This window comes from Aquarana catesbeiana, linkage group LG09 (assembly GCF_042186555.1).
Source record: "Aquarana catesbeiana isolate 2022-GZ linkage group LG09, ASM4218655v1, whole genome shotgun sequence".
NCBI lineage: Eukaryota > Metazoa > Chordata > Amphibia > Anura > Ranidae > Aquarana > Aquarana catesbeiana.
In genome coordinates this window covers 311,680,295-311,784,949 of record NC_133332.1, presented here as the reverse complement: position 1 = coordinate 311,784,949, position 104,655 = coordinate 311,680,295, and the positions used below count along the sequence as shown (strand labels likewise).

At 44.9% G+C, this 104,655-nt stretch overlaps 1 protein-coding gene and 1 pseudogene across 1 annotated transcript; one reads left to right on the top strand and one right to left on the bottom strand.

Annotated features, from left to right (window-relative positions):
- Positions 1 to 11,106: 11,106 nt before the first annotated feature.
- PTGS1 (prostaglandin-endoperoxide synthase 1) lies at positions 11,107 to 83,227 on the bottom strand. The gene is made up of 11 exons (XM_073600677.1): positions 83,100 to 83,227; positions 82,949 to 83,014; positions 58,366 to 58,482; positions 49,202 to 49,342; positions 46,454 to 46,597; positions 34,473 to 34,654; positions 25,214 to 25,297; positions 22,161 to 22,407; positions 19,107 to 19,393; positions 15,987 to 16,134; positions 11,107 to 11,563 (listed from the first exon to the last, which is right to left on the bottom strand). Exons 1-11 carry the CDS (start codon positions 83,155 to 83,157, stop codon positions 11,202 to 11,204), a joined length of 1,836 nt encoding a protein of 611 aa, XP_073456778.1. The 5' UTR covers positions 83,158 to 83,227; the 3' UTR covers positions 11,107 to 11,201.
- LOC141107345 (small ribosomal subunit protein mS26 pseudogene) lies at positions 37,797 to 43,999 on the top strand (annotated as a pseudogene).
- Positions 83,228 to 104,655: the final 21,428 nt, after the last annotated feature.

Genomic DNA, 104,655 nt, shown 5'->3' with positions numbered 1-104,655 from the left:
TGTGAGTGGACATCCAATCATGGCTCAGCAAGGAAGAGGGAACTCTTCATCCGGGACCAGAGGGCGTGTAGGGGGCGGGGCTAACACCTCTCACCTAATTGCTGAGGAACTACTAGTCCCAGCATTCCCACATGTCCCATCCGGGGCCAGGAGGGGGATGAGCCCCCGGATGTTGTGTCCCGGAGGGGATTTCTCTATTATATGACCTGAGAGAGAGTCCTCCAATAGCATGCTACAGAACTCCTCCCCCGCCTCTCTACATAACTCCTCCCCCACCTCTCTACATAACTCCTCCCCCACCTCTGTACACAACCCCTCCCCCACCATCCCTACACAACCCCTCCCCCACCATCTCTACACAACCCCTCCCCCGCCATCTCTACACAACCCCTCCCCCGCCATCTCTACACAACCCCTCCCCCGCCATCTCTACACAACCCCTCCCCCACCATCCCTACACAACCCCTCCCCCACCATCTCTACACAACCCCTCCCCCGCCATCTCTACACAACCCCTCCCCCGCCATCTCTACACAACCCCTCCCCCGCCATCTCTACACAACCCCTCCCCCACCATCCCTACACAACCCCTCCCCCACCATCCCTACACAACCCCTCCCCCACCATCTCTACACAACCCCTCCCCCGCCATCTCTACACAACCCCTCCCCCACCATCCCTACACAACCCCTCCCCCGCCATCTCTACACATCCCCTCTACAGAACTATAGAACCCCTCCCCACCTCTATACAGTACAAGTATAGGAGGAGGGGGAGGGGTGTGGGTCAGATGTCAGATCACATGACACAGACGCAGAGGGTCGCACAGTGTAGCACAGAGTCGCCTCCTCACACCTGATATAAACCTCTTATTGCCGTCCTGCTCCGATGGTGGGCATTGCACAGCAGTCATGGGTATAAATCAGGTGGTGAGGAGGAAGATCGCATAGGTCGCCTCCGTACCACCTGTCAGCACACACCGGGATCGCTTTTCAGAGGAGCTGCAGTGCCTGCTGCCCTTGTGAATGAGCCCTTGGTTCCATTCGGCAGCGGCACCCTTAGGGCTCCCTCACAGGTAAAGTTGGGGGGGGGTAAAACAGCAGGATATAATAGAAATGTCCACCACCTGTGACCCATCCCCCACAGCAGCAGGCAGCAGAGGGGGAACCCGGCAGCATTGTGGATGAGGAGGGGGGGGCAGGAGAGGAGTGGGGGGGGGGGTCAGAGAGGAGTGGGGGGGGGTTTGGAGAGGAGTGGGGGGGTCGGAGAGGAGTGGGGGGTTCGGAGAGGAGTGGGGGGGGTCGGAGAGGAGTGGGGGGTTCGGAGAGGAGTGGAGGGTTCGGAGAGGAGTGGGGGGGTCGGAGAGGAGTGGAGGGTTCGGAGAGGAGTGGGGGGGTCGGAGAGGAGTGGGGGGGTCGGAGAGGAGTGCGGGGGTCGGAGAGGAGTGCGGGGGTCGGAGAGGAGTGGGGGGGTCGGAGAGGAGTGGGGGGGGGTCGGAGAGGAGTGGGGGGGTTCGGAGAGGAGTGGGGGGTTCGGAGAGGAGTGGGGGGGGTCGGAGAGGAGTGCGGGGGTCGGAGAGGAGTGGGGGGGGGTCAGAGAGGAGTGGGGGGGGTCAGAGAGGAGTGGGGGGGGTTCAGAGAGGAGTGGGGGGGTCGGAGAGGAGTGGGGGGTTCGGAGAGGAGTGGGGGGGTCGGAGAGGAGTGGGGGGTTCGGAGAGGAGTGGGGGGGTCGGAGAGGAGTGGAGGGTTCGGAGAGGAGTGGGGGGGTTCGGAGAGGAGTGGGGGGTCGGAGAGGAGTGGAGGGTTTGGAGAGGAGTGGGGGGGGTCGGAGAGGAGTGGGGGGGGTCGGAGAGGAGTGGAGGGTTCGGAGAGGAGTGGAGGGGTCGGAGAGGAGTGGGGGGGGTCGGAGAGGAGTGGGGGGGTCGTACATGTAAATCTTTTCTTCTATCTTTTCATGTGACAACACTGAAGAAATGACACTTGTCTACAATGTAAAGTAGTGAGTGTACAGCTTGTATAACAGTGTAAATTTGCTGTCCCCTCAAAATAACTCAACACACAGCCATTAATGTCTAAACCGCTGGCAACAAAAGTCAGTACACCCCTAAGTGAAAATGTCCAAATTGGATCCAAAGTGTCAATATTTTGTGTGGCCACCATTATTTTCCAGCACTGCCTTAACCCTCTTGGACATGGAGGTCACCAGAGCTTCACAGGTTGCCACTGGAGTCCTCTTCCACTCCTCCATGATGACATCACAGAGCTGGTGGATGTTGGAGACCTTGCGCTCCTCCACCTTCCGTTTGAGGATGTCCCACAGATGCTCAATAGGGTTTAGGTCTGGAGACATGCTTGGCCAGTCCATCACCTTTACCCTCAGCTTCTTTAGCAAGGCAGTGGTCCTCTTGGAGGTGTGTTTGGGGTGGTTATCATGTTGGAATACTGCCCTGCGGCCCAGTCTCTGAAGGGAGGGGATCATGCTCTGCTTCAGTATGTCACAGTACATGTTGGCATTCATGGTCCCCTCAATGATCTGTAGCTCCCCAGTGCCGGTGTCTTGCTGAGAAAGTTCCCTCGGCGGATAAGTTCCCCCCTGTACTGCGCAGGCGCAGCGCCTGGGCAGTACGAACTACTGTCAGCCGCTGGAGATAGCCGAAGCTCAAACACTTCAATCAGCTGTACACAGCGCCTGCGCTCTAGGTCCAGGTTCCTTCCCCACCATCCAAGTGGACCTCGAGGGGGAATCTAAAAGCTGAGCGAAGCGAGCCTGCGAGGGGCCCTCTTACAGGCACCGTGTACAGCTGATTTTCAGCTATTCCGCTTCGGCTATTTCCGCCAGATCCTACTGCGCAGGCGCAGCGCCTGCGCAGTAGAGGGGGGAACTTATCCGCCGAGCGGAACTTTCTCCACAGAACACCGGCAGCACTCATGCAGCCCCAGACCATGACACTCCCACCACCATGCTTGACTGTAGGCAAGACACACTTGTCTTTGTCCTCCTCACCTGGTTGCCCCCACACACGCTTGTCACCATCTGAACCAAATACGTTTATCTTGGTCTCATCAGACCACAGGACATGGTTCCAGTAATCCATGTCCTTAGTCTGCTTGTCTTCAGCAAACTGCGGGCTTTCTTGTGCATCATCTTTAGAAGAGGCTTCCTTCTGGGACGACAGCCATGCAGACCAATTTGATGCAGTGTGCGGCGTATGGTCTGATCACTGACAGGCTGACCCCCCACCCCTACAACCTCTGCAGCAATGCTGGCAGCACTCATATGTCTATTTCCCAAAGACAACCTCTGGATATGACGCTGAGCACGTGACCTCAACTTCTTTGGTGGACCATGGAGAGGCCTGTTCTGAGTGGAACCTGTCCTGTTATACCGCTGTATGGTCTTGGACACTGTGCTGCAGCTCAGTTTCAGGGTCTTGGCAATCTTCTTATAGCCTAGGCCATCTTTATGTAGAGCAACAATTCTTTTTTTCAGATCCTCAGAGAGTTCTTTGCCATGAGGTGCCATGTTGAACTTCCAGTGACCAGTATGAGAGAGTGAGAGCGATAACACCAAATTTAACACACCTGCTCCCCATTCACACCTGAGACCTTGTAACACTAACGAGTCACATGACACCGGGGAGGGAAAATGGCTAATTGGGCCCAATTTGGACATTTTCACTTAGGGGTGTACTCACTTTTATTGCCAGCGGTTTAGACATTAATGGCTGTGTGTTGAGTTATTGATGGGGCACTATTCCTCCCCCTCCCACTATCCCCCCCATAGGAGACCCTTCTTTATTGGATTATCAAAAATCGCTATTGTTTATATTGTTATTACAATGCTGATATTATAATGTGAAATGTATTAGCAAAAAAAAAAGATTTTTACTTGTAAACAAAAAAGTGCCAGAAAAGGAACTTCAATTCTATAAATTACAGGAGGATATCCAATCCTATCACTGGGACCCCCATGGATGTCCCCTCTGCCTGCACGCCCCTCTTCTACCTCTGTCCCTCACAGCCCCGCCCCTTCCTGTCAACCAAACACCAAGCTCCGCCCCTTCCTGTCAGTCAATCAAACACCCAGCGGCGCCCCACCCATCTCCTCCCTCTGCCAGGATCTCCTCTCTCAGTACCCGCCCTCTGGCCACCTTTCTGCCAATCCCAGGTGGGGGGGGGGCGTGGCCACCATTTAGAGGCTCATTCACATGGGTGGAAACCATCACCTTTTATTATTATTATATATATATATATTACTTTTATTGTATTATTATAGTCTATGGGTTGGTGTTTGCCCATGCAGTCCTGAGATTTACACAGCTCCGCCATACAGCACACAGAACCCCATTACTCAGCCGGAGCCCCCTACCTCAGTGGTTTATTCACATGGGAGGAAAGTGTTCAGGATAGGGGGATGGGGGTTCGCCTGGAACACAGATGTGGCCCTGTTGGGTACTAATGTGACACTGATGGGACACAGATGTGCACTGATGGGGCACTGTAGTGCATTGCTGGGCACAAATGTGGCATGGCTGGCTACTGATGGGGCACTGCTGGGTACTGATGGGGCACTGCTGGGCACTTGGAATACCTGCAAAAAAAAAGTCAATCAGCATCACCCTCCTCTGCTTACACGATCGGTGTGAGGAGAGGAGAGAACCGGAAATTACGCCGGTTCGGTGACAGTGATCCCTCTGGATCCGCTGGACGGAACAATCACGTGGTAAAGGGCCGCTGGGATTGGTCCTTTACCCCGATCCGTGACGAGCTGGGTCCCGAGTATCCGGCGAGCAAGGACACTCCTGTGTGTGCGGGGATCATCATTGTACGCCCTCCCAGAATTATCTGACCACGCTGTAGCCGTCATTCAGCTATGGCCCAGTCGGCAAGTGGTTAAAGTTCATGTTTGTGTAAAGGCAGGCGTCCCAATACTTTTGGGAATATAGTGTATGTGTGATTGGACAGAGGTGGGGAGAGAGGAACAGGACTACCTAAGAAGACAGGATAAAGTACATCCTCCATATAGAGATGAGACAGTTTGAGCCGCCAAACAGTTCTTTTCAAGCATTGAGAGCTTCCACTTCATGATGTGACTATCGGTGTGTGTTAGGGCTCCTGAGGAATTATAGATGCCGACATTACAGACCAGTTTATTAAAGCCGAACTCGGAGCTCAACCCCCCCTTCTCACTAGATTCACTGGGTTCAGTTACAGGGGGGGTTATTCTTGGGAATATAGAGAGGGATAGTATTGGGGTTACAGGGAGGGTTATTCTTGGGGATATAGGGAGGGATAGTATTGGGGTTACAGGGAGGGTTATTCTTGGGGATATAGGGAGGGATAGTATTGGGGTTACAGGGAAGGTTACTCTTGGGGATATAGGGAGGGATAGTATTGGGGTTACAGGGAGGGTTATTCTTGGGGATATAGGAAGGGATAGTATTGGGGTTACAGGGAGGATTATTCTTGGGGATATAGGGAGGGATAGTATTGGGGTTACAGGGAGGATTATTCTTGGGGATATAGGGAGGGATAGTATTGGGGTTACAGGGAGGGTTATTCTTGGGGATATAGGGAGGGATAGTATTGGGGTTACAGGGAAGGTTACTCTTGGGGATATAGGGAGGGATAGTATTGGGGTTACAGGGAGGGTTATTCTTGGGGATATAGGGAGGGATAGTATTGGGGTTACAGGGAGGATTATTCTTGGGGATATAGGAAGGGATAGTATTGGGGTTACAGGGAGGATTATTCTTGGGGATATAGGGAGGGATAGTATTGGGGTTACAGGGAGGATTATTCTTGGGGATATAGGGAGGGATAGTATTGGGGTTACAGGGAGGATTATTCTTGGGGATATAGGGAGGGATAGTATTGGGGTTACAGGGAGGATTATTCTTGGGGATATAGGGAGGGATAGTATTGGGGTTACAGGGAGGATTATTCTTGGGGATATAGGGAGGGATAGTATTGGGGTTACAGGGAGGGTTATTCTTGGGGATATAGGGAGGGATAGTATTGGGGTTACAGGGAAGGTTACTCTTGGGGATATAGGGAGGGATAGTATTGGGGTTACAGGGAGGGTTATTCTTGGGGATATAGGGAGGGATAGTATTGGGGTTACAGGGAGGATTATTCTTGGGGATATAGGAAGGGATAGTATTGGGGTTACAGGGAGGATTATTCTTGGGGATATAGGGAGGGATAGTATTGGGGTTACAGGGAGGGTTATTCTTGGGGATATAGGAAGGGATAGTATTGGGGTTACAGGGAGGATTATTCTTGGGGATATAGGGAGGGATAGTATTGGGGTTACAGGGAGGATTATTCTTGGGGATATAGGGAGGGATAGTATTGGGGTTACAGGGAGGGTTATTCTTGGGGATATAGGGAGGGATAGTATTGGGGTTACAGGGAGGATTATTCTTGGGGATATAGGAAGGGATAGTATTGGGGTTACAGGGAGGATTATTCTTGGGGATATAGGGAGGGATAGTATTGGGGTTACAGGGAGGATTATTCTTGGGGATATAGGAAGGGATAGTATTGGGGTTACAGGGAGGGTTATTCTTGGGGATATAGGGAGGGATAGTATTGGGGTTACAGGGAGGGTTATTCTTGGGGATATAGGGAGGGATAGTATTGGGGTTACAGGGAGGGTTATTCTTGGGGATATAGGGAGGGATAGTATTGGGGTTACAGGGAAGGTTACTCTTGGGGATATAGGGAGGGATAGTATTGGGGTTACAGGGAGGGTTATTCTTGGGGATATAGGGAGGGATAGTATTGGGGTTACAGGGAGGGTTATTCTTGGGGATATAGGGAGGGATAGTATTGGGGTTACAGGGAGGATTATTCTTGGGGATATAGGGAGGGATAGTATTGGGGTTACAGGGAGGGTTATTCTTGGTGATATAGGGAGGGATAGTATTGGGTCTACAGCAGAGGCGTAACTAGAAACCTCAGGGCCCCGGTGCAAGAAATCATGAAGGCCCCCCCTCCGAAAAGCATGATTGAAATTTCAAATCCTGAGCTACTAGCTAGGTCTCAAGGGTTACTTGCCATCTGTTGCCCCACCCAACCCCTACCATGCCCCACCCCTAATTCCACCCCCCAAACACGCCCTCATAACTTATCTCATGAAATTACACTTAAATGTTTTATGCAGAATTAAGTTATGAAAATAAATATTAACAACTTTATCCGTGCCCAAAAATGTAGCCTGCCCGTGTCCACCAGTGCAACCAGTGTCCCCAGTGCAGCCGGTGTCACCAGTGCAACCAGTGTCCCCAGTGCAGCCTGCCTGTGTCCACCAGTGTCACCAGTACAACCAGTGGCCCCAGTGCAGCCGGTGTCCCCAGTGCAGCCTGTGTCACCCAGTGTCCCCAATGCAGCCTGCCCGTGTCCACCAGTGCCATCTATGTCCCCAGTACAGCCTGTGTCACCGGTGCAGTCTGGAGGGGGGTGGTGGTGGTACTTGAGGGGGACCTCTTACTGATCCCATCCCCCACCACCACACCGATTTCATCCCTATCCCCCCCACCCCCCATCACCTCTGGTGATGGGGGGTGGGGGGGATAGGGATGAGATCAGTGGTGGTGGTGGGGGGATGGGATCAGTAAGAGGCAGAGCCGCAGACGTGGTGGAGGTTGGGATCGATCGATTGGAGTGCAAAATGGTGACTTACCGCCAATCAATCGATCGATTCCCCCTCCTCAGAAGTAATCCTTGCCTCCTCCAGGAATGCCTTGCTTGCCTCAGGTCACACGCCGGCCGTACATACACCGTCACTGTCGCTAGGTACGCCACACTGCGCAGTCGCAGAGGGGAGAGCTCCTCCCCCGCCTTCACTGAATTGGTCTGCTTCAGTGTCCGCACCGCCTCCCTTACAGTCTCTCTTTATGGATAGGCGGGGGCGGAGCTCACATAGTCTCTCAGCTCAGCGCTTCTCTCTCCCCTCAGGGCAGGCGTAGTGGGTGAAAGCCCCCCTCCCCAAGAACCCGACACAGTGATACACGGACACACACCCCCGGACAGTCAGGTGGGCCCCTCACGTGGCGGGCGGGCGGGCGGGAGGGCGGCCGCTGTGCCCCTGAAGTGGCGGAGAACTACAGGGCCCAGTCACACTTGCGACTGTTGCGACCCTGAAAATTCCACCACTGGTCTATGGGGGGGGGGGGATTAGTGTTAGGATTACAAGAATGGTTAGTGTTAGAGAGAGCTGTTGAGCTATGTAGTAAAGAGCTGGGTTTTTTTCCATCCAAGTTTCTAAGGATAGCCTAGAAAATACAGTCAGGTCCATAAATATTGGGACATCGACACAATTCTAATCTTTTTGGCTCTATACACCACCACAATGGATTTGAAATGAAATGAACAAGATGTATTCACTCTGGTGAAGTCTTCTCTTGATTGTTGACTTTGACACACATACACCGACCTCCTGGAGAGTGTTCTTGATCTGGCCAACTGTTGTGAAGGTTGTTTTCTTCACCAGGGAAAGAATTCTTCGGGCATCTACCACAGTTGTTTTCCGTGGTCTTCCAGGTCTTTTGGTGTTGCTGAGCTCACCGGTGCGTTCTTTCTTTTTAAGGATGTTGCAAACAGTTGATTTGGCCACACCTAATGTTTTTGCTATCTCTCTGATGGGTTTGTTTTGTTTTTTCAGCCTAATGATGGCTTGCTTCACTGATAGTGACAGCTCTTTGGATCTCATATTGAGAGTTGACAGCAACAGATTCCTAATGCAAATAGCACACTTGAAATGAACTCTGGACCTTTTATCTGCTCCTTGTAAATGGGACAATGAGGGAATAATACACACCTGGCCATGGAACAGCCGAGCAGCCAATTGTTCCATTACTTTTGGTCCCTTAGAAAGTGGGAGGCACATCTACAAACCGTTGTAATTCCTACACCTGATTTGGATGTGAATACCCTCAAATTAAAGCTGAAAGTCTGCAGTTAAAGCACATCTTGTTCGTTTCATTTCAAATCCATTGTGGTGGAGTATAGAGCCCAAAAAAAATTAGAATTGTGTCGATGTCCCAATATTTATGGACCTGACTGTATGCGTATGCGTATATATATATATATATATATATATATATATATATATATATATATATATATATATATATATATATATATATATATATATATATATATATATATAAAAAAAATTACAAAAAATATATAAAAATAATATATATATTATAATATAAATATATACATATATATATATATATATATATATATATATATATATTACTGGAATTTTTAATTTTTTTATACTAGTAATGGCGACAATCAGCGACTTAAAGCGGGACTGCGATATTGCGACAAAATTTTGACACTTTGTGGGAACCAGTGACACTAATACAGTGATCAGTGCTAAAAATCTGTACTGACACTGGCAGGGAAGGGGTTAAACACATGGAGGGGGATCGAAGGGTTAAATTTGTGCCTAGCCAGTGTTTGTGTGTACGGTGTGTGTGGTGTTTTTACTAGGTAATGTGCTAGATTTTTATTCCCTTTTATTGACACAAAATCCATCACATAGCCGTGGCGCGTGCGCGCCCCCTACCCGTAACTCCTCCCCCCCCTTTGTCAGGTGGGAGCTCTGCCTTGTATAGGCAGAGCTCTGTCCAGTGCCTCTCCTCCCTCATCAGTGGACATGCATTGGCCGGCACCCGTTGATCACAGTCACAGCACAGCCGCAGCGCGCCCCCTACCCATAATTCCCCCCCCCCCCCCCCCCCCTTTGTCAGGTGGGAGCTCTGCCTTGTTTATATAGGCAGAGCTCTGTCCAGCCTCTCTCCTCCCTGATCAGAGGACATCCATTGGTCAGCACCCACTGATCACAGTCACAGCGCGGCGCGAGCACGCCCCCTACCCGCAAGTCCCGGATCACGAACTAGGTACATGATCCGGTGCAGGAGAGCCGCTCTATAACCAAGTTATGTGGTCAGCTAGCGGTTAAGCAACAAAAACTTTATTATTAAGTTCTAAAAGTTAAAGTAGTATTAAAGTGGAACTCCAGAACTTTGAACCCACCACCACCTCCCTCAACCCCACCAGCCTCCTAGCCACGCGTTTCTCCTGCAGTTTTCTGGCTGGTCCAGCGATGTTGGGCAGCTTCCCCTTCTTCCTCTGGCAGTGGCTGGCATTCTGGGGTACCTGTGAGCTCAGCCGGTGTGATGATGTGCCCCCCCCGGGGGGTGGTGTAAACACCAGGCTGGGCTCACAGGCAATGGGGTTTGAAGAGGATCACTGACAAAGGACAAGGTTAGAGACAGCACCGCAGCATGAAGAGGTGAGCAGAGAGAACCACCAGAAGGGCGAGCATATACTACCTCTTCTGGTGCTGGGCACCTTCCTCTAGAATGGTTGTTTACCCCGACAAGATCTCTTTAATACATTCTGGGAAAAAAAAGTTATTTTTAAAAGTACCTTCTTTATCCATAGTTTTACTTAGGGCGGATATTTACCACATTCATGGGAGGAATAGTGCCCCATCATTGGTGTCAGTGGGAGGAATAATGCCCCATCATTGGTATCAGTGGTAGGAATAGTGCCCCATCACTGGTATCAGTGGGAGGAATAGTGCCCCATCATTTGTATCAGTGGGGGGGGGGGAATAGCGCCCCATCATTGGTATCGGTGGGAGGAATAGGGCCCCATCATTGGTATCAGTGGGAGGAATAGGGCCCCATCATTGGTATCAGTGGGAGGAATAGTGCCCCATCATTGGTATCAGTGGGAGGAATAGGGCCCCATCATTTGTATCAGTGGGGGGGGGGGAATAGCGCCCCATCATTGGTATCGGTGGGAGGAATAGGGCCCCATAATTGGTATCAGTGGGAGGAATAGGGCCCCATCATTGGTATCAGTGGGAGGAATAGTGCCCCATCATTGGTATCAGTGGGAGGAATAGGGCCCCATCATTTGTATCAGTGGGAGGAATAGTGCCCCAAGGGTCAGATGAAGGAAAGCAAATGGCTGTATCCAGCCCCCAGGCCTCAGTTTGGAGACCCCTAAATTAGCAGTTGAACCCCAATGACAGCACTACATGCCTGTAGATGTACAAAATCATTGTAGAAAAACATTGTAAATGTAACAAGACACATAAAATTTAATAGCAAAATTCCCTTTAAAAAAACAATCACAAATATATTCATCCATTGAGCGTTCCCCCGGCCCCTATAGCTCGTCGTTCTTCTTTTCTGTGGAGGACAGATGGGGTTCTTCATCGGTGGGGTGCGGCAGGTGGAAGGACACGAAGGGGCATTTCTTCACATTCTGGCACACCAGCTTCTCGAGGGAAGCAGTCTTTACGAGATTAAATCCCGTCTCTCCTCCAAACGTGCTCGGCTTCCAGTACTCCGGGGAGCAGATGGGGTTCCCCATAAGTCCTTTGAGCGAAAACGGAGCTCCGATCTCGATCATACTCTCTCCGAAAATAGAACCTGGGTGAGTCTTCTCCAGCAGGAGGCCGGGGTAGAACTCCAGAGCGTCTATATGGCCATAGAGCTCTTCCAGTTGCGCGGAAATCTCTTCTTCTCCTGGAAAGAAACAAAATTTCTAAGATTTTATGGGCTGGTTATGTATAAAAATACGCATTCAAATCTTAAGCAGCAATTGGCGAGCCGGGTTACCACAGAGCTGGTTGAGGGCCCCAAACCTTCTCTATGACCCTGGGAGGCCGGAAGTGATGTCATAACATCAAATTCCGGGCTCTGGAAGAGTAAGCACTGCAGTTTTTTTACTTAGGACGCAGAGGTCGATGTTTTTTTTTTGTTTTGGTTTTGTTTTTTGTGAGCTGGGGGGGACCCGGAGGCGGACAGGGGGGGACCTGGAGGAGGACAGGGGGGGGGACCTGGAGAATAAAACGGATCGGGACCCTGTGATCACTGACTCTGTTCATTCGGAAAAGGAAGGAGGCAGTAAATTTACAGATTTACTGTTTCCTTCCTCCACTCTCCATCCTGAAAGATCCGGGGCAGGGGGAGACCGGTGGAAGAGCCGGGGAGGACACAGGGGGAGCCAGAGAGCCGGGAACGACACAGGGGGACCGGAGGAGGACATGGGACCAGAGGAGGATCCAGAGAGCCGGGAAGGACGCAGTGGGACTCTGAGGATAAAACAGATTGGGACACGGGGGGACTGAAGGACGGAGGAGGAACGGAGGAGGAACCGGGAAGGATGCAGGGGAACCCGAAGGAGGACATAGGAAGAAAGGAGGAGGAGTTGTAGAGCTGGGAAGGATGCAGGGGGACCCGGAGGAGGACATGGGGGGACCAAAAGATGACATGAGGGGACCGAAGGAGGAGCCGGGAAGGATGCAGAGGGACCTGGAGGATAAAACAGATTGGGACCCGGAGGAGGACATGGGAGGACTGAAGGAGGACATGGGGGGAATAGAGGAGGAGCCGTAGAGCCGGGAAGGATGCAGGGGGACCTGGAGGAGGACATGGGGGGACCAAAGGAGGACAGGGGGGAACAAAAGAGGAGCCAAAGAGCCGGGAAGGATGCAGGGGGACCGGAGGAGGAGTCGGAGAGCCAGGAAGGATGCAGTGGGACTCGGAGGATAAAAACGGATTGGGGCACGGAGAGCTAGTGAGGATGCAGGGGGACCCGGAGGAGGATAGGGGGGGACAGAAGAGAAGCCAAAGAGTCGGAAAGGATGCAGGGGGACCTGGTGGAGGATATAGGACTGGAGGAGGAGCCGGGAAGGATGCAGTGGGACCGAAGAAGGACATGGGACTGGAGGAGGAGCCAGAGAGCTGGGAAGGATGCAGTGGGACTTGGAGGATAAAAACGGATTGGGACACGGAGGAGGACATGGGGGGACTGAAGGAGGATGGGGGGGGACAGAAGAGGAGCCAAAGAGTCGGGAAGGATGCAGGGGGACCTGGAGGAGGATATGGGACTGGAGGAGGAGCCGGGAAGGATGCAGTGGGATCGGAGAAGGACATGGGACTGGAGGAGGAGCCAGAGAGCCGGGAAGGATGCCGTGGGACCGGAGAAGGACATGGGACTGGAGGAGGAGCCAGAGAGCCGGGAAGGATGCAGTGGGACCGGAGAAGGACATGGGACTGGAGGAGGAGCCAGGGAGCCAGGAAGGATGCAGTGGGACTCTGGGGATAAAAACAGATTGGGACACAGAGAGCCAGGGAGGAGGTCACGGGGGGGACCAAAGGAGGACATATGGGGAACGAAGGAGGAACCAGAGAGCTGGGAAGGATGCAGGGGGACCCGAAGGAGGACATGTGGGGGACAAGAGGAGGAGCCGAAGAGCCGGGAAGGGTGCAGGTGGACCCGGAGGATAAAACAGATTGGGACCCGGAGGAGGACACGGAGAGCCAAGGAGGACACAGGGGGATCCGGAAGAGGACACAGAGGGGGGACAGCCGGGGGTGATCAAAAGTGACATGTAAAGGGGGGGGGGTGCTGTTAAATGAACATGACTGTAATGAGAAGGAAGTCTGTGATCTAAGGGGGGGAGGAAACTATGGGTGGCCTGAAAGGAACTGCGATGTGAGGGGAGATTGAGATGTGAAGGGGGGTGGTTGTGACATGAAAGGGACCACGATGTATGGGAAGGGGGGGGGGCTGTGATATAACTGGGGGTTATGTGATAGGGAGGGGTCTGTGATGTAATAGGGGGGAGGGGGCTGTGAAGTGAAAGGGACTGCGTTGTAAGGGGGCACACTGTAATTTAAAGAGAGATATGTGATGTGGGGGGGGATTATGTGATGTGAAGGGGGGGCTGTAATTTAAGGGGGAGTGATTTGAAATGGGCTGTGATGTAAGGGGACTGCGATTTAAAGGGGGGGTATGTTATGTGAAGGACTGTGACGTAAGGGGGGGGCTGTAATTTAAAAAGAGGTATGTGATAAAGGGGGGGGGGCATGTGATGTGAAGGGAACTGTGATGTGAAGGGGGGATTGTAATTTAAGAGGGAGTGATGTGAAAAGAGAGGAATGTGATGTAAAGGACTGTGACGTAAGAGGGGGGGCTGTAATTTAAAGAGGGGTATGTGATGTAAGTGGGGGGGAGGGGGGTATGTGATGTGAAATGGGCTGTGATGTAAGGGAACTGTGGTTTAAAGGGGTGGGGGGTATGTGACGTGAAGGACTGTGACGTAATGGGGGGCGGAGTTATGTGATGTGAAGGACTGTGACGTAAGGGGGGGGGGCGGGGTTATGTGATGTGAAGGGAACTGTAATGTAAGGGGGTGCCCAGGGTGACTGTAATGTAAAGGGGACTGTGACGTGAAAGGGACTGCGATGTAAGAGGGGAACTGTAATTTAAAGAGAGATGTGAAGGGGGGACTGTAAATTAAGGGGGAGTGATGTGAAATGGGCTGTGATGTAAGGGAACTGAGATTTAAAGGGGGGGGGTATGTAATGTGAAGGACTTTGATGTAAGGGGGGGGCTGTAATTTTAAGAGGACTGTGGCGTGAAAGGGACTGCGATATATGGGGGGGGGTTTTGTGATGTGAAACATGACTGTGATGAGAAGGGGTCTGTGATGTAATGGGGGGGGACTGTGACCTGAAAGGGACTGTGATGTAAGGGGGGGGGGCTGTAATTTAAAGAGAGGTATGTGATGTGGGGGGGGGGTAGTTATGTGATGTGAAAAGGGGGACTGTAGTTTAATGGGGAGTCATGTGAAGGGGAGGCTGTGATTTAAAGGGGGGGGGTGTGATGTAAGGGGGAGGGTCTGTAAATCAAAAAGAGGTATGTGATGTAAGGGGGGGGGGTTATGTGATGTGAAAGGGGGGACTGTAATTTAATGGGGAGTCGTGAAGGGGGGGCTGTGATTTAAAGGGGGTATGTGATGTGAAGGACTGTGACATAAGGAGGAGGGGCTGTAATTTAAAAAGAGGTATGTAATGTAAGGGGGGGTTGGGAAGTGGGCGGGACTTTGATGTAATGTTAGGGGGCAGGTTGGGAAGTGGGCGGGACTGTGATGTAATGTTAAGGGGTGGGTTGGGAAGTGGGCGGGACTGTGATGTAATGTTAGGGTGCGGGTTGGGAAGTGGGCGGGACTGTGATGTAATGTTAGGGGGGGTGGGTTGGGAAGTGGGCGGGACTGTGATGTAATGTTAGGGTGCGGGTTGGGAAGTGGGCGGGACTGTGATGTAATGTTAGGGGGGCAGGTTGGGAAGTGGGCGGGACTGTGATGTAATGTTAGGGGGACGGGTTGGGAAGTGGGCGGGACTGTGATGTAATGTTAGGGGGGGTGGGTTGGGAAGTGGGCGGGACTGTGATGTAATGTTAGGGTGCGGGTTGGGAAGTGGGCGGGACTGTGATGTAATGTTAGGGGGGCGGGTTGGGAAGTGGGCGGGACTGTGATGTAATGTTGGGGGCGGGTTGGGAAGTGGGCGGGACTGTGATGTAATGTTAGGGGGCGGGTTGGGAAGTGGGCGGGACTGTGATGTGAAGTTTTAGGTTCAATGTTCCCCATTTAATTTGGCCGCCTCATCACTTCCATTGAGCGCCGTTCACCGACCTCTTTTTATCGTAGAGATTTGTCGCCGTCTATTGAAGAAGAATGTCATTGTAGAGCGCCCCACACTGGACGATGTGATCGGTATTCGATCCATTTTGTACCAATTACAGTAAAATTTGGGTGAAAAGATAAAATCCGGACAGGACCGGTTTATATTAGAGGAGACGATCTCTTCTACAATGAACTCTTCTTACCTGTGAACTCCTTCAGGACGTACATTGAGATGCTCAGCACAGAGTACATTCCCAGCATGCCTCACTGCCGGGAAGAATCCAACTCCAAGTGATGTCATCCTCAGCCAGCCAATCAGGATGGCCAAAGATGACAAACTCAGAAGTAGAGGAGCAGAGATGTTGGGTGTCGGGGGGGGGGGGGGGGGGTGCTCAGATGTCACATGGCTGGGGGGGGGGGGGGAGGTAATTACAGGCGGACAGGAAACAATCGATCGTCATTCGTTGTCGGTTTACCTGTGAAATCCTGGAAGGTTTTGTACGCCTTTAATCCGAACCTCTTGCGATATTCATTGAAAGGTTGCAGCCTAAGTTTGCGGGACTCTTCGATCACCCCGATCGCTATATATAACAGACGAGGGTGAAGGTTATTTCCACCTCCAATCTAAAAAAAAAAAAAAATGAACAGGATGCAATTTTAAAGCTGAAGTTAAATCTGCCAAGATTTTGCCCTTCCTGGCCCCTCAAAATCAACATGCCGACAATATTTTTCAATAAAACCATTTTCTTTTTTTTTTTTTTTTTTTTTTTTTTTACACACCTTATTTTAGACACAGTGATGTCATCACTGGGTCTCCACGCTTTTCTAGGTAATGCAGGTAGCATTGAAGGAAATGTCATTGAGTGACAGTTCAATAAAATAAAAAAAAATATAATAAATACATTTTTTTTTTCATGTATGTAATAATATAATCATGTATGTATATGCAGACACACATATACATATATATATATATATATATGTGTGTGTGTGTCTGCATATACATACATGATTATATTATTACATACATGAAAAAAAAAATGTATTTATTATATTTTTTTTTTTATTTTATTGAACTGTCACTCAATGACATTTCCTTCAATGCTACCTGCATTACCTAGAAAAATAAATAATAATACATTTTTTCCTGTATGTATATGCAGACACACTATAATATATATATATATATATATATATAAAATGTGTGTCTGCATATACATACAGGAAAAAATGTATTATTATTTATTTATCTATATGTATTTATATATAATTTTTTTTTCCATGTATGTATTATATATATATTTTTTCATGTATGCATATGCAGGCACACTGATATATAGGAACAGTGAAAAAAATACTCAATAATAATATTACATAATCTAACCACATAATATAGTAAAAAAAATGAGATATTGTTCCTATAGGTTAGAAAAATATTTCCAAGCTCATTAAGAAAGCCTGAATACCACAAGTAATTCCATTTGCTTTTTTATTTTTTTAAACTGTTAAAAAAAAAAAAAAAAAAATCAACGAATTCAGCACATCTTTAGATATGATATTAGACACACAGGAAGTGCAATGTCTATGTAAATTATGTAAATCGAGGTGATTTTTTTTCACCCATACCTAGAAAATGTACAATAATATATACGGTATTTATGCATTTTAATTATTTTAAGCATGTTATTAACCTGTATATGTCTCCCTGGTGTGCACTTCCAGGAGACCTGCAATTCTGAAAAGTAACACGATGACAGGAGGAGAGAGCTTAGTGAGCAGAGGGATGACCTCCTTAACCGTCCAATCACAGGCTGAGGGTGTAGGGGAAGACACCACTACTGTATTCTTTCCATTACAGTCTAAAACTGTAATGGAGAAAGTGGTGCCTTCCACCTGGCTGTGCAAATCTCAGGAATAAATGGGTAGAAATACAATTCCTGTTGCAGATAAACCGGCTCCCATGTATATATTTAACCTGTGTCCCGTTCCCCCCCCCCTCCACCCCACCAGGTCAGCTTTGAAAAAAATGTGTGTTCGCTAATTTAGTATTAATTACTTATTAATTAATTAGTATTTCCTCCATGCATTGTGCAGGTAGAAGTGTGCGCACGGTTCTTCCTCCCGGGTTTTGTTACGTGTCAAAATGCACAAGTTGCAGAATATTCGCTGTAATCGTCTTTTCAAGCTGTTTAATCGTCTAATGATCGGAATAGGATGACGTTTGTCTCCAGCAAGGTGTTATATAATGTTTTCTTGCCGGCAGGAAAGGAAAACGCTCCACCTAATCCCTTATGGGCAATTTACTATAATTAGAGCAGCACATCTGCGGTATGAACATCTCAATAGTTGTGCTAAAACTATAATGTATAAAATTATTTTATACCTCCACTAATATACAATGTAAAAAAAAAGTCATAGATAAAATTAAAATAAATAATAAAAATAAAAAAAATAACCCTAGAAAAAACCTAACCCAGGATAAAACCCAAACACCAGAAAAAAAAAGCTAAATCTGAAAAAAAAAAACCTTACCCCAGAGAAAAAAAAAATAACCCTACAAAAAAAAAAAACCTAACCTCAGAAAACCTCTAACCCGAGAAAAAAAACATAACCCCAGAAAAAAAAAAAACTAGAAATCCCCATAACCACAGAAAAGACCCTAACCTGAGAAAAAATAAACATAAACCCAAACCCTAGAAAAACCCCTTACCCCAGAAAATTAAAAAAAACCCCTTATTTTGCTCCATAATCTACAATGTAAAAAATGTCCTAGCTAAAAATCTAAGTGGTCAACAAAACCCAAACCCTAGAAAAAAAAAAAAAGAAGCTAAATCTGAAAAAAACACTAACCCTAGGGAAAAAAAAAAAAACAAATAAAAAAAAAATACATAACTCTAGAAAAAAAAAAAACTCTAACCACAGGGGGAAAAAAAAGGAAAAAAAAAAACTAACTCCAGAAAAGAAAAACCCCTTACCCCAGAAAAAAAAATAAAAATAACCCTAGGAAAAAAAAACCTAACCCAAGAAAAAAACCCCTAACCACAGAAAAGACCCTAATCTTTGAAAAAATAAACATAAACCCAAACCCTAGAAAAACCCCTAACCCCAGAAAAGAAAAAACCCTTACCCCAGAAAAAAATAAAAATAACCCTAGAAAAAAAAAAAAAAAAAACCCTAACCCTAGAAAACTTCTAAACCAAGAAAAAAACCTGACCCCAGAAACCCTCTGACCCGAGAAAAAAAGCATAACCCCAGGAAAAAAAACCATAACCACAGAAAAGACCCTAACCTGAGAAAAAATAAACATAACCCCAGATAGAAAACCCAAACCCTAGAAAAACTCCTGACTCTTATTTTACTCCATAATCTACAGTGTAAAAAATGGAAGGAACCTTTCTCTCTTTTGAAGCAGAGGTCACTCTGCAAAGGTCCAGCACCCCCCCCCCATTGAGTTGTTCAGTGGGTATCATTAGATACAGTGCAGAACGTATTGCTTACTATCTCCTAGAGATGTAACTACATATAATATGGAAACTACCAACGTGGGGTGTGCACCATTTATCCATACAGTGTTGAAGGACATCTAGGGTTCCTACCTTCCCAGCAATTTGCGTTGAGAAGGATTCCACTAGTTTTTCTACGCCGTAGTCTGTCAGCATGGAATAGTTGTAAATAAAGTTGCTGTAGTTATATTCCTGTCCTGCAATGAGGAAGTTGTCGGGCATTAGGGGGTGCCAGTGATACAACTGGTTAAACTCCACCGCGATCCGGTTACGGTACTGAAACTGGACCCCAAAGAGCAATTCCGGATCAAATTTCAGTTTCAAGTAATAGCCGCTGAGATGTTGTACGTAGTCTTCAATGACGATCTTTATGGTCTCACCTGCAAGCAACAGAAAAAAGAAAAAAGACATAAGAATGGACAGGCAGATATGAAGAGTCTTACAGAGTTTTTTTTTGCTAGGACAGAGGTGGCAAGGAAGCCACCTACAATCTTCCATTGCTAGGACACAGGTGGCTTGTGCCACCCAGCATCCTTTTGGTGCTAGTAAGCATGCATCAATTGTTGCCTAGTGTTCTCCATTGCTAGGGCACAGGTGGCTTCTGAAGGAACCTGCCCAACATCCATCTGTTGCTAGGACACAGGCAGCTTCTCAGCGTCCTTTGTTGCTAGGACACATGTGGCTTGTGCCACCCAGCATCCTTTTTGGTGCTAGTAAGCACACAGCAATTGTCGCCTAGTGTCCTCCATTGCTAGGACACAGGTGGCTTCTGAAGGAAGCTGCCTAACATACATCTGTTGCTAGGGTGCAGGAAGCTTCCTAGCGTCCTCTGTTGCTAGGACATGTGGCTTGTGCCACCCAGCATCGTTTTGGCGTTAGTAAGCACACAGCAATTGTCACCTAGTTTCCTCCATTGCTAGGAAACAAGCAGCTTCTGAAGGAAGCCATCCAGCATCCTTCTGTTACTAGGATGCGGGCGGCTATTGCTGCCTAGCATCCACCATTGTTGAGACGCAGGTGGCTTCTGAAGGAAGCTACCTAACATCCATCTGTTGCTAGGACACAGGCAGCTTCTCAGCGTCCTTTGTTGCTAGGACACATGTGGCTTGTGTCAGCCCTTTCTAGTGCTAGTAAGCAGGCAGCAATTGTCGCCTAGTGTCCTCCATTGCTAGGACACAGGTGGCTTCTAAAGGAACCTGCCCAACATCCATCTGTTGCTAGGACGCAGGAAGCTTCTCAAGGAAGCTTTCTAACATCCTCTGTTGCTAGGACACAGGTGGCTTCTAAAGGAACCTGCCTAACATCCATTTGTTGCTAGGACACAGGCTATCAGGAAGCTTCTCAAGGAAGCTTCCTAGCTTCCTTTGTTGCTAGGACACATGTGGCTTGTACCACCCAGCATCCTTTCTAAAGGAACCTGGCTAACATCCATCTGTTGCTAGGATGCAGGAAGCTTCCTAGCGTCCTCGGTTGCTAGGACACGTGACTTGTGCCACCCAGCATCATTTTGGTGTTAGTAAGCACACAGCAATTGCCGCCTAGTGTCCTCCATTGCTAGGAAACAAGGAGCTCCCGAAGGAAGCCATCCAGCATTCTTCTGTTACTAGGATGTGGGCGGCTATTGCTGTCTAGCATCTGCCATTGTTAAGACACAGGTGGCTTTTAAAGGAACCTGCCCAACATCCATCTGTTGCTAGGATGCAGGAAGCTGCCTAGAATCCTCTGTTGCTAGGACACGTGGCTTGTGCCACCCAGCATCGTTTTGGTGTTAGTAAGCACACAGCAATTGTCGCCTAGGGTCCTCCATTGCTAGGACACAGGTGGCTTCTAAAGGAACCTGCCTAACATCCATCTGTTGCTAGGACACAGGCGGTATGTGCCGCCCAACATGCTTTTTGGTGGTAGGAAGCAGGCAGTAAATGTTGCCTAGTGTCCTCCATTGCTAGGAAACAAAGAGCTCCCGAAGGAAGCCATCTAGAATTCTTCTGTTGCTAGGATGCGGGAAGTTTTTGCTGCCTAGCATCCTCCACTGTTAAGACGCAGGTGGCTTCTGAAGGAAGCTACCTAACATCCATCTGTTGCTAGGACGCAGGCAGCTTCTCAAGGAAGCTTCCTAGTGTCCTTTGTTGCTAGGACACATGTGGCTTGTGTCAGCCCTTTCTAGTGCTAGTAAGCAGGCAGCAATTGTCGCCTAGTGTCCTTGATTGCTAGGAAACAGGTGGCTTCTAAAGGAACCTGCCCAACATCCATCTGTTGCTAGGACACAGGCGGTATGTGCCGCCCAACATGCTTTTTGGTGGTAGGAAGCAGGCAGTAAATGTTGCCTAGTGTCCTCCATTGCTAGGAAACAAAGAGCTCCCGAAGGAAGCCATCTAGAATTCTTCTGTTGCTAGGATGCGGGAAGTTTTTGCTGCCTAGCATCCTCCACTGTTAAGACGCAGGTGGCTTCTGAAGGAAGCTACCTAACATCCATCTGTTGCTAGGACGCAGGCAGCTTCTCAAGGAAGCTTCCTAGTGTCCTTTGTTGCTAGGACACATGTGGCTTGTGTCAGCCCTTTCTAGTGCTAGTAAGCAGGCAGCAATTGTTGCCTAGTGTCCTTGATTGCTAGGAAACAGGTGGCTTCTAAAGGAACCTGCCCAACATCCATCTGTTGCTAGGACACAGAAAGCTTTTTAAGGAAGCCACCTAGCGTCCTCTGTTGCTAGGACACAGGTGGTATGTGCCACCCAACATGCTTTTTGGTGGTAGGAAGCAGGCAGTAATTGTTGCCTAGTGTCCTCCATTGCTAGGAAACAAGCAGCTTCTGAAAGAGGGCCAACCAGCATCCTTCTGTTGCTAGGGTGCTGGCGGCTATTGCTGCCTAGCATCCTCCACTGTTAAGATGCAGGTAGCTTCACAAGGAAGCATCATAGAGTCCCCCTGTTGCTGGGACTTAAGTGCATCCTATTGTTGTTAGTGAGCAGGTAGCAATATTCCATAGTATCCTCTGTTGCTAGGATGCAGGCGGCTCTTGTTCTCAATAGAGTACAGCATACATTTTGCCAATACGTTCCTCTTTTTAAGGCTGGTGTTGGGCATTTTCTTTTATGCCCCTGAAAACTACTCTAGAATACAGATGGCAGAACACCGAAATACAACCTGCTTACCAATGAGAATGAGCCTTGTGGTTTGGAAGAGCTGCTCGTCGTCCCACGTGGGATGTTCCTTCTTCAACACGTCACACACCCGATTGTGCTCACGGAGCCAGATAGTAGCGTACATCATCAATCCGGGGAGAAGCCCAAAGACCTCCTGCCCCATCGCCAACTGCTTCTCTTTGGGGATATTCTCCGGGTAGATCATGTGAACGGGAGCTTCCAGCACTGTTGGTGGATACATATCTCCATTTATTATCTGAAGTGCAAAGAGACCCATGAAGAAATGTATTGTGTTAGCTCTGTGCTGGACATGAACAGGGACACATGCTGGTAACATACTGCAATCACTAATTTATTACTTAGTATTATTTATCATCTATGATTTTTATTTATCAGATAATATTAGTACTTATTAGTATAGTTTACAAATGTATTACTTATTTATTAGCAATGTTATGTATTGTTTTTATGTATGTAATGTATGTATGTATTTTTTTTTATCACTAATGTATTACTTATTTAATAATATTACCTATATTTATTTATTTTTCTATTATTATTACTTTTATGAAATATAAAAAAAAATTATCACTAATGTATTATTTATGAAGATTACCTATTTTTTAATTATTAGTATATATATATATATATATATATATATATATATATATATATATATAACTTTTTATTAAAATATACATTTTTTTTGTTATTACTAATGTATTACTTATTATTACCTATTTTTATTTTTCAATTATTAATATTATTACTTTTTATTAAATATTGTTATAGTTTACAAATGGATTACTTATTTATAAGCCATATTATGTATTGCTTTTATGTATGTATTTTTTTTATCACTAATGTATTACTTATTATTATTATTATATTACCTTTTTCTTATTTTTTTATTATTAATATTATTACTTTTTATTAAATATATTTTTTTTATTACTAATGTATTACTTAATATTTATTAATATTACCTATTTTTATTTATTTTTCAATTATTAATATTACTACTTTTTGTTAAATATTGTTATAGTTTACAAATGTATTTATTAGCAATATTATGTTTTTTTTTTTACTAATGTATTACTTACATAAAAACAATATGATGATACATGTAAACTATAACAATATTTAATAAAAAGTCGTAGTATTAATAATTGAAAAATAAATATAAATAGGTAATATTAATAAATATTATTTTTCAATTATTATTACTACTACTTTTTATTAAATATTGTTATAGTTTACAAATGTATTATTTATTAGCAATATTATGTATTGTTTTTATGTATGTATTTTTTTTTATCACTAATGTATTACTTAATATTTATTAATATTACCTATTTTTATTTTTCAATTATTATTAATATTACTACTTTTTATTAAATATTGTTATAGTTTACATGTATCATCATATTGTTTTTATATATGTATTTTTTTATCACTAATGTATTACTTATTATTTATTAATATTATCTCTATTTATTTTTCAATTATTAATATTATTACTTTTTATTAAATATTATTTTTTATCACTAATGTATTACCTATTATTTATTAATATTACCTTTTTTTTCAATTAATATTATTACTTTTTATTAAATATTATTTTTTTTTTGTTTTTCGTATTACTTATTACCTATTTTTATTTTTCAATTATTATTATTAATATTATTACTTTTTATTAAATTTTGTTATAGTTTAAAAATGTATTACTTATTTATTAGCAATATTATGTATTGTTTTTATGTATGTATTTTTTTCAATCAGTAATGTATTACTTATTTATTATTCTTACCTATTTTTATTTATTTTTCAATGATTATTAATATTGTTATTACTTTTTAATATTGTTATAGTTTAAAAATGTATTACCTATTAATATTTTATTATTTAGATGTAATAATGACTATTATTAATGTATTACTTATTATTATTCATTATTAATATTTGTATTTATTTTTAATTTATTAGTATTGATACTATTACTTTTTATAACCTACGATTATGGTCTACAAATGTATTAAAATGTATTATTTATATTATTTTAATTATTATTTATTGTTAAAATGATACCTTTTGTATTATTATCCTTTATTAACCCCCTTCTCACCACCGCCTACCAGTCCCTTTAAGAGCTTCTAAAAGTCTGAGAGCTGCTATAGGAGGGATCTATATCTTCCCCTAGCAAGTCCCATCCCCCCACAGTTAGAACACATTTAACCCCTTGATCGCCCCCTACTGTTAACCCCTTCCCTGCCAGTGACAATTTTACAGTAATCAGTGCATTTTTATAGCACTGATCGCTGTATAAATGCTAATGGTCCCAAAAATGTGTCAAACATGTCTGATGTGTCCGCCACAATGTCGCAGCCCCGATAAAAAAAAAAAAAAAAACGCAGATTGCCGCCATTACTATAATTATAATAAAAATGCTATAAATCTATCCCCTATAACTTTTGCGCAAACCAATCAATATACACTTATTGCGCTTTTTATTACCAAAAATATGCAGAAGAATACGTATCGGCCTAAACTGAGGGGGGGGGAAATCGCTTTTTTTTTTTTTTTTAATGGGGATATTATTTATTATAGCAAAAAGTACAAAATATAGTATTTTTTTTTCAAAATTGTCGCTTTTTTTTTTTTTGCTTATTGCGCAAAAAATAAAAACCGCAGAGGCGATCAAATACCACCCAAAAAAAAAAAATCTCTATTTGTGGGATAAAAGAGCACGTCAGTTTTGTTTGGGTACAACGCCGCACGACCGCGCAATTGTCAGTTAAATCAAGGCAGCGCCGAATCCCAAGAAATGGCCCGGTCATTCAGCAGCCAAATCTTCCGGGGCTGAAGCGGTTCAACGGGAGGCCAAGATGGCGGCTTCCTTGGCTGAAAACGATAGGGGGGGGGAGGGGGTTTTTACTTAAGTGTGACAAGCAAAAAGAAAAAAGAAAAGGAAGGGGGGCAAATACTTTTTCACAGCACTGTAGATTACCTGAAGTGGTTGGGATGGAGGAAATGACAACGATACATTGTTTATTTTTACACACCTGATATTTCAGCTTTCCATCTTTGAAGAGGCGGAGTGTGTGCTGACGATTCAGAGAGTCTCCATAGACATGGCTGAGATCCACCTACAAGACAGATTAGAAATGTGATCAGCTTATGAACGGCGCCCGTACTCCTTCATATTTGTAGATAAACCCAAATAAAAGCCATAGATCTTCATTAATTGGTACCTTATTGTGAAATATACACAGAGGAGCGTCCTCATAAATAAAGATAAGAACGCGGGCATTTCAGCACCAGTGACTTTGAGATATTTATTTCGAGATGATGATGAATATTATATTTTATTATGATGGAAGTGCAATGCTTCCACCGTCACCCCGTCTACTAATCGTTCTAAATGGAGATAATAACTCTACGAAACTGCATTTCATTCAAAATACATTTCGAAGGTTATGTATGGGCAAAATTGTGTTGGTTTATTTTGAAAAAATTGGAGGAAGGTTGAATTATTATTATTATTGTTATACAGGATACAGTTTGCTCTTAAATCTGAAGTTAAAGTGATACTAACAGCTCGCTTTTTTTTTTTTTTTTTTTTTTGCAATAAAAATAACAAACATGTTATACTTATAGCATCTCATAAAAGTGATAAAATAATAAAAAAAAAGTAAACCATGTTAATATAAATAAATAAAAAAAAAAATTATATATATATATATATATATATATATATATATATATATATATATATATATATATATATATATATATATACACATACACATACACACATATATATATATATATATATATATATATATATATATACACACAGTATCTCACAAACGTGAGTACACCCCTCACATTTTTGGAAATATTTTAATCTTGATAAAAATAATTTTAAAAAGTAAACCATGTTATTATATATATATATATATATATATATACACACATATATACATACATACATACACATAGATAGATAGATTACTTAGTATTATGTATCATCTATGATTTTTATTTATCATATATTATTAGTATAGTTTACAAATGTATTACTTATTTATTAGCAATGTTATGTATTGTTTTTATGTATGTATTTTTTTTTATCACTAATGTATTACTTATTTAATAATATTACCTATATTTATTTATTTTTCTATTATTATTACTTTTATGAAATATTAAAACAAATTATCACTAATGTATTATTTATTAATATTACCTACTTTTTAATTATTAGTAATATTATATATATATATATATATATATATATATATATATATATATATATATATATATATATATATATATATATACACACATCCACAGTATCTCACAAAAGTGAGTACACCCCTCACATTTTTGTAAATCTTTTCTTCTATCTTTTCATGTGACAACACTGAAGAAATGACACTTGTCTACAATGTAAAGTAGTGAGTGTACAGCTTGTATAACAGTGTAAATTTGCTGTCCCCTCAAAATAACTCAACACACAGCCATTAATGTCTAAACTGCTGGCAACAAAAGTGAGTACACCCCTAAGTGAAAATATCCAAATTGGGCCCAAAGTGTCAATATTTTGTGTGGCCGCCATTATTTTCCAGCACTGCCTTAACCCTCTTGGGCATGGAGTTCACCAGAGCTTCACAGGTTGCCACTGGAGTCCTCTTCCACTCCTCCATGACGACATCACAGAGCTGGTGGATGTTAGAGACCTTGCGCTCCTCCACCTTCTGTTTGAGGATGTCCCACGGATGATCAATAGGGTTTAGGTCTGGAGACATGCTTGGCCAGTCCATCACCTTTACCCTCAGCTTCTTTAGCAAGGCAGTGGTCCTCTTGGAGGTGTGTTTGGGGTCGTTATCATGTTGGAATACTGCCCTGCGGCCCAGTCTCTGAAGGGAGGGGATCATGCTCTGCTTCAGTATGTCACAGTACATGTTGGCATTCATGGTCCCCTCACATTTTTGTAAATCTTTTCTTCTATCTTTTCATGTGACAACACTGAAGAAATGACACTTGGCTACAATGTAAAGTAGTGAGTGTACAGCTTGTATAACAGTGTAAATTTGCTGTCCCCTCAAAATAACTCAACACACAGCCAATAATGTCTAAACCGCTGGCAACAAAAGTGAGTACACCCCTCAGTGAAAATGTCCAAATTGGGCCCAATTAGCCATTTTCCCTCCCCGGTGTCATGTGACTCGTTAGTGTTACAAGGTCTCAGATATGAATGGGGAGCAGGTGTGTTAAATTTGGTGTTATCGCTCTCACTCTCTCATACTGATCACGGGAAGTTCAACATGGCACCTCATGGCAAAGAACTCTCTGAGGATCTGAAAAAAAAAAGAATTGTTGCTCTACATGGTGGCCAGTGATGGTGAACCTTGGCACTCCAGAAGTTTTGTAACTACATTTCCTATGATGTTCAACTACACTGCCGAGTGCATGAGCCTCATGGGAAATGTAGTTCCAAAACACCTGGGGTGCCACGGTTCACCATCACTGGCCTAGGCTATAGAAGATTGCCAAGACCCTGTAACTGAGCTTCAGCCTGGTGGCCAAGGCCATACAGCAGTTTACCAGGACAGGTTCCACTCAGAACAGGAGAAGAAGCTACAGTTCACTGAGGGGACCATGAGTGCCAACATGTACTGTGACATACTGAAGCAGAGCATGATCCCCTCCCTTCAGAGACTGGGCCGCAGGGCAGAACTCTCTGAGGATCTGAAAAAAATAAAAATTGTTGCCCTACATTAAGATGGCCTAGGCCAGTGATGGTGAACCTTGGCACCCCAGATGTTTTGGAACTACATTTCCCATGATGCTCATGCACTCTACAGTGTAGTTGAGCATCATGGGAAATGTAGTTGCAAAACATCTGGGGGTGCCAAGGTTCGCCATCAGTGGCCTAGGCTATAAGAAGATTGCCAAGACCCTGAAACTGAGCTTCAGCACGGTGGCCAAGACCATACAGCGGTTTAACCGGTTCCACTCAGAACAGGCCTCGCCATGGTCCACCAAAGAAGTTCCAGTTCACTGAGGGAACCATGAATGCCAACATGTACTGTGACATACTGAAGCAGAGCATGATCCTCTCCCTTCAGAGACTGGGCCGCAGGGCAGAACTCTCTGAGGATCTGAAAAAAAAAAAAATGTTGCTCTACATAAAGATGGCCTAGGCCAGTGATGGTGAACCTTGGCACCTCAGAGGTGGCCAAGACCATACAGCGGTTTAACAGGACCGGTTCCACTCAGAACAGGCCTCACCATGGTCCACCAAAAAAGTTACAGTTCCTTGAGGGAACCATGTCCTGTGGTCTGATGAGACCAAGTTTGGTTCAGATGGTGTCAAGCGTGTGTGGGGGCAACCAGGTGAGGAGTACAAAGACAAGTGTGTCTTGCCTACAGTCAAGCATGGTGGTGGGAGTGTCATGGTCTGGGGCTGCATGAGTGCTGCCGGCACTGGGGAGCTACAGATCACTGAGGGAACCATGAATGCCAACTTGTACTGTGACATACTGAAGCAGAGCATGATCCCCTCCCTTCAGAGACTGGGCCGCAGGGCAGAACTCTCTGAGGACCTAAAAAACAATAAAATTTGTTGCATTTCATAAAGATGGCCTAGGCTATAAGGTTTCTAATGATTTATATTCTACTGGTGTTTTAATTTTTTATTTTTTTTTGCAAAGTGTATCCAGTTTCCTTGCAGCAAATTCCCCCGTTTTTTGCTCTAATGTATATATTTGTTTTCCTCTCTGAAGTACACAGTGTGGACATTAAAGCAAATTTCCATCAATGCACTGAAAGCGGAGAGGAAATGAATGTGGTCGGAGGTAAATAAAATGTAACAGGAATAAGCTGGACGAGACATTTGGCCGCTATTGAGGACCTAATACTCCTTCCAGGAAGCGTTTTATTATGTTACAGCATGCACTCAATATAAGCACAGCTGGGCTCGTTGCTCTTTGTTTTTCCTGAGGCTTTAGATTTACTGTGAGCAAAATTCTCGAAATACAAATGAACTTTAAATTAAAAGCTCAGCCAGAAGGGTTTTTTTTTTTTTCGGATAGAGTGGTGAGGAGGGGGACGGGGACTTTTCCGCGTTTTGTGTTGGGGCGATTATCCCTGTTCTGGGTAGCGGCAGTCACTTGGAAATGAAGCAGAATCTCCCCCCCCCGGGACACAGCAATAAAGAATGTCCAACCTTCCCCTACTCTACCCGAAATAAATAAAAAAAAGAACGTTTTGGTTAGACTATAACATTTTTTAATTTAAAGTGCTTCTAAAGCCAGAACTTTTTTTTTTTTGCTTTGGATATAGCAGGGGGAAGTAAACCACTTCAGCTCCCAAATTTGTGTTTTTTTTTGTTTGTTAAGCAAAAAATAGAAACCCAAGTGGTGATTAAATACCACCAAAAGAAATCTCCATTTGGGTGAAAAAAATGATAAAAATTTCATTTGGGTACAGTGTTTTATGACCACTCAATTGTCATTCAAAGTGTGACAGCGCTGAAAGCTGAAAATTGGTCTGGGCAACCTGATCGGATTCTTTACCGTTAGCCAATGTAGGCTCCTCAGGGATGGGGAGATGGACTCCCAGGTTTTTTTTTCCTGTTAGCAGTCTTGCCGCCGCGTTTTGAATGGCCTGTAGGCGTGCAAGCTGATATTGGGGTAATCCTATGTAGAGTGAGTTTGAGTAGTCGTGATTGGATAGATTGATAGCAGCGCAGTCATTGGCTCCCGCTGCTGTCAATCAAATCCAAATGACGCAGGGCCGAGACCAGCATACATGTCTGTGGACACAAATGATGGACTCAGGAGCGTGTCCGTAAGGTAACCCCCTTCATGAGAGCGCTTCTCCTAGGGGGTTATCTGATGCAGGGAGGAGTCGTGAGAGCCATCGGGGGACCTTTGTTAGGAAGGGTTAGTTCACTTTTCTGTGGCTGTGAGAGGCTGAGAACACGGCACAGACAATGACGAGCTGCTTGCTCCAATCTCTCTGCCCATTCCCGGCTCCCCCCCCCCCCCCCCCCCCCGAGTCAGCTCAGATTGAGGATGAGAGTGTTAACTCTGCAGGCTCTGCTCGTGTAATGTAATCACTGCATGTGCAGAGAGAGGGATACAATAGAATACAATAGAAAACTGCTGCATTCCCTATGTTAATCGGGTGCAAAACTACGCTATTTTCTATTTCACTCTGAAATAGAAACTGGCGCAGATAGACCTAAAGCAGGTCTATGTGGTCTGTTAATGTGGCGCGTGCCACTTTTGACAGTTATACTATAATGGAGCAGGAAACTTAGTTAATTCCCCAACTTGAGTTAAAATGGAGAGGCGGCACAGAACAGTTCTGAATTTCTGACATGATCAAGTATTTTGCTGCACTTATTGGACATACAGTAAAAGAAAAACACTTCCAGTGGTATGAAATTGTGAAATTTTGGGGGTCTGGATCACTAGGCAGTCCTGTCTTTGTAAAAACAAACAGTTTTTATTTCTCCAAGGCAAGCAAAACAGCTTATCTTCAGCATTAAACAAACAAAATTGTTCCATAAACTTTGGTAGAAACCAAAACTTTGGCTTACCACCAGAATACACTTGTCTCACAACAGGGTTTAATAAAAGACTGCTGACACTGGCCTACTGACATCAACCTCTGCCCTGCCGAAACGGTTTACTGCCCTAATGACACAAAACTCTGGTAGAAACCACAACTTTGGCTCACCACCAGCATACACTTGTCTCACAACAAGGTTTGATAATAAAAGAATGCTGACACTGTCCACTGCCCTACTGACATCAACCTCTGCCCTGTTGGAACTGTCCACTGCCCTACTGACACCAACCTCTGCCCTGTTGGAACCGTCGACACTGCCCTACTGACATCATCTTCTGCCCTGCTAAAACTGTTTACTGCCCTAATGACACAAAACTCTGGTAGAAACCACAACTTTGGCTCACCACCAGCATACACTTGTCTCACAACAGGGTTTAATAATAAGAGACTGCTGACACTGTCCACTGCCCTACTGACATCAGCCTCTGCCCTGTTGGAACCGTCCACTGCCCTACTGACATCAACCTCTGCCCTGCTGGAACGGTTAACTGCCCTAATGACACAAAACTCTGGTAGAAACCAAAACTCGGGTTTAAAGTCCTCACCTGCTCCAGGGGACCAGAAGTGGTCAGAATAGCCCAGCAGCTCCCGCACTACTGTGTCCTGTTCCAGGCAACACTTCATGGACCCCTGTTGATTGCTTCATGCCCCTTTCATACCACTCTCGCAGGCAGGCTAACCCTTTCAAGTCCAAGGCACCCATTAGTCAGGACTGGAGACTCTTTCCCACCCAAGATCTCTCCATGCCTCTGGATTCTGGGCCCCATATCAGATCTTATTAATCCAGGGAAAACTGTAAAAAAGTTTTCCATGTTTACTGGCTTACCCCTCACCCTGCAGGGGTGAGAATGCCTGAGAAGACTCTTAAAGGGACCACAACCCAAACAATGGTGGCACAGATCCACTACTAGGACCCATCCCTGACATCTCATACAGTATATATAACAGACCGAAAGGACAAATAAAAGAAGATCGTTCTAATGCCCCGTACACACGAGCAGAATGTCTGACAGAAAAAGCCAGACGGGAGCTTTTCATTGTATATTCTGATCATGTGTATGCCTCATCTGACTTTTTACGTCGAAAATTCTGTTGGACCGAGAAAGAGAACTTGTTCTAAATATTTCCAACGGAACCAATTCCTATCGGGAAAACCGCTCGTCTGTATGCTGTTCCGACGTACCAAAAATGACGCATGCTCTGAAGCAAGTACGAGACGGAAGCTATTGGCTACTGGCTATTGAACTTCCTTTTTCTAGTCCCGTCATACTGTTGTACGTCACCGACGGAAAAAACGGTCGTGTGTACAGGGCATTAGGGTTTACATGCACTTTAATGGGCTTTCTTACAGCCTAGGGCAGTGATGGCGAACCTTGGCACCCCAGATGTTTTGGAACTACAATTCCCATGATGCTCATACACTCTGCAGTGTAGTTGAGCATCATGGGAAATGTAGTTCCAAAACATCTGGGGTGCCAAGGTTCTCCATCAGTGGCCTAGGGGCACCAGTTGCCGTAGTCACTGCTACCCCATAGATCAGGGTTTCTCAACCAGGGTTCCATGGAACCCTCCTCCAGAGGTTGCTAGGGGTTCCTTGAGCAATGAGCAATTTCTGCCTCTCAGATAGGTTCCCGCCTACGCCACTGGTCTTTTTAGCCATCTGTAGGGGGGGGTAATTCTTCCCAGTGACCACAAGCGTAAGGAGCATTGACCATCACACTGAAGTATTATGAGTTGTAGCTATAGTAATTTTTAGCAGGGATTTCCTGAGACCAGAAAGTTCTATCAAGGGTTCCTCCATGTTGAAAAGGTTGAGAAAGGCTGCCATAGATGTTACACTCATAGTTACATATAGTTACATAGTAGGTGAGGTTGAAAAAAGACACACGTCCATCAAGTCCAACCTATGTGTGTGATTATATGTCAGTATTACATTGTATATCCCTGTATGTTGCGGTCATTCAGGTGATTATCTAATAGTTTCTTGAAGCTATCAATGCTCCCCGCTGAGACCACCGCCTGTGGAAGGGAATTCCACATCCTTACCGCTCTTACAGTAAAGAACCCTCTACGTAGTTTAAGGTTAAACCTCTTTTCTTCTAATTGTAATGAGTGGCCCCGAGTCTTATTAAACTCTCTTCTGTGAAAAAGTTTTATCCCTATTGTGGGGTCACCAGTACAGTATTTGTAAATTGAAATCATATCCCCTCTCAAGCGTCTCTTCTCCAGAGAGAATAAGTTCAACGCTCGCAACCTTTCCTCATAACTAAGATCCTCCAGACCCTTTATTAGCTTTGTTGCCCTTCTTTGTACTCGCTCCATTTCCAGTACATCCTTCCTGAGGACTGGTGCCCAGAACTGGACAGCATACTCCAGGTGCGGCCGGACCAGAGTCTTGTAGAGCGGGAGAATTATCGTTTTATCGTTTTATCTCTGGAGTTGATCCCCCTTTTTTGCCAATATTCTGTTTGCTTTATTAGCAGCAGCTTGGCATTGCATGCCATTGCTGAGCCTATCGTCTACTAGGACCCCCAAGTCCTTTTCCATCCTAGATTCCCCCAGAGGTTCTCCCCCCAGTGTATAGATTGCATTCATATTTTTGCCACCCAAATGCATTATTTTACGTTTTTCTACATTGAACCTCATTTGCCATGTAGTCGCCCACCCCATTAATTTGTTCAGGTCTTTTTGCAAGGTTTCCACATCCTGCGGAGAAGTTATTGCCCTACTTAGCTTAGTATCGTCTGCAAATACAGAGATTGAACTGTTTATCTCATCCTCCAGATCGTTTATGAACAAATTAAATAGGATTGGTCCCAGCACAGAACCCTGGGGAACCCCTCTGAACTCGCCCTTGTAGCCAGTTTTCAATCCATGTACTCACCCTATGGTCCATGCCAACGGACCTTATTTTGTACAGTAAACGTTTATGGGGAACTGTGTCAAATGCTTTTGCAAAATCCAGATACACCACGTCTACGGGCCTTCCTTTATCTAGATGGCAACTCACCTCCTCATAGAAGGTTAATAGATTGGTTTGGCAAGAACGATTCTTCATGAATCCATGCTGATTACTGCTAATGATATCGTTCTTATTACTAAAATCTTGTATATAGTCCCTTATCATCCCCTCCAAGAGTTTACATACTATTGATGTTAGGCTAACTGGTCTGTAATTCCCAGGGATGTTTTTTGGGCCCTTTTTAAATATTGGTGCTACATTGGCTTTTCTACAATCAGCTGGTACCATTCCAACATAATGTGAACATATCAAATTGCAGGTAAAGGATTAACAGAACAGGCACCTAATGTCCATAGGTTACCCTAAGCAAATCCTGGAGACACTTTAGGAATGAGAAGCATTTTTCCGAATGGCTTAAACTTTATAGCACCAATTAGATGGTATCTTAGTAGTCAGCCCAGGATAAGCCAATTAACTGCATGCCAGACTTTCAAGTTTCAACTTTATCTGGCAGCCACTCAGGCACACCCATCAGTGCGTGATCACTCCACCAGACCATAAAGGAGGCACTAACAGGGAGGTCTGCTGCTAAGCCATGTCAAGGCTCTTATCTGAAGATTAATTGCTCCAAACAAAAAACACTTTTGCATCCCCCCCCCCCCCCCCCTACGGTTGTCTTACCTGGACTGCAGAGAAAGAAAAGTGGAACTTACCCCGTGACCAAATCCTTTAATGAACCCTCGCCCCATCCTTCCATACGTCTTAAAGAACTGGTGGGTAAAATGTTGGGCAAAGAAGGCAAACATGAGGTTTGTGCGCTGCGGGTCGGGGATGAATTGGCGCCTTTTTAAAAAGGTCTCCACCAGTAAAGTGGCATTAGGCAGTTGCAGTTTTCCTATAAAAGAAGAATAGAACATGATAAGTTGATTGCAAATAAGATCGTTTTAGCATCCAGCTAGTGTGAGCATAGAAAAAATAAACAGGGCTGGTTCACCCCAGAAATCGCACTTCTGCGTTCATGTGCGATTCCTGCGCATTTCCCTGCAGCCCTTCTCCACTGAATGGGTTGTAAATCGCGTCGGAAACGCACAACAAAGTAGCGCACGCATTTTTGAAAAACGACTCGCACCAAATTGCGTGGTACTTTTGGTACCATGTGATCTGGTGCCTGCCACTGCCCTACTGACACCGTCCACTGCTCTGCTGACACCGTCCTCTGCCCTGCTGACACCGTCCACTGCTCTGCTGACACCGCCCTCTGCTCTACTGACACCGCCCTCTGCTCTACTGACACCGCCCTCTGCCCTACTGACACCGCCCTCTGCCCTACTGACACCGTCCTCTGCCCTACTGACACCGTCCTCTGCCCTACTGACACCGTCCTCTGCCCTACTGACACCGTCCTCTGCCCTACTGACACCGTCCTCTGCCCTACCGACACCGTCCTCTGCCCTACCGACACCGTCCTCTGCCCTACCGACACCGTCCACTGCCCTACCGACACCGTCCACTGCTCTACCGACACCGTCCTCTGCTCTACCGACACCGTCCTCTGCCCTGCTGACACCGTCCTCTGCCCTGCTGACACCGTCCTCTGCCCTACCGACACCGTCCACTGCTCTACCGACACCGTCCACTGCTCTACCGACACCGTCCTCTGCTCTACCGACACCGTCCTCTGCTCTACCGACACCGTCCTCTGCTCTACCGACACCGTCCTCTGCTCTACCGACACCGTCCTCTGCTCTACCGACACCGTCCTCTGCCCTGCCGACACCGTCCTCTGCCCTGCCGACACCGTCCTCTGCTCTACTGACACCGTCCTCTGCCCTGCTGACACCGTCCTCTGCTCTACTGACACCGTCCACTGCTCTACTGACACCGTCCACTGCTCTGCTGACACCGTCCTCTGCCATACTGACACCGTCCTCTGCTCTACTGACACCGTCCTCTGCTCTACTGACACCGTCCTCTGCTCTACTGACACCGTCCTCTGCTCTACTGACACCGTCCTCTGCTCTACTGACACCGTCCTCTGCTCTACTGACACCGTCCTCTGCTCTACTGACACCGTCCTCTGCTCTACTGACACCGTCCTCTGCTCTACTGACACCGTCCTCTGCTCTACTGACACCGTCCTCTGCTCTACTGACACCGTCCTCTGCTCTACTGACACAGTCCTCTGCTCTACTGACTGACACTGTCCACTTTTAGGGTAGGCAAAGTTCATATTTTTACAGTCACATTTGTTTTCCTTTCCAAGTTTTCCTTACTATTTAGTTAGGCCTTGCTAGTTAAATTCCTAAAAAAAATAAATAAAAAAAAGGGCGCCAAACCCCCCGGTGATCTTTGACCTTTTTTTTATGTTGTTCAGGTCGATCTCCACTTCCCAAAAGGTTGTCTACCCCCCTGCTCCAGGGAATTCAAAAGAAGTGGAGACTCTCCAGGAAAAGTGATCGTAAGGATTGAATATATAACAAGATAACAGTTTCGACATCCTTTCTATGCACAGGAAAAGACGTTAACCGAGAGTTCATGAAAATCAATTCACAACTCTTCTGGCAGGTCAGTACATAGGAGTTTCTTGGAAGTCTAATCCACCTTCTCGCTGCGTACCCCTATGGGATTCGTTGCAGGATTTGGAGTCATCTGTTCAGTATATACAATGCTCCCACACCTTACAGCCTCGGTGGGGAATGTACTACACAAGTATCTGCAGATTCCTGGGTCAGCGTAAAATCAACAAAAAACTGAGATAAAACATAATACATGGTACGGTTTGTGCTGACTTTCAAGAACGGCGCTGCATTTTTCCTTAATTAGGTCATGCTCCATCAGCCAGGAAATGGTTTCCACGTTTGCAGGAGAGAATTAATTGCCCCAAAAAAGTGAGAACTATGTATGAGCACCAGCTGGTGTCATCGCCGGAATTGGTCTGGATATACAGAACTTTTTTTTTTATTACTCATCCTATCACTTTGTTAGTGATGTATGAATGAAGAAACCTAGAAGACATCAACCGGAGATGATTCAACCCTATGGTCGGAGAAATCATGTCTATAGGAAAATACCGTATATACTCGAGTATAAGCCGAGGCACCTAATTTTACCACAAAAAACTGGGAAAACTTATTGACTCGAGTATAAGCCTAGGGTGAGAAATGCGCAGCTACTGTAAGTGGAAAAGAGGGCCAACAATGCCCATTTGCAGCCTCACTCTGCCCATTTGCAGCCATAGGTCCCCCGAACTTCAAACTCGGTAGTTAAGGGTTCCTAGATGCCCCCTAGCTGCAGCCAAAATTTGGGGTCTCTGGACCCAAAGGGTCCCGAAATGACATTGCTGCAGATGGACACAGTTGACCGACTTTGGGGCCCTGTATCTCGGGGCCATCTGGTGCTAGGATGCTAGGAACCCCAGATTTGGAGTGCAAACCCGGTGGAACTAGCACTACAACATATCCAAAGCTGGGGTTCCTAGCACCAAGTGGCCCTGAGATACGGGGCCCCAAAGTCGGTTCGGAAAATGTCAAGCACAGCCGAGAATGACATTTTCTGAACCGACTTTGGGGCCCCATATCGAGATGGGCCACTTGCACAGTACTTGGAGTAAAGTAAGTGACTGACACCCATCTGCTCACATCCTCACTATGGGATAAGAATACAACCCAGGAGGGGGCATCTCAGCCCACCTGACCTTTGGAGGTCTCTAATAGCCTTTAGGGGGTAAGAGGATGCTACACATAGTAGGAAAAAAACACAAGGAGAGAGGCGCCTCTGAGTGTAGACGTTTAAAAACTTTAATACTGCATAAGATTAACAACTCACATTTGAGTAGAAGGTATAGGCATGTGGGTCCCCAACATGGATAAGTCCTAATGTTGACGGTCCTGCTCTCCTGGTCCTTCACGCTCGGGCGCTATCTGAATGGAATCCACCGCTGAAAGGAAAGAGCCGGCTCTGGTGGAGAGACTCAGAGCGAAGCGTGAGACACAAGGGTAGGATGGTGCCAGAGGGTGACGTCACACCATGATGGCACCATGAGCGTGAAGGACCAGGAGAGCAGGACCATCAACACTAGGACTTACCCTTGTTCGGCTCAGAGCGAAGTGTGAGACACAAGGGTAGGATGGTGCCAGAGGATGACGTCACACCATGATGGAACCATGAACGTGAAGGACCAGGAGAGCAGGACCGTCAACACTAGGACTTACCCTTGTTGGGACCCACATGCCTATACCTTCTACTCAAATGTGAGTTGTTAACCTTATGCAGTATTAAAGTTTTTAAACGTCTACATTCAGGGGCGCCTCTCTCCTTGTGTTTTTCGCAGTACCTTTGGAACTTGGTTTCTGTTCCCAAATGTTGGCAGCCTTGAGTGTTTTGGGCTCTTCATTCCCCATATGCCACTGACCACCTATATGGACTAATATAGACTGTAGATATCCCACAACAGACTGTATTGCTATTGGGATAATTATAAATCTAGGTTTTTGCGCCTTTACTTGTGTCTACACATAGTAGGACGCTGCCCTTTGCCGGCAGTGCACTTAAGTACTGGACTGTTGCTCTTGCATGGAGTTCAGTGATCCCACATGCCCCCTGTGGAGTACTTGAGAGTACCATGCAGGGGGCGTGTCTGAGCTCTACGTGAGAGAGCAACTGTCTGACTCTCCAGCGTGCTTCCGCCTCATTGCATAACAGTGTGACTTCAATTGGGCTTTAAAGCAAAATAAAACGATGAAACAGCTTCATAGTACAAATGAACAGTAAATGTGAAGCCTAGATCCTGACCACACTTTGAGGTCAATTCATAAATGCTATCTACTAAACACTGCGGTATCTCCCTATAAAAGATAAGTCTTTCCTTTATAAACGCTTCCAAGATTTTTTTTTTTTTTTCTTAGTTCTGATTTTCCAGATTTTTATTTAGGGTAGGTTTTCTTTTCTTTCTCTTTATTTAGATACACGGTGAGCTTAGTGGAATTCTTCTTTCATAACATTTTCAATTAAACATAGCTGACTCACAACTGTGAGCAATCATTGCACAGACACGCCTGGAAGACAGGACTACCCACTCAAAAGGGTATGAATCGTTTGACTCATAGGACATCACCACCAGCAGGGCCGTCTTTAAGGCAGGGCAAAAGGGGCAGCTGCCCTGGGCCCTGTCATTGTTGTGGGGCCCAAAGCAGCTGCCTCATACTTGCCAACTATCCCAGTTTAAATTCCCTTGTCACTTGAGGTTTTAGTCCTGTGCTGTGTCCTGATATCTCAGTGTGAAGTTCTGCTACTGATGCTGCCCAGCCCTGCCCTATTGTTGTGTGCAGATGACTCACCTGCAGGCCCTGTGTTTACATGTAAATACCGGCATTCATATGTAATAAGTGGCGGCATTCATATAAATAGGGGCAGACCGGCAGCATTGATATGTAAATAGAGGCAGTATTCATATGCATATCATACCCCCCTGAGGTCATATCTACCATCACCTATACTGAATGCTGCCCACTGGGGAGATAAAAGGGGCATGCTTGAAAGTCCTGCCAACTGTGGTCATTAGGCCTACCATCAGCCTGTTCTGCAAAGGTAAGCAAATTGATGGGGGGAAGGGGGAGGGTAGTGTGGGGTGTGCAGAGGTAGGCAGAGAAGGAAATACAGTTTGGGGTGCACAGGTGAGCAAGGAGGGGATGTATGGGGGTAAGGAAGGTGGGTGCAAAGATGAGCAGAGGAGGTAGGTAGAGTTAAAGGGGAGGAGGATTGGAGTGGAGAGGATGGGGGAGGTTTGGGGTGCAGAGGTTAGCATGGGTTTTAGGATTGCAAAGGTGTACTGATAGGGTGGATAAAGATATAGGTCATGTGTAGGGCAGCCCATTCATTTCAGTGGGCTGCTCTATGCGCTACACATGCGGAAAAAAGTCCCAAACCCTTTTCCAAAATCACACGGTGCCAAGGCACAGGTCAGCAGATGCCTGAGGGTGTCATAATTAACAATTAATGGCACTGCTGTGTATCTGCTATAGGACAGCACGTTTCTGTGGTGTCAGGAAAGCGATTTTGCATGCGTTCCTGACACACACAAATGTGAATGCAGGCTAAATATCTCAGTTACATTGGTGCTTGGTGTAGAATCCTTTCATTCACACTAGTGGCCAGTGTGAATGCCCTCTTACCCTGGTGGTCAGTGCAAATACCTTCTTACACTGGTGGTTACTGTGAATGCTCCTATTACATTAGTGGTCAGTGTAAACCCCTATTACATCAGTGGTCAGTGTAAACCCCTATTACATCAGTGGTCAGTGTAAACCCCTATTACATTAGTGATCAGTGTAAACCCCTATTACATTAGTGGTCAGTGTAAACCCCTATTACATCAGTGGTCAGTGTAAACCCCTATTACATCAGTGGTCAGTGTAAACCCCTATTACATTAGTGATCAGTGTAAACCCCTATTACATTAGTGGTCAGTGTAAACCCCTATTACATTAGTGGTCAGTGTAAACCCCTATTACATGAGTGGTCAGTGTAAACCCCTATTACATGAGTGGTCAGTGTAAACCCCTATTACATGAGTGGTCAGTGTAAACCCCTATTACATTAGTGGTCAGTGTAAACCCCTATTATATGAGTGGTCAGTGTAAACCCCTATTACATGAGTGGTCAGTGTAAACCCCTATTACATTAGTGATCAGTGTAAACCCCTATTACATGAGTGGTCAGTGTAAACCCCTATTACATTAGTGATCAGTGTAAACCCCTATTACATGAGTGGTCAGTGTAAACCCCTATTACATTAGTGGTCAGTCTAAACCCCTTTTACATTAGTGCTGAGTGTAAACCCCCATTACATTAGTGGTCAATTTAAAACCCTATTACATTAGTGGTCAGTGTAAACCCCTATTACATTAGTGGTCAGTATTGAAACTCATCTTTATATTGGTAGTCAGTAAAAAAAAATCAGCATTGCCATTGATCGAAGCGACAGCGAAACTGCATGGGGGGGGCCAACAAAATTTTTGCCCAGGGTCCAATCAATATTAAAGATGGCCCTGACCCTGTGTCGGGGCAGAAAGTCTCGCCATGACCCCACAGCCAAGTCCAAGGCCCAGGGCCGATCCTACCCAGGGTGCGAAGGGTGCTTTGCACCCAGGCGCCTGCAGAGGTGGGGGTGCCGAAGAGCCAGACTTCTCCCCTCCCTCCTTCTCTCCTTGTGAGTGTCCGTCCAGAACTCCAGTGTGAGCGTAGGGCAGCCCGTGCAGCCTGGCAGTGCTCGGGGGAGGGGCGCTCCTCTTCCTGACATGAGGGTTCTAGTCAGTGGCTACTGATGTGCGGGAATAAATTCCTCACACTGGGATCCCGCACTGTCTCTACCAACTCCAGTTGGAATGCCTCCCCCTCCCATCTCTATCTCGGGCTGCACGGAGAGAGAACTGAGGTGAGTCAGTGTGCTGTGTGTAGGAATGGTATCCCCTACACACCTTTAGATGTGCTCTGGGCTGCCCCTGCTAGGAGATGTTTTATAGTATGATAGATTACATAGGATACACAGGCCCTTGTCCCTTCCTGCACCTCAGTAGTTCATTTACAGATGTGATGTTTAATGAGATGTACTAAGAGCCCTTTCACACTGACAGTGCAGGGGCATCGGTGGTAATGCACTGCTACTTTTAGTGGCGTTTTACCGTCACTTTAGAGGGACATTTAACCCCCACTAAAGGGTTCAAAGGCGCAACAGCTGAGGCGCTTTGCAGGCGCTGCCCATTGATTTCAATGAGCAAGGGCGCTTTAGGAGCGGTGTATACACCGCTCCTAAAGCAGCTCAAAGAAGCTACTTGCAGCAATTTTTTGGACGTCCTGCCAGTGCTCTGCTCCAGTGTGAAAGCATTCGGGCTCTCACAGTGGGACTGCAGATAAGGCTTTTTCCAGGCGCTATTTTTAACACTAAAGCACCTGAAAAACGCCTCCAGTGTGAAAGGGGTCTAATGGACCATCTCCTGTACTATGTCTGCAGTAAGGATGAGCTCCGGCGTGTTCGCAAGCTGCACGTGCCGAGCCCGCCAGGAACTGGGCACTGCACAGCGCTAATCACAAGCAGTGAGACATTTCCTAAGGTGCGGCTGCAGAGATCGGGAAATGTCTCACTGCTTGTGATTAGCGCAGCGCATTGCCGACTTCCTGGCGCGTGCAGCTTGCGAACACGCCGGAGCTCATCCTTAGTCTGCAGTCTCTGACCATCTCCTGTATTATGTCTGCAGTCTCTGATCATCTCCTGTACTATGTCTGCAGTCTCTGATCATCTCCTGTACTATGTCTGCAGTCTCTGATCATCTCCTGTACTATGTCTGCAGTCTCTGATCATCTCCTGTACTATGTCTGCAGTCTCTGATCATCTCCTGTACTATGTCTGCAGTCTCTGATCATCTCCTGTACTATGTCTGCAGTCTCTGATCATTTCCTGTACTATGTCTGCAGTCTCTGATCATCTCCTGTATTATGTCTGCAGTCTCTGATCATCTCCTGTATTATGTCTGCAGTCTCTGATCATCTCCTGTATTATGTCTGCAGTCTCTGATCATCTCCTGTATTATGTCTGCAGTCTCTGACCATCTCCTGTACTATGTCTGCAGTCTCTGACCATCTCCTGTACTATGTCTGCAGTCTCTGACCATCTCCTGTGCTATGTCTGCAGTCTCTGTCCATCTCCTGTGCTATGTCTGCAGTCTCTGATCATCTCCTGTATTATGTCTGCAGTCTCTGATCATCTCCTGTATTATGTCTGCAGTCTCTGATCATCTCCTGTATTATGTCTGCAGTCTCTGATCATCTCCTGTGCTATGTCTGCAGTCTCTGATCATCTCCTGTATTATGTCTGCAGTCTCTGATCATCTCCTGTATTATGTCTGCAGTCTCTGATCATCTCCTGTATTATGTCTGCAGTCTCTGTCCATCTCCTGTGCTATGTCTGCAGTCTCTGACCATCTCCTGTACTATGTCTGCAGTCTCTGACCATCTCCTGTACTATGTCTGCAGTCTCTGTCCATCTCCTGTGCTATGTCTGCAGTCTCTGATCATCCCCTGTATTATGTCTGCAGTCTCTGATCATCTCCTGTATTATGTCTGCAGTCTCTGATCATCTCCTGTATTATGTCTGTAGTCTCTGATCATCTCCTGTATTATGTCTGCAGTCTCTGATCATCCCCTGTATTATGTCTGCAGTCTCTGATCATCTCCTGTATTATGTCTGCAGTCTCTGATCATCTCCTGTATTATGTCTGTAGTCTCTGATCATCTCCTGTACTATGTCTGCAGTCTCTGATCATCTCCTGTATCATGTCTGTAGTATTTTTGGGGGCTTTTTCTAACAGACTCTCTAACAGAAGCGCTCTCTGTCTCCATCAGAGAGGCTCCCCTCCAGGTCCCAATAAAGTAATCTTGCTTCTCTTCCTGTATTTTGTTTATTGTACCTGTAAGGATCCCAGGGTAATGAAGACTTCGTGGTGGAGCATCTCTGTGGTTGAGTCGTTGCCATAGAAATATTTGTAAAGGGGAGGAGTTACTAAAATGACCACGCCCATGTGGGGGCGCCAGAAATATTTCTGCACCCAGGTGCCTGTGACTCTAGGATCAGCCCTGCCAAGGCCTCCCGTATCAAATATCCACCAATGGCGTCTATAGAGGAGCTTCTGAATGCTACAAAGAGTATACTCTTCTACTGACCGCACTCAGGTCACAGTTCACGAGAGAATTGTTACAACAACAATATGAGCTGCAAGCCGGGTCTTTGGCTGAACAGCAACATCAGCAGGAAAGGGAGGAGCACGCCGCCCTCACGGCCTGGAACCTGGAGGAGAACAAGAAGGCTCTTCTCAGAAGGTTGGAACGTCTGAAGCTGGAGGAGAAAGCTTCACAACTACAGAGAGCGGAAATAAACCAACTCCACCAGGAGGAGGCGCTGCTGAGCATCCAGGAAAGGGAGGAGGAGGTGGAGAGGCTGCAGGAACTTTCCAGGACTTTCATCACCCCGGAGAATCTGCCGGAGGGGATTGAAGCCGCTCTGGATCACCCCAAATCCTATAACTTCTTTCTGGACCGAGAAGGGAAAATTCTGCTTCCGAGTTCAGCCAGCCAATCGTGATGTCGTCATTCCTGTCATTGTGATGTCATTTCTCAGTGTCCAGCCAGTTTATGATTCAAATAAATAATGGAAAATAAAAAAAAAAATAAAAAATTCCTTGGTCCATTGTTAAGCTATAGTGCTTTTTATACCCAGTAACAACATCAGAAGGTCATCTAGAACTCCTAAACTGCTGCTGCTGGGGGGAAGGCGGGGGTGGCATGGAGCAACAAGTGTCTTCTACTTGATGTAGACATGTCCTGGCTAGACTTTAGTTCCCAAGAACCAGCCAGTTATTTCTTGGGAAAGGTCTTGGGAGTTTGCTAGTTTAGTTGAGAATGTGGGCTGCTGATTGAGTGGTGATAGGGTCGCAGAGAGCATCCCTACTATCGGGGCAGAATTCAACAGGGCAGGCCAAGGGGGGACATTTATATAATAGTCTTACGTAATCTAGCAGTGCTAGTAAAACAACTGCTAGGATATTGTACAGTTCAAATGGACTGGGTGTTACTGGGTAGGTTGCATTAGAATGCAGACAGCAGCAACCAGACCACTGATGAAAGGGTATCCAGCCCAAAAGCTACTGAGGGACAATAGTCCGAACCAGATGTTTCAAAGCAGACTACAAGCAAAAAAGACCATTCACAACTGGAATGCTTTGCTTGAACGTTATGTAGTTATATAGTTAGTCAGGTTGACGTAGACATGTCCTGGCTAGACTTTAGTTCCCAAGAACCAGCCGGTTATTTCTTGGGAAAGGTCTTGGGAGTTTGCTATAGTTGAGAATGTGGGCTGCTGATTGAGTGGTGATAGAGTCGCAAAGAGCATCCCTACTATCAGGGCAGAATTCAACAGGGCAGGCCAAGGGGGGGACATTTATATAATAGTCTTACGTAATCTAGCAGTGCTAGTATAACAACTGCTAGGGTATTGTACAGTTCAAATGGACTGGGTAGGCTGCATTAGAATGCAGGCAGCAGCAACCAGACCACTGATGAAAGGGCATCCAGCCCAAAAGCTACTGAGGGACAATAGTCCGAACCAGATGTTTCAAAGCAAACTACGAGCAAAAAAGACCATACACAACTGGAATGCTTTGCTTGAATGTTACGTAGTTATATAGTTAGTCAGGTTGGAAAAAAGACACAAGTCCATCTAGTTCAACCAATTCTGAATGTAGAGGCGATCCCATAGCATAAGAGACAGAACAGGTGAGGTTTCAGTTGTGATTTAGGGTGTATCCACACAAGGGTGAGCTACTGTGCCCGAACACATTTAACCTCCAAAGTCTAGTTTGTTTGACCAGTGTGATCGCTCCGTACCGTGATCATGTTCAGTGACCTGCTTGGAAGGGATAGTTGAGCTGGACTCGTCGTGTGTGACCATTAACCATGCCCGAGCACAAATTCCCATAGATCACTGGGACCATAAAACAGGGATCACTGTGGTCTAGCTGGCCCGGGGGTAATGACGCAAGTGTGCCTGAACTTGGCACAATGTGAACGTGAACCAGTGAGGACAATCGTACTCAGCCATGGCACAATGCAACCGTGCCTAGTGTGAGAACACAGAGGTTTCAGACAACATCCAAGCATGGGAAACGCCAAGATGGACTTCTGCCTTGTGGAGGTATGCCTGGGCAGCCATTCAGTTGAGGTTAGGATTTAGGAAATAGACTCTGTTCACGTTGAACTGTATTGGTAAAGAACTTTCAAGTAAAGTTGCATCAACTCTTCTGAGCCTGGTCTGAATTTATTCAAAGGGGTGCATGTTGGGTCTGGCGTATCAAAAGAACAAGGGTCTGTAAGGCACTGTAGAGGCAATCCCATAGCATGAGAGAAAAGATCAGGGGAGGCTGCCGTTGAGATTTAGGGTGTACTCACACAAGGGTGTGCTACTGTGCCTGAGCACAGTTGACCCCCAAAGTCCAGTTTGTTTAAACAGTGTGATCACACTATACCATGATCAGGTACTGTTCAGTGTCCTGCTTGAAAGCGGTAGTCTCAAGCATGATTCGGTTGGACTTGCCATATGTGTGACCACTAACTGTGCCCAAGCAAAGAACTCTCATAGATCAATGGGACAGAACCCAGAGATCACTGTCGTTTGGCTGGCGGGCGTAATGAAGCAAGTGTGCCTGGGCTTGGCACAACATGAACCCGAACCAGTGGGGCAAGTGGAAAAACACACTTAGCCATGGCACAATGTAACTGTGCCTAGTGTGAGAACATGGAGGTTCCAGAGAACATCCAAGCTTGAGGAACGCCAAGATGGACCTCTACCTTGTGGAGGTATGCCTGGGCAGCCATTTAGTGGTAGTTAGGGTTAGGAAATGGACTCTGTTCACACTGAACTTTATCATTTCAAGTAAAGTTGCATCAACTGTTCTGAGCCTGATCTGAAGTTATTCAAAGGGGGGAGGGGGAGGGGGTACATGTTGGGTCTGGCATATCAAAGGAACCCTTTAAGAACATAATATGACAATATCAACAAAAAGAAAAGTTTTGGACCAAGCATTATAAAATGTAACAGACGTACAGACCATCAAAAACGATACTACCAAGGTACTAGACCACATCTTACCTTTGGTTCCCATTGGTGTGGGACAATCATCTGGCACAGGGGGTAGAACCCGTGTGAAGTAGCTTACATTGGAATATGCTTCCCAGCTAATATAACCGTATGCAGAGTTATAGGTCGGGGGGCTGGGTATCAGATTGGATCGCACTGTAAAAGATGAAAAGTTCAGATAATGATTTGTATAAAAGAAACAATTTATGGAAGAGCGTCTACATGAAACGTCAACTCACCCAAAGAGCATATTTCAATTGTGGGAAGAGGGAAGTAGCCCCTTCCACCCAATGCTGGAGCACAAAAGGGTCTTCCCCAAACTGTTACCACAAGGTTGGAAGAGTACAATTGTCTAAGCCCCCCCACTTAGCATGAGCAAGGCGGTTTGGAGGCTTTTGTACAAGTGACTCTAAGTACAGGGGCAGAATTGTGCATTTTTGGCCCCATAGGCCTGTAAATAGTAACACCTGAAAAACACAACAAAATACATTGTTCAAACATTTAACGCCCCCCCCCCCCCCACCTTAAAGTCTATGGGGCCAAAAATATGTGATTCTGCCCCAAAAATATGTGATTCTGTACTTTTTTTGAGCTTCACACGACACGCCACTCTACAACAGTCAGACCCTTTAAGAAAATTGAGATTCTTCCTCTAGACTGGAGTGTTGTTGGGCTTTGGGAGTTGCGTAACAATAAGCTCAGGTGTGAATGGGGGCCGAAAGGACAACTTTAATCCCCTTATTAATGTCTCAACCCCATTCTGCTGGAGCCACTCATCTTGACTGTCTGGCCCCTGTGCATGCCTACAGGGATGATAGCTATTTAATGACTGGCCCCTGGGGGCCAGTCATTAACCAGTCTATTCACCAGTAGTATAAATATGGGAGAACGCTGGGTTCAGGGGCCGTTCCAACTTACTCTTGCCCGCTCGGAGCCGTACATGCTGTGAAGGAGGACCTCTGCGCCTTGCAGTCTGTAAGAGGCACTGAGCTTCCTGAGAACATCCAAAGCATGGGAAACACCAAGATGGACTTCCACCTTGTGAAGGTATGCCTGGGCAGCCATTCATTTGTAGTTAGGGTTAGGAAATAGATTAATTGAACTGTATCCTTAAAGAACTTTTAAGTAGCTTGATCCTGGTCTGAAGTTACTCAAAGGGGTGCATGTTGGGTCTGGCGTATCAATAGAACCAGAATCTGCAAGGCACATGTGGGGTACAAAGCTCAGCTACTAAAAGGGGCAGGACAAAATGAAAGAGAGAGAGGTGGGAGGAGGCAGGGCAAAATGAGAAAGGGGGGTGGGAGGAGGCAGGGCAAAATGAGAGAGGGGGTGGGAGGAGCTAGGGCAAAATGAGAGAGGGGGGTGGGAGGAGGCAGGGCAAAATGAGAGAGGGGGGTGGGAGGAGGCAGGGCAAAATGAGAGAGGGGGGTGGGAGGAGGCAGGGCAAAATGAGAGAGGGGGGTGGGAGGAGGCAGAGCAAAATGAAGAGAGGGGGTGGGAGAAGGCAGGGCAAAATGAGAAAGGGGGGTGGGAGGAGGCAGGGCAAAATGAGAGAGGGGGTGGGAGGAGCTAGGGCAAAATGAGAGAGGGGGGTGGGAGGAGGCAGGGCAAAATGAGAGAGGGGGGTGGGAGGAGGCAGGGCAAAATGAAGAGAGGGGGTGGGAGAAGGCAGGGCAAAATGAAGAGAGGGGGGTGGGAGGAGGCAGGGCAAAATGAAGAGAGGGGGTGGGAGAAGGCAGGGCAAAATGAGAGAGGGGGTGGGAGGAGCTAGGGCAAAATGAGAGAGGGGGGTGGGAGGAGGCAGGGCAATATGAGAGAGGGGGGTGGGAGGAGGCAGGGCAAAATGAGAGAGGGGGGTGGGAGGAGGCAGGGCAAAATGAGAGAGGGGGGTGGGAGGAGGCAGGGCAAAATGAGAGAGGGGGGTGGGAGGAGGCAGGGCAAAATGAGAGAGGGGGGTGGGAGGAGGCAGAACAGTCTGCCAGTCCCTCCCAGTACTTCTGGGTCCCTTGGTCAGCAGTCATTGATCCTGCACAGGACTTACTCCGTCATGCAAGGCTATCGGGTCCGTGCTCAGCATATAGCTACTAGTACAGAAGACAAATAGAACTCCTGGTGGTCGGCCACTAATCTGGAACACGCACGCAGTGAGGATTGCATGACTGGAAAGGAGAAGCAGCACTGTGATGAGCTTATCTCTCTGTCACCCTGCTCTCTCTTCCTGTCAGCATGCTCCTGATTGGCTCCTTGCACTACCCCTTCCTCAAACTCCAGCCCTGCTGTACAGGGACTACTAGAGGACGATACCAGGTCACATTCAGGCCTTTACGCTGCTTGCCTGTGAAATACATTTAATGATATTAATGTTTACAGAGCTGGAGCATGATTGGCCATGTAGTAACCGCCTCCCACATGAATGCGCTGCACCCAGGGCGGCTGCTCCTCTTTTTCCAGCCCTGCACCCTGGAGCCGCTCCCATCCTGTGAATGGACAGTGAAAGGAGAAGCAACACAGTAATATGTTTATCTCTCTGTCACTCTGCTCTCTCCTCCTATCAGCATGCTCCTTAGTTGTGTCACCCTCTTACACTCCAGCACTGCTGTACAGGGACTGCTAGAGGATAAGACCGGGTCCCATTCAGGCTCTTATACTGCTTGCCTTCAATAACATTTAGATGATATTTTATTAATAAATACAGAACTGCATTGATTTGTCTCTTTTATATCTGCTAGGAGTTCAGCTATTCCGATACTGAGCTCTTACCTGTCAAAACGAGCCGGACAATGATATCCCGGATAAAAGTAGCATTTATTATATCCCAAAACCACTTGTAACGAGTCAAGATGTAGTGATAAAAGGAAGGGCTCGGACGGATGAATTCCCGAATCCTAGCCCATAATTCAGCTGAAAGTGAAAAGAATAAAATGGTCAGAAAAGAAAACATTTATATTAATATTATTATGTATTATCTATTATATATATATATATATATATATATACACACACACACAGTATCTCACAAAAGTACACCCCTCACATTTTTGTAAATCTTTTCTTCTATCTTTTCATGTGACAACACTGAAGAAATGACACTTGTCTACAATGTAAAGTAGTGAGTGTACAGCTTGTATAACAGTGTAAATTTGCTGTCCCCTCAAAATAACTCAACACACAGCCATTAATGTCTAAACCGCTGGCAACAAAAGTCAGTACACCCCTAAGTGAAAATGTCCAAATTGGGTCCAATTAGCCATTTTCACTCCCCGGTGTCATGTGACTCGTTAGTGTTACAAGGTCTTAGGTGTGAATAGGGAGCAGGTGTGTTAAATTTGGTGTTATCGCTCTCACTCTCTCATACTGGTCACTGGAAGTTCAACATGGCACCTCATGGCAAAGAACTCTCTGAGGATCTGGAAAAAAGAATTATTGCTCTACATAAAGATGGCCTAGGCTATAAGAAGATTGCCAAGACCCTGAAACTGGGCTGCAGAACGGTAGCCAAGACCATACAACGGTATAACAGGACAGGTTCCACTCAGAACAGGCCTCGCCATGGTCCACCAAAGAAGTTGAGGTCACGTGATCAGCGTCATATCCAGAGGTTGTCTTTTGGAAATAGACGTATGAGTGCTGCCAGCATTGCTGCAGAGGTTGTAGGGGTGGGGGATCAGCCTGTCAGTGCTCAGACCATACGCCGCACACTGCATCAAATTGTTCTGCATGGCTGTCATCCCAGAAGGAAGCCTCTTCTAAAGATGATGCACAAGAAAGCCCACAAACAGTTTGCTGAAGACAAGCAGACTAAGGACATGGATTACTGGAACCATGTCCTGTGGTCTGATGAGACCAAGATAAACGTATTTGGTTCAGATGGTGACAAGCGTGTGTGGTGGGAACCAGGTGAGGAGGACAAAGACAAGTGTGTCTTGTCTACAGTCAAGCATGGTGGTGGGAGTGTCATGGTCTGGGGCTGCATGAGTGCTGCCGGCACTGGGGAGCTACAGATCATTGAGGGAACCATGAATGCCAACATGTACTGTGACATACTGAAGCAGAGCATGATCCCCTCCCTTCAGAGACTGGGCCGCAGGGCAGTATTCCAACATGATAACGACCCCAAACACACCTCTAAGATGACCACTGCCTTGCTAAAGAAGCTGAGGGTAAAGGTGATGGACTGGCCAAGCATGTCTCCAGACCTAAACCCTATTGATCATCTGTGGGACATCCTCAAACGGAAGGTGGAGGGGCGCAAGGTCTCTAACATCCACCCAGTGGCGTAGCGTGGGGGGTGCAGGGGGTGCCGTGGCCCCGGGCGCGATATTTAGGGGGGCGCCAGTATGTGTCACTGGCTGCCTCCTCCTAATTTTTAATTTTGTGTCCCCGGGCTCCGGCCGCCATGTTAAGTGTCCGGCGCCCTGTGATTGGGTGTATGGGGGTCATGTGAGGCGCCCCGCCTCCGCACATGACCCCCATACACCCAATCACAGGGCGCTGGATACTGAACATGGCAGCAAGCAGAGCGCAGGGGAGAGAAGAAAGTGAGCCGCCGCTGTCTTCTCCTCATCATCCGGACCGATGCAGCCAGGATAAGAAGGTAAGTGAGAGTCATGTTACTGGGGGAGGGAGGGGGGCGAGAGAGAGAGACTGTAGGCAGGACAGTGTAGTTTAGTATAGTATAGTATGGAGGTCAGTGTAGTGTCACTATGGAGGTCAGTGTAGTGTCACTATGGAGGTCAGTGTAGTGTCACTATGGAGGTCAGTGTAGTGTCACTATGGAGGTCAGTGTAGTGTCACTATGGAGGTCAGTGTAGTGTCACTATGGGGGTCAGTGTAGTGTCACTATGGAGGTCAGTGTAGTGTCACTATGGAGGTCAGTGTAGTGTCACTATGGAGGTCAGTGTAGTGTCACTATGGAGGTCAGTGTAGTGTCACTATGGAGGTCAGTGTAGTGTCACTATGGAGGTCAGTGTAGTGTCACTATGGAGGTCAGTGTAGTGTCACTATGGAGGTCAGTGTAGTGTCACTATGGAGGTCAGTGTAGTGTCACTATGGAGGTCAGTGTAGTGTCACTATGGAGGTCAGTGTAGTGTCACTATGGAGGTCAGTGTAGTGTCACTATGGAGGTCAGTGTAGTGGACAGTATTGGAGGAGACAAGTCAGTGCAGACAAGTCCTGTCTCTGCCGATGCCTGACCCCTATCACAGGATCTGTTCACTCACACAGATCCTCAGTGTCTGGGGGAGGGGCGCTGATGTCCTAACCAGCAGGAGCCCGGGAGGAAGGACATCTCCCATGCTGTTATGATAAGGTCAGTACATTTGTTAGGGGGATGTTGTGTAATTATTGTGCTAGGGGACAGACTGCTGCTCCCCCATGTAATGTGCTCTCTTGTGCCTTGCAGTGCCCCCCATGTAATGTGCTGTGCCCACCATGTCATGTGCATGGCAGTGCCCCCCATGTAATGTGCTGTGCCCACCATGTAATGTTATGTGCCATTCAGTGCCCACCATGTAATGCGCTGTGCCCACCATGTCATGTGCCTTGCAGTGCCCCCCATGTAATGTGCTGTGTCCAGTATGTCATTTGCTGTACATTGCAGTGCCCACCATGTAATGCTCTGTGCTGACCATGTCATGTGCTGTGCATTACATTGCCCTTCATGTGATGTGCAGTGCCCACTATGTCATGCTGTGCCTTGCAGTGCCCACCATGTAATGTGCAGTGCCCACCATGTCATGTGCTGTGCCTTGCATTGCCCACCATGTAATGTGCAGTGCCCACCATGTCATGTGATGTGCCATCCAGTGCCAACCATGTCATGTGCAATGCCCACCATGTCATGGCTGTGCCTTGCAATGCCCACTATGTAATTTGCAGTGTCCACCATGTCATGTGCTGTGCCATACAGTGATCCCACCATGTAATATGCAGTGCCCACCGTGTAATGTGCAGTGCCCACCGTGTAATGTGCAGCGCCCACCATGTCATGTGCACTTCCCACCATGTCATGTGCTATGCTGTGCCCACCCTGCCATGTGCTGTGCCCAGCATGTAGTGTGTTGTGCCCACTGTGTAATGTGCTGTGCTGTTCAACAGTGCCCACCATGTCATGTGCAGTTCCTAACATGTAATGTGCAGTTGCATTTCCCACCATGAAACGTGCTATGCCATGCAGTGCCCACCATGTAATGTGTTGTGCCCACCATGTAATGTTATGTGCCATTCAGTGCCCACCATGTAATGTGCTGTGCCATGCAGTGCCCACCATGTAATGCGCTGTACCCACAATGTAATGTGCTGTGTCATACAGTGCCCACCATGTCATGTGCAGTGCCCATCATATAAATTGCTGTGCAGTGCCCACCTAGTATGGTGGACAGTGTAGTATGGTGGTCAGTGTAGTATGGTGGTCAGGTGTAGTATGGTGGTCAGTGTAGTATGGTGGTCAGTATAGTGTAGTATAGTGGACAGTGTAGTGTAGTATAGTGGTCAGTATAGTGGCGAGTATAGTATAGTGGTCAGTGTAGTGGACAGTGTAGTTCTCAGTGTAGTGGTCAGTATAGGAATCAGGTAGGTCAGTACTATTGTATTTGAAGGGACTCAGGGATAGCTAAAAGTCCGCAGGTTGGGGGGGGGGGGCTCAAATTACTTGCCTTGCCCCGGGTGCTGACAACCCACGCTACACCACTGCATCCACCAGCTCTGTGATGTCATCATGGAGGAGTAGAAGAGGACTCCAGTGACAACCTGTGAAGCTCTGGTGACCTCCATGCCCAAGAGGGTTAAGGCAGTGCTGGAAAATAATGGTGGCCACACAAAATATTGACACTTTGGGCCCAATTTGGACATTTTCACTTAGGGGTGTACTCACTTTTGTTGCCAGCGGTTTAGACATTAATGGCTGTGTGTTGAGTTATTTTGAGGGGACAGCAAATTTACACTGTTATACAAGCTGTACACTCACTACTTTACATTGTAGACAAGTGTCATTTCTTCAGTGTTGTCACATGAAAAGATAGAAGAAAAGATTTACAAACATGTGAGGGGTGTACTTACTTTTGTGAGATACTGTGTATATATATATATATATATTATTTTATAATATTATTTAGATATGTATATGGTAGATAATATTTTTTTTTTTAAATATTTTTATTATATATCTAGATCATATAACTATAGACATTTCATTAAAATGAGGTGCTCTAGCTGGATTCACCTACAGATGACAAAATATCACAAATACTTGTGTATTATAATATAAATGTGAAAATTTGAAAATCCGAAAATCTGAAATAATAACTATTATATTAATTTTTTTTTTCATTTTAGTTTCTTTCTTTCTTTTTTTTCCATTTTTCGGGTCATTCATTATGAAAGCAATTCGTAAATTCGAAAATAAGAAAGAATAACTTACTAACTAATAATAACTATTAAATTATAGGTATTGGAATTTCCTTTCAAATTTGGCTGTTGGTGAACATAATAAATACGAATTTATCCGAAGTTACGAATTATCCGAAATAAAGAATGCCGCATCTAAACAAATGGAACGTAACAAAATTAATAATAATAATAATAATAATAATAATAATACATTTTATTATCATTTATTATAAATTCGTTACGTTCCATTTGTTTAAATGTAGCATTCATTATTTCGGATAAATTCGTATTCGTTATGTTCACCAACAGCCAAATTTGAAAGGAAATTCCAATACCTAGAATTTAATAGTTAGGTATTATTAGTTATTTATTCTTTTGAATTTTCGGATTTTGTTTCTTATTTTCCGATTTTCGAATTTACGAACTTAGGAATTGCTTTCATAACGAATGACTCTAAAAACGGAAAAAAAACCAAAAAAAAACCCAAAAAACGAATGAAACTAAAACGAAAACAAATGAATTTTTGGGCAGTACACATGTCTAGAATCCCCCCCCCTCCCCGTTAGAAACACCTCCCTAGGGAACACATTTAACCCCTTGATCGCCCCCTAGCGTTAACCCCTTCCCTGACAGTGTCATTTATACAATAATCATTGCATTTTTTTTTTTTAACACTGATCAATGTTTGGATGTCACTGGTCACCAAAAGGGTCAGATTTGTCTGTCGCAATGACACAGTCCCGCTAAAAATCGCCGCCATCACTAGTAAAAATAAATAAATAAATAAAAGTCCATAAATGCATCCAGGAGTTTGTAGACGCGATAACTTTTTTTTTACCAAAAATACGTAGCAAAATACATATTGGCCTAAACTGAGGAAAAAATTTGTTTTTTCACATTTTTTTTTTCTTTTTTTTTAAGAATATGTATTATAGCAGAAAATAAAAAATATTGCTTTTTTTTGTTTACAGCGCAAAAAAATAAAAATTTTGCAGTTCCACTAAAAATCGCAGATCTCCGCCATTACTAGTAAAATAAATAAATAAAAATGTCATGTTTGTAGAAGCGATAACTTTTGCACAAGCCAATCAATATACGCTTATTGGGTTGTTTTTTTTTTTAACCAGAACTATGTAGCAGAATACATATTGGCCTAAACTGAGGAAAAAATGGGGTGGTTTTTTTTTAATTATAGCAGAAAATAAAAAATATTGGGCTTTTTTTTTCGAAATTGTCGGTCTTTTTTTGTTTATAGCGCAAAAAATAAAAAATGTTGCAGTCCCGCAAAAAATCGCAGATCTCCGTCATTACTAGTAAAATAAATAAATAAAAAAAATTTAAAATGTCATTAAATCTATCCCGTAGTTTGTAAACTTTTGCACAAACCAATCAATATACGCTTATTGTAATTTTTATTTTTTTTTTACCTAAAATATGTACCAGAATATATATTGGCCTAAACTGATGAAGAAATTTGTTTTTTTACATCTTTTTTTTTTTTAAATATGTATTATAGCAGAAAATAAAAAATACTGTCTTTTTTTTCCTTCGAAATTGTCGGTCTTTTTTTGTTTATAGCACAAAAAATAAAAACGTCGCAGTCCCGCTAAAAATCGCAGATCTCCGTCATTACTAGTAAAATAAATATTTTTTTAAAAATGATCTTAAAATCCATCCCGTAGTTTGTAGACGTGATAACTTTTGCACAAACCAATCAATATTTGCTTACTGGGTTTTTTTTTTTACCAAAAATATGTAGCAGAATACATATTGGCCTAAATTGATGAAGAAATGTATTTTTTAAAATTTTTTTTGGATATTTATTATAGCATAAAGTTAAAAATATTTTTTTTTTTCAAAATTGTCGCTCTTTTTTTTGTTTATAGCCCAAAAAAATAAATAAATAAATAAATAAAATCGCAGAGGTGATCAAATACCACTAAAAGAAAGCTCTATTTGTGGTAAAAAGAGGACATCAATTTTATTTGGGTACAGCGTTGCACGATCCGCGCAATTGTCAGTTGAAGTGACGCAGTGCCGTATCGCGAAAAATGGCCCAGTCAGGAAGGCGGGGGGTAAAATCTGATGTGGTTGAAGGACGCCTAATCCTGCCTTCAAGCTAATGACCAAATCTTCTATTCCCATCAGTCCATCTCTCACAGTTACTACCTTTTGTTCCACCAGCCCCTCCCTATTAGATTGTAAGCTCCCAGGAGCAGGGCCCTCCTGACCCTCTTTTAGTGTATTGCCTTATTGCTGTATTGTCTCCCTTCATTGTCTCCCTTTATATTGTAAAGCGATACGCAAACTATAAATCCTGTATAATAATAATAATGATGACCATAAAATGAAATGGCCACCAAAAAAAGACCCTTCCATCTGGAACTTCTCCACGTCCTTCCATGCTTTGTGTGCTGACCTATGTGATGTCCGACATCCTGGAGCTCCTCCAGAAACACCTACGTTCTCCTTATGGAGGCCATAAAGACTTTTCTTAAGCCTTTCGTTGTGTTGTCATCCCTGTTGTCCCATGACATGGTGGCCCTTCTGGACCTCTCCCACAACTCAGCCATTTCTAAATGATGGATTGCTTGAAAGAACCTTCGGGAGATCCATCATCAGCCATTGAATTTTACTGTGAATTTGCATGTTTGCCTTGAAGGTGTAAGAGGATCTTGAACCTGTGGGCGGCCCTTTATCTCAAGATCCAATCTCGCATTGTGAAACTATACTTACATAGTGTCAGGCAGATGTGTTTCTCCGAAACCTACTTCAATATCAATCTGGTGTTACACAACTGACAGGTTTAATGGAGGTGATAAAGAGGTCAGGGGAAACATTCAAGGATTACTCTCTGGGGTTTTATTACATGAATATGGAAAAAACGCTCACTGAGCTCCTGAAATAAGGTATGCCAGCAATGTACAGACTAAAATATATATCTGTCACTTATACTACTCTGTCCATAGGGGGCAAAAAGGGGAAGAGAGGAGGAGAGAAAGAGAGGAAGGAAAGAAAGAAGGAAGAAAGAGTGGAGAAAAGAGCGAGGGGAAAAAAAGAAAGAAAAAGATAATAGCATGTCCCCAGTCTCCAACTATAGCATGTCTTCATTCTCCAAAAACTCCTATAACATGTCCCATCTCCAACAACTTCTATAGCATGTCCCCAGCCTATAGCATTTCCTCAGTCTACAACAACTCCTATAGCATGTCCCCAGTCTCCAACACCTTCTATATCATGTCCCCAGTCTCCAAAAACTTCTATAACATGTCCCCAATCTCCAACAATTCATATGGCATGTCCCCAATCTCCAACAACTTCTATAGCATGTCCCCAATCTCCAACACCTTCTATATCATGTCCCCAGTCTCCAAAAACTTCTATAACATGTCCCCAATCTCCAACAATTCATATGGCATGTCCCCAATCTCCAACAACTTCTATAGCATGTCCCCAATCTCCAACACCTTCTATATCATGTCCCCAGTCTCCAAAAACTTCAATAACATGTCCCGTCTCCAACAATTCCTATAGCATGTCCCGTCTCCAACAATTCTCCAACAATTCCTATAGCATGTTCCCAGCCTATAGCATATCTCCAGTTTACAACTCCTATAACATGTCTCCAGTCTCCAACAACTCCAATAGCATATCCCCAGTCTCCAAAAACTCCTATAACATGTCCCTTCTCCAACAACTTCTATAGCATTTCCCCAGCCTATAGCATTTCCTCAGTCTCCAACAAATCCTATATCATATCCCCAGTCTTCAACTATGTCTTTAGCATATCCCCAGTCTCCAACAATTCCTATAACATATCTCCAGTCTCCACCAACTCCTATAGCATTTCTTCATTTTCCAAAAACTCCTATAACATGTCCCATCTCCAACAACTTCTGTAGCATGTCCCCAGCCTATAGCATTTCCTCAGTCTCCAACAACTCCTATATCATGTCCCCAGTCTCTAACATCTCCTATAGCATGTCCCCAGTCTCCAACAACTCCTATAGCATGTCCCCAGTCTCCAACAACTCCTATATCATGTCCTCAGTCTCCAAAAACTTCTATATGATGTCCCTTGTCTCTACAAAATCTTATAGCATGTCCCCATCAATTTCTGCAGCATGTCCCAAGTCTCCAACGTATAGCATGTCCCTAGTCCCCATCAATGCCTATAGCATGTCCTCAGTCTCCAACATTGTCTATAGCATGTCCCCAGTCGCCAACATTGTCTATAGCATGTCCCCAGTCTGCCACAATTCTTATAGCATGTCCCCAGTCTTGGACCATCTCCTGCTGCATGTCTGAAGATATCAGGGGCCGCACATGAGGCCTCCCCCCCGTAGGTTGACCACCATTGGTTTGATCCATGTTCTGCATGTTTTGAAAATAGCGTTCCACCTTCTTCCACCGCCCCTGCAAGTGCCCAGGATTTTTATTTTTTTTGTTACTGTTTAAAGCTGCTGGATTGCTCAAGAGCTTGTATGACAGGAAACAACTGGTTTGATATGATAAAAGACGTTTGTTCCATAGCTTACGGATGGTGCAGTTTCTTCCATAATAGCCAGTGAGGGTGCAGTCACATTCGTATTTGTCAAGGTCGAATCTCACGCACACACCTTTGTGCTGGCATGGGAAGTAGCAGCATGGGTTCACTGAAACGAGAAGAGGACCTGATGAAGGGTTGATTATAGAGCAGAAGAACAATACATTATAGTCTGAAAAACATAAAAAAGGAAAAACTAAATCTGAATATCAAAAAATAAAATAAAGTTAAAAGACATATTCTACCCTTGGAAAAAATGAATAAATACGCATAAATTGAAAAATAAAATAAAAAATGTGCATTTATTAATTTTTTGCATTGGACCCTGCAAGCCATTTCAACGGCAATCAGTGGACTGTTGGGTACAATGCTCAGGCTCCTGCAGATTATTCCTCCAGCCCAGGTCTGTACCGAGATAGGGGCCTTCCATTGTGGAGCTGAAGGAAGTATCCATGGACTACGTGTGAGGGGACATCACTGTACTTGTTCTTCATTAAGATCTCTACACTGACCATCAAGAGAACACACAGGAGGGCAGGGGAGCAGAGAAGGGAGCATAAAGGAGGAACACTGACCACCAATGTTATGGGGAAAAACATCAGTGACCATCAAAAGTTATGGGATACCCACCAATGACACACACCAGTATCTAAAGGGGCTCTCACCACTGATCACCTCCATAAGGGGGCACTCACCATTGACCACCACTAGAAGGGGGCATTCACTACTGAACACCAATATTTAAAGGAGGACTAACGACTGACCACCACAAGGGGACACTCACCACTGATCACCACCATATGGGGGCACTCACCACCGACCACCAACATTTAAAGGGGCACTCACTACTGACCACCACATAAGGGGGCACTCACCACTAACCACCACCATAAGGGGGCACTCACCACTAACCACCACCATAAGGGGGCACTCACCACTGATCACCACCATAAGGGGGCATTTATCACTGACCACCAATATTTAAAGGAACACTCACCACCATATGTGGGCACACACCACTGACCACCAACATTTAAAGAGGGCACACACCACTGAACACCACCATAAGGGGGCACTCACCACTAATCACCACCATAAGGGGGCACTCACCACTGACCACCAACATTTAAATGGGGCACTCACTGCTGACAACCACCATAAGGGGCACTCACCACTGATCACCAATATTTAACGGAACACTCACCAATGGTCACCACCATATGGAAGCACTAACTAGTGACCACCACCATAAGGGGCACTCGCCACTGATCAATAACATTTAAAGAGGGCGCACACCACTGATTTCCACCATAAGGGGGCACTCACCACTGATCACCACCATATGGGGCACTCACCACTGATCACCACCATATGGGGCACTCACCACTGATCACCACCATATGGGGCACTCACCACTGATCACCACCATATGGGGCACTCACCACTGATCACCACCATATGGGGCACTCACCACTGACCACCACCATAAGGGGGCACTCACCACTGATCACGCATATATTTAAATAGTGCTGCTACCCCAAAATAGCCCTTAATGATAAGCAGGATGAGATAGAGACTCACCACTGACCACCACCATAAGGGGCACTCACTATTGATCACCACCATAAGTAGGGGCACTCACCACTGATCACCAACATTTGAACGGGCACTCACCACTGACCTCCACCATAAGGGGGCATTTATCACTGATCACCAACATTTAAACATAGCACACACTACTGAACACCCATATTTAAAGCAGGAGTCTTCAAACTACGGCCCTCCAGTTGTTCAGGAACTACAGTTCCCATCATGCCTAGTCAATGTCAGAGTTTTACAATGCCTCATGGGACGTGTAGTTCCGCAACAGCTGGAGGGCCGTAGTTTGAAGATCCATGATTTAAAGGAATACACACACACACACACCACTGATCACCGCCATATGGGGCGCTCACCACTGACCACCAACATATGAAGGGACACTCACTACTGACCACCACCATAAGGGGGCACTCACCACTGATCACCACCATAAGGGGGCACTCACCACTGACCACCAACATTTGAAGGGGCACTCACCACTGATCACCAACATTTGAACATAGCACAAACTACTGACCACCAACATTTAAACATAGCACAAACTACTGACCACCAACATTTAAACATAGCACAAACTACTGACCACCAATATTTAAAGGAACACACACCACTGATCACCACCATAAGGGGGGGACTTACCACTGACCACCAACATTTGAAGGGGCACTCACCACTGACCACCAACATTTGAAGGGGCACTCACCACCGACCACCAACATTTGAAGGGGCACTCACCACTGACCACCAACATTTGAAGGGGCACTCACCACTGACCACCAACATTTGAAGGGGCACTCACCACTGACCACCAACATTTGAAGGGGCACTCACCACTGACCACCAACATTTGAAGGGGCACTCACCACTGACCAACAACATTTAAAGGGGCACTCACCACTGACCACCAACATTTGAAGGGGCACTCACCACTGACCACCAACATTTGAAGGGGCACTCACCACTGACCACCAACATTTGAAGGGGCACTCACCACTGACCACCAACATTTGAAGGGGCACTCACCACTGACCACCACCATAAGGGCCCACTTACTCAGTTACGAGTATCTATAAAGCCACTCGAATGCTTCTATGTGGAAGCCAGCAGCCAGGATTAAAAATGTAAACAAACTCCCGGCTGCTGGCGGCCTGTAGCCGCCTGGAATTTGTTTACATGCCAAAACAGAGTTAGAGGAATAAAATATGGGAAAATACGTCTTGTAGGAGATGTAATATATATTTTATTTCCTGCTTTTTTTTTTTTGCCCTGACATACCCCAGTGTAATGGGACAAAATGGCAAGAAATGGGGCAAAATGTTAAAAAGTGAAGTGAATGTTCTTGGGCTATATTCTCTGCAGGTGGAACACCTAAATGGGGAAAATACCTTGTTACAGCCACTAGATGGCACTGAGTACCGTAGAATATACGAATGCTCAAAAGAACCATCTAGTGGCCATAATGTGGTATTTGTTTCCCATTCACACATTCGATCTGCAGAGAACACAGCCTGAGAACATTCGATTTTTTACCCATTCACACAGAGCTAAGTTACATGCAGTTTCGATTGACAAACAGCTATGCATTTATTTTTTTATAAATACACCCCTATGGAATTTAATAGGCTGTTCATTTTACAAGGGAATTTTCCTCATCGCTCATAGTAAGAAACCTCGTTTTACATTTAATTCAGGTGAAAACAATAATTTGATTGGCTGCCATCTGCAATACAGACAGTTTTCCATTTAAATGTTCTTTTTCTTGCCTTCATAAAGTTCAGCGTTCTGTTTTGGTTTTTTAATCGCTGTTTATGTTGTGAAAGACTTCCTTTATCGTCCCCATTTACATGCATTGCCTTATGAAATCACAAATCATTACATAACAATAATAATAATAATAATAATTACAGTATGACTATGTGCAAAATATGATGCATTCTGTTAGTAGCATGGACACAGATGTTTTTTGTTTTTCTGTGTGCCCCCTGTACTTTTACTCGTTGATCCTGCCATTAGATCTGCTATTGTTCCATTTCCTGTAAAAAGGGTGAGAACACTGTTCATTCTGCCTGCTCCACCCCTATGCGTTTTCCACTGGTGCGTCTTTTTTTTTTTTTTTTTTTTGGAAAGGTTCAGGGACTTTTTTCCTGCAGCAGGTTGTGTTTTCAGTTCTTCAATGGAAATGCACCAAAAAAATAAAAAACGCAAGCACTGTGTTTTTGATGGGTTTCTGCTGCGTTTTTCACCTGCACGACAATAAGCACTTTTCCCCTAACAAACTACCCAAAGCATGCCATTGCACAATCCTGTAATGTGTCTAATGTGGTCATTTCCGATGATCGTCAGTGCCATCTAGTGGCAAAAATGCGGTATTTTGTTGATTACGGTGTTTCAAGAAAATGCTTCATTATGGCCACTAGATGGAGCTGGCGATCATAAAGAAATACACATATTAGACACGGATTATCCATGACAGCTGTGCACATTAAAAAAAAACAAAAAACAAAAAAAAAAGTCCCCTTTGTAAAAAGAAAACAAATTAAAGGCAAACTCCAAATAGACGTATGAGTGCTGCCAGCATGGCAAAGAACTCTCTGTCTGAGGATCTGAAAAAAAAAGAATTGTCGCTCTACATAAAGGCCAGTGATGGTGAACCTTGGCACCCCAGATATTTTGGAACTACATTTCCCATGATGCTCCTTTGCACTCTGCAGTGTAACTGGGCATCATGGGAAATGTAGTTCCAAAACATCTGGGGAGCCAAGGTTCGCCATCACTGGCCTAGGCTATAAGATTGACAAGACCCTGAAACTGAGCTGCAGCACGGTGGCCAAGACCATACAGCGGTTTAACAGGACAGGTTCCACTCAGAACAGGCCTCACCATGGTCCACCAAAGAAGTAGAGGTCACGTGCTCAGCGTCATATCCAGAGGTTGTCTTTGGGAAATAGACGTATGAGTGCTGCCAGCATTGCTGCAGAGGTTGAAGGGGTGGGAGGTCAGCCTGTCAGTGCTCAGACCATACGCCGCACACTGCATCAAATTGGTCTGCATGGCTGTCGTCCCAGAAGGAAGCCTCTTCTAAAGATGATGTACAAGAAAGCCCGCAAACAGTTTGCTGAAGACAAGCAGACTAAGGACATGGATTACTGGAACCATGTCCTGTGGTCTGATGAGACCAAGATAAACTTATTAGGTTCAGATGGTGACAAGCGTGTGTGGGGGCAACCAGGTGAGGAGGACAAAGACAAGTGTGTCTTGTCTACAGTCAAGCATGGTGGTGGGAGTGTCATGGTCTGGGGCTGCATGAGTGCTGCCGGCACTGGGGGGCTACAGATCATTGAGGGAACCATGAATGCCAACATGTACTGTGACATACTGAAGCAGAGCATGATCCCCTCCCTTCAGAGACTGGGCCGCAGGGCAGTATTCCAACATGATAACCACCCCAAACACACCTCCAAGACAACCACTGCCATGCTAAAGAAGCTGAAGATAAAGGTGATGGACTGGCCAAGCATGTCTCCAGACCTAAACCCTATTGAGAATCTGTGGGGGATCCTCAAACGGAAGGTGGAGGAGCGCAAGGTCTCTAACATTCACCAGCTCTGTGATGTCATCATGGAGGAGGGGAAGAGGACTCCAGTGACACACACACACACACACACAGTATCTCACGAAAGTGAGTACACCCCTCACATTTTTTGGAAATATTTATAATATATATATATATAATTTTATGACATTATTTATTATTATATTATTTAGACTTTTGTGAAAAATATTGTAAAAAGATTTTTGCATAAAAGTAGTTACATTTTCACCAATTTTTCTTATATTTTTATATTCTATATGTTTGTATGTGAAAAGGAAAAATGGCTAATTGGGCCAAATTTGGACATTTTCACTTAGGGGTGTACTCACTTGAGATACTGTTGTTTACATTAGAAAGGGATGTATTTATTAAAAAAAAAAATATGTGCACAGCTGTTCATCCATCGAAACCCCACACACATTTTATGGGGAAAATACCGCATTGTGGCCACTTGATGGAGCTGTGGAGCATACTTAATTTCATATGATAAACAGCGCCACCTATTGGTCACATTGCGGTATTAACAGTCAGACACTTTTTTTCAATGAATAAACATTCGATCTGCAAGACAATATAGCCTGAGGACATTCGATTTTGCCCCATTTGGAGTTTCACAGAATGAAAAGCTCTGCAATTAAAAAAAAAATAAAAATACCCTGTGGGTATATTTATAAAGCAGTGACTGTGACTTTTAAACATTCATTGCAGGTGAATCTTCCTGGCGCATGTGTTTTATGGCAAGGGTCGTTTCATCACCAGTGAATGTTTGGTGAAAATCACATTTGCAGCACCACATGGCTTGCACTTTTAAAAGATTTTCTTTAAATTCTTGCAGGCTTGTGTTTTCTTCTTGCTTCACACATGTTCCATCCCAGCGCTATTCAGAGTACAGAGGACGTGTAAGAGCTTGTCCGTGACAGCAGGAAAACCAAACATAACCTACATGCAGTTACTCAGCACTCTAATATCCGTTCCCCCCGGCTCCATTAAATACATACTAGCAATCCTTTTTCTTTTCTTTTTTTTTTTTTTTTTTTTTTTTTTTTTATAGATGTAAACTAATCTGAAAGGAACAATCCAAGCGTGCCGATATGAAAGATGAGATTGCATTGAGAGGTTAGGAAATGGGAAACCTTTTATATACAATTGCAGCATTAGCAGACCATGGAAAGCAAAATATTTGAAGCCCACCTAAAAAGACAACCCACGTTATGTTATGTAATGAAATGTTTTTTTGTTTTTTTTTTAAATCAACCCTGTTGCTATAAAAAAAAAAAAAAAAGAAAAGGAAAGGAAAAAAATAAGCACAGCTAAAAAGATATCCCATGTAAAGTTTTTATTTTTTTTAAATCAACACTTACTAGTGAAAAAAAAAAAAAAAGTGCAGCTAAAAAGGCATCCCATATAGTGTTTTTTTTTTTTTTTTTAAATTAACCCTGTTACTAGTACAAAAAAAGTGCAGCTAAAAGGGCATCCCATGTAATGTTTTTTTTTTTGCTTCAACTCTGTTATTATTAGAAAAAAAAAAGAAAAGAAAACAAAAGCAGCTTAAAAGACATCCCATGTAAAGCTTTTATTTTATTTTTTTAATCAACCCTGTTACTAGTAAAAAAAGAAAAAAAAGTGCAGCTTAAAATGTAGTATATTTTTTTTCTTTTTAAATCAACCCCGTTACTAGTTAAAAAAAAAAAAAAAAAAGTGCAACTAAAAAGACATCCCATGTAATTTTTTTTTTTTTAAATCAACCCTGTTATTGTTGGGGGAGAAAAAAAAAAGCGCAGCTGAAAAGACATCTCATGTACAGTTTTTCTTTTTCTAAATCAACCCCGTTACTAGTAATAAAAAATAAAAAAAGTGCAACTAAAAAGACACTCCATGTATTTTTTTTTTTTTTTAAATCAACCCTGTTATTGTTGGGGAAAAAAAAAAAAAAAAAAAGACATCCCATGTAATGTTTTTTTCCCTTTTTTTTTTTTTTTTTTTTAATCAACCCCGTTACTAGTAAAAAAATAAAAATAAAAAAAAAGCAACTAAAAAGACATCCCATGTAATTTTTTTTTTTTAATTACCATTAAAAGAAGAAAGAAAATCAGCTCTTTATTCAGCCAACTTTGGCCCATTGCTCTTCCGTCGTAAAGCTGATCTACTCCACTGGCATGCACTCACCTTAACCTGGTTTGACCGCTGCAGTGCCCTCAAGATGACCATGCTACCTGAGGTGCTGCACCTGCACCTGCACCACTTTCTATTTGCCTCCCTCTGGTGTTCTTTAAATGGGTTGGGGTTGTATGGTCCCACCAAAGGCCTCGCCTCAAGCTGCAACTTCTTCATCTCTCAAAGCCTCGGGGAGGGGTTGGCCTTCCAGATGTGCGGCCTTACTACAGAGCAACGCGCCTCACCAGGATAGTGGACTGGCACTGTCATGCTAAAGCGAAACACTGGGTAGCCATGGAAATGGAGGACTCCAATGGCACGGCAAAGAGTTGGCCCTGGATCACCTCTCCTCTGCCAAAAGCCCTCATTGACCACCCTACTTTTGGTAGCACGTTGTTGGTTGCTAGGGGCGCCTACACTGTCATTGTCACCGTTACCTTCTCCCATGGTGCCTATACTGGGAAACCCAAAAATCGAAAAAGGCCTCCAGAACCCTCATCTCAAACGTCTGGTCTCGAGTGGCCGCCTTCATTTTGGAAATTTTATGGGACCTGACGGTCAGCTCTCTTCTTCTGCCAGAGTGACCGCTACAGACCCTCCTCTAGACTTTTGGAGCAGTCTACAGTTACGTCATTTTTATTTGTCGTTGTTCGCGTTCTCCGGGTATATTTCCTAAGCTCACGGAACTGGAACATATCTGTTATATGGGGGAACCAATCCGTCATTGTCTTTCAATGATCTACGCCTCTCTGATTCGACCGGAGACAGGGTATGTTCTTATGTTCCTCTCTAAATGGAAATCGGACCTTGAAACCCGATTCACTGACTCACAGAATGAGAAAATCCTTCACTTTGCACAGAAATCTTCCATTGCCACTAGAGTTCAAGAGACCTATTACAAGGTCTCGCTGGTACAGGGTACCCACTACTTTGCACCGCTTCTTTCCTCAGGTTCCTAGTACATGTTGGTGGTGTGGCAATGCAGAGGGAACGATGCTACATATTTTCTGGGACTGTCCCAAACTCAGGCCTTTTCGGCTGTACTGTCAAGCACCTGACTAACGTTGATCTGGAGGAGAACCCTGCGGAATGCTTGTTACATCTCTCGGAACGACCTATCAAGAAGTACAAGGCTACTTTTAGAATTCAGCTATTGAATGCGGCTAGGGCCTGCATCCGCCTGTGCTGGAGATCCGAGAACCCGCTGTCAAAGTCCCTGTGGTTTTCCAAAGTCAATGAGCTTAGGGATAAGGATTATCACACAGCTACCTTCAACAACCGAGAGGAGAAAGTCAATGAGCTTAGGGATATGGAGGATATCACAGCTACCTTCAACAACCGAGAGGAGATCTTTCGGGACACCTGGAGACCTTGGCAACGTTTTGTATACACCGACGCCTATCTTCAGGGGGTGTCGCAACCTGGCTGACCCCCCCTGAACTTAGTCTAAATTCCATGGGCGAGAGGCTCTATCTCTCCGTCTGAATCTGTACTTTTCCCTTGTACAAGGACACTTGGCCCCTTACTTCTACTCCTTCGTAACAGTCCCCCCCCCCCCACCCTCTTTCACCCGCCCTCTTCTCCCCCCCCCCCACCCCATATACCTGGCTCAGTTTTGGGTGCTTTATTTTGCAGATGATATTTGAGTATCCTTCTATACAATATCCCAGTCTCATTGTCCCCATTCTGGGTCCAGGTGGCCACCAGATATGCTTTGATTCCAAGGTATATTGTTCAGTTTTATATAGTTGCACAATTTCAAGTTTAGGAGTCGTTCTACGTTTCGGGTCTCCCATGCCGCCACTTTATATGCCTTACATGGCCCTGCACACTGATGACCAATTTAATATTTGTAATGTTATATGTGGCCATCCATACCGTGTCCTGCTAGGCCTGTTGGCATATGGATCTAATTGTGTGACCCTCATCGTCAATCTTATGTCACTATGCTTTGTTTTTTTCCTATTTTATTATTATTATACAGGATTTAAATAGCGCCAACAGTTTATGCAGCGCCTTACAATATAAAAGGGAGACAATACAGTTATAATACAATAAAATACAAGAGAATTAAGAGGGCCTCACTCAGAAAAGCTTACAATCTAATAAGGTGGGGCAGGTGGTACAAAAGGTTGTAACTGTGGGGAATGAGCTGATGGAAGTGGTAGAACATTAGTTGAAGACGTGATAGGCTTTCCTGAAGAGATGAGTTTTCAGGGATCGCCGGAAGGTAGCAAGAGAAGGGGATAGCCGGACCGGTGGAGGTAGCGAGTTCCAGAGGATAGGAGAGGCTCTGGAGAAATCCTGGAGACGAGCATGGGAGGAGGAGATGAGAGAGCTTGAGAGTAGGAGGTCTTAAGAAGAGCGGAGAGGACGATTTGAATGATATTTGGAGACAAAATTGGTGATGTAGCTCGGGGCAGAGTTGTGAATGGCTTTGTACTTTGTGTTACTTTGTATCTGACTGTAAACTGCAACTTTTTCAACTTTTTGGAAAATAAAGGAATTATAAAAAAAAGGGAAAAAAAGCGCAACAAGAAGACATCCCATGTAATGTTGTAAAATTACTTGCAAAGCCATCCACAACTCAGCCCCCAACTACATCACTAGCCAAGTCTCAAAACACCAACCAAATCGTTCACTTCGTTCATCCCAAGACCTCCTTGCTCTCTAGCTCCCTCATCACCTCCTCCCATGCTCGCTTCCAGGACTTCCCCCGAGCCTCTCCCATCCTATGGGACTCCTACTTAAACCCTGAAAACCCTTCTCTTCAGAGAAGCCTATCCTGCCATCCACCCAACAACTGTACTTTTATTTTCTCTTCTTATTTTATCAGCTCATCCCCCCGCAGCTATTATCTTTTGTATCACTTGACCCTCCCTCCTAGATTGTAAGCTCTAACGAGCAGAGCCCATCTGATTCCTCCAGTATTGAATTGTACCGTCTGCCCTCACGTTGTAAAGCGCTGCACAAACTGTTGGCGCTATAAAAAAATCCTGTATAGTAATAATAAATTTGCCCATTATCTTTAAAGCCCATTGACCACGATGCAGAGCTACTTCCCCTTTAAGTGGTTTAGTGAGGGAGGGTTTTTCGGAAATAACGTTGCATGTGACCATATTGTAACCAGCTCGGCCAGCTTTTAAAATTACATCATATATATAGAGCAAATCCCACTTTTCCTGGAAATATTATATTTTCATAACGTATTACAAGGAACCATAATGTTGTTATAACTCTCAGAGGCCATTCAAAAAAGAGCTTCAACTACAGCGGGGAAAAAAATGATTTGATCCCCTGCAGATTGTGTAAGTTTGCCCACTTACAAAGAAATGAAGGGTCTATAATTTGTATCATAGGTGTATTTTACATTATGGAGATAGAATATCCACCAAAAATCCAGAAAAAAAACAAAACACGTTATAAATTGAGTTGCAGTTCAGTGAGTTAAATAAGTATTTGATCCCCTACCAACCAACCAACCATAATTCTGGCTCCCACAGACTAACTACAGTAGGTGCTCATGTGGTACACAGATTAGTCCTGTCAATGTAAGGCCGGGTTCACACTGGTATGACACGACAGTCGTACCACTTTGGATCCGAATTTGCCTTGCCACTTGAAGTCCGACATGCATCCGATTTCAATGAACAGGGATCCGACTTTGATCCTCGACAATTCCAGGCACTGTCTGGTATGAAGCTTTAGGGGGAACTCCACACAAAATGTTAAAAAAAAAAAAACAGCATGGGTTCCCCCTCAAAGAGCCTACCAGGCCCTTCAGTCTGGTATGGATTTTGAGGGGAACCCCCACGCCGAAAAAAGCTGCGTGGGGGTCCCCCCCAAAATCCATACCGGACCCTTATCCAAGCACACAGAGTGGCAGGTCAGGAAAGGGGGTGGGGACAAGCGAGTGCCCCCCCCCTCCTGAACCGTACCAGGCCGCATGCCCTCAACATGGGGCGGTGAGTGCCACCCCAAAGCACCTTGTCCCCATGTTGATGAGGACAAGGGCCTCTTCCCGACAACCCTGGCCATTGGTTGTTGGGGTCTTATCGAAATCGGGAAGCCCTCTTTAACAAGAGGGCCCCCAGATTCCCGGCCCCCCGGGATCTGCGTGGAGTTCCCCTTCAAGATCATCAGAGCACAAGTCGCATGCCAAAGTCGGATCAGTTAAGATGACGATCTGACTTTGACCTGAATTCAATGATATTCAATGGGCTGAAGTAAGATTAGTAAGATTTGAAGTCGTACTAATATGAATGGTAGTCATTGGAAATCATGGGGAACGACTTTGCAGTCCCAAGTAATAGGACAAGTCGTACAAGTGTGAGAGGGGCCTTATGCCGCGTACACACGGTCGGACTTTCCGGCGGACTTGGTCCGGCGGACCAGAGTGTGCCGGACAATCCGCCCGTGTGTAGGCGCCAGCGGACTTTCCCGGCGGACTTTTTCCCCAAAGTCCGCCGGACCTAGATTTGAAACAAGTTTTAAATCTTCCTGTCGGACCCAGATTTGGGCGGAAAGTCCGCTCGTCTGTGTGCTGGTCCGACGGAAAGCCCGCTCGTGTGTATGCTGGTCCGACGGACCAGATACAACACGAGGGCAGGGTATTGCATCTCGCGCTCACTGCAATAGGAAAAACAAATTTTCCTATTGCGGCGAGCGCTGGGCATACCATGCCCTTAGGTCTGGTAAGGATTTTAGAGGGAAGCCCCTACGCCGAAAAACCGGCGTGGGGTCCCCCCTAAAATCCATACCAGACCCCGATCCGAGCACGCAGCCTGGCCGGTCAGGAAAGGGGGTGGGGACGAGCGAGCGCCCCCCCCCCCTCCTGAACCGTACCAGGCCGCATGCCCTCAACATGGGGGGTGGGTGCTTTGGGGGAGGGGGGCGCCCTGCGGGGCCCCCCACCCCAAAGCACCTTGTCCCCATGTTGATGAGGACAAGGGCCTCTTCCCGACAACCCTGGCCATTGGTTGTCGGGGTCTGCGGGTGGGGGCTTATCGGAATCCGGGAGCCCCCTTTAATAAGAGGGCCCCCAGATCCCGCGCCCCCACCCTATGTGAATGAGTATGGGGTACATGGTACCCCTACCCATTCACCTAGGGAAAAAGTGTCAATAATAAAACACACTACACAGGTTTTTAAAATAATTTATTAAACAGCTCCGGGGGTCTTCCTCCGGCTTCGGGGGTTCCTCTTCTCCCGGCGTCCGGTTGGTTCTTCTCCGCTCTCTTCTCCCGGTGTTCCAGTTCTTCGGCCGGCTCCTCTGCTGTCTTCAGGTAGCTCTCTTGCCAGCAGAGGTCCGGGCTTCTGGGCTTCTTGGCTTCTTCCCTCTTCTCTTCTCCAGATGTTGACACGACGCTCTCTCCGGCTGGACTGCTCTCTGAGGGCTCCGTTGTGACTTATATAGGAGGAGACCCCGCCCCCTAATGATGTCACAGTCCCTGGGCATGCTGGGACTGTGACGTTTTAGGGGGCGTGGTCACCGGGCGATGTTGACCATGCCCCCTAAAACGTCACAGTCCCAGCATGCCCAGGGACTGTGACATCATTAGGGGGCGGGGTCTCCTCCTATATAAGTCACAACGGAGCCCTCAGAGAGCAGTCCAGCCGGAGAGAGCGTCGTGTCAACATCTGGAGAAGAGAAGAGGGAAGAAGCCAAGAAGCCCAGAAGCCCAGAAGCCCGGACCTCTGCTGGCAAGAGAGCTACCTGAAGACAGCAGAGGAGCCGGCCGAAGAACTGGAACACCGGGAGAAGAGAGCGGAGAAGAACCAACCGGACGCCGGGAGAAGAGGAACCCCCGAAGCCGGAGGAAGACCCCCGGAGCTGTTTAATAAATTATTTTAAAAACCTGTGTAGTGTGTTTTATTATTGACACTTTTTCCCTAGGTGAATGGGTAGGGGTACCATGTACCCCATACTCATTCACATAGGGTGGGGGCGCGGGATCTGGGGGCCCTCTTATTAAAGGGGGCTCCCGGATTCCGATAAGCCCCCGCCCGCAGACCCCAACAACCAACGGCCAGGGTTGTCGGGAAGAGGCCCTTGTCCTCATCAACATGGGGACAAGGTGCTTTGGGGTGGGGGGCCCCGCAGGGCGCCCCCCTCCCCCAAAGCACCCACCCCCCATGTTGAGGGCATGCGGCCTGGTACGGTTCAGGAGGGGGGGGGGCGCTCGCTCGTCCCCACCCCCTTTCCTGACCAGCCAGGCTGCGTGCTCGGATCGGGGTCTGGTATGGATTTTGGGGGGACCCCCACGCCGGTTTTTCGGTGTAGGGGGTTCCCCTTAAAGTTCCATACCAGACCTAAGGGCCTGCGACGGGGCTCGCAAGGTTTCAATCTCGCCAAAAAAAGCGGCGAGATTGAATTCCTTTTCTAGTCCCGTCGTACCCCAGTCACGTTCAAAATGAACGGACTTGTCCGTGTGTGGGCAAGTCCGTTCATTCTGAAAGTCCGCCGTAACTCCGGCGAAAGTCCGTCGGAAAGACGGACGGACTTAGCCCGCCGGAAAAGTCCGGTCGTGTGTGGGCAAGTCCGTCCGTTTTAAAGTCCGGCGCACCTGGCGGACAAAGTCCGTCAGAAAGTGTGCCGGACCAAGTCCGCCGGAAAGTCCGACCGTGTGTACGCGGCATTAGAAGGTGCTCCTAACGACAACTCGTTATGTGTATAAAAGACACCTGTCCACAGAATCTCTTTCTTCCATTCAAACCTCATAATCATGGACAAGACCAAAGAGCTGTCAAAGGACATCAAGGACAAGATTGTAGACCTGCACAAGGCTGGAAGGAGACAACTCACAAATGTAAGAAATACAAAATAACCATCAATCGCCCTCGGTCTGGAGCTCCATGCAAGGTTTTGCCTCATGGTGTAAGGATGATCATGAGAAAAGTGTGGGATCAGCCCAGAACTAAACGGGAGGAGCTTCTCAATGATCTAAAGGCAGTTGGGACCACAGTCACCAATCAAACCATTGGTAACACAATACGCCGCCATGGATTGAAATCCTGCAGCGCCCACAAGGTTCTCCTCCTCAAGAAGGCACATGTACAGGCCCATCTGAAGTTTGCCAATGAACATCTAAATGATTCAGGGAAGGATTGGGAGAAAATGCTGTGGTCAGATGAGACCAAAATTGAGCCCTTTGGCATTAACTTGACTCACCGTGTTTGGAGGAAGAAAAATGCTGACTATGACCCTAAGAACACCATTCCAAGCACGGAGGTGGAAACATTATGCTTTGGGGCTGTTTCTCTGCGAAAGGTACAGGCCGACTTTGCCACATTGAGGGGCCAATGGATGGAGCCATGTATTGCAAAATCTTGGATGAGAACCTTCTTCCCTCAGCCAGAACACTGAAGACGGGTCATGGATGGGTCTTCCAGCATGGCCTACCATCAAGGCAACAAAGTTGTAGCTCAAGAAGAAGCACATTAAGGTCATGGAGTGGCCTAACCAGTCTCTAGACCTTAATCCTATAGAAAATTTATGGAGGGAGCTGAAATTTGGAGTTTCCAAGCGACAGCCAAGAAACCTTAAGGATTTAGAGAAGATCTGTAAAGAAGAGAGGACCAAAATCCCTCCTGAGATGTGTGCAAACCTGGGGGGATTAGGGAAACTTGTGCCAAAAACAATACTCAATCCAATTTTAAGTGGCTTGTAACGTGCTGTGGTAAATGTTTACTCTTGGATTAAACTGCATTGTGTGCAGATGCTGGTTTATGCCCACAACTTACAAAACCATGATTGTCTCATCAAAGGCGATCATTGTCTGTCACCGGCTCAATGCTTTGTGTAGGAGAACTTTAATTACAAAAATCCATACCGCGAGATAAACCAAAGCAAACAAACATCAGCTGAAACTAAAAAAAATCCTTGATTTTGTGCTTTGTTCCGAGTCATTTTTTTTCAGTATATCAGAGTAATTAATCATTTAATTGCTTATGGCTCCCAATATGACATGAAAACTTTACAGTTTCCTGAATTGCTGAGACACAGAGCTCATAAACTGAAAATAATGCTTCTTAGCCCCCCCGGTTACTTACACTATATTGTCAAAAGTATTGTGACGCCTGCCTTTACACGCACATGAACTTTAATGGCATCCCAGTCTTAGTCCGTAGGGTTCAATATTGAGTTGGCCCACCCTTTTCAGCTATAACAGCTTCAACTCTTCTGGGAAGGCCGTCCACAAGGTTTAGGAGTGTGTCTATGGGAATGTGTGACCATTCTTCCAGAAGCGCATTTGTGAGGTCAGGCCTGGCTCGCAGTCTCCGCTCTAATTCATCCCAAAGGTGTTCTATCGGGTTCAGGTCAGGGCTCTGTGCAGACCAGTCAAAATTTCCCCACCCCAAATTCGCTCATCCATGTCTTTATGGACCTTGCTTTGTGCACTGGTGCGCAGTCATGTTGGAACAGGAGGGGGCCAAAGTTGGGACCATTAAATTGTCCAAAATGTCTTTGGTATGCTGACGCCTTAAGAGTTCCCTTCACTGGAACTAAGGGGCCAAGCCCAACCCCTGAAAAACAACCCCCACACCATAATCCCCCCCTCCACCAAATGATTTGGACCAGTGCAGAAAGGGAGGTCCATAAAGACCCCATCACCTCCCTTCCACTGTATGTGACCCATACATTAACCTCTTCACCTCCCTCATCAGGGAGAGTATCAGCAGAATACATTTTGGCCTAAATTTATGAAGAAATTAGATTTTTTTTTAAATTTTATTGGATATGTTTTATAGCAGAAAGTTAATAATTTATTTATTTATTTTCAAAATTGTCACTTTTTTTCTTTATAGCGCAAAAAAAAAAAAAAAAAAACCGCAGTGGTGATCAAATACCACCAAAAGAAAGCTCTATTTGTGGAGGAAAAAAAATGACCACCACACCCCATGCGGTGCCCCCCATGCTAGTGACCACCACACCCCCATGCTGTGCCCCCCATGCTAGTGACCACCACACCCCCATGCGGTGCCCCCCATGCTAGTGACCACCGCACCCCATGCGGTGCCCCCCATGCTAGTGACCACCGCACCCCCATGCAGTGCCCCCCATTCTAGTAACCACCATACCCCCATGCGGTGCTAGTGACCACCTAACCCCCATGCGGTGCACCCATGCTAGTGACCACCACACCCCCATTTGGTGCCCCCCCATGCTAGTGACCACCACACACCCATGTGGTCCCCCCCATGCTAGTGACCATCACACCCCCATGTGGTGCCCCCCATGCTAGTGACCACCACACCCCCATTTGGTGCCCCCCCATGCCAGTGACCACCACACCCCCATGCGGTGCCCCCATGCTAGCGACCACCACACCCCTATGTGGTGCCCCCATGCTAGTGACCACCAGACCCCCAAGCGGTGCCCCCCATGCTAGTGGCCACCACACCCCCATGCGGTGCCCCCCCATGCTAGTGACCACCACACCCCCATGCGGTGCCCCCCATTATAGTGACCACCACACCCCATGCGGTGCCCCCCATTCTAGCGACCACCACACCCCCATGTGGTGCTAGTGACCACCACACCCCCATGCGGTGCCCCCCATGCTAGTGACCACCACACCCCCATGCGGTGCCCCCGATGCTAGTGACCACCACACCCCAATGCGGTGCCCCCCATGCTAGTGACCACCACACCCCCATGCGGTGCCCCCCATGCTAGTGACCAACAAGCACAATGACCTTCCCTTTCCCTTAACAAGTCAATGGAAATGTTCAGGAATTCGGCAGACCAACCCTCGTGCCACCCTGCCCTCAAAAGACATCCCCGTATAATTAAGTGTTCTTGCATAGCAAGACCACTTACTGTTATCTCACATATATATTATTATTCTTATTATAGCCAAATTTACCACCCTAACTACTCCCACAGTTTTTACACTACATAGACAAGTAATACACCGAAACGTGCGGATTGTTCCCGATTGGTGTGCTATTACTTTGTGGAACATTTCGCCGAATGGTTCACGAAATATCGTTGTTTTTGCGGCAAAATTAGTCCCATAGGAATGAATGGCGAAATGTTCAAAACTAGAGTGGGAGGTGACAAAAGCTGACAACCCCATGATCATACCACCCTAACTCCTCCCACAGCTTTTAAACGACATAGACAGTAATATACCGAAACGTGCGGATTGTTCCCGATTGGTGTGCTATTACTTTGTGGAACGTTTCGCCGAATTTTTCACGAAATATCGTAGTTTTTGCGGAAAATTGGTCCCATAGGAATGAATGGCGAAATGTTCAATGTCATTTAATTGGTGTGCTATTACTTTGTGGAACTTTGTGAAAAGCTGAAAAATACCAGTGTGAATCCGGCCTCAATGTCATTTAATTGGTGTGCTATTACTTTGTGGAACGTTTCGCCAAATGGTTCAAGAAATATCGTCGTTTTTGCGGCGAAATTGGTCCCATAGGAATGAATGGTGAAATGTTAAAAACTAGAGTGGGAGGTGACAAAAGCTGACAACCCCATGATCAGCCAAAACATTATGACCACCCCATGATCAGCCGAAACATTATGACCGCCCCATGAAAAAAAAAAATATTTTTGGGAAAAAAAAAAAAAATTCATTCTTGAAAAAAAAAAAAATCATTTTTGAAAAAAAAAAAAAATCATTTTTGAACAAAAAAAAAAAAATATATATATTTTTGAAAAAAAATCATATATATTTTTGAAAAAAAATATCATTCTTGAAAAAAAAAAAAATATATATGATTTTTTTTCAAAAATATATATATTTTTGAAAAAAAAATCATTTTTGAGAAAAAAAAAAATCATTTTTGAAAAACAAAATCATTTCTGAAAAAAAAAATCATTTTGAAAAAAAAAAAAAAAATTCATTTTTGAAAAAAAAAAAATATATATATTTTTGAAAAAAAAAACATTTTGAAAAAAAAAACCCATAGTTTTTGAAAAAAAAAAAAAAAATAACTTTTGAAAAAAATGTTCAGCTCTTTCAGCTAATGATGGGACTTCAACTTTTTTACTACTATTTATACTTTTTAAAATATTAAGCTTTTTAACACTTTTCACAGTTACTCCGCCCACTCCACCCAGTTACTCCGCCCGCTCCAGTTGTAGAGGCAAGAACACTTTTCACAATTTCCCCAGAAATTGTAGCTTTTCTAGTTAAGACTGAAATTCAGGAAGAGGTAGTCCTTCCGTAGTCATGTCAGCACAGGAGTGATAAGAGGTGACACAATAAAGCTCCTGTTTTCACTTCATGACTCTTCCCAACCTCTATTTGCAAGTAAAATGAGATAGATAATGGTGGAACTTGTAACAGCAAGTTAATTACGGCCTGAGGTCACCTATAAATAACTATCAGAGTTTGAAGAAAATGACTAACCTGTAGAAGGTGACTACCTAAGATTTAAAACATCTCTGGAGGCTACGTTAAAAAAAAAACAAAAAAAAAAAAACACACATTTGAGGAGGTGCACCTCCTCCCGTAATATAGGGCTGAGTAAGGACTTCACAATGTCTGTACAGTTTATTATAGTCCCTGCCAAGTTCCCCTGTTTACTGGCTTATTTAATAAGCAAATCAAAAAGGGATGATGTGCAAAGGGCATTAGTCTGTACCAACCAGATGTTACCATTTATGAACAAGAAATGATCCCTCGTTCCACAGTAGAGTCCTCAAAGTGACTCAGTCTTTCCTAAGCTTACTGCTTGGTAAAGTGGCAGCTTCATTAAAGAGACCCTTGTCTCTCCCCGCTGCTGCCTCTGAGCCTATGAAGAGGGAGAGAGCGGGGAGAGCCACTGGTCTTGTGCTCAGGTAAGTATAAGGGGGGCTTGGGCAGCTGCACTCAGTAGGGTTTTTTTTTTTTTTTTACCAACAATTCAATGGAAAACGACATTGATTCACATGTCATGCAAATCGAATGTGGTTCAAAAACGTATCCAATTCGCACATATGTGAACCGAGCCCATGGCACCCTACTAAGTTTACCTGCAAGAGAGGTGGTTGCATACTGGTGCACCCTAGGAACCAAGGTTCCCACGAGGTGCCCTGGAAGAGGTAAAAGAAGGTTGAGGCATTTAGGAGGACATGCATTTTATTTACACTGCAACTTCACCTAGTGGTGTACCCAGAAATAGTTACCAAAATAAAAACGCTAAATACTTATTTCTTCTGCTACCATCTCCACCAGTTGTCATTGTATTGCAGAGAAATTGCCTCCTGAATATTCCTCAGATTTTGACATTTCTGGGAATGTCTAATTTCTAGTCCCTCGCCGCAAGCTGTGGTTCCTTCCACCAGCCACTATCTATCTACTGTGTCCTGTAATGATGTAGATGCCAACGGTAGTAACCACTACGAGCAGGTTGGGGATGGGAACCAAGAAACCAAAATTTCCGGAAGTGCTGGAATCTGAAGCTCCTTGATGCAGAGATCTCTCTGTAATACAGTGGAGATCATTGACACAGGGAATGGGAGTGGACCAAAAAAATGGAGATACTAAACTGAATCTCTGAATAATTACACAAAAAAAACAAAAAACAGTTGTTGTAATATTCGTTTATTCATCAAGTATGGATTGAGGGAGCAAGGTCACTAACGAATCAGCAATCGCATCACTTACAAAGACGACTTTTCACTTCCCAGCTGACGTGTTGTATGCTTGATCAGTCAGTATAAGATCCTTATGATTTTCTTTCAGATGTTCTTAGCCATCCATAAGGGAGAATTTCTGGTGGCAAAATCTCTATCTGAAAAACCCTCCCACTCCAGAGGCAAAGTAGAGCGAGTTCCTTTCATCACTCGCAGGCCTCCAAATGCAAGCCTGAAACTCAGTTCTGCCGTAAGTCCTGGACCCCAGAGTCCTCCAAATCCACGAGGAACTCCTCCTCACAATGAGTCGGAGTAGAGGAATGTCTGTTGGCCTTTGTGGCCATCTAGTCCCACAACACATCTTGAACGTTGTATCCAGAGGCTACAAGCTATAATTTTGGTCTCTGCCCTCATCCAGCTTCAGAGTGAAGATCAACAAATTGGCATCTATTGGAGTCATACTGGCAGCTAATAAGATCTCCAAATCAATGAGCAAGTCCTTATCAAAACAAGGGGGTACCCCTACTTGTCAGAGTGGGGGATGTCTGTTGGCCTTTGTGGCCATCTGGTCCCATGACATTTCAGACATTTGGGATTAGAACGTTGTATCCAGAGTCTAGAAGCTGAAATTTTGGTCTCTGCCCTTATCCAGCTTCAAAGTGAAGACGATCAACAAATTGCCATGTATTGAAATCATACTGGTACCCAATAGGACCTCCTAATCCATAAGCAAGTCCTCCTCACAATGAAGGGAAACCTCCAATTCCCCCAAGAGTTAGGGATGTCTTTTTTGAGGCTATCTGGTCACAGGACATTTCAGACATCTGGGTCCAGAACGTTGTATCCAGAGGCTACAAGCTATAATTTTGGTCTCTGCCCTCATCCTGCTTCAAAGTGAAGATCAACCAATTGACATCTATTAAAGTCATACCGGTACCTAATAAGATATCAAAATTTGTGAGCAAGTCCTTATCACAACAAGAGTGGGGGGAATGCCTGTTGGTCTTTGCAGCCATCTGGACCGAAGGAGATTTCAGACATTTGGGTCCAAAACATTGTACCTAGAGTATACAAGCTAGAATTTTGCGCTATTCCTTCATCCCACTTCAAAGTGAAGATCAACAAATTGCCATCTATTGAAGTCATACTGGTACCTAACAAGACTGGTGATGTTAACAACTTGGACAGACTGGTGAAGGGGGTTATGGAAAATATTGAGCAATCCACTGGCGGTTTGTAATCCCAAAACAAGAACCTGTCAGGATCCAGATCTGAACTTTAAACCTCTTTGAAACCTCTGCTGAATCTGGCAGTATCGCTCGTCTTGCTGAGCCACCTCAGATGCTGAACAGCCCCCTGGACATTTCCTTTGACAATCTTGTCTTGAACCTTATTTCCGGTGAACCTCAAACTCTTTGCTCCTCTCATGATCTTCCTATTAAAGTCATGCCTATGCACTTCCTGTTTGCCAGATTATTGTGCTCTCCAGCCAATATCTTGCTTTGGTCACTCCTGCTGCTATCTGTATCTTCGCTAACGCTCGTTACCAACCTTTGGCTTGTTCCTTGACTACATTTCCGAGTGATCCTAGCCTGGAATCATCTATTACTGACCTATGGATTGTTCCTTGACTACGCTTCTTCTTGATCCCAACCTGGACCTATTTGTTACTGACCTTTGGCTTGCCTACTGACTATGCTTCTCCTTGATCCCTAGTTGTTATTTCTACTACTGGACCCTGGCTTGCTCATCTCCTGGTGGGGCGATCCTGAGGACCACGACCTGGTACTAACACGCAGCAAAACCCATTTTCAACACCAGGAGCTCTGATGAGTACTGGGTAGTGCTTAGACCTTGCATCATCTGCCAGGGTGACCTGCTTATATGTCTATCCTGCTGGTCGATAGGAGTCTCTCTACTGCTATAGCTACTGGTCTCCAAGCCTGACCTCTGACCATGACAGACCCCTTGCTTTAGAAGATGTTGAATGGTGTGTGAAGGACCTGCTGGTGCTTGTATTCTAATGAAGGAGCCACCTAATTTAACACTGTGCCTAGAGAAGGGTTAAAGTTCTCACAGCCTCTGTACTTAACTTTACGTAATAATCACAAAGACAGCAGCATTTACACGTCAAATGCATCTTCCTGAAATAATCAGCAATATTATCAAGATCCCGCAACAGACATCCCGCAGCAGATCACCCATGAATGAAGATTCCTATAGTGCAGGCTTCTTTCACAAGACTCAGATACATATCAGATATTGAAACACAAACTTGTGTAATTATTATGAAACTTTCACTGTCCACATTTCACATTATTACAGCAAAGCTACAATGCTAAAAAGCCTAGTTACGCAAAAGGTCAACGTATTTTTCATGAATGCAACTCTCACTGTCCATGTGTCTTATAACAGTGGTCTCCAACTGTGGCCTGGGGGCCGGATGTGGCCCTTTGCTCGCCTTTATCTGGCCCTTGGGGCACTTTTCCTCCTACTGACATCAACAACGGGGCACTACTTCTATTGATACCAACAACTGGGCACTATTCCTCCAATGGACATCAACGATGGGGAGCTATTCCTCCCACTGACACCAATGATGGGACACTATTCCTCCCACTGACACCAATGATAGGACACTATTCCTCCCACTGACATGAATGATAAGCAATATTCTTCCCACTGACACCAATGATAAGCACTATTCCTCCCACTGACAAGCACTATTCCTCCCACTGACACCAATGATGGGTACTATTCCTCCTACTGATACCAATGATGGGGCACTATTACTCCCACTGACACCAATGATGGGGCACTATTCCTCCCACTGACACACAATGATGGGGCACTATTCCTCCCACTGACACACAATGATGGGGCACTATTCCTCCCACTGACACCAATGATGGGGCACTATTCCTCCCACTGACACACAATGATGGGGCACTATTCCTCCCACTGACACCAATGATGGGGCACTATTCCTCCCACCGACACCAATGATGGGGCACTATTCCTCCCACCGACACCAATGATGGGGCACTATTCCTCCCACCGACACCAATGATGGGGCACTATTCCTCCCACTGACACCAATGATGGGGCACTATTCCTCCCACTGACACCAATGACGGGGCACTATTCCTCCCGTTGATACCAATGATGGGGCACTATTCCTCCCACTGATACCAATGATGGGGCATTATTTCTCCCACTGACACCAATGATGGGGCACTATTCCTCCCACTGATACCAACGACAGGGCACTATTCCCCCCACTGACACCAATGACCAATTTGTATTCCCAATGGCCCCCCTAAAGTCTGAGGGATATTAATCTGGCCCTTTGTTTAGAAAGTTTGGAGACCCCTGTCCTATAATAACAGAAAGCAACAATGCTACCAAGCTTAATTATGCAAAAAAAACTTGATTTTTCATCAATGCAACTTTCAACGTCCATGCGTTGCATTATTACTGCAAAGCTATAATGTCTACAAAGTAATTTTGGGAAAAATTTTTTTTTATATTATTTTATAAATATTATTAAAATGCATTTCTAATCAATGCAACTACTACAACAAAACTACAATTCTAACACGCCTAATTATGAAATAGGTAAAGTATTACTCATCAATGGATGCAGCAATGGCATTTATATTTCAAGGATTTTTGTAGATGGGTGTTTTCCTACGCTTAAAATGCAGGTCCATTGACTTCATGGTGCCGTTCTTAGGTTGCTATTGACCTGCTTTGTGTTGCATTTCTTTAGTGCCATTGAGATGCATTTGGGTTGCAGACAAAGCTGGTCAGAACCGTCCTCTTGGCTTTTCGATACACGCCAAACAGGACCTTCACCTGAGTTCATCAGACGTTAAATGACCTGATAGTTAAATGAGACACTTTGCAAAACTTCAGAGAATCCAGAGCAGAGGATTTCTCATTTTACCGAGCGAGTTCAAACGTCGCAAAGCAACATTTGAGGAACAACACCCGTCTACACAAGCCCTAGATCTTCAATGGTACCATTCTGAGGTTGCATTTGACCTGCTTTGTGTTGAATTTCTTTGGTGCCATTGAGATGTATTTGGGTTGCAGGTAAAGCTAGTCAGACCAAATCTCTTGGCTTTGGATATACGTCAAACAGGTCCTTCACCTGAGTTCATCAGACGTTAAATGACCTGATAGTTAAACGGGACACTTTGCGGAAACTTCAGAGAATCCAGAGCGGCGTATTTCTCATATTACGGAGCGAGTTGAAACGTAGCAAAGCAACATTTGGGAACAACACCCGTCTACACAAGCCCTAAATCTTCAATGGTGCCGTTCTGAGGTCGCATTTCTTTGGTGCCTTTTGGAAGCATTTGGGTTGCAGACAAAGCCGGTCAGACCCAATCTCTTGGCTTTGGATATACGTCAAAAAAGATCCTTTATCAGATGTTAAACCAGCTAAGTAAATTTGAGAAACTTGGCAAAACTTTAGAGAATCCAGTAGTATTTTGCATTGTACGGAGCAGGTTTGAAAGCAATGTATGAGAAGAAAACCAGTCTATGCAAGCCCTAAATCTTCAACATATAGAGTTACCTTCAACCACTGCCTGGCTCACAGCTTTAAAGAATTCCCAGAGAAAGTTACAAAATACGACCAACCTGTGTCAGAAGTTTGGAAGGACCAGCTCACGTTCATGACCACCAACAGCAGAATAAAATTTCCTCCTGAAACATACGTAGATTGATGGTTAGCCATCTCCTCTGTGAATATTTGGGAAGGCGATTTAGCAGGTAATCTTTGGAAACTCACCAGCCATCTCTGCAGCTATGTTACGTCCTTCATGAAGAAAGATCTCGCTCCAGTTCATTCAACCTCTCAGTGAAGCGACCCCTCCTCCCTCTGATGCTGGGATTGGCAAACAGAAATGAGTAGCTCTGCAGGCAGGAACACATTACACAGCTGCTATTCATATAGAGGTGTATGAGAAATTTCAGAGCTCCCTACTGACCTGCTTTTGGATCCAAATCAACGTCCCCCCTCTCCCCTTCAGATGTCCCTAGGTCCCATGTACATAAATATACAGCTGCACTACAGGAAGTGTTTATATTGCAGTAAATAATTGCATTGCTTATTTTTTTCTTTTTACAAATAATTACATTTGTACTTTTTTTCTTTTACAAAAAATTGCATTGGTATTTTTTTTTTTTTTTTTACAAATAATTACATTTGTACTTTTTTTCTTTTACAAATAATTACATTTGTACTTTTTTTCTTTTACAAATAATTGCATTGGTATTTTTTCACAAATAATTGCATTGGTATTTTTTTTTTTACAAATAATTACATTTGTACTTTTTTTCTTTTACAAATAATTACATTTGTACTTTTTTTCTTTTACAAATAATTGCATTGGTATTTTTTTCACAAATAATTGCATTGGTATTTTTTTTTTTTTTTTTTTACAAATAATTACATTTGTACTTTTTTTCTTTTACAAATAATTACATTTGTACTTTTTTTCTTTTACAAATAATTACATTTGTACTTTTTTTCTTTTACAAATAATTGCATTGGTATTTTTTTTCACAAATAATTGCATTGGTATTTTTTTCACAAATAATTGCATTGGTATTTTTTTTACAAATAATTGCATTGGTATTTTTTTTTTCAAATAATTGCATTGGTATTTTTTCTTCTTTTACAAATAATTGCATTGGATTTTTTTTTTTTTTTTTTAAGTAGACAGTCCAAAATATTTAGTAAGAGGCACGGCGAGTATTTTGAGGTTGTAATTTTTTTGTCATCATTTTCTAGAAAATTAACAAATTAAAGAAAGAAAATGTTTTTACACAATGTATTTTTTTTTACATACTGTCGCCAGTGCGGTACAGCATCATCTCTCGCCGCCTGCCCTGCATCACCCCTTTTCCCCGCTCACAGCCGGGCCGCGACAATGTCGGAGGTGGGACGGGCAAGCAGAGAGATGACATCACCGCTGTTCCGCCCTCACTCAGAACCCACCACTGAACTCAATGTGTTCAATGGACCAGTGCTGCCACTAATGCAGTGGCAACCCACATCTGGTGGCAGGCAATGTGGCAGGTGACAATCTGCATCTTTGGCAGGCGGCATGGCAAGTGGCAATCCCCTTTTGGTGGCAGAGGCGACGCGGCAAGTGACAATTCGCACCTGGTGGGTGGCAGGCGACGTGGCAAGTGACAATCTGCGTCTGCAGATAATGCGATCTGAAATATTATTTTTATTGGTTATTTTAGTGTTGTTATTATTATTATCGTTATTATTATAAATTATATTGTTCTATAATTATAAATGATAATAAGATTTCTATAGGGCTTCTCTCCCTGGGGACTCAAAGCGCTATTCAAATTGGTGTTGGGATCTTTGAAAAACACAGCTGGATTTAATTTCACCTTCAGGGGCATTTTTTTTTTTTTTTTTTTTTTTATTAATTTTGCGCACACATAATAAATGCACAAATTTTTTACATGAAAATGCACTCCTAAAACCCCAAAGTATGAGATATTTTCTGAAAGATGGGACCCTGTAGAATAAAATAATGGCAGTTGCAATTTTTTACTTACCTTCCTTTGTGCACTGGTGGGCAGTCATGTTGGAACAGGAAGGGGCCGTCCCCAAACTGTTCCCACAAAGTTGGGAGCATGAAAATGCCCAAAATGTCTTGGTATACCGACGCCTTATGCCGCGTACACACGGGCAGACTGTTCGGCATCAAAGGTCCAACGGTCTTTCTGACGGACTTTTGACGGACTTCCGACAGACTTTCGAAGGAACGGACTTGGCTACACACGATCACACCAAAGTCCGACGGATTCATACGTGATGACGTACGACCGGACTAAAATAAGGAAGTTGATAGCCAGTAGCCAATAGCTGCCCTAGTGTCGGTTTTCGTCCGTCGGACTACCATACAGACGAACGGACTTTTCGACCGGACTCGAATTTGTCGGAAAGATTTAAAACATGTTTAAAATCTAAAGTCCGTATGATTTTCGACCGAAAAGGTCCGTCAGAAGTCCGATGAAACCCACACATGGTCGGATTGTCCGACGGATTCGTTCCGGCGGACGAGTTCGGTCGAAAAGTCCGCCCGTGTGTTCATGGCATTAAGAGTTCCCTTCACTGGAACTAAGGGGCCAAGCCCAACCCCTGAAAAACAACCCAACACCATAATACCCCCTCCACCAAATGATTTGGACCAGTGCACAAAGCAAGGTCACTAAAGACATTGATGGGCTAGTTTGGGGTGGAGGAACTTGACTGGCCCCTTAGTTCCAGTAAAGGGAACTGTTAAGGTATCAGCATACCAAGACATTTTGGACAATTTCATGCTCCCAACTTTGTGGGAACAGTTTGGGGACGGCCCCTTCCTGTTCTAACATGACTACGCACCAATGCACATAGCAAGGTCCATAAAGACATGGATGAGTGAGTTTGGGGTGGAGGAACTTGACTGGCCTGCACAAAGTCCTGACCTCAACCCGATAGAACACCTTTGGGATGAATCAGAGCGGAGACTGCGAGCCAGGCCTTCTCGTCCAACATAAGTGCCCAACCTCACGAATGTGCTTCTGGAAGAATGGTCACACATTCCCATAGACACACTCCTAAACCTTGTGGACGGCCTTCCCAGAAGAGTTGAAGCTGTTAAAGCTGCAAAGGGTGGGCCAACTCAATATTGAACCCTACGGACTAAGACTGGGATGTCATTAAAGTTCAAGTGCATGTAAAGGCAGGCGTCCCAATATTTTTGGCAATATAGTGTACGTCAAGTTATAAAAAACGGCATTTGCCAGCAATACGGCAACAAAGTATGATACCCAAGATAGGCAATGCTTTAAAAGCCTTCATAGATCATTAATTTGGAGTTAAATATAAATTACAGCTCTAAAATCATTCCTCTTATTCCAACTAATGCTGTGATACCAAACACGGGTTACGCAATCCTCACTTATGTGCATGCGCACATTTACTTTATTTTATTCATTTGTTTTTCAACTAATTTTACGCTCTCATAAGAGGGCTAATATTTTGAGTGACAAGGGATCCTTATGGAAAAATCAGGGATCTTTTGAACCCCTGATGCCACCCTTCAGTCAAATCTAATTGAGGACACAGCATCCTCAGCTTCACCCGGCTCTTCTGGTCAGAAACTGATGGCTCTGAACCCGGAAGTGCTCAGCTCTTCTTCATCTCTCCCTGACCTCCATCCTGATGTGTTTTCTTTTGCTCCCGATTTAGAAAAATTTGCCCGGGGTGGGCGAGAAAAGGTTAACCTTTTAACAACCCCCCCCCCCCGGGAGTTGAAGAGTTGCTCCAGCAAGTTCCCTCCAGCACTGCAATTTCTCCCCCGCAGCTGCTTTGCAGGCTGTGACTGCCTTCGGTTCTCAGTTCGGCCTCCTAAACAGGGATAATGCCCCCCCCCCCGTATTGTATGTGACGATGCCAAGGTTCCGCAGACTGCTTGAGTTCCGGGCATTCGTCCCTGGGCGCATACTGCCCTAAATGTTAGTACCGCTCGGTGCACCATCCATCCGCAGCAGCCTTCAGCCCCTCTTAAGAGTTTTAGAGGCTACTGGCAACAGGGCTGGACCTATGCCTTCCACCCACACCAAAACGCCGGAATCCAATGCACCGGAGGGGCTTAACACCCCACAGCGGGTAGGAGGCCTTTAGCAGACTTTCAACCCAAAAACCACCAAACCTGCTTGAGACGGGCTCATTGTGTAATCAGCTGACCCAGACAAAACTCAACCCCCCCCCCATCTAATCAAAATATAAGATATTCAACAAATTGCCGGAATTTGGCACCCTCGTTCTTCCCATCCTGAATATAGTTACATAGTAGGTGAGGTCGAAAAAAGACACAAGTCCAACCTATGTGAACACAAGCAGAAGTTTTTTGTTGGCCTGCCGTCAGGTTACCCATTTATTCACTTCTTAATCCTTAGTAAAATGCTTCCTCGTTTTCTCCGCTTTTTTTTTTTTTAGTATAAATAAGCCATATCTGTCATTCTGGTTACTTTAGCAGCAGGATATTGAATCATTTGGTCCAAAAAAGGTCAAACCGGCCAATGAACTATTTCTCTCTGTAGCGTGTGACCACGGGTGTTTATTAGGCTGCCCCGCCGTGCTTATCAATAGGATTCTCACGGCATTTCCCACATCCTGACCGAGTGGGAGGGACCATAAACATTTCTACTGTGTTCCATGGTGATAGTAATATCTTTAAACAAACGATGTTTTATATAGATCAATCGATTAGTGAGGTCCAGAGCCACACTGCGTTATTTTCTTCTATAGCTTAAGACATTTTGAATGACTTAAAAGTATTCAGACCCCCTTAAATATTTCACTCTTTGTTATATTGCAGCCATTTGCTAAAATCATTTAAGTTCATTTTTTTCCCTCATTAATGTACACACAGCACCCCATATTGTACACACAGCACCCCATATTGTACACACAGCACCCCATATTGTACACACAGCACCCCATATTGTACACACAGCACTCCATATTGTACACACAGCACCCCATATTGTACACACAGCACCCCATATTGTACACACAGCACTCCATATTGTACACACAGCCCCCCATATTGTACACACAGCACCCCATATTGTACACACAGCACCCCATATTGTACACACAGCCCCCCATATTGTACACACAGCACTCCATATTGTACACACAACACCCCATATTGTACACACAGCACCCCATATTGTACACACAGCACCCCATATTGTACACACAGCCCCCCATATTGTACACACAGCACCCCATATTGTACACACAACACCCCATATTGTACACACAGCACCCCATATTGTACACAGCACCCCATATTGTACACACAGCCCCCCATATTGTACACACAGCACCCCATATTGTACACAGCACCCCATATTGTACACACAGCCCCCCATATTGTACACACAGCACCCCATATTGTACACACAGCACCCCATATTGTACACACAGCACCCCATATTGTACACACAGCACCCCATATTGTACACAGCACCCCATATTGTACACACAGCCCCCCATATTGTACACACAGCACCCCATATTGTACACACAGCACCCCATATTGACAGAAAAACACAGAATTGTTGACATTTTTGCAGATTTATTAAAAAAGAAAAACTGAAATATCACATGGTCCTAAGTATTCAGACCCTTTGCTGTGACACTCATATATATAACTCGGGTGCTGTCCATTTCTTCTGATCATCCTTGAGATGGTTCTACACCTTCATTTGAGTCCAGCTGTGTTTGATTATACTGATTGGACTTGATTAGGAAAGCCACACACCTGTCTATATAAGACCTTACAGCTCACAGTGCATGTCAGAGCAAATGAGAATAATGAGGTCAAAGGAACTGCCTGAAGAGCTCAGAGACAGAATTGTGGCAAGGCACAGATCTGGCCAAGGTTACAAAAAAAATTCTGCTGCACTTAAGGTTCCTAAGAACACAGTGGCCTCCATAATCCTTAAATGGAAGACGTTTGGGACGACCAGAACCCTTCCTAGAGCTGGCCATCCAGCCAAACTGAGCTATCGGGGGAGAAGAGCCTTGGTGAGAGAGGTAAAGAAGAACCCAAAGATCACTGTGGCTGAGCTCCAGAGATGCAGTCGGGAGATGGGAGAAAGTTGTAGAAAGTCAACCATCACTGCAGCCCTCCACCAGTCGGGGCTTTATGGCAGAGTGGCCCAACGGAAGCCTCTCCTCAGTGCAAGACACATGAAAGCCCGCATGGAGTTTGCTAAAAAACACCTGAAGGACTCCAAGTTGGTGAGAAATAAGATTCTCTGGTCTGATGAGACCAAGATAGAACTTTTTGGCCTTAATTCTAAGCGGTATGTGAGGCGAAAACCAGGCACTGCTCATCACCTGTCCAATACAGTCCCAACAGTGAAGCATGGTGGTGGCAGCATCATGCTGTGGGGGTGTTTTTTAGCTGCAGGGACAGGACGACTGGTTACAATCGAGGGAAAGATGAATGCGGCCAAGTACAGGGATATCCTGGATGAAAACCTTCTCCAGAGTGCTCAGGACCTCAGACTGGGACGAAGGTTTACCTTCCAACAAGACAATGACCCTAAGCACACAGCTAAAATAACGAAGGAGTGGCTTCACAACAACTCCGTGACTGTTCTTGAATGGCCCAGCCAGAGCCCTGACTTAAACCCAATTGAGCATCTCTGGAGAGACCTAAAAATGGCCGTCCACCAACGTTTACCATCCCCCCTGACAGAACTGGAGAGGATCTGCAAGGAGGAATGGCAGAGGATCCCCAAATCCAGGTGTGAAAAACTTGTTGCATCTTTCCCAAAAAGACTCATCAAAAGGAGCTTCTACTAAATACTGAGCAAAGGGTCTGAATACTTAGGACCATGTGATATTTCAGTTTTTATTTTTTAATAAATCTGCAAAAATGTCAACAATTCTGTGTTTTTCTGTCAATATGGGGGGCTGTGTGTACAATATGGGGGGCTGTGTGTACAATATGGGGGGCTGTGTGTACAATATGGGGTGCTGTGTGTACAATATGGGGGGCTGTGTGTACAATATGGGGTGCTGTGTGTACAATATGGGGTGCTGTGTGTACAATATGGGGTGCTGTGTGTACAATATGGGGGGCTGTGTGTACAATATGAGGTGCTGTGTGAACATTAATGAGGAAAAAAATGAACTTAAATGATTTTAGCAAATGGCTGCAATATAACAAAGAGTGAAAAATTTAAGGGGGTCTGAATACTTTCCCTCCCCACTGTGTGTATATATATATATATACACACACACACTTGTGCTTATAAGTTTACATACCCTGGCAGAATTTATGATTTCTTGGCCATTTTTCAGAGAATGTAATTGATAACACAAATTCTTTTCTTTCACTCATGGTTAGAGTTTGGCTGAAGCCATTTATTAGCAATCAACTGTGTTTACTCTTTTTAAATTATACTGACAACAGAAACTACCCAAATGACCCTGATCAGAAGTTTACATACCCCAGTTCTTAATACCGTGTATTGCCCCCTTTAACATCAATGACGGCTTGAAGTCTTTTGTGGTATTTGTGGATGAGGCTCTTTATCTTCTCAGATGGTAAAGCTGCCCATTCCTCTTGGCAAAAAATCCTCCAGTTCCTGTAAATTCTTGGGCTGTCTTGCATGAACGGCACATTTGAGATCTCCCCAGAGTGGCTCAATGATATTGAGGTCAGGAGACTGAGATGGCCACTCCAAAACCTTCACTTTATTCTGCTGTAGCCAATGACAGGGCGACTTGGCCTTGTGTTTTGGATCATTGTCATGTTGGAATGTCCAAGTACGTCCCATGCGCAGCTTCCTGGCTGATGAATGCAAATGTTCCCCCATGTACTGCATTCATCTTGCCATCAATTTTGACCAAATTTCCTGTGTCTTTGTAGCTTACACATCCCCAAAACATCAGCGATCCACCTCCGTGTTTCACAGTAGGGATGGTGTACCTTTCATCATAGGCCTTGTTGACTCCTCTCCAAATGTAGTGTTTATGGTTGTGGCCAAAAAGCTCAATTTTAGTCTCATCACTCCAAATGACTTTGTGCAAGAAGGTTTGAGGCTCGTCTCTGTGCTGTTTGGCGTATTGTAAGCGGGATACTTCATGGCAATTGCGTAGTGATGGCTTTCTTCTGGCGACTCGACCATGCTCCCCATCTTTCTTCAAGTGCCTCCTTATTGTGCATCTTGAAACAGCCACACCACATGTTTTCAGAGAGTCCTGTATTTCACCTGAAGTTATTTGTGGGGTTTTTCTTTGCATCCCGAACAATTTTCCTGGCAGTTGTGGCTGAAATTTTAGTTGGTCTACCTGACCGTGGTTTGGTTTCAACAGAACCCCTCATTTTCCACTTCTTGATTAGAGTTTGAACACTGCTGATTGGCATTCTCAATTCCTTGGATATCTTTTTATATCCCTTTCCTGTTTTATACAGTTCAACTACCTTTTCCCTCAGAACCTTTGACAATTCTTTTGCTTTCCCCATGACTCAGAATCCAGAAACGTCAGTGCAGCACTGGATGAAAGATGCAAGGGTCTGTCAGGAGTCCAGAAACTCATTGACCTTTTATACACACACACACTAATTACAAGCAAACAGATCACAGGTTAGAATGGTTACCTTTAAGGGCACTTTCACACTCACAGCGCCCAGGCATCAGGGGTAAAGCGCTGCTATCTTTAGCGGCGCTCCACTGCCGTTTTAACGGCTCTTTTCAGCCACTAGCGGCTGAAAAAGGGTTAACAGCGGCAGCGATTTGCTGGCACTTCCGTGGCACTGCCCATTGATTTAAAAGGGCAGGGACGCTTTAGTCGCGGTGTATACACCGCTCCTAAAGCGCCTCAAAGAAGCGGCTTGCAGGACTTTTTTTGACGTCCTGCCAGCGCACCGCTCCAGTCTAAAAGCCCTCGGGCTTTCACATTGGAGTGACAGGAGAGGCGCTTTGCAGGTGCTATTTTTAGCGCTATAGCGCCTGTAAAGCACCTCAGTGTGAAAGGGGTCTAATAGCCATTCAAAGCCCTTTGTGTCAACTTGTGTGCATGTTATCAGGCCGAAATCACCAGGGTATGTAAACTTTTGATCAGGGTCATTTGGGTAGTTTCTGTTGTCATTATGATATAAAAAGAGTAAACACAGTTGATTGTTAATAAATGGCCTTCAGCCAAACACTAACCATGAGTGAAAGAAAAGTTTTTGTGTTATCATTCATAAATGGCCAAGAAGTCATAAATTCTGCCAGGGTATGTAAACTTATGAGCACAACTGTATATATTTTTTAATAATTATATATATATATTTTAAATATCAAGATCCAGATCCTTACAACATTCTTTTCTTTTATAGTTTTTATATACATATTACAAATAATAATAAAATAGGTATATATATATATATATATATATATATATATATATATATATAGTAACAGGGCTTTTTTTCTCAGAGAATAGGTGCAGGAACTGCCCCTTTTGGGAGTTACCCATTGTCTTTGCCCCTACCTACCTCTGAGCATCAGTCCTTGGTTCCACCCCCTAACCACCTCCCAGCACTGCCCCTTTTAGAGAATACAGAACCAAGTAACATTTGTGGTACTAAGTAGTTTGTATGGAATTTGTTATTGATAACAAGAAAATAGACCCTCCACAGCCAACAACAAAAGACCCACCAGCAACAATAGATCCCCCCCCCCCCGCAACAATGGACCACCTACAACAAAATACCCCCAGCAACAATAGACCCTCTAGCAGCCAGCTATAATAGACTGCTCCCTCAACAGTAGATCCCTCCCAGCAACATAAGACCCACCCCCAGCAACAATAGATCCCCCCACCAGCAACAACAGACCTCCCCAGCAGCAATCAACCCTTCTGCAGAAATAGATCCCCTCCAGCAACAATAGATCCACCAGCAGCAAGCATCAATAGACACTGTAGCACAACCCAGCACTCCTTGCCATTACATACATTCAGTGCTGGAGGTGCCGGAACTGCGTTCCCCCGCGTTCCCGCAGAAAAAAATCCCTGTGTAGTAATAATAATTTTATATCTATAGTTGAAGAAAAAAAAGACGGGACACGTACTCCAATGCAATCCTTTTACTAGTTCAGATTGGAAAATGTACAAATAGGCAAACCACTGTACAGTTCTGAGCATCGCTGCTCTTCGTCAGGCTTATCACAGGCAGATACGCCTGACGAAGAGCAGCGATGGTGGCAACTGTACAGTGGCTTGTTTATTTTGTACATTTTCTAATCTGAACAAGTAAAAGGATTGCATTGAAGTACGTGTCCCGTCTTTTTTCTTCAACTTAATATCGGTGGAGGATTAGGAGTCTGCCTTGACGGTACTTCAACAACAGAAATAAGAAAGAAAAGAAAGTAACCCACCCATTAAATTATATATATATATATATATATATATATATATATATATATATATATATAAATATATAAATATAAATTTGTGAGGATCAAGCTCCTTAGAACATTCTTTCCTTTTATAATTTTTACATACATATTACAAATAATAAAAATAAAAAAAATACATATAATAATAATATATATATATATATACACATACTCACAGGTCACTTTATTAGGTACACCTGTTCAATTGCTTTAATATATGCAGTATATATATATATATATATACACACACATATAATGTATGATGGTTTATATGCAGGTTTCAGAATCTTACAACATTATTTTCCTTCATAATATATATATATATATATATATATATATATATATATATATATATATATATAGACATACACAGTAACTCACAAAAGTGCAAAAGTGAGTACACCCCTCACATTTTTGTAAATCTTTTCTTCTATCTTTTCATGTGACAACACTGAAGAAATGACACTTGTCTACAATGTAAAGTAGTGAGTGTACAGCTTGTATAACAGTGTAAATTTGCTGTCCCCTCAAAATAACTCAACACACAGCCATTAATGTCTAAACCGCTGGCAACAAAAGTCAGTACACCCCAAAGTGAAAACGTCCAAATTGGGCCCCAAGTGTCAATATTTTGTGTGCCCACCATTATTTTCCAGCACTGCCTTAACCCTCTTGGGCATGGAGGTCACCAGAGCTTCACAGGTTGTCACTGGAGTCCTCTTCCACTCCTCCATGACGACATCACGGAGCTGGTGGATGTTAGAGACCTTGCGCTCCTCCACCTTCCATTTGAGGATGCCCCACAGATGCTCAATAGGGTTTAAGTGAGTACACCTCCTAAGTGAAAATGTCCAAATTGGGCCCAATCCACAGTGTCATGTGACTCATCAAGGTCCCATGTGTGAATGGGGAGCAGGTGTGTTAAATTTGGTGTTATCACTCTCACTCTCTCATACTGATCACTGGAAGTTCAACATGGCACCTCATGGCAAAGAATTCTCTGAGGATCTGAACAAAAAGAATTGTTGCTCTACATAAAGATGGCCTAGGCTATAAGAAGATTGCCAAGACCCTGAAACTGAGCTGCAGCACGGTGGCCAAGACCATACAGCGGTATAACAGGACAGGTTCCACTCAGGACAGGCCTCACCATGGTTGACCAAAGAAGTTGAGGTCACGTGCTCAGCGTCATATCCAGAGGTTGTCTTTGGGAAATAGACGTATGAGTGCTGCCAGCATTGCTGCAGAGGTTGTAGGGGTGGGGGGTCAGCCTGTCAGTGCTCAGACCATACGCCGCACACTGCATCAAATTGGTCTGCATGGCTGTCATCCCAGAAGGAAGCCTCTTCTAAAGATGATGCACAAGAAAGCCCACAAACAGTTTGCTGAAGACAAGCAGACTAAGGACATGGATTACTGGAACCATGTCCTGTGGTCTGATGAGACCAAGATAAACTTATTTGGTTCAGATGGTGTCAAGCGTGTGTGGGGGCAACCAGGTGAGGAGTACAAAGACAAGTGTGTCTTGTCTACAGTCAAGCATGGTGGTGGGAGTGTCATGGTCTGGGGCTACATGAGTGCTGCCAGCACTGGGGAGCTACAGATCATTGAGGGAACCATGAATGCCAACATGTACTGTGACATACTGAAGCAGAGCATGATCCCCTCCCTTCAGAGACTGGGCCGCAGGGCAGTATTCCAACATGATAACGACCCCAAACACACCTCCAAGACGACCACTGCCTTGCTAAAGAAGCTGAGGGTAAAGGTGATGGACTGGCCAAGCATGTCTCCAGACCTAAACCCTATTGAGCATCTGTGGGACATCCTCAAACAGAAGGTGGAGGAGCGCAAGGTCTCTAACATCCACCAGCTCCGTGATGTCATCATGGAGGAGGGGAAGAGGACTCCAGTGACAACCTGTGAAGCTCTGGTGACCTCCATGCCCAAGAGGGTTAAGGCAGTGCTGGAAAATAATGGTGGCCACACAAAATATTGACACTTTGGGCCCAATTTGGACATTTTCACTTAGGGGTGTACTGACTTTTGTTGCCAGCGGTTTAGACATTAATGGCTGTGTGTTGAGTTATTTTGAGGGGACAGCAAATTTACACTGTTATACAAGCTGTACACTCACTACTTTACATTGTAGACAAGTGTCATTTCTTCAGTGTTGTCACATGAAAAGATAAAATAAAGTATTTACAAAAATGTAAGGGGTGTACTCACTTTTGTGAGATAGTGTACGTGCCCTTTATGGGGAGCTAAATATCTGCATTGTGTATGCTGCCACTAGTTTGACTTTGCTAGTCCTGCTCCAAATGTATGTACCAGACATGCCCAATATGTTTAATTGTGGATTTCTGTTGTTTTATGCCCCAGTTGTCTTTTTTCTTTGCAAAACTCAATAAATATTTGATTATAAAAAAATAAAAAACTCAAACACTGCATGCATTTAATAAAATTAAATTTTAAGTATTAAAAATTGTAGAGGTGCATTATGGATCTTCTGTTTATATCTGCCCGGAGACAAAAAGACCAATGGCGATAACTATTTTAAACTGATTTTAATCTTTGCAAGAGCTATTTTAAGAAGAAGAACTGAAGCTAAAATAAAGAAATAATATTCGACTTTTGCAGCAACTGTATAATGTAGTTGTAGCATTTTTTTTTTTAACTTTTTTTTTTTTTTTCATTTCCTGACTTTTGAAAGAATTCCTGCTTTACAGTGCAGGAAATAAAGGGCATGTTATTGCTTTCTCATTAAATATTCGGGAGACCATAATATCCTGAACATCGACAGTCATTGTTTTCAAATATAATGAATATGCATTGTCTTATTTAACAGACAAAAGAAATTAAGTTTCTTTCAGCTTCTTCCTAATTTTAAGATTCTGCTTCAAGTCTGAATGATCCCCCATCAGGGCCGCTGATAAAGGCAGTATAACCGGTCCTGTTGTACTAAGCCCAGGCCCCATCAGCTAAACGGGGGGGGGGGGGGGCTGGATCAGCTTTATTGTTCATTACTGCCCAAATTTAAAAAATGGATTTTACTAGACGAAGCCCCCCGCTTCTACTTTAAGTCGAGGGCTTAAATTACACGTCCCTGGGATCCATCAGGTCGACAGAAGGGGCCCAGGAGGCGGAAGGGGGGGGGGCTTTTTTTCATTTACGGGGCACAGGCAGAAAAACGAAAAGGCACTGTTCCGCTGCACTATGGGGGATTTGGGGGGGGGGGGGCGATCCCATGATTTCTAACAGCGACACTGTCCCTGATCATTTATTACCTGTATGGAGCCAGGCTGAAAATACAGTATATTACATGGGGGCCGGCAGCACATAGGAGAGTCGGACCTCTGCTCTTGCTGACAAAGTAGTGACCCGTCTTTTCACCCCTTTCCAAACAGTGCTCTGATCAACAACACTGCTCAGGGAGTAAGAACAATCTTGACTAAAACAGTGTTGTGGCTTGGGGGGGTGGGGGGGGGGGGGGGGGTTCAGACCACTGGAAAGCCAACAAGCTGCTTTGTGTAAGAGCCACAGTCCAACTCTGCTAAGGCATTTAAACCCCCTTGCTTCAGCACTGAACAGTGTTAGGAATTGCCATAGTGATTACTGTATAAAGCCTGGCTGCATTACTCTAATAAATGCAGCAAAGGTTAAATAACCTCATGATTGCAGCCCAAAAGAGAGTCAGACCTCTGTTCTCACACACAAAGCGGCAACCTATCTGTTCAAACCCTTCTTGAACGCTGCTCTTATCAACTGCACTGCTCGGGGATTGAGTATGATGTTGATTGGAACAGTGTTTTGGGACAGAAGGTGTCAGACCGCGGGAGAGCCGAGCCACTGTTTGAGCCACAGTCTGACTCTGCTATGTGCTGCCAGCACATTGTATTTTAAACCCCCTTGCTTCAGCACTTAAATAGTGTTAAAAAAAGTTAAAGAGCCATTGTGATTACTGTATATGAAGCCTGGCTGCATTGCTGTAATAAATGCTGCAAGGGTTAAAATACTCTGTGCTGGAAGCACATAGGAGAGTCAGACTGCTGTTCACACACACAAAGCAACAACCTGGCTTTTCACCCCTTTCAGAACACTGCTCTAATCAACAGTGTTGCTAAGGGACAGAATACAACGCTAATTGGAACAGTGTTTTGGTGGTGGGGGGGGGGGGAGGTAGTCAGACCACTGGAGATCTGCTTTGCATGAGAGCCACAGTCCGAGTCTCCTATGCTTTTTAACCCCATTGTATCAGCACTTAACCGTGTTAAAACTTTAAAGGGCCATGCTTATTACTGTATATGAAGCCGGGTTGCATTACTGTAATAAATGCAGTGTGCTTGCAGCCCATAGGAGAGTCAGACCTCTGTTCTCAAATGAGAAAACAGCGACCCATCTTTTCAACCCCTTCTTGAACACTGCTCTAATCATCACATTTGCTCAAGGATTGAGCGTGATGTTGACTGGAACAGTGCTTCGGGGCAGAAGGTGTCAGACCGTGGGAGAGCGCCAGTCCAATTTTACTATATTTTAGCCCCCTTGCTTCAGCACTGAACAGTGTTTATGGGAACAAGAAGTCAGACCACTGGAGAGCCAAGCCGCTGCTTTGCGGGAGAGCCACAGTCCAATTCTACTATGATATTTTAGCCCTCTTAACAGTGTTAGCAATGTTAAAGGGCCTTTATTGTATGTGAAGCCAGGTTGCATTACTGCAATAAATACAGTAAGGGTTAAAATACCTTTTCTTGTAGCACATAAGACAGCCAGACCGCTGTTCTAACAAAGCAGAGACCCAGCTTTTCACCCCTTCCTGAACATTCCTCTAATCAACAGCACTGCTCAGGTAGTATATACGGATGTTGGCTGGAACAGTGTTTTGGGGTGGAGGGTGTCAGGCCTCTGGAGAGCCAAGCCACTGTTTTGCAGGAGAGCCAGTCTGACCCTGCTATTTGCTTCCAGCATATGGTATTTTAACCCCCTTGCTTCAGCACTTAACAGTGTTAAAAAAAGCCATACTTTTTACGGTATATAAAGCTTGCAGCAATGGTTAAAATACCCTGTGCCTGCAGCCCATAGGAGAGTCGGGCCTCTGTTCTCACACACAAAGCAGCGATCCATCTTTTCACACTTTCCTGAACATTGCTCCATTTAACAGCACTGTTGTTAATGTTGATTGGAACACTGTTTTGGGGCAGAAGGTGTCAGACCACTGGAGAAACTCTGTTTTGCGTGAGAGCCACAATCTGACTCTGCTATGGTATTTTAACCACCCCTTGCTTCAGCACTTAACAGAGTTAAAACAATTAAAGAACCGTACTTATTTCCATATATGAAGCCAGGCTGCATTACTGAAATAAATGCAGCAAGGGTTAAAATACCCTGTGCTGTCAGCACATAGGAGGGTCGCCCCTCTGTTCTCACAGATAAATCAGCAATCTAACTTTTCATCCCTTTCTGAAGGATCTCAAATCAACAGCACTGCCCAGGGAGTGAGTACAATGTTGATCGGAATGTTGGAGTGAAGGTGTGAAACCACCGTGGAGCCAGGCTGCTGCGTTGCGTGAGAACCACAGTCCGACTCTGCTACCAACACGTTTTAGTTGAACCCCTTTGCTTCAGCACTTAACGGTGTTGAAAAAGATTAAAGAGTCAAACAGTTTACAGTATACAAAGCCTGGCTGCATTACTCTAATAGTTGCAGCAAGGTTTAACCTCTAGCTTACTAGGCACCTAAACCCCCCCTCCTACTCAGACCAATTTTCAGCTTTTAGCGCTGTCACACTTTGAATGACAATTGCGCGGTCATACAACACTGCACCCAAATCAAATTTTTAGCATTTTTTCCCCCTCAAATAGAGCTTTTTTTAGGTGGTATTTGATCACCTCTGGGTTTTTTATTGTTTGTAAAAAAAAAAAAAAAAAAAAAAAAAAAAAAAAAACAAAATTAAAAAAAAAAAAAAATACAAAACCATTTTATATTTTGTTAATACATTTTGCAAACAGGTAATTTTTCTCCTTCATTGATGAAGCTACACTGATGGGCACCAATAGGCTGCATTGATGGGCACTGATAAGGCGACACTGATGGGCACTAATAGGTGGCACTGGTGGGCACTGATAGGTGGCATTGGTGGGCACTGATAGTTGGCACTGATGGGCAGCACTGAAGGGCATTGATAGGTGGCACTGAAGGGCACTAATAGCTGCCACTGATAGGCACTGATGGGTGGCAGTGATGGGCACTGATAGGTGACAATGATAGGCAGCCACCGCTAGGTGGCACGGATGAGGCACTGATTGGCACCACTGGTGGGCATTGATAGGTGGCACTTGTGGGTACTGATAGGTGGCACTGATTGCTGGCACTTATGTACTGTGGGCACTGATTTGTGGCACTGGCAGGCGGTACTGGTGGGCACATAACAGGCTCTTTCTCTTCGGGACTGATGTCCCTTCAAACAGAATCCGGTGTTTGGCTTTTTTTCTTCTCGTGCTATTAGCGTGAGAAAAAAAAAAAAAAAGATTACCGATCTTCTGTTTATATCATGTGATCAGCTGTCATTGGCTGACATCGGATCACGTAGTAAGGGGCCGGGATCGCCCCTTACTCGGATCTGTGATCACCCGAGTCTGATTGACTCGGGTGATCACAGCGCGCGCCGTGTGCGCCCTTCAGGGGGGCGTGGCGAGCCTGCAAAGGGGAGGACGTCAGTAGACGTACTCCCGGCAAAGCAGATCCGTGCTGTAGCCGTCATTCGGCTATAGCACGGATCTGAAGCAGTTAAAATACCCTGTGCTGCCAGCACGTAGGAGAGTCGGACCTCTGTTCTAACACACACGGATATGACGCAACCCAAACACTGCTCTAATCAAAAGCACTGCTCTGGAAGTGACTAGGACGTCGATTGTAACAGTGTTTTGGAGGGTCTTGGTCATTCCACTTGAGAGCTGAACCGCTTTTTCTTTCGTGAGAGCCACAGTCTGACTCTACTATGGTAAAATACCCTGTGCCTGCAGCCCATCGGAGAGTCAGACCTCTGTTCTCACACACACAAAACAGCGACCTGGCTTTCCACCCCTTCCTGATCACTGCTCTAATCAGTAGCACTTTTCAGGGAGTGGGTACAAAGTTGATTAGAGTAGTGTTTTGGGTGAAGGGGGGGGGGGTATCGGACCACTGGAGAACCGAGCTGCTTTTTCTTTCATGGGAGCCACAGTCTGACTGTGCTATGGTATTTTAACCCCCCCTTACTTTAGCACTTAGAACTATAGTCATTACTGTATATGAAGGCAGGCTGCATTATTGTAATAATAAACAAAGCAAGGGGTAAAATACCCTGTGCCTGCAGCCCATCGGAGAGTCAGACCTCTGTTCTCACACACAACACAGCGACCTGGCTTTCCACCCCGTTCCTGAACACTACTCTGATCAATAGCACTTCTCAGGGAGTGAGTACAAAGTTGATTAGAGCAGTGTTTTGGATGGGGTGGGAGGGGTGTTGGACCACTGGAGAGCCGAGCCACTGCTTTGTGTGAGAGCTGCGGTCCGACTCTGCTATGTGCTACCAGCACATGGTATTTTAACCCTTGCTTCTGCACTTAACAGCGCTAGTTAAAAATCCATTATTGTATAAAGCCTGGCAGCGGCAGCCCGTCCATATGGGGCGCACGGACACCGCCCCCCAAAGCCATGCGCTCGGCCCCTAATTTCCATGCATGGGACGCATGCATTCAAATGGGGTTTTTTTTTATTTAGAAGCACATGATTGAAGCCTGAGGCTCTAATTGGCTTGTAAAAAGGGTGGGCTCGGGGCGCAGAGCACTGCGCCCCTTAACCCACCCAGTTGTGCGACAATATTGAATTTTCGTCTTCCTGATTCTCCTCCCAGCCAATCGGGAAGCGGGTCTTAAGACCCGATTGGCCGAGAGGAGAAGTGATTGTATTGGCAGCCGAGGGAGGGAGGAGGGAAGCCGCTGAGAAGCCGGAGACGCAGGGTGAAGTCGCAAGAGGAGGAAGAGACGCAGGAAGGAGCCGAAGCTGCCCGCCACCTAGATGGGGTAAGTGGGCGGACGAATGAGCGAGCGACGGGGGGTGGTGGCTTGTTTGCCACCACCAATAAAAATGGAGCACCCGCCGCCACTATAGCCTGGTTGCATTATTGTAGGAGTTTAAGTTGCAGTTTTACTGCACCCCAATCGCCCACCTAAAATGTAACATACAGCCCCCAAATCATGGAGGATCAGCATTACATGTGGGCATTACCTAGGGTAGTCTGTATGCAAATGCTGTCATCCTAGGAACGCCCAGTGCCCCAGACTGGCATCCATCCACCAAGGCATTTTGATTTCTTGCATAACTTCTCTCAAGAGCCAGCCCACTGCTTGCATCATGTAGAGGACTACTGAGGTCGGGGTGCTGTGATGTTTTCAGAAAGCTTTGTACAGCACCTATCAATCAGGCCCCTCCCACCCGCTATGATCTGTCTGCATTGCATAGAGAAGCACAGAGATCCAGTGATGACATCATGGCACAAAAAAAAAAAAAAGTATGTAATGAAAGTGAAGTTTTATTTAATTAACATGTTAATGGGGAGGAACCAGGGAAAGCAAAACTCATGCAAATTATACTTCAGCTTTAAGTTGTAATATCATAGGAACTAACAGAATAAGGCACGGCTAGTCCTCTGTTTATGCAAGACGTGCAAAAATGTCAGGAATGTTAGTAAGAATGCAGCAGTATGTGAGCTGCTTCAGTATCCAATTTATTGAGGCTTGTTAATATTTTTTTATCTTCTTGTCTTGTATTTGGCTTATAAATCTAAATGTACACTATATCACCAAAAGTATTGTGACGCCTGCCTTTACACAAACACCACATGAACTTTAATGTCATCCCAGTCTTAGTCCATAGGGTTCAATATTGAGTTGGCCCACCCTTTGCAGCTTTAACAGCTTCAACTCTTGTGGGAAGGCCGTCCACAAGGTTTAGGAGTGTGTCTATGGGAATGTTTGACCATTCTTCCAGAAGCGCATTTGTGAAGTCAGGCACTGATGTGGGACGAGAAGTCCTGGCTCGCAGTCTCCGCTCTAATTCATCCTAAAGGTGTTCTATCGGGTTGAGGTCAGGACTCTGTGAAGGCCAGTCAAGTTCCTCCACCACCCCAAACTCGCTCATCCATGTCTTTATGGACCTTGCTTTGTGCACTGGTGCCGCAATCATCTTGGAACAGGAAGGGGCCATCCCCAAACTGTTCCCACAAAGTTGGAAGCATGAAATTGTCCAAAATGTCTTGGTATGCTGACGCCTTAAAAGTTCCCTTCACTGGAACTAAGGGGCCAAGCCCAACCCCTGAAAAACAACCCCCCACCATAATCCCCCCTCCACCACCAAATGATTTGGACCAGTGTACAAAGCAAGGTCCATAAAGACATTGATGGGCTAGTTTGGCGTGGAGGAACTTGACTGGCCTATGCAGATTCCGAGCCTCAACCCAATAGAACACCTTTGGGATGAATTAGAGCGGAGACTGCGAATCAGGCCTTCTTGTCCAACATCAGTGCCTGACCTCACAAATGCTCTTCTGGAAGAATGGTCAAACATTCCCATAGACACACTCCTAAACCTTGTGAACAGCCTTCCCAGAAGAGTTGAAACGGTTATAGCTGCAAAGGGTGGGCCAACTCAATATTGAACCCTACGGACTAAGACTGGGATGTCATTAAAGTTCATGTGTGTGTAAAGGCAGGCGTCACAATACTTTTGGTTATTTATATATATATATATATATATATATATACTGGGACTTCAGAGGGGCCGATGTATGAAAGGAGCAGAATGTGAATGGATACTTTGAAGAAGGAATGATATTAAATAAGGTTTATAAACGGACCTGCAGAAACAACCTGTTGCAGCCATTTATGGCGGTGAACCGAGCTGTCACCAGACACTCAACTCACAAACACGGTGTACAGAGCGGATCCGAGCGGCTCTGTATTATGTGATCTCTGAGATGTAAACAGTGTAGTGTTTACATTGCAGAGCCCGCCCCTTCCTCTCACAACTGAGGAAGGAGGAACTAATCAGTGAACCAAGGTATCGGGCTCCATTTTCTTTTTTTTTTTTTTTTTTAATAATTATTGAGATTTTCACAGTACAATAAGAGATACATGTACATAACATAGAGCTTAATAGCCCAGATGCAAAATTGCAAACAAAAAAGAAAAGCAAAATTTGAACATGGAAAGGGGAGGGGGTGCATGGGGATGGAGGAGGGAAATGGGAAGGTGACAGGAGAAGCTTATTGACCCGTAAACAATAATATGGCATAGGGTGTCAAAGCGAAACGACATAGTGAACATTAGTACCTTCAGGAGTGGACGCAACGTTTGGTGTATCTAACTGGTGGTCTCAAGAGAATGGCATAACAACAATATTAACAAGAAAGGCTACCTGTCTCGGAGAAAAAAAATCGGTCGCCAAAGAGCTTCATGGGGGCTTGACGGCTTTAGGGTGGAAACGACATAGTGAACATTTGTACCTTCAGGAGTGGACGCAACGCTTGGTGTATCTAAGTGGTGGTCTCAGAGAATGAGAGAATGGCATAACAACAATAATATTAACGGAAAAGGCTACCTGTCTCAGAGAAAAAAATCTTTGGTCGCCAAAGAGCTTCATGGAGGCTTGGCGGCTTTAGGGTGGAAACGACATAGTGAACATTTGTACCTTCAGGAGTGAACGCAACGCTTGGTGTACCTAAGTGCTGGTCTCAGAGAATGGCATAACAACATTAATATTAACTGAAAAGGCTACCTGTCTCGGAGAAAAAATCTTTGGTCGCCAAAGAGCTTCATGAGGGCTTGGCGGCTCTAGGGTGAAAGCGACATGGTGAACATTAGCACCTTCAGGAGTGGACGCAAAGTTTGGTGTATCTAAGTGGTGGTCTCAGAGAATGGCATAACAACAAAAATATAAATGGAGAAGGCTACCTGTCTTGGAGAAAAAAATCTTTGGTCGCTAAAGAGCTTCATGAGGGCTTGGCGGCTCTAGGGTGGAAATTACATGGTGAACATTAGTACCTTCAGGAGTGGACGCAATGTTTGATGTATCTAAGTGCTGGTCTCAGAGAATGGCATAACAACATTAATATTAACTGAAAAGGCTACCTGTCTCGGAGAAAAAATCTTTGGTCGCCAAAGAGCTTCATGAGGGCTTGGCGGCTCTAGGGTGAAAGCGACATGGTGAACATTAGCACCTTCAGGAGTGGACGCAAAGTTTGGTGTATCTAAGTGGTGGTCTCAGAGAATGGCATAACAACAAAAATATAAATGGAGAAGGCTACCTGTCTTGGAGAAAA

Bases quoted from the DNA above. Each gene is read 5' to 3' on its own strand.
- PTGS1 (XM_073600677.1), bottom strand. From the start codon at position 83,157: ATGAACTGGAGCGAGATCTTTCTTCATGAAGGACGTAACATAGCTGCA. The intron at 22,408-25,213 runs GTGTGTAAAAAT...TTTGCACTTCAG, and splicing joins ATGGAAAGCTGAAATATCAG to ATAATAAATGGAGATATGTA. The intron at 11,564-15,986 runs GTAAACCGACAA...GTTTCTTTCCAG, and splicing joins AACCTTCCAGGATTTCACAG to GAGAAGAAGAGATTTCCGCG.